This window comes from Corvus kubaryi, unplaced genomic scaffold (assembly GCF_017639235.1).
Source record: "Corvus kubaryi isolate FWS band 111438036 unplaced genomic scaffold, C.kubaryi_AGA036_p1.0 37354, whole genome shotgun sequence".
Lineage (NCBI taxonomy): Eukaryota > Metazoa > Chordata > Aves > Passeriformes > Corvidae > Corvus > Corvus kubaryi.
The window spans coordinates 3896777-4029280 of record NW_024581116.1 but is presented as its reverse complement, the minus strand read 5'-3'; the positions used below and the strand labels follow the sequence as shown (position 1 = coordinate 4029280).

General features: G+C 45.6%; 3 protein-coding genes across 10 annotated transcripts; 2 read left to right on the top strand and 1 right to left on the bottom strand.

The window, feature by feature from the left end:
- The first annotated feature begins 6 nt into the window (after nt 1-6).
- TNFRSF21 (TNF receptor superfamily member 21) lies at nt 7-35769 on the top strand. Of its 3 annotated transcripts, none has more exons than XM_042032841.1 (7): nt 7-93; nt 5847-6501; nt 8184-8681; nt 23313-23578; nt 30662-30715; nt 33241-33460; nt 34337-35769. In XM_042032841.1, exons 1-7 carry the CDS (start codon nt 40-42, stop codon nt 34564-34566), a joined length of 1977 nt encoding a protein of 658 aa, XP_041888775.1. In that variant the 5' UTR covers nt 7-39; the 3' UTR covers nt 34567-35769. The 3 variants fall into 3 exon arrangements, with proteins under 3 accessions (XP_041888775.1, XP_041888777.1, XP_041888776.1); XM_042032842.1 differs by lacking the exon at nt 7-93 and adding an exon at nt 836-1143; XM_042032843.1 differs by lacking the exon at nt 30662-30715.
- Nucleotides 35770-65263: 29494 nt separating this feature from the next.
- On the top strand, nt 65264-113620 carry ADGRF5 (adhesion G protein-coupled receptor F5). 6 transcript variants are annotated; one of them, XM_042032831.1, is made up of 22 exons: nt 65264-65760; nt 87912-88063; nt 89393-89520; nt 91639-91699; nt 92267-92437; nt 93747-93926; nt 94973-95100; nt 95546-95604; nt 96250-96392; nt 97253-97459; nt 99381-99614; nt 100980-101144; nt 101276-101491; nt 101750-101968; nt 103194-103346; nt 104572-104768; nt 105362-105541; nt 106969-108336; nt 109287-109328; nt 109427-109486; nt 111349-111433; nt 112259-113620. In XM_042032831.1, the coding sequence occupies exons 3-22, from the start codon at nt 89419-89421 to the stop codon at nt 112336-112338; spliced, it is 4050 nt and encodes a 1349-aa protein (XP_041888765.1). In that variant the 5' UTR covers nt 65264-65760; nt 87912-88063; nt 89393-89418; the 3' UTR covers nt 112339-113620. The 6 variants fall into 6 exon arrangements, with proteins under 6 accessions (XP_041888765.1, XP_041888766.1, XP_041888762.1 ...); XM_042032828.1 differs by lacking the exon at nt 65264-65760 and adding an exon at nt 71250-71573; XM_042032830.1 differs by lacking the exon at nt 65264-65760 and adding an exon at nt 71601-71619.
- A 2958-nt stretch (nt 113621-116578) lies between these two features.
- On the bottom strand, nt 116579-129628 carry MEP1A (meprin A subunit alpha). The gene is made up of 14 exons (XM_042032834.1): nt 129546-129628; nt 129442-129466; nt 129297-129344; nt 128584-128624; nt 128399-128477; nt 127970-128087; nt 126628-126803; nt 124798-125019; nt 123721-123870; nt 120908-121123; nt 119578-120036; nt 118018-118188; nt 117223-117430; nt 116579-116856 (listed from the first exon to the last, which is right to left on the bottom strand). The coding sequence occupies exons 1-14, from the start codon at nt 129612-129614 to the stop codon at nt 116709-116711; spliced, it is 2130 nt and encodes a 709-aa protein (XP_041888768.1). The 5' UTR covers nt 129615-129628; the 3' UTR covers nt 116579-116708.
- Nucleotides 129629-132504: the final 2876 nt, after the last annotated feature.

Below are 132504 nucleotides of genomic sequence, written 5' to 3'. Positions count from 1 at the left end.
CACGGGCAGCGCCTCGCCCGCAGCCCCGGCCCCACCACCATGGGGGCCTCCGCGGCGAGCCGGAGCTCCGCCGGGTTCGCCGGCATCCTCGCGGTGAGTTGCGTGCGTGTGTGTGTGTGCGCGGAGCGAGGGGATCGGTCCGTGCCTGCGCCGCCCGCGCAGCATCCGCGTGTCCGCGGCGTGGGTGGGGATGTGCTGCAGTGCGGGGCTGCCCGCCCGCGCCTCCTGCCCGGCCTGGGGCAGCGTGGCAGGAGGGGCGGGTGCTCGGCTGTCCTGCTGGCCCCGCTCCGCGCGCTGGGGGCTGTGCGGGGCGCCGCTGCGCCCTCCCCGGGGGTGCTGCCCGCCCCAGCCTCGCAGTCCCGGGTCCTGGTAGGTGACGCCGGCTGGGTGCGATATTCCCTGCGATGTCCATGCTCCCCATGCCTATGTTAGCGCAGGCGGCGGCGGCATCCCCCAGCCAGGGATGTGCCGCACAGCCAGAGCTGAGCGGGTCCTTGTTCTGCTCTCTGCGCTGCTCCTGAAGCTCGGCACTGGACAGGGATCCATCCATCCATCCATCCATCCATCCATCCATCCATCCATCCATCCCCCTCCGCAGCTGCTTTTCTTGCCTCCCTTTGGACAGGCAGTAAACCTCCCCGCTGCGAATGGCAGGCGGCTGCCCTGACTTATCACGGAAATGTTTTCCGGGAGCTTTATCTCCCCATTTACTTTCCCGGGTAGGGCACTTCCCAATCAGCGCTTTAGGGCTACATCCCGTCTGTTTGGGGAGAGACAGTAATTCGGTGTGTCAGGCAGACGCCGCAGCTGCTGCGGCTGGGTTGTGTAACCGAGGAGAGCACTTGCTGTTAAACTCAAGGTGGATCTGAGCAAGCTGGCGCTGGCTCGACAGGAATCCGAGTAAACAACAAATAATCTAAAGCTGGAAGGGCATTAGCCGGGAAACAGCCTCGTTGTTCTGAAGGCGAAGGGGAACTTGGCGCAGTGGCGGAGCAGACGGGGTCCGTGCTCAGTGCTGGCTGTGCACTCCCGAATGCTGGATTCCCGCTGGGAGAAGCGAGCCCGCAGAAGCCAGTGCTGCTGCTGGAAGATGAGATGCTGATGGGGAGCTTGAGATATGCAGCTCCAGCCGGGATCCTGGAGGTCAGTTGGGAATGGTGGGTGTAGAGGAAAGAGGTGGGAAAAAGTAGTGATATAGAGGTGTGGGGAGATACAGCAGCAATTTTGGGGCATGAAGAGAGACTCTGAGCAAATACATAAGTGTGTTACTTGTGCATGTGTGTTCTCGCACCTGTATGTGTGTGATCATACAAGGAAGCAAGGCAAAATTCCCATTTGCTTGTGAGGTGGCAAGGATCCTCCCGGGGTTTTCATCTGATACCTTCAACATTTTGGGAATCTCCCTTTGGTCACACAAGAAGTTAATGTCTTCCCAGCCTGGGGGAAGTTTGTGCGAGGGAGTATGTTCAAATTGATAGCTGCTGGGTCTTTCACTAGTGCAGCAAACCCAAATCTGCCTGGCTGCTGGGTTTTGGAGCAGTAGCAGCTTGGCAGCCGTTGTGTGGGGCTGGTATTGGCTGTGATTTCATTTGCTTGGTGGATTTTTTGGGACCCCACTGACTGCTGCAAGGTGGTTTCCACTATCTCCCCCATTGTCCTTGCCTGGGACCAGCGCAACATCACCATACTTCAATTTGGGGCTTTTGGAAATCTGGGGGATTCCATCTGTTCGGAGCAAAACCGTGGCTGCGGGGGATGCTTCTGAGCTCTGGTCTGCGCTGGCTGCAGGGTTGGCTGCTGGGTTTTCCGTCATGGGGACCAGATGTTGTGCTGCTGCTGTTCTGGCTTGTTCGTCTCCCTGTGTTTCACTCTTGAGATGGAGTAAAGGAACTGCTGAGCAGTGAGTCCTGAGCTCTCGAGATTTCACAAACCCCGAAGCAGCTGAAATAGCTGGTCATGTTGCAAGAAGCAGAAACTTGCCTTGCTCTTCAGTACTTTCCTCACAGGCAACTTTTTTCGGACTAAGTAATTTGATCCTTTTTACAGTGATCGGGGCAGGACGTTTGCTCCTCCTGTCCGCCAAGTTACCGTAAAACTTCCAGACCAGTTTATTTGTCTTTCTGGTGTTTTTATATATTTCTTTTACTTTAATGTTGCAAGCACTTTCCCATTATTGTCGGCAAAGGATACAGCTGACCTCCGGGAAGGGCGGCAGGCAGTGCAGCTCCTCCCCAACCTGTGCCAAGGCATTGCCACAGAGCCAGCTGCCATTTCTACCAAATTCTGCTGGTTTTGCTTGGAAACCATTCCCAGAGTATCAGTTTATCACTGTGGGTCCCTGCTCACTTGCAGGTCTCTGCTCCTGCTCTTCTCTACCAGGATCAAGTGCCCTGTGTTTAGCTGCTGTTTGTGTTAGGGGTTTTTTTTTTATTTCATTTATTTTTTAATTTTTACTTTAGTTTTAGGTTTATTGCTATGTCCCCACAGGGCTGGCAGCAGGGCAGCCCTATACACAACCTGAGATTATGACAATCTTGGTGTCGCAGCATTTTAGGGCACAAATTCCAGGACAGAAAGTTGATTCACCAACTTTCTGCTGGTGTTTTGACTCACTGTGCAGGTTTGGGTCCCTGAATGAGATGCAGTATTCATAGAATCATAGAATGGCTTTGGGTTGGAGGGGACCTTAAGGATCATCTAGTTCCAACACCCCTGCCATGGGCAGGAATGCCAGCCACAGGTTTCTCAGGTGTTTGCAGCTGCATCCTCTGTGCACATGCCAAGGTAGTTTGTGGCCCCCTAAGAGCTGTTTGCTGTGCAGATTGCCTGTCCGGTCTCCCTGCAGCACAGTTATTGAAAAAGGGTGATGGGAGTACAGCACACAGACTGACTGAGATGGGGTCATCGGGCTGGGTGGTGCTGAGGTGGGTCGTGCCCACACCAGCTGTGGGGTGCTGCTGCCTCAAAGGTTTGTGTGCAGCTGAATGTGAAGGTCCCCTTGTTTGAATATTTCCTGGTGTGGGGAGGTCAGAATGATGGTGTCCCCCAGCCTGATCTGATTTCCCCACACCATAAAGCCTTCATGTGCTGAAACAGGTGAAGGTGGCTGGGAGGTGCCTTTGCCCGTGTGGTGCAGGGTCCTGGTGCTGAGTTGGGATGCTCTTTGGGCTTGCAGCCACACTGTCCTGCTTAACCCTTGTGGAAAGGGACCCCTGTCCCATTAAAAACCCTTCTTTGTTTCTGCATTGGGCATGGAGAGCATCATTGAAACTGCTGAAACCAAATCTGTTATTTAGTGTTGTCTTGAACCAGTTGTGGTTTTTCCTGTGTTTTTTTGCTACCCTGTACACTTCCTTTGGTACCAGAGTAATGAAATGAAGTGCAGTGGCTCAGCAGAGCTCGCTTCATTACTTGATTGCTTTTTCTCCTGGAACTGGGAGTGTCAGCCAGAAAGGTCCAGGTCTGCGTGCTGCTGGGGAGCCCTGAGGGTGAGGGACCAAGCTGGCAGACACCCGTTTTTGCTGAAGATGTCCTTCTGCTTCTGGACTTCTCTTTCAGAGATCTGAGTGCTGCACAACCTGAGTAGTTGGATTATTTTAGGGACCAGAAATGCCAGTCTGAATAAATAGCAGATGCTCAATGCTGCTTAGCCATCCCCCACTGGAACTCGCTGTTCTCCCTAAGCTTGGAAGTGCATGTGCAGCTTAAGATCTTGAGATGTTCAAAAATACCAGCACTGCTTTTCTTGAGATAGGGTTTAAAAAAAAACCTCAAAAAAGCCAACTCAAACCTAGTGCTATTACAGACTTTAGTTACCCAGGCAAGGGATGGGAAGATGCTGGAAGATGGGAAGAACAGGGAGAACAGGAGGGAACCTGTAGCACATGCTTATAGTGAGGCTGTCCATGGGTTTCCTGAGGTCTGGCTTGATGCAGAGGGAGAAATTAGGATCTGAGACAGCAGCACACGGCTCACTCTCAGTGAGGCAAGAGAGCCACTGCCTGTCCTGCCTCTCCATCACCCTGTCCTGCTCAGCGCTGGCACGGGAGGAGGGTGAGTAACACAGGTGACCCCTCCTGCCACCTTAAGTGGCCAGTTTGCTAATACAGGGATGCGTCAGGGAGATTACAGGGGAGGGTGGCAGGTTTGCTTAGAGCCAGCTAAGCACTTTGTTAAATCATGTCTTAGGGGAGGGGAAAAGTAAAATGCATCCTGTAAGCCCTTGCTGCCTGCCAGGGCAGCCCCGCTTTTTAATTTGATGTGCCGTAATTAGTCTGGCCGCTGCAGGATCCTCGTCAGCTCCTGCGGGCTTGCCCGCTTCTGCCTGCTCTGTAATTGCTGCTTCAGGGGGAGAAAACTAACTAACTAAAAAAAAATTTTAAAAGTGAAGTGTTTTGTACAAATCCCAAGCCGTAAATTATTTAGCAGGTGAAACAAAAATTTGCTATATGTTTCCAGGAAGCAAGAGACTGCACCAAAAATGACGCGGTGCAGCTTGTGGCTCTGCTGCGATGTGCCTTCTGCAGAGTCATGTCGTTGGGAGCCCTTTTTATTTTTTTTTTTTTTTTCCTTCTGAATATTTTCTTGCTGGCTGATAGCCCAGAATAGGTAGCAGAGCAAGAGGCGAGGGATTGTATAACACAGCCAAGTGATTTATGTGCTTGGCTCTGTAGCTGAGTAGTGTTAGGGTCTCTGGTCTTTTCACCTTCACTGTAGAAAATGTTTGAAAATTCTGGGTAATGCTGACTTGTTCCCTCTCTCCCTCTGAACTTAGCCTGTGGCTGTTTGGAAATGTGTTTCCTATTGCTTTGTATGCTGTCTGAGGTTGTGTCAGTCTTTCTTTTGATATGTCTTTTGTTCTTGGTGACTTATCTTCGCTGCCATAACTGACATTAAATCCATGGACCAGAGATCCTCTGGAGGAAGCAGAGATACTTCTTGGTAGATGGAGCTTCTCTTGGTGATGGAGCAGCATTGTTGCAAAGGAGTTAAGGAAATAAAGCTTTGGGATTGGAAGTCAGTAGAGATAGATGGATTTATAGCAAAGCCCAGTTTCCAGTTCAGTGTCTAAAAACTGGTGTCCTTTTACCTGTGTCTGATGCAATGAGGAGCTGAGTTACAGCAGAGTTCTTTGAAGAGTGTGAAAATAGCACCGGGTTTTCTCTCCTGTTGCTAATGCAGCTGGTTTAGAGTAGGTTCAGATGTGGTTGGAGGCTCAAAGCAGAACATCCCTTGCGGTCTCGCCAAACCCAACACTTGCACTGAGCCATAAAAAATCATGGAAAGGCAGAGGAGCTGAGAAATAGTCCAGAAACAGCCGCTAGCCTGGATTTCATCCTTGTTTGTGTTACTCAGAAAGGTAACTATTTGAACAAGTGCAGATGAACAAATAGAGAAGGAAAGTTTTACAGGTCAAAGCTGCCATCTGCATGTTTTTTTTGTCTTGTCGGTGAGTGCCTGCCTCGTGCTGGAGCCTCTCAGCCTTGAAATGCAAAGCTGGTCTGAATTCTCCTGGGGTGGCCAGGTAGCACGTACTGCTGAAACACAATTAGCAGTATTTACCACCCTGGCAGGGTTGCAGTGTAAATGATGCTTAGTTTCACTGAGAAGCGTGGTGTCAAATTTAAGCAATTATAATCATAGCTGGGGAGGTGTCTGGAGAGCCTGCTGCCACCTGCACCGGTTCCATTCCACTCCAGCCTTGCTGAGGTCCCTCCCATGGGCATAGTAACTTGTCCATGGTCCCACAGCACTGGCACATCCCTTGTGATCCTACAAGGGGTCGTTGGCAGAGAGGGCTCTGTTTGCATGCTGTTGTTGGCTGATACCTCCTGTTTGTCTTCCAGCTGCTCATGCTCCTTGGCACCGCTGATGGTCAGTCGAAGCTGACCTCTGAGCAGAATGCCATCAGCCTCTCCCCTGGCAAGTACCGCCACCTCGACCGTGCCACCAACGAAGAGCTGACCTGTGACAAATGTCCTGCAGGAACCTACGTGTCTAAGCATTGTACGAAGAGTACCCTAAGAGAGTGTAGCCCCTGTCCAGATGGGACCTTTACCAAGCATGAGAATGGCATAGAGCGGTGCCACCCTTGTAGGAAACCCTGTGAACTGCCAATGATTGAGAAAACTCATTGTACTGCCTTGACTGACCGCGAGTGCACTTGCCTGTCTGGTACGTTTCAGACGAACGATACCTGCGTCCCTTACACGGTGTGCCCGGTCGGCTGGGGCGTCCGCAAGAAAGGAACCGAGACTGAAGATGTCAGGTGCAAGCCGTGCCCTCGTGGTACCTTTTCTGATGTGCCTTCTAGTGTGATGAAGTGCAAACCCTACACTGACTGCTTTGGGAAAAACATGGTGGTCATCAAGCCGGGGACGAAGGAGAGTGACAACATCTGTGGTTCTCCAGCGTCCCTTCCGAACACGGCTTTGACTTCATCAAGCACCGAAGCGGGTGAGCAGCCCTATGAAGTTCCACCAACTGCTGATCTTCCCAAAGGTAATGTCCACCACTGAAACACAGGTGTGGTTTTGATGGAGGGATTGTGTTCCTTCCTTGGTCAGGGTTGGTGTTAAGCTGTTAAAAACAACCTGGTCTAAAGGTGGTACTACTGCTTCATGGCATCGGGTTGCCCTCACTTGTGTTAAACCACATTTAGTAACATTTTCACTAAGACTGAAGTCCTGATTGGACTTCTGGCTGTCGTGCTGTTTGGGCTGAAAGGACATGACTTTCCTCAGCCTCTTTTCCCACCTCTGTGATGTGCTGGCACAAGTCTTTGTGCAGTTGTGGTGAACCTGGGTTGGGATGCAGCAGGAAAACCCCTGCTATGGTCTCCCTGCAGCAGGGAGATTCCTCCTCTGATGGATTCACTGCTTTTGTGCCTGTGCTTTCCTTGCTGCCTTTCACTCTGTACTGTGTCACAGTATTGGTTGAATGGGAACCATTGCTGTAACAGCCCTGCAGGAGCCTGGGCTGTCCTGTAACTTTTTTCCTTCAATCTCTTAAAACTACTATATGGAATTTCCCCTTCTCTTGCTTAATTGGAAGTGGCTCATCATCACAGCCTTTATGGTGATGCCTTAGCTGTGTCTGGTTTCAGGGGTGCTGTAGGACTCCACTTGAGGTGGTATTCTGCACTCCCTGGAAAGCAGCTTCCCTGCAGTGTCTCAGATGAGGCGTTTTAATTTAAAAATGCAACTTTTGATGACCTCAACAGCTGAGTTGGTAAATACAATAGCAGGGAAGTGTTGACAGTCATACGCTTCCAGTGCTTCACCTCTGTTAAGTCTCAAAGCTTGCCCTAGTGTTGGTATCACTGGGAGTGTACAGGAGGGTGTTTCCTGAACTTTGCAATCAACCGTCGACAGTTACGTAGAAGTTTTCACTGTTTGTGTCCTGGTTAGGGTGTTTAGGGTAACCAAGCTGGGGGCAAAACCAGGTTCGGACAAATACACCCACTCTGTCTCAGCTGTGATGAGACACAATCTTCAAAAGATGACTTTTTAAAATAATCCATAGTTTTTGTCACAACAGCCCTTCTTCCACTTCTCGGCAGGCTTTGGCTCGTATTTCATGTCTGGCTGGGACCTGCGAGGTGCTGGTTGATAAGGAAACTCAATAAAGATGGAAGATAGCTCTTGGGAGGAAGTTTGGTTGCTTCAGAGACCTATTTTATAGTTGATTCACCTGCAGTTGCTTGCAGGGCTGATAAAAAAATGTTTGTGTTTCCTTAACAAACCCAGTAGAGAGATACTAAGCCTACAAATTGCCAGTATTTTTGTACTTTTAGTCCAAACATGAAATTCCACAAATGAGTTAAAACCAGTGTTCATAAACCTAAGAAAGTAAAAACAACTTGCTCAAAGTTGTTGGTTTTCTGATAAATGCTGAATGTGGGACAAACACAGACTGACAACATGCCTTAAATAACTCATTTTTTGTAATAAGCTGCCTCTGGCCTTAACCAGCAAGGGTCAGTTTTACCTTGAAGCTCCCTCTGTAACTGTACCCATCTGTTCCCAGAGGCAAACCTCAACTTCACCTCTACTCTTTCTCACTGCCTGGCGTTGGGTTTCTGTCTGCTGGCCAAGCCGATGCTCAGGCAGGTCTTAGCCCGTGATGTGATGCCATATCGCATCTCTGGGGCCGTGACACTCAACTCTCTTCTCCTCCCGCAGGTCTGAACTCTTCAGTTCCCGATTTTGTCCCCTCTCCAGCGCCGCGCGCGTCCAGCAGCATGGTGGAGCGGGCACGGTACTACAACGAGACCTCAGCCAACGAGACGGACGGCATCGGCGGGACCCTCATGGGCTCCGGCACCACCAGTCAGGCCCAGAGCTACCGGCACAAGCAGACCAGCCAGGCGCTGGAGAAGCAGCCATCCCTGGAGATGATGGGGGGCGAGAAGCCCAGCGTCCCATACAGGCCCCCCCGGCGAGGCTCTCAGAACATCCACCAGCACTTCGACATCAATGAGCACTTGCCGTGGATGATCGTCCTCTTCCTGCTGCTGGTCCTGGTGGTGATCGTGGTCTGCAGCGTCAGAAAGAGCTCACGGACTCTGAAGAAGGGACCCCGGCAAGATCCCAGTGCCATTGTGGAAAAAGCTATTATGAAAAAGTCCACCACCCCCACACAGAACAGGGAGAAGTGGATCTATTACTGCAACGGGCACGGTGAGCAGTAGAGACTGTGGTATCCTCTCCACTCCAGCCCAGGGCTGTGCAGGGGCTGCCCCCACAGCCAGTGACTAGTGGCTTTCCTCATTTGGTGGGTCTTGTAGTGAGGACAAAGCCCATTTATGGTTTCTCAGATGTTTCTTCATCCTTGGCTTCTCCTTCCAGTTCCCGTGGTGTGTCCCTGCTCCTGAAGGAAGGGTTAATGGAGGGAGTGTCACCTGCTCGCTCCAGCTTCTCCTCACCCAGCTTCTCCAGCTTCTACCCTCTTCCGTTGGTGACTGATTTTGAATGAAGGCACCTTTTGTTTTTCCCTCTTCCCTTTCCACTTTTCTTCTGTTTCACATGGTCCTTATTTTCCCAGTGATTCAGGCATGGATCTGGTTGTCTTTCATGTTGTCCTTTATCCCCTCACCCCTGTCTGTTTCTGGAAGGCTGAGTCATCCCCCACCTCTTGGCACTGCCTCAATTTCAGTTCTTAGCCCTAAATCCCAACTGCTGGCTTGTGTCCCAAGCCCTTTGCTCGCACTGGAGCCAGAAAGGTTATCCTTAAAGGCTGAGTCGTGGATGTGTACAGCTCCACGAGTGTCATCAGGTCTGCCTGGACTCTCTTTTTGGTAGTGTATCCTATTGATTTAGTGGATGATTTGCTGTCAGCTTTCTGATGAGACTTTAAAGATGACATACTGTGATCTTCAAGCTGAAATTTGTAAAAATCAGTCATAAACTAATGGTGTCGTGACTGTGAGCACCAAGCAGCCATGATCTCCCTAGTGGGATGCGCAGTTCTTCCTGTGCAAAGCCCCCATGGCAATTTTGGCCCTCGCGTATCCTGTGTAGAGTGACGAGTCCTTACTTGGGGTTGACCTTGCTCAACCTTAAACATCCGTTCACAGTTAACCTTTAGAAAAGCACATTTAACAAGGGGGGGCAAACAAAGAATGGATTGAACAAAGATTGAAAGGTTTAAGAGAGATCAGTCCTTGATGAAAGTCATCCTTGAGTGCTCAAGTACAAAGAAAGAAGGTTTTGAATAGGGCGTCTTCTGTACTGTACTCTCTTCACCTTCCTGCTGATTAATAGACCTACACTTTGTTTGCCCTCATTAATTCATTTATCCAACCAGTAAGGTCTTGTTGGAAGTGGTTTTCTGCCTTCTCTTATATTTGTGTTGCTTATCAGTTTGCTTTTAACTCTTTTGTGTTCTTGGGCTGCAGTTTCTTAAACTTTTTCCCATAACCCCTGCACTCCATTGTCCCTAAAATCTGTGGCACCCAAAGCATGGTCTGCGAGACCGTGGTGAGTGATCTGCAGTGGAGTTGCAGAACCTTATTAGACATCCTTGTTTGTGAGCACTACCAGGAATACGTGGGTTTGGCCATGATTCATAGGTCAAAAACGAGTGGTAGTAACCCTTTCCCCCAAGACTTTAATTAGCAGTTGGTTAATTTCTGATGATTTTCTGTTTCTTGAAACACCCGAGAGCAGGGCAGTTTGTACCAGACAGGGAATGCTTGAGTGCAGGGACCAGACCATGCTGCTTTCAGCAAGTGCAGTTCTGGATTCTATCCTGGCATTTCAGACCATGCTGAAGTGCCCGTGCTGCCTTCTGGAAGCCACATTAGAGCTGCCTTTGTGGGCACTGCTGTGTGTTGGGTCACTAAGAATGATTCAGGTTAAAGAAACCACGTAGGTAAGAGAAGGTTCACGTGGAGAGCAATGACCTGTTTTAACCCCTTTAGATAAAACCTCACCTCCCAGATCTTGTCATCCTTTGGGGGACAGCATCATTCATGTGTCATCCTGTGCTTCCCAGGGTGAGTTGTTCCAGCCTTGTCTGTCACATTAACAGCTGCATCAATTTCGCAAGATCCTTAATAAGTTTTCCCTTTGTCTCAGGAAATAAGCTGGATGTAACAGCAAAACCACACTTAGGTGATAAACCATCTTGGTGTGATTGAACCTCTCTGATCTGGAGGTGAATGGCTCTGTTACTCCCAGTCATTCCTGCAACAGTCACGCAGGTTCCCTCTTGTCACGGGTGGCTTCGTGACTTCCTCCTGCCACTGAATGTCCTCAGATGAACTTTGTGCAATCAAGGCAGGCAAACAGGCACAAACCAATTAATGCTTTGTCTTGCTTTTAGTGCAAACCAAATCGTGTTGCGTTAGCTGGAAGAGCCTTGCTCATTAGCTCTTACTTGGTGATGCTACTCTGCCGTGTCAGAATGCAAATTATTCTCTTCTGCGGTGGTGCATAAATCCCTCTCTGCCTTTCCTGTTGAAACATCTGGCTCTTAAGGCTGTTTACTTGAAAGGAGAGGTGTAGTGCCATAAAGGAATTGACCTTTTATTTAATAACTGGCTGTACAGCTGAGACATTTTGTAGAGCTGCTGCATCATGGCTTAGCTTTCTACTGCTCCAGCAGTGTTTGTTCCCAAATCGTGCTTCATCCTGAAGCAGCATTTCAGACAGAGGTGAGTTTAGCCAGGAACAAACTTCAGGCTGTTGCAGAGGGGAAATCCTTCCCCTCCTGTGCTGCTGTGTGGGTCCCTCCATGGTAGGCAACCAGAGCAAAGCCTCCTGAGATGTGAGGACCACAGCTGCTCCCCAGGTTCAGGTGCTAGCCTGGTTTTTGGTTGTACTAGGAGTGTAGAGAACAATCAATTAGTGTGTGAACTATCTTTGTGGCTGGGGGTGCAGCCCCTGGGCTGGCTGCTGGCAGTGCACCCACATCTGTATGACCTCCATCCAGAGGCTGGCTGCCACACCAGCAAGGCGCTGGGGTGTGTTTATTGCCTGTTTATGTAGTTCTTGCAAACAGTCTACCCTTAGTTGTTCCTAGTTTACCATCTCCTCCCTCCTAATCCTTTCAGTCAACAGCTTTAACCTTTGAAAGGAAAGTTCGGGTCTGACGTAGGCACTGGAGCCTCTCCTCAGAGGAGCTGTGCTTGGGCTCCTGCCCTCACACTGGCAACCCCCCTGAACCTCCCGAGGCACCAGGTGGGCATCCAAGGCTTTGGCTCTTTGGGGTATTTTATTACTGATTGCTCCAAGGCCATGGGTGCTGGGTGAAGCGTGGTCAGGGTGGCACTAGCACTGCTCAGTGCTGGAGTAAAGACATGGCACTGTGGTTGGGCTCCTTACCAAAAGAGGAGGGGTTTAGGGTGGAAGCAGGGGCTCAAATTCTTACCAAGTTCCTGAAGGGACTTGATTCCTGAATTGTTTAAATAATTGAGATAGGTGTGTGATCCTGATGAGCAGTTGTTGTCAGGAGGAGGTTCACTTGTCCTCATCTCCCCCCGAGCTGGTATCTGTGCCCTATCCTCTCTCTGGTCATAATACATATCTTAAATAACTGCCCAAACATAAAAATAGAAGTAGCTTGGGAGGCTGGTGTTAAAACTAGACCCATGTCCTTAGCATGGATATGTTCCAGCCAAGGCAGCAAATGCCTGTGCTTCTCACTGGATTAAATGGTTCAGAGGTCTGGGAAGAGCTTGCAATGACTAATGGCCTGAATTAGCAGCCAGCCTACCTCCACGTCTGTCCTCATGTCCATCCTCAGAACGGGGGCTGTCCAGAGAGATTGAGAAGGTAGAACAGTGTGCCTGTGTGGTTGGAGAAGCTGGACCTCTTGCTGCCTCAGCTGGCTCTTACTTTGCAGCCCTGCAGATAGGAATCCAACAGTTGTCAGTTTGTCAAAGTTTTCCTGAGAAATTATCCATGTGGTGCCTAAGTGACGTAGGGGCAGGGCTGATAGGGCTCTGTGGTTTAACCTTGTATGACTTCTTTCTTTTAGAAGATCAAGGATGGCCTACACACTGGGCTCATGCCTTTATTTTAGCAAATACCCATTTCCTTTCTTCAGACATTTCCAGAGGTGAGGAAATGAGCTTGCAGAAACCTTTCAGTAAAAGCTGAGAATTGGAGCCTGTCTCTCAAATGCCTTGGAAATGCCAGATTTGCCATCAGTCTATGCCAAACATGAAGATGGGCTTGAATTCTTTCTGCAGAAATTGCTGATACTGTTGCCTTTGGCTTTCATCCATTTAGTAGCAGAGGATGAAAGACAAAGACTGCAAAATGTTAGGGTAAAACCTGTGTATAGGAAGCAGCTGTCTGAGATGTTACGCCGGGAGGCAAGAAAAGAGTTTGGTGGTTTTTGTTTTTTGGAGTCGAAAGACTGAAGAACAGATCTTGGCAGCACTGGCCTGGCATGAGATGCCACTTCCCTTTTATTTTTCTTCAAGTCTTGTAATTGCACATTATTGCAGTGGGTGGTAAGAGCAAAGCCAGGAAGCCTCTGGTTAAATAGTCAGAGAAATTAACTGTTCTGCAAAAGCCGTTTGCAGCTGGGGTGGAGCCGAGGCTTGACTGCATGTAGAAGAGCATGTGCTAAAAATGGGAGAAAATCAAAGTGGGGAATAGAGACATGATGCTGGAGAGATGGGCAGTGTTGGGATTTGGGGGTCCTGGTTGGTCAGTTGTCAGCACATTGGAAGCCGGGATCTTCTTGGTGGGCAATTTGTAGGGAGTAGTCCTTGGCTTTCATCCTGGTTGCTGACGGACCAGGGCTAGGCTTGAGCTTGGTCTGCTCCCAAGGAAGTCAGTGAGGGTGTTGAAAGGGGACCACATCTTGTACCTCAGAGAGCTGCAGCTCCAAAGCATCCCCATGTGGATATAACCCGTGGGGGTGTGGGAACGGCTGGGCCATTGCAGGCTGGTCCTCAAATGGAATCAGGTACTCATTTATGGTTAGTTGGAAGATGCTTATTGGAGTAAAACTACATGATTCTTTTCAAGAGACAGCACATTAATGTTATGTGTGGGCTTTTAAGTCAATCTTTTCTAGAGATCCGTCACCTAATGAAGGGAAGCAAGTGCATGGAAACAATCCAGCTGAGGGTGTTATTCCTCAGGCCTATTTAACTGCTACTCTGAATAAGGAAACTGCTGCAGGCTTGGCACTTGCAGGTCTATGGGGTGACTCTGGATGCTGTTTTAGGACCCTTCCTTAGTGCTTGTGTGGGTAAATGAGATGAAAGCCTCTTACTGTAATGGTTTTGTTTGGTAGACGTAGTTTTCCCTGTGATCAGCTCCTGAACAGGTCCCTGCTGGTGTCAGGAGCATCATGCTGGGAGGCCCAGTGAGGATGGGGGAGCTGCTGTGGAAACACACCCCTGGGAACTCCTCTGCACCTCTGCAGAGCATGAGGAGGAGCGATGGGGTTAAAAGCTGTGGTTAAAAAGCTCAAACTGTGGTGGCCTCGAGGTTTTGTGCCCAGGCCACAGGTGGGGCAGAGATGCCCAGAGCATCTCAGGAGGGCAGGTGTGCCCATTGCTGCTGACATAATTTGGTAATTGCAGCTATGCCTGGAGAGGAGCAGCCCTGGGCTTGTGTGCAAACCCTAATACGGCTCTGGCAGGCAGAGCATGAGATGAGGGATTGATTTCTGTCTTCCTGCCAAAACAGAGAGGCAGAAGGTGTTGTGTTTGTTTTTGTTTTTCAAAGCAGTCTCTCCTCTGGCATCTGCAGCTTGATGATGTGGAGATCACTGCTGGTCCTCTGATGACAGCCTGTCCACCTCCACAGGGTGAGACCTGGGCAGAAGGGGAGGTGGTTAAATTGGAAGAGGCAGGAATGTACCAGGTACCACAAGGAGTATGGATGCTCCCTCACTGGAGCTTGTTCTGCTGCATTTCGTGCTGTGTTTGCTCCTACATGGGCACAGTGCTCTGCTTCGGGTGGGATGGAGCAACTCTTCATCTGCAGTACAAACCTCTGGCATGGGAATGTTGGGGTGGCATCTGACAAGTTCAGAACACTGTCTTCCTCAAAACACCCAATGTAAAACATTGTTCAGGTTTGCCCAAAAATCATCTTGTCCTTTTGGGAAGCTATGTGATTTCCAGAGGGCATGTGCAAGAGCTGACCAGGGCTTCATGATGAAAGGGAGCCTTGGAAAGTGCAAACGTGGGAAGCTGCTGTTCTGCTTAGAGAAGAAGAAACCTAATCATGTGCAGGTTTTATCATCTCCTGTTCCTCAGCCTTATTGTGTTAGCACTAAAGACTGGTGCTAGATCACTTTTTAATGTGTGTTGCTACACGAGCCGTCTATCTGCAGCATGCACAGGGCTGTGGGGAGCTGCCCTGGGAAGCTGGAACATTTGCTCCCAAATCTGCTTCAGAAAAGGAGAGAAAACCCAAATTATCCCATGGTCACAATTCCTGGGTGGCCCCTGTATTAATTTAATGAGGGATTGGGATTTGTGCCTGCCCATTAAGGTGTAGGGCTGAGCATGAGAGGCAGGGCAGCTCTGCAGGAGAGGAGGATTGTCCTTGCAGAAAACTGCTCTGAGCCCAGGGTGTTTTTGCCAAAAACCCGACACCATTTCCAGTGCCGGAGGGGACTGTGATTTCACACATCAGTGAGGCTCTCACACATCACTCCTCGAATAACGAGGTTGATTTTTTTGTTGTTTTTTCCTTGCTCTCCAAGACTGGGAGAAAAAAAAATGCAGGAGGTGAATTTAATCCTCGGGTTGGCATCTGTGGGTGTCTGGATATTTATATGGCTCTGGCTGTGGCAGTGTGTGTGCTCAGGGTTACCAGCTGTCCCAGAGGGTTATAATGAAGATTAACTCTGCAAAAGCCATTTAAAATTTAATAATTGCATAAAATACTTATGCTGGCCATTCTCATGCAAACGAAAGCAAGAGCAAGTCCACTCTGTGGGTCCCTGATGTAACATCCTGTGGTGGTGGGCAGAAGCTCAGATGGGTCCCAGGAGGGTTGGACCAAGGTGCTGTTACAGGGGTGACTTCCACATAATGTATTGGGAAAGGAGGTCTTGTGCTGATTCTCAAGTTCCCAGGTTGGAAACATGTCCATAACTGCATGTGGCTGATCACAGACCTCTCTCCACTGCCTGGTTTGGTTATTTTCCGGACAGCTTGTAGGAAATGATTGTTAGAAGTCCCCTTCTGCCTTGCACGATTTTAGGTTTTGCCTTTAAAAAAAAAAACAAAAACAAACTCCAAACATACCATTTTGTGGTTTGTTGCCCAAACAGCTCTTGCTAAGGATATGAATCACTGGCTCCTGAGAAGGTCTGATAGCAGCCCTCTACTCCATGGTTGGGAAAACTACCCTATCACTAAAAAGTCTTTGTGAGTGTGTCCTTTCTTTCTGTCTGACCAAGGTTCTTGTTAGTCATGGAAAGGTTTGGGCTGGAAGGGACCTCCAGAGATCAGGTGGTTCCTACCCCCCTGCTGTGGGCAGGGATGCCAACCCCTAGACCATGTTGCTCAGACCCCATCCGACCTGGCCTTGAACCTGCCCAGGGGTGGGGCAGCCACAGCTTCTCTGGGCAGCCTGTGCCAGGGCCTCACCACCCTCACAGGGAAGAATTTCTTCTGAATCTCCGATCTAACCCTTCCTTCTTTCAGTTTTAGGCCATTCCTTCTTTCCTCCTTGTCCTGTCACTACACACCCATGTTCAAGGTCCCTCTCCAGCTACTGGCAGGCTGCAGTAAGGTCACCCTGGAGCCTTTTCTTCTCTAGACTGAACAAATGCTCTTCTTAGGAAAGGTGCTTCTCTGACAATTCTCTGACAATTTTTGTGGCCTTCTCTGGACCTGATTTAAAGGTCCACATCCTTTTTATGTTAGGGACCCCAGAGCTGGACGCAGCACACCAGCACCTCCAAGTCCTTGGCAGAGCTGCTCTCAGCCCCTTCATCCTCCAGCCTGTGCCAATAACTGGTGATTGTCCTGACCCAGGTGCAGGACCTGGCACATCTTCAAACTTCCTCATTTAGGACCTGAAGTGTATTTTGAGTGGCAGGGGGAGGAACTGAGTTTCCAATAACCTTCCCTTTTTGGCAGCGGTTGGTGGAATTTTTGCTTTTTGGAAAGGTGTGTTGTGCACTTGGGATTTCTGAGTCCTGGTTTGGCTGAGCTGTGGTATCTTGTCAGCTGGAGAGTGGATGTGCTGCATCCTGGCTTGCTTGTACAGGCTCTCAGTGTGTGCTCAGACATAAAAATAGGCTGCTGTGGCTGTGTTTCACATGAGTCAGGAGGATATTTGGAGAAGGGAGGTGGGCTGAGCTCAGGAGCAGAGCTGGCTTTGCAGTGATTTGGAGCTTTTATCTGGGTGCAGGGGAGGGTTGGGCTGCATCACTGTGGTTTTTCTATCTGACTTATGTGTGCCCTTGGGCTGTGCTCTGTCTGTGGTGCTTCATCCAGCCTGCCTGTCACAGTCAGGATTTGTCACAGCATGTGGTGCACAGATTAATACTGCCCATCTCTGGAATACCTCTGTCAGCTTGTAGGTGGCGGAAGCTCCAGGTGCTCCGGCTCAGATTGATACTGAGGTGGTGGAGGTCAGTTCCCCCAGCTGTCATGAGTGAACTGGTGGGACCTGCCCCTGGTGATGAAGAGCTGGAGCATGGAGTCTCCTGAAATCCAGCCTTTCATGAAGCTGTCTCTGGAACCCTGGGCTGATGAGCTGCTCTCTCCATGAGACTGTGTATGCCATAGGTCCTGGGAGATCTCCTGAGCTTTCCTTCCCAGCTGTATAAGGCACCTATAAGACCTGAACTGATGTTGTGTTAATCCTTTTTTATGCCCTTTGTCCCTTCAGTACTAATGGGGTGAAAGGACACGTGGCTTGAGGGCTCTCTGAGCATGAGGTTTCCCCTTAAAGGTGGCATTTTCTTAAGGAGCACTCTTGTGAAAAACACCAAATGTTGTTTGACTTGAGCTCTGAGAACAAAAACAATGACATCTCATTTGTGAGAGGGTGGGGAGAGGAAGGAGCCTCAGCACCTCTGTGGCTGTGGTTTGAGCATCTGCTGCTAGGTGCTGAGGTGTCACCTTGGTGGGGCAGCTCTTCCTCTGCTCTCAAGTTTGCTTGAAGATGTGAAAAAATAATGGCAGAGAAGAGAAATGGTGCCTTGCAGGTGCTGTATGTGAGCGTGCCAGCACTGCTGGTCACAGTCCCACACCGCACTGGCTCCTTGCCCTGCTTGAGGCCAAATGATGCTGAAGAGCTGAAGAACTGGGTCTGTGTCCAACCTGCAAATAGCACGGCTTGGGAGACCAGTGAGGCTTGTCTAGAACAAGGCATTAAAGCTCAGCCAAGTCCCAAGTGCGTGTTTGATGACCACCTTGGTGACGTAGAAGGACTGATTGCTCTGTCTACATCAAACTATACTGCAGTGAGGCGGGGCACATCTGAAGGAGCAGGAAATGAGTGAGAAAAATCTTGAACCAGATTCAAAACAAGCAAGTGGAAGTCACTGAATAAACTGAAATCGTGTTTATGGGGAACATGAGACAGGTGAGCAGTGTCCAGAGAAGGGCAATGGAGCAGGTATGAAGGGGCTGGAGCTCAAGTCTGAGGAGGAGTGGCTGAGAGAGATAGGGGAGTTTAGCCTGGAGAAAAGGAGGCTCAGGGGGGATCTTATCCTTCTCTACAGCTGCCTGACAGAAGGTTGTAGAGAACTGGGGCCCTGCCTCTCCAGAAAAGTCCTCCCTTCAGCTCAGCATCTTTGTAGATGAGCTGGACTTTTCTTTGCTTGTGCCACTCTGGATGCATTTGTCCATTTCCAGACTTGTCTCCTTTTGTCCCAGTTTCGCCTGGCTGTAGGTGGGCCTGGTTGTGCTTGTGTTCCCATGTGTGTGCATACTCCCTTGGGCTTCTCACTGGCCTGTGCACAACATCTTGGCCTTGTCCTGGCGTGAAGGAGTGCTCATCACCACCTTAAAATAATAGGGGGCTACATGGTGTAGCCCAGCACAGCATTTAGAGACTTGCAGTGTTAAGATAATGGCAACTGAAATGCCACCTGCTCAGGTACCTGAGACACGTATGGATGTCCTGGATCCTTCAGATCTGTCCTTGCCTCTTCTGGGCTGACCATGGAAAACACAACTCAGCCAGATGCAGCTGTGGGCATTCCTCTTCAATTCCACTGTCTGAGGCATGAGCAGAGCTGGGTGATCAGTGGTGATGGTTCCTGACATCATGATGGAGGGGGGTGGTGGTGGTGTCTCCCACTTTAGCAGCAGGATGGTGACAGCTCTCCCAGGCTGTTCCTGTGGCCTGTGGTAAAAAGAAGGACGATTCAGACTGTGGCAAGCTTGGAGCAGCTTTAGCATAGCACCAATGTGGCTGTGACTAGCCTCACATGGGAAGCATGAAACGGGTGGGTTAAAGCACCATCTCTGCTGAGTTTGGCCATTTTACTTGGGATTGCTGCAGTCTGGGTGTCTTTGAGCACCATCTCCAGCCCTGGTGTGCAGTTGAGCGTGGTGGGAGCAGGTCCACATGGTTCAGGGAGAGGGAGAAGATCCAGGGCCTATGGTGGAGCTGTGATTTTTGCTCCACGCACTGTGGTAGGCACCTTCCCATCCCAACAGGATGCTCCAGCAGTCTTAGTGCTCAGCAAAGCAACTTGTAGGACTTCTGGAAACATGGAAGTAGTAGGATGGTAAGCTTATTACAAGCATTACCATTTTATTTTAGTGTGAGCAGTAATACTTGGTGGCATGCAGCCGCAGCTTGTCATGTAATGGGTTTAATCTTATTTTTTAAGAACAGAGGGAGCAGTGTTTTTCTTACTGACTGGAGCCAAATCTGCACTCTCGACTGCGTCTCTTCATATCTCTCTGGGGTTTTGTTTGCACAATATTGTAGTGGATGTAGTGAACATATGGGCCTTAAATTCATTTAATAGTTGCAAGAAAATGAGTTTAAGGTTCTTATAGTATTAAGGTAGACATTTCCAAATTCATTTTTAATGGAACATTTGTTCTCCAAAGATTATTACGCGCCATTAAGTCCTCTGCTGCCTGGTGTGTTCTCGTGCCCTGGGATGTTATTGCCAAGGAATATAAACATGTTTATGGGCCCAATTTATTGAATGGTGAGATTAAGTATACTAAACTTGAAAATGTCAGTAGGAGCATGAGCGCTTTGTCATAAATCCTGAGCGAGAACATTTGGACATAAATGTCGTGCTGCCGCATAAAACCGGTGCAAATCAAGCTGCGAGCAGCTGCAAACTTCTCTCACCAGTACAGCAGTTGTAAACACTGGGATTTGTCAGCATTAAATACGTACATGGGACCAGGTAGTATATGGGTTTTTCCTTTTCTGGGCTGACTAGATGTGCCACACAGGGGTCATAAACCAGCAGATTATGTTTTAATCCTTCTGTGTGTTTGGTGTGCGTGGGAGTGGGTGTGGGCAAGGCTCCGACCCAGCCATAACTCATTGTCTCACTGCAGGGCAGCACTGGCAGGGGGACCTGGTGCTGCTCATTTGATGTGTGTGTGTGTGTACATAAAAAATAGGCAGCATTCTCTCTCTCTCTGTGGGTGTATATATCAACCTAGCAAAAAATAATTGCTGAATATGAGAGTAAAGAAGCTCTGCAAGATTTATACAGTGAGATAATGACTTAAATACTCTCTATATATACCTATATATATCTCTGTAACTTGCATAAGTTGTTATCTATATATATATCTATATATGGATATATACAGTACCAGACATGCTCATCCCTCTCTGCATTGCTGTCATTACCTTGGTGCACAAGCCTTGCAGAGCTTTTTCTGCCCTTGTATTCACAGATTTTTACTTTTTTTTAATCTCCTGGACTGAGTGATAAAATCAAACAGTGCTGCATAAATCTGGCATTTTGCTGCTTTTATGCTAAAAGCACTTGGATTTGCTGCTTTAAAGGACCTGACTTGAAACCCGAGTTGTCTTTTGGGCTTCTTAACAACCCAGGAATGTGATATCAGAAGGCACAAGGGCCTGGCTACCAGCGTGGTCTGGGCTGCCTGTCCTGGACAGCCAACCTGGATGCAAACTCATGGATGGAGAGGAATTTGGGATTTGCCTGGAAGCACACAGCTCAGTCCCTTGAGCTGAGGGCCACTGGGTTTTCATCTGAGTAATGGGAAGCATTAACAAAACCAGGCTTAATTCCTGCTACACTGTCATAGTGCGATGGGTACCAGCATCTAATGATCTGAGTCACATTAATAACTCCCGAATAAACCCCAATAGCAGGTTCACAGCCTTTTCTCCATAGTTAGAACCAAGCCCTGTGGTTGGCTTGGGTTTTTTTGGGTGGGCTGCATCCCCCATGCTGGGCAGGTGCGCCAAGGTTTTATGGTAGGAGAAGTCCTGGCTCTCACAACTCCATGTGAGATGGTACAAGCACGTGTCTGTAAACAGCTGGGGAGGGAGGTGTGGTGGTTGTGGTGGGAGGAGGGTGGGGAAGTACCAAATGTGGTTTGCACTTTGGTGTTCCTGATTTAGAGCAGGTTTAGCACTGTCTGTGGATGCTCCAAGAACTGTGGGCTCATGGCTGTGTTATCTAGTTTGGAAGTGAAAACTAAAGTGTATATATAGCAGATTTGATAAGCTTTCCTTAAGTGAGAAGAGGTTTGGTCAAAAATATCTTAGTGAAGCTTTATATGTTTTTATATACTTCTTTTTATATAAGCATATATACATATATATGTAAAATACCTATGTTATATGTAGAGATATACAGAAGTATGAATAATATATACACAGATATACACAAACACATATAAAAATATATCAGGCTGAATAGATACTTTATACGTGTGTGTATATTGTATTGGGTTTGTATGGTCAGGTTTTGGTAGCAGGGGGCTACAGGGGTGGCTTCTCTGAGAAGCTTCCAGAAGCTTCCCCCATGTCCAAGAGAGCCAATGCTAGCCAGCTCCAGGATGGGCCCGCCACTGTCCAAGGCTGAGCCCATCAGGGAGGGTGGGAGTGCCTCTGGGACAAAAGATTTAAAAAGAGGAGCAAAAAAACCTGTTCACTTCAGCCAGTAGAGAGAGGAGTGAGAACATGTGAGAGCAGCAGCTCTGCAGACACCAGGGTCAGTGAAAAAGGAGGGGGAGAGAGGAAGCCACGTGGGAGCAGGTTTGCTGGCAGGACCTGTGGATGGGAGCCATGCTGGAGCAAGGGAAGAGTGTGAGGATTCCTCCCTCTGAGGAGAAGGGAGCAGCAGAGACAATGTGTGATGGACTGACCACAAATCCCATTTTCCGTCCCCCTGCACTGCTGAGGGGAGGAGGGAAAGAATTCAGGAGTGAAGTTAAACCTGGGAAAAAAGGAGAGGTGGGTGGAAAGGGATTTAGTTTTTACTTCTCCTTACCCTATTCTGCTTTGATTAGCAAAAAGTCAAACTGATTTCCCCAGGCTGAGTCTGGTTTGCTAATGAAAGTCACTGGTGAGGGATCTCTCCCTACCTGTTTCTCAACCCATGAGTCTTTTGTTATATTTTGTTACATTTTCTGTCCCCTTCCTAGCTGAGGAGGGCAGGTATAGAACAGCTTTGGTGGGCACCTGGTGTCTAGACCATACACATATATGTACACATATCTTTATAAAATATTTATGTAATACGTAGTGAGATATAAAGATGTGTACCATATATCCGTGTGTATATACACATGCACATATATAAAAAAGGATATCTATATCAGTCTGTATAATTTTTATAGGTTTTTTTTGTGCGTATACATTTTGCTGTATCAGAGCTGTGAACTGAAGGTGCAGTTGGAAGGGTTGAGCTAAACTGCATTAGAAATTGTTAACTTTTAGGCCAGCTGGAAAGACCCTGACTATGATATTCTTCTGTAAGCAGCTATTTTTGCTGTTGTGCCTGCAGAGGGAAAGAGAAGTGCTCCCTGTAGCCACAGGGGAAACCCAAGGTGTGGTTATCTCTCTGGAAAAAGTGAGTTTCTCTTTGCGGCTCACTGATGCTGACCCTTCATGTTGCTGTTTGAAGCAGGGTGTTGCTCAGCTTGATAAAACGGGGTTAATTAGTTATTTTGGAGGAGATACAGCTTTATTTGAATCTTTAACTCCTGACCTGTAGGAGGCTCAAGGATAAGTGTGCTGTTTGCATTGCTCCCTGACCTACACAGAGAAAACCCTCACTGTCTTGAGCCAGGATGTCTCAAATGCTTTTCTGGGGGAAACTGCCTTTTTGCTCTCTGGTTTCCTACCAGATCTTCCATTCACCCAGTGCTCACCTGGTGCAGTGTCTCCCACCCCATGACTGAGTCATCCCACCAGTCTGCACTGGAAATGGCTCTGATTGCAATCCTAGCTGCTTGTTATGGAAATACTCATCTTTATAGAGGTGCTTTGGTGACTCACCTCCTAATCCAGCTCTTTTTCAAGGCAGTGGCTTCGATGCAGGCATGTGGGTGAGCCTGTGCTCTTCTGCCCTGTTCCTGCAGCTGTGTGGTAGATGAGTACCCAGGGTCTTCCTGTGCTGAAGAGTGCAGGAAATTTTACAGTTAAATTATTGATTTTAGAGTGTGGTGGATTAACTGATGGGGTCTGTCACCCTTTACATGCATAGCAGCTGTTGACCATGTTATGAGTGCTGCTTCTCTGCAACCTGGACTCATCAAGGTCTTAAAATAATCATAACAACAACAAAATCTCAAAGACCTACCCAAAAAAAGCAAAGTGTGGCCATTTGGGGATGAGAGAAGCTTTGCTAGAGCTGATGTCTGCAGACCTCCCTGCCTCACCTGTGGTTTCTCTGCCCCACAGGCATCGACATCCTCAAGCTGGTGGCAGCCCAGGTGGGGAGCCAGTGGAAGGACATTTACCAGTTCCTGTGCAACGCCAGCGAGCGGGAGGTGGCGGCTTTCTCCAACGGCTACGCGGCCGACCACGAGCGCGCCTACGCCGCCCTGCAGCACTGGACCATCCGCGGGCCCGAGGCCAGCCTGGCCCAGCTCATCAGCGCGCTCCGCCAGCACCGCCGCAACGACGTGGTGGAGAAGATCCGCGGCCTCATGGAGGACACCACGCCGGTAACGCCGGGCTGGGCTTTGGTGCAGGTCACACCCTGCGAGATGTGGTGGGATGGGATGCAGTTGTGGCCTCGAGTGCAGCTCATGGCCAAGTAGCTCCCTCTCTTCAGGGGTTTATGTTGAAGTTGTGCATTGCTTTTGAGCGAGGCTTTGCCAAGGTTTGCCTCAAATCTCAGTCAATATTCTGATGAGCTCTAGAGTCCTATGTGCTTTGCACATACTGTTGAAGATCACCAGGAGGATCTGTACCTGAGCGCTTTGTGCCAGGGACATGGAGGAAAATGCATCCCTCTTTAAACTTGCTCTCAAATGCTGTGGATTTGTGAGAAGGGCCAAGTATCCTTGAGCACTAAGTATTGCTTCCTCCAAGATGGTGACTGGTGGCATGGGGGAGGCCATGCATGCAGTCTTGCAAAGTTGTTCTTCTTTGGCACTTCTGGCCTTAAAACAAAACTGTCCCATATTTCGGGAGAATAAATAAATTGCTGCAGAAAGTTCTGCAGTAGGTTCTTGGCCAGGTGTAAGACATAGGGAGGTGCTTCAGTGACCTTTGCAGATTGTTTTGGCCACTGCTGCCTTACTTGTTTCAGTTTTTGGCTCTGATAACTCGGTGGACTCCTAGAAGTGTTTGAAAGGTGATGAGTGGGGCTTTTTCTGAACGTAGAAGCCAATGGGACAAGATACAGATGGAGGTGGGGGTGGCTGAGGCACAGCTCTTCCCCCTAAACTGGTTGGTGAAACATTTCCCATTGTCTTAGCAGTGACCCAGACCCAAAGAGGAGTAGGTGGGTGCTTGCAGACCTCTCTGGGCTCTTGGTGGGGACCTGGCAAGGTGGACCTTCACTTAGAGGAGAGCTTACGAAGCAGAGCGTTTGTCAGGGCAGGGGATTCCCAAATCCTGCTTTGACCATCACAAACTTTCCCCTATACATGGGACTGTGATCCCTTCACTGTGTTGCGTATCTTAAATTACTTTGTTTGATCCCTTCACTGTGTCACATAAATTATTTTGTTTAGTGTATGAAACACCTTGTTCCCTTGTGACTATTGTGTGAAATCAGAAGTTGGGATGTGTTGGCAGGAGCCCTGGGCTTGTGTTTCCAAGACCCTGAGTCAGTTGTGTGCCGAGCTTCCTGCCCACATCTTGGATAGGCTGGCTTTGCCAGCTGCCTGATCTCTCCTGCTCAGTTGCTGGTTTTTACCTTTCACCTCCCAGTAGCTAAGCAGCATGTGGCCTTCTCATTGATGGAAAAAATATAATTAAAAACCCAAGACAAAGCTATGTTTAGGGAGAGAAGAGAGGGAGAGAAAATTGCCATTTTGCACATGTGAATTAAAGTTCCTGGCATGTGCAGTGTCCCAGAAGGACATGTTGTCCTCTTGCTCTCCTGGAGCAGGTGGTAACCTCTGTCCTTGTAGTTACTGCTTTGACTTTGAATACTGTGACAAAGCTCTGGGCAAGGACATTTGATAAAACACAGGGCTTGTTCCTCAGCACGACGCATAATTGCATAATTAACAGACTTGGGCTGTGCAGTGCTGAATGCCCCTGGCTCTTTTGGCCAAGACCATCAGGTTGTGCTTATCAAACAGCACAGAAATGCAGGTGGTGGCTCCAGGAGCAGGGTTTATGGGGTGACTTGTCTGAGTGGAGGACTCCCAATGATGCAGTAACCACAAGCTGTGCCCATAACTCTGATGCAGATGCTCCAGAGAATGAGCAAACCCAAATCTCAGGGATAACTGTATGCAAGTCTCCTGAATTTCCCAACCAGCTTTCCTGTGTCTCTTTGTTTTTTAAAACAGTGTGTTGTCTTCTCCAGTATCCAGCATGCACACCTGGATCCTTGGGTGGTTCCCCATCAGTTTCACTTGTTTTTCTAGAAATGGGTAAAACTGAGTTGTTGATCTTTTGAGCAGGTGTCTCGAGTCCACATAAGAAATTTGGCTTATTTCAGCAAAGGAGCTGTTTTTTAACAAATTCACCTGAAGTAAAGAAATTCAGCCAAATTAAATTTAATGAAGAAATAGATTTTATTCCGCAGCTGAAAGATCGGTCACACAGAAAGCCACGATGGGAAAAAGGTCAGCCCCGAGCCCGGGATCGGAGCTGGGTGAACACAGATCTGACCTCTCTATCGTGTCAGATCCCCAAGTTCACAAATGTTGCTTGGCTGGTTCCTTCTTACGCAGTTCTTGGGCAGAGTCCGAATTAATTCTATTCTTCTCTCAGTTTAGCATATTCATGATGTTTTCTTGTCCCGAAGTTGGACTGCACAAAGCGTTTCCTGGGTCTGATGAATTGTCCATCTTGGATGATGAATGGTCCATCTCTGATTCCTGGAACAGTTATTCTTAGTTCCCGGAATGGGATACTCCTTTAACGACTCCGAGATGTTAATCAGTTTCATCAGGTGTGGTGTTAATAGCTCCAAATAAGGTCTACCTCCACCCCGAGATAGATTCTTTCGTATGCTGATTAGTTCCTGGCCATATTGTCTTCTCTGCTGCTGCCAAGGCTTGCGAAATTTTCTCAGTCCCCGGCCTGGGGTTTGGGCTTAGGCGTTTTATTTGTACAATTAATATATACATTTATGTACACAAGCACGAATTACCAATTTCATTTATAACACACCCAAGCTATCACATCCTCTTTCCCTATTCATCTGATTGGGCTTTTTCAGATGAGGATCCCTCATGATCAACCTTAGGAGTTGGACATTCCCCTGCCCTTGAGATTGTGGAGCTGTGTGTGGGCTGTCACAGCCTGGCAGCAGCCCAGGGTACAGATACAGCACGACAGCACACTGTGTTTCTGTGAGGTGCTACCTACTGGAACCTGTCTGCCTCTTCTCCCTCAGCTGGCTCCTGCACTGTTGATGTGGGTGGTGATACAATGGCCCTGCAGCGGATGCGGGAGGCAGCTTGTGCATGGGAGACCAAATCCCCAGAGAATTGTGCTGGTGGCTCATCATCATCACAGCAGCCCAGGAAGCCTAAGAGCTCAATGCCAAGAGCAGGCATGGAGGTCGATCTTCGGGAGTTTTCTTAATCTGCTGGTTGGAAAGCCTTTAATTAGCACTAATCGAGGTTTGACTCTGGGTGATTGGTCTATCCAAACGCAGACAAATTGTGGCAGTTTCTCTCTGCACCAAAGTGGTTTGATCCAGAGGAGCAGGTCACCCTGTTGGTGGTGAGTGGGTCTGTGCTCTCCAGCCCTGCAGAAGGAGTCTTTCAAAAAAACCCAAAACCCAGCAAAAAAGAATAAAAGAGGTTTTGGTGCTGTGGAGGGAGTGAGGACTCTCATAAGCAATGCAAATGCACGCATCCTCCCTGCAGCTGTTGCCCAGAGAGGTTGTGGATGTCTCATCCCTGGAAGTGTTCAAGGCCAAGTTGGAGAGGGCTTGGAGCAACCTGGTCCAGGGGAAGGTGTCCCTGTCTTATGTCAGGGGGTTGGAACAAGATGAGCTCTAAGATCCCTTCCAACCCAAACCATTTTGTGAGTCCAAGTAATAGCATGATGCCCTTAGGGTGACTGGAGCCGACAGCAAGTCTCCAAGGCATGCTGATGTGTCCTACATGAGCCCAGGAGGGATGGATGCAGGAGGGCTATGCTGTCTGGGATGCCTTTGGCTCTGCCCAGCATCCCTGGGTGCAAAATGGAGTTTCCCTATCTCTCCCCATGATCCGTATGTCATAAGAAAGCACTGACATCTGCAAGTCATGGGTAAAAATTGTTACTGAACGCTGTAGCTCTCAGATGGCAAATTAGTACCCTAAACACATCCCATCCCACCCACTATTGCATCCTTGTCCTAAATCCTTTATCTGGTGTCTGCCTTCATCTTGTAAAACCTGTGGAGGCAAAGCTGCTCTCTCCTGTAGTGCCCGGTTCCTTTGGCAGCCTTTTGTGCTCCCAAATCCAAATATTTACAACCCCGGATAGGAATAGAGGAATTACTGGGAGTCTCTGGAGCATTACGGCACGAGGCAGGAACATTTTCCTTCAGGTGAAGAAAAGCTCTGCTGCAGACTTGCCTGCTTTTTTAGCTGTGGGAGATTATGCTGGTTTTGCATGGCGCTGGATGAATTTAGGTTAAACTGGGATTAGCCCTCTGAATCATTTTGCTTGGGGTTTTTTGGAGCTGAGCCAGAAAATACAGCAAGTGCAGAAGCTGTGGGAAGGTTTTTGGAGATGCATTTAGCTCACAGGGCTCCTGTTAAAGCCTGTCCCTAGCATGTTTGTTGGACTCAAGGTTTGCAAAATCTGTCCCCTCGCAGGCAGGTTTGCCAGGCAGCAGCAAGCCTAGGCACTACTTAGCAAGCATAGGCACATCGCAAACTAGTGGTGCTGACAACAAAAGTAGGAGGAAGAGAGGGGAAGAAGGGAGAGGTTTCTACCCCTGCCATCCCAGAAAACTTCAGTTCTCCATTTTGGGGGTTAAAATCAGAAAAAAACCAGTATCCACTAGGTAATGAGATTTTTTTTTGTGGTGCATAACAGCATTTTGCAGCTACCAAGGCGCTCTGCACTCACCTGGGGTGGCCTGGGGTGGAGCTGGCACAGCCAGGCCGTATTGGCTCCCCTGAGTTTCCTGCTGTGAGCAGTGCTTTAAGCTCTTATCGTTTTATTTATGGCTCTGCTGGCCTCGGCTGAATTATTTCAGGGGCTGGATGGAAGGAAGCAAACAGCCTCTCTCAGGGCATTCAGCAGCGCAGCCTCAGCAAAGCTGAAAGAAAGCACAAAACATGAATAAGGGAGATGGTGAAAGTGGAGAGGGAGAGGCTGCAGCCCCGAGCCCAGCAACGTTTAATTTTGTGGCTAATTTCATGCTGCAGATAATCCTATGAGTCAGCAGATGTGTCAGACCTGGGGCTGGTGCAAGGTTAAGATGTGGGGTTTTGGGGTATTACAGAGGAGAAGAGGATGTGAAAGCAACCCCGTGTCCACGCACGTGGCTGTGGCAGTGCCTTGTGGCTCCGTTTCTTGCTCTTTCACAGGTCAGAACCCTGAGAGGGGGGAGTCAAGAGGCTGGAGCAGCATTCCTCAGACCTGGCCCCTGTCAGCTCCAACCCATCCCCTTCACTTCCTCTTCTGGCAGTGCAGGACTGGGCTGGGCCCAGTAATTAGGAATTAAGTTTGTGCTGCGTTCACGTGTCAGCAGTGGAGTGAGGGTAAAGCGGTTGGATGGATTTCCTAGCCGGAGGGGGCTGCGGTCTGAGGGCTGGGAAGTGCCCAGGCAGCCAGAAAAATAATAAAATTGCTTTCTGGATTTGCATCAGGTTTCACTTGAGGCCCAAAGTTGTAGGGTGAAGTGGCCAGAGCCCTGTGGAAGGCGTAGGGCTGGTTGGATTTTGCTGGAGTGGGCATTGCTCCAGGTTTGCTCTAAGCCATGACTTAATTTTCAGCAGACTGAGGTTGGGTTTGAACTATGCCGGGGAACGTGCAATAAACAAAATGTAATCATTCATAAAGTAATGCAAAGAGAAACAATGTAAACTTTATATATGCAAGATACTTGAGGTTTCCCTGCTGTGGTGGCCACATCTCCTGGGGTCTCTGTGTTTGCAGTGTAATGGGTTTGGGAGCACAAGAGGAAACTAGAAGATGGTTTCTTCTACTAGTCAAACTCAGTATCGACTAACTCAGACTGTAATTGGGTTTGGAAACTCCTCATCAGGGCTTCGTCACCTCTTCATTATGGTTTGAGTTAAAGAGTGAGTGGGCAAATCCATAGAAAGGGCTCTCCTGGACTCTGCTTGGAGAAGCACTCAGCCCACAGACAGCCAGGGCAGGGCTTGCTGGGGAAGAGCTACTTCCTCTGTGGGTGGCTGGAGTTTTGGTTGTGGCATCTAACCCCCCCCCCCCAGAGCCAGCATTTCCCATCCCGAGTTGTGTGAGGCTTGACTTGAGTAGCTCGTCCCCAGGGCTGCATGGTGGTGAGGGAGGAGGCTCCACCACAGAGGTGGCTCAAGCATTCTGAAACCACACAGGTGAGGTGAAGGGCACAGAGAGAAAATTTGGACTTTCCCACCGCAGCATCCTCTGGCCTTCCCATCCTGGCAGAGGACATGCCTCCTGCTCTGCAGTACCACACACCATCACTGCCCCTCTCTGACACCTCTGTGAGAGCTCATGACCCTGCCAGTGGTGTCCCAAACACCCTGTGCACCATGAAGCTCCTGATCCAAAGGGATCCTCCCTATGCCTGTGGGGTTCACAGCAAAAGCATCCCACACCAGCACCACTCTGTGCCTGGAGCATCACCTGTGCTGGGCTGCTGCCCAGCCCACCCTGCTTCACGTGCCGGGGTTTTTCTTCCTGCATTCCCTATGGAAGCATCACAGACCTGGGAATAAGGGCTGGTGTCAGCCGAGTGTCATCTTCTGGCAGGGAATCTGGGAAGTGGCTGCCTCGGTTCTAAATTTATCCCCCCCACATCCCGGAGGGTGCACAGCCACCCTCAGCAGCAGCCAACCTGCCACTCGCTTTTGTTCCCGCCTGGTTGCGGCAGGAGGAATTGCTGGGAAGCATCGCCTGAGGGAAGGGTGTTTTTTAGTGCTTACTGCTGCTCCTTCCTAATATTAGCACAGCAGCTGCAGTTTCTGTTTGTCTGAGCTGAGCTTTTATTGCAGTACTGTAAAACGGAGGCAGCAAATGGGACCAACCCATTCAAACAGAGCTGCTGAGAGCAGCTGTGAAAGAAAACAAAGCCAAGCCTATGTCTTCTCCTGCCCCCATCCCCTTTTGCCCCCTTTTCTTCCTTGTAGGAAGGACCTTCAGACACCCTGAGCTGCCTAGAGCACCTTCCCAACATTGGGATCCAAGAGGATGCTGGTGCTTGAACCGCAGTCTAAAGGGCTGCAAGTACACAGGAGCTTTTAGGATTTTTTAATTAATATTTTTTTGTCATTGAAAATCTCTTGATGCAGTGCTCAAAAAACAAACAAAACTTAAAAAAAATACCTGGCAGAGCACCCCTGATGGTTGTAGGAGGCTGCTGATATGACAAAGCCACTGCAGTGCCTTTGGTTTCCATTCTGGACTGCATCTAACAGCGTCCCCCGTGTCTCTCTGTGCAGGTGCAGATGCAGCCCCAGTGGCAAGTGCAGGAGCCCAGCAACGAGGATGTAAAGGTGAGAAATCCCATGGCTCTGGAAAGGCAAAAGGGTTGCAAGAGGGTTTCTTGTGGGCTTTTTTCCCAGCCAGAGCTTGGTTTCACTCAATCACCACCGTTCACAAAAATAGGAATGGCCAAGATGGTTTCAAGGCAGTGAGTCATAGGCTGTGAATAGTGTGTTTTTACACCTATTCCGCAGGCTTCACCTCCCAGCAACCTTTTGCATTCCCTGGTCTTTCAAAGCCCTGATTCCCAGTTGATTTCTTCCCGTGGTTTAAACATTAACACGCATCCAAGCATTCTGTTTGCTTTGCCTCAAGCTTGCAACTGTTCAGCTATTTGGAAAGCTTTGGGCTCCCGGGGGGGCTGCAATCAAATAACCTCGGGTGATTTTGTCTTTCCTAGCGTGTTTTAGCAGCTGTTTAATTAAACTCGAAATGAGTTGGTTCTGGGAGGACAGAGCTGGGGCAGCTGTCAGCTCCCTGCCCTCCCTTGGCCAATTGCTGCTCAGTCATCAGGCTCTTTTTTGTGAATTGGTTAGGTGGGTTTGTGGTTGGATATTAGGTAGATGAGCTGCACAAGGGAAAACTAACCCCTAAAGCCTGTGTTATTTTAAAAGGGCATATCAGAGCATATTACAATTTGGAAAGTGGCCAGCTGCTGTACTGGTCCTTCCCTTGATATTCTCCCTTAATGGCCATAGCTGATTCTCCATGATGACCTGTACTGGAAAGGGAGTTTCAGAGGAGAAGGCAGATTCTTTTAATTAAAAATTAAAGCTGACTTTTATTTTTAACATGCCTATTGCATCATGCACTGAGCTAGAACAAATCCTCCCCTGTTTATTTTCAATGAGTGGAGAAAAAAAAACCCTTTTATTCTACCAGGAACAGGCTTCAATGTTAATTTAATGTGAACTAATGGGCGCCCCAGCAGACATGTGATTTGTGGGTGGCGAATTCCTTGACACGGATGAGGAATGTTCAGGCACATCCATGCTGGCGTGGAGGTGGCTCAGCAGCTCCCTTTCCCACAGCCTTTAATCCCAATTTTGCATTTTATTCCTGGGTTGTAGGCAAAAGCCTGTTAGGAATAGCCTGATCTTTCCTCTATACAAGGAGAAAACAGGGTTGTGAAATGCTGTTGGGAGAGGGAATTGCATGTGGACAGGGCTTGCAGTTCTTTTCCCTGGCAGGTCAAGCAGGGACACAGGGTTTGGGAAAAAGGTTAAATATTGGATGGCCCTTAAAGCAACCTGGTTAGAGGGACCTGGTGACCTGCAGAGGTGCCCAAGCTGCTAGCCAGGGATGTGAGGATGCTGGCCCAGGCGACTCATCTCTGCAGGGAACAGGAAGTAGAAATGCTCTGCTTGAGATTTGCACCCTGAGGGGAATGTTGAGAGATAGAGGAGGATAGATAATGTTGGCTGCTGCCATGGAAGTAGGGAGGAGTTTCAAGAAGAAACATGCAGAGCACAGTCAAATTAGGAGGCAGGTTCACACCAGCACCCAAATAATAGAATCATAGAATTGTTAAGGTTGGAAATGACATTTAAGATCATCAAGTCAAATCCTTAACCCAGCACTGCCAAGTCCACCACTAAACCATGTCCCCAACGGCCACATCCACATGTTTTTTTAATGCCTCCAGTGATGGTGATTTCACCACTTCCCTGGACAGCCTGTTGCAATTCCTGACCACTCTTTTGGTGAATAAATTTTTCCTAATACCCAGTCTAAACCTCCCCTGGCACAACTATTTCATCTTGTCCTGTCACTTGTCAAATGGTGCTGCTTCCCAGCAGTGCTTTCTGCTCCTGATGTCTTTGAAGCTGTGGAGCTGAACGTTTGCCCTTGGCTCACATTAGGACAGGAAAAAGCAAAGGCACTTGGGTGACACTGTGGTCAGTGCCAGCTCCTGCCTGTCCTTCCTTGCTCTGAAGTTGGAGTCTGGTGGGGTGGACTTCTCCATCAGGCTTTAATGGAGTGCTCCCAGGAGCAAGGGTGACATGGGGCAAACAAATCATTAATTTGAAGTGTAGCTGATCAGTGGAGCTGGTCAGAGCCATATGCTGCACTGGAGATCCCTGAAGGATCTCACAGCCCCTCACCCTGCTGCCTTGGCACTGGTTTGAGCTATCGAGCCAGGCTGTGCCTTGCTTTTAGCAAACAATAGGTGTGGAGCAGGTTTTGGGCATCATCACCTCTTGCCCCAAGAGCTGTGCTTTATGATTTAATAAACTGAGTCTGAGAAGAAAAACCAAGCTAAAATGCTCTGCCGTGGTTGCATGTGCCATGCTGGTGCAGTGGTTGCTGCTACCAGGTGTGGGTTGTGTTACCCCTCCTGCCTGATGTGCCAAATGCCAGTGCTGATGCCCACCCTGGGTCATCTCCTGGGCCTGTTCTGGGCCAGCAGAACGGGTCACCTCTTGCTGAGGGTGGGCTGGGGTGTTTTGAAAGCCAGGGTGCAGGTGGGTTTGGGCGTTACTCATTGTGTAGCGTCCCCCCACGTTGATTTTCCCTCTCTCTCCTCCCCCCACAGCTGGAAGGTGACAAGCTGGCGCTGCCGGTGAGCCCCAGCCCCGTGAGCCCCGCGCCCACGCCCAGCCCCAAGCCCCCCGAGGCGGCTGTGCTCACCGTGGAGCCCTCTCCTTCAGAGAAGAAATGCTTCTTTGTCGATGAAGCCGAGCCTCTCCTGCGCTGCGACTCCACCTCCAGCGGCTCCTCCGCGCTCAGCCGGACGGGCTCTTTTATTACCAAAGGTATCAAAACCAACCCAGGGTGGAGTGGGAGGACAGAAGGGACACCATGGCATGTCCCATATGGTCAGCACACGTGGTAGAGCTGCCCAACACACAGTATCATTAAAGTAAATAATTGGGAAAACTGGCTCTCCAGGATACACTTATCACATCCTCATTCCAGACCAGAATATCCTGTTAGCAAAGATGATAAAGATTTGAGACAGAAAAACATCTTTAAAGGCTTTTAACTCTTTGAAGTTCTGCCAGGGAAGTTCTGGCATCCCTGGGTGTTTGGGGGGTGTTTTTCCTGACTTTGGGCTCTCATGTTTGCCTGTGCATTTCTGCATGAGATGAAACCAGAGAATGTAATTCCCAGACTGATTTCTGTTTGGTTTTTTAAATTTTTTTTTTCACTCTTGGTCATCTTTGCTGCAGGTGTAAAGTACCGTTAGTCACCCTCCTTTATTTTAGGGGCTTTAATTTACTGTATTTAACTTGTTGCATTTAATCACCTTTTAACTTCTGATGAAGGTGAAACACTGCACTCAGTCAATCTACCACGTTTATACTTGGGTGCAAAAATAAAGCTGACCCAATGAAAACAACTTGAAAGAGCAGAATTCAGTTTTTTTGGCTCCCCTCCTGCCCTCACTTTTCCGAATTGGCCATTCAGCATTTACAAGTGCTGTGTTTGCTCTTGCAGGATCCTGGCAGGATCTTGCAGGATCCTCTTCTCCCCTCCCCATCACTTGTCACCCTCCACCTTTTCCCTCAGTTCTCCTTGTGGCATGTCCCTCTCCAGAGGTGGCACCAGGGGATGGACTGAGGAGAAAAAGCCCTGGTTAGCAGAGGTTTCTTGAGGAATTTCTTGACCAATCCCCTTTCCTCCTTCAGAAAAGAAGGACACCGTCCTGCGCCAGGTGCGCTTGGACCCGTGCGACCTGCAGCCCATCTTTGACGACATGCTGCACATCCTCAACCCCGAGGAGCTCCACGTGATCGAGGAGATCCCGCAGGCCGAAGACAAGCTGGACAGGCTATTTGAGATCGCTGGAGTCAAGAGCCAGGAAGCCAGCCAGACCCTCCTGGACTCTGTCTATAGCCACCTTCCCGACTTACTGTAGGCACTGGGTCACCGCACGCTCTCCGAATATCTGCTAGAGCTAGCTTGGCACTCGTTAAGATGACCAACAATACGCAGGCAGGATTTGTTGTAGAATATACGGCCAGTATTTACGTTGAGGTGTCCTTGGTTTTTGGAGAGGGTGCAGTTTGCCAGCATTGCACCCCTCCACAGTAACTCTATCGCTCAGTCCAAGTCTTTGCACCCTCTGCCCCCTCCCTGAGCCTCTCTTCTCCTTGTTCTCATTCCAGTCAGATCAGCCGATGCACTTTAAAAAAAAAGAAAACAAACAAAAAAATCCAAAATTGCAGTTAATGAACTAAAAGACCATGAATTTGGTGTAATCTAACACATCAAATTGGGGATTGCTCTGTAACCCCCTTCCTCTGTCAAAGCTGTCGCTCGGAGTGACCATCTCCCACCACCTCCCTTCACCTCGGGGCAGTAAATGGCAAAAACACGCAAAAAACCCACCCCAATTGTTGCTGGTTACTGTCTCTTAATGCAGCTAAGCTTCCCACCCGAGCTGACTTTTTTTTTTAATGTACTCTTGTTTGTCTCATATCCATTGCTGAGATTTTACTAGCACAGTTATTTATTGTATGGTTTTCACCCGGACAACGTATCATGCTCCTAATACGCTACAGCAGAAGCGCTTAAACCGCAAGGAAAAGGGTCAAGCCCCACCAACCTTTGAGGCAGTGGAAAGGTCCTTTGCCTCCAGTCGAATGTAAGGAGTTATCCTGCCTTGCCATCTGTGGGAATGGTGGGGCCCCCAAGGGAGCCTGGACGTGGGGAGGCGAAGGCCGCCGGTGGTCCCGCTCTCCTCGTGCTGTAAGACTTAAACCAAGCTATGCTTTTACACTCGTGTCTCTTGTTTTTTATACAGACGTGGCTGGTAAGTTCTCCAAAGACCTTCTATGGTCTCAATAGTCTCTTCAAATCACACTTCACTTTTTATTAAAAGAGGTCGGGGGTGGGGGGGTGTGGGGGACAAAAAGCTGCATCGTAAGAAGTCTGTCTGATTATATTTGCAATTATTATGCTCCCGTAACGAACAGTCTGTACTACGCTCAATTTGAAGAAATAATGGTATGAGGGTGGCATGAGCTGCCCCGTGGGAAGGGGTGGGAGTGGGGGAAGAGGGGAAAATTGCCTTCCGGTGTACTAATTTATTAATAAATACTAGGTGTTTGTTACTTGACACGATTCTGTGTTAACCTCCTTAACAGCTGCCTCTGCTCAGGGACACTTGGGTGGGGCAGGGGCTTGCTTGGGGTGCCTGTGGTGGTGAGGGAGATTTTTGAGTGTGGGGGTCATGGGGAGGTAGCTCTGAGGCCAAAATATGGTTGCTTTCTGTTGGCAGCACTGCCTTGAGTCCCCACGGTTGCTACTGGAGCTCCCTGCAGGTCCCTGCGCTGATCAGGGTCGGGGCCCTGTGTTAATCCCCATAGCAGTGACAGATCAGATGGCTGATGGAGCTTCCAGGGTTAGTTTTTGCAAGCTCTCAAAGGCTTTGCAGGCATTTTGGGGAGGCTGAAGTATTAATTTTCCAGGAGGCAGCTGCTGTGCTGAGTCACTCCTGAGCGAAGGTCTTGCAGTCACAGCGTTTCTGCTGCTGTTACATTACCCGTGTCCTTAAAGTCTGCACTTCCAAATAACTCATCCCTTGTTATTCTGTCTACAAATTGAATCCATAATGGCACAAACACTTCTGGTTTATAAGACTGTCATCTTGTTTACTTGGCTCCAGCATCTTTTCTGTTACCGAGGGTTCTGTGTTTTCCTTCTGGCTGTCACTGGAAAGTGCTGGTGCAGGACTATACATAGGTACACGATTAAAGCTTTTCAACACATGCACAGATGAAATACAGTATCACATAGCAAGAGCCTTTATTGGGAGCTCTGGGGTGGAGTTCTCCCTTGGTGTTAGCTCTTGCTGCCTGCAGTTCTGAGGTGGAGCCCAGTATCGGCCTATTAGCAAGAGGTGGTAGGAGCAGTGGTGGTTGATCCACCTGGGCAAGAATTGATAAGGGGAGGGAGGGTGTGTAATTCTGGGGTCAATCAATAGTTGTCTTTAAATTAACCTTAGCAGGTTCTTGGAGCAAGTCCAGCTGGGAAATTGGGAATTGTTCTTTACGGTGGTCCAGGTTCTCCCAGGTAAACGCATGGGTTGTAAGCACTACAGCCATCATGCCGCCCTCCCAGGGAACCACCAACCCCACCCTGCAGCTCCACGTCCCGTCCTGGCAGCCGCTTACATTTTCTGATGGGCTCTGAAGGTAAAGCAAAAAGAAAAATGGTCCTGAGAAGAAGATTTAGCCAGCTGAAGAGACACCACAATGCAGGCGTGTTGTGGAGGTGCCTTGGCCTGGAGCTGCTGGGGAGGCACAAAGAATCTGTTTGGTCCCTGGGTTGTTGGGATGCATTTAATTCATCTTGATGGCAGGTCATGGAACAAGCCAAGATTTGGGCAATCCTTGGCTCCATCTGTGCTGCGCACACTTCCAGCATTGTTCCCTCCTTTGATTGCACCTGGATGTTGACCTTTTCCTTGGCTCACATCATTTCAGATTTTCAATTTTTTGTTGTATTCCTATGTATATGTGTGTGCAATATATTTATTTATTATATATTTATCTATACATTATCTATTTAGATATACTACATAAATATTTTAATATATTGTGCTATTTCTATATTTACATATTTTCCTATATTATTACTTTGTATTTATAATACATAAATATTTTCTGTCTCTGGGGCTGTGCAAGGAAAAATATCTGAGAGCAGCTGAGCCCCATGTACAGGCAGAGTATTTCCTGGCAGCGTGGGCGGTGTGAGGAGCCACAAGCCCTGTGCCCCTACCCTTCCTCTGAGCCAGCTCCCTTAAGCCTTAAGAAAATAAACCAGGCAGGTGGGATCAATGGGTTTGTGACCTGGAGGCCTAACTCCACAGGAGCAGAGACTGTCCTTGTTCTCATCTTTGTCTTACTCGAGGCATCGTGGGCAAAATACAAACTGTGATGTGCAGCTCAGATGGGTGAAGTCTGGCTAAAAAGGTAAAGCTGTGAATGTAAAGATCTTTAAAAATACATGTAATATGCATAAAAGTGCATTTTATACAAAATCTGCATTGAAAATTTACTTGAGAGTACATTATAGATGAGAAGTGGGGTTTGCCCTTTGTGGTGCCCCCATTTCGGGACAGGCAGGAGGTGTGGGATTTGGGTGCTGGCGTGGCAGTTCTGAACAGCAGAGCATGTGAAATCAGAGGGCACAAGGAAGCATGATGAGAGCACAGCCTCCTCTGCCTGCTGTGGGCATCTTGCTTCAGAGCAGAGACCAAAATTTCTTGTGTGGATTGCACAAAACATTTGCTGCCCCAGCGCTCCTTGCTGGGGCTGGGACATGAGATGTGGACATTGCATTTACCCTTAGGGTGGTAAGTGTTTGCTGGGACAAAACCCTCCAGAGACACCTCCAGCATGGCCTGGCATCCTCAAGATAGGCTGGCTCTGCCTTTTAATTCCTCCAATGCAAATGAGCATTGGGATTGTATTCTTTAATTCTCTTTTCTTTTTTTTTTTTCCCCATGAATTGCAGGAGCTCTCTCCAGAAGAACAAGACATCTGGTGCACTTTCCTCCTACCTTAGCCAATTTGGTGTTTATCCTAATTGGGAATGAATTGCAAGCCTCTGGGTGTGGCTGCTTACATCCCCATTGGAAAAGCACCCTGGGGTCTTCTGGGAGGTCATTCACCCCTCTGGCTCCTTGTACATCAGCCAATTCTCCCGTGGACTGCAGCAGTGTCTGTGTAGGAGGGATGGTCCGTGCAGCCCTTGTGTGAACACCGTGTGGAGAGACGGGCAGCAGTGTGGGCTCGGTGTGGGATGCAGGGGATATTGTGGGATGTGGTCTGTGCCATCACTGGGGTCACAGGGCCAAGCTGTGCAGTGTGTGGGAGGGAGGCAGGTTGGTACAGGCACAGCTCACCCCAAAATCCTCTTCTGGCTTCACTTGGCCACGAGTTTTACACCACAAAGGGTTTGCAGCTGGTTTTTTCTCCTCTTGGACTTTGCTCCTGTGAGTGCCGTGAGGGGGAATTTTCCAGGGCAACTGGTAGGAAGTGGGAAGATGGAGGAGAAAGAAGAGGAACCATCATTTGTGTACTCATTAAGTACATGCCTGGTGGCAACCCCCGAGGTGTTTATCACACCATTTAGAATGCAGCTGCTGCTTCTCTGTGTGAGCATCCATGAGCTTTATAGTTTCTTTTGGCACATTCTAATTTAATTTTCCTTACTTTCTGGATTGGAGGGAGCTGGATGGATAATGGAGGACCTGCCTGTTGTGGCAGCTGGGGGTGTTTCTGGCAGCTCACAGTCATTGCACCGTACCCCAAGCCCTTGTAGCCCACTTGTGTCTCTGCTCCTGCTCCCCAATTTCTGCTCCAATCCCCTCAAGGACCCCTGGGCTGCTGCACCAGCTTCACCTGTCTGCTCCTGGCCCTCTACAGATGAGATTAATTTTGCTTGGATTTAATTTGAAGGAAATAATCTGTAAGCATGCTGGTCTCAAAATACATTTCTGGGCACAGGAGCTTTTGCCAGGACCTGTCAGGCTCAGCAGGAAACAGACTGGGGCAGGACATTAATTTGCCTGACTTTGTTTCTGGCAGCTCTGATCTTTCCAAGCTAGTACTTGGCAAGAATGATATTAACTAAACCATTGATCTTCCACGGTCCTTCAATAGCTGATGAATGCTTTTTGTGGCTTCTTCTCTTACTGGTAATTTATTTAAAGAATAACCAGCTGTCTTACCAGCTCCCTGGTGAGCAGAGCTCCAGGTGCCTTTCTACTGAGGGTGACAGTGGTACTGTCATTTTATAGGTGGGGAACCTTGAAGGACAGAGATGAAACTCCCCATAAGCAAGCTGATCAGAAGAAAATTGAGGGTGAAACTCAGAGAAAAGTCTTGCCCCAACAGCTCCTGTACCAGCCTCCCTTGAGGAGCATATGGGTGAGATTTGGGGTGTGAAGTGATGAGCCCCAGCAAAAGGGGAAGGTTGGAGGCAGTGTTCCCCAACCATGCTTTCCATTAATTAATTTGCCCTTTAAATTAGATTTTTGAGCTGGGAATAAATCTATGGCCATGTTGGTTCCCTGGTTAGACCTTCTGCCTTCCTCTTGCCCCATCTCAGCAAGTGCAGCTGGGAGGAAGGTCCAGCTCCAGAGCTGAGCCAACAGGCCTGTCCCCATCCCTCCTAGAGAAAACCAGTCACTCCTGCCTTTTTCCCCAGCCTGTCCTGTCTCCCCAGAGCAGAGATGCTCCTTCTCTCAGCCCTGTGTGAGGGACGTGGCAGTGATGCCCCTAACACTGATGGAAGAAAGACACAAAATTGGGGTGTGGAGCAATTGACTTTGTAAAGCAAAACAACTCCATGGGACCAGGAACCTCAAACCTGAAAATCACAGCCTCAATTTTTCCCTCCTTTTGTGGTTTTTCTCCTTTTCTTCCTTTCCCGAGGACCTTAGTCTGAACCTGGCCATCATTTCTGTGGCAGGAGAATGGTGGAGCAGGGATTGGTAGTGATGGGAAGAGGATGCACTGATGCTCTGCCAGCTTCCAGGACAGGTGACCCGTCCAAATAGCCCTGTGGGGAGGGAACACCCACCTGCCCTCTGGTCCCCAGATGGGCCTTGCAAGCAGGGCCTGTGAGTTGGCCTGAGCTGAAATAAGGCATGGGAACCACCCAAAAAATTCAACAGTCTGGACAGTAAAGATGAATTAACCCACCCACATTAGTCACGCCCCCTAAGGAGGTGTAGGAATGGGACATCAACCCTTTCCCTTACCCCTGCTGCTGCCATCTTATAAAATTTCATTTTTTTAAATTACATTTAAACTTCAAAATGGCTTTCCTCTTTTTTTTTCCTTTCTTTTCCCTCTCACCTCTGCTTTCTTCTGATCGAATACATGGGAAGTTTCTTTTAATTAAATGTATCTGTAGACAGATAATCCTGTTTTGCTGGAGTGTCAATATGGTCCTTTAGCTAAACTAAATATTTTCCCTGCCTGATATTTATCCTCCCCTGACTGCCCCTTGGCTCCTTCCTGGAGGTATTTGAAGACTGTGATCCCATTCCCTAGCTTTTGTGTTTAATTTTTCTGGGCTCAGGTCAGGCTTTCTCAGGGTTTTGTGTCATGCCTGGGCATTTAAGAGGTTCCCATTTTACTGCTGCTCCTCTGGACCTTGGTCCTCCTTGGTACGCCCCATGCATGGAGATGGCCACGTGCCATCAGCACACGTCACTGATAAAAGCTGAAATAGCATCCACCTCTGCACTAACCTTGGATCTTGCAGAATCAGAAGAACACGGAACAGTTTGGGTTGGAAGGGATATTAAACCTCATCTCATCCCAACCCCCTGCCATGGGCAGGAACATCTTCCACTATCCCAGGTTGCTTCAAGCCCTGTCCAACCTGGCCTTGAACAATTCCAGGAATGGGGCAGCCACAGCTTCTCTGGGCAACCTGTGTCAGTGCCTCACCACCTTCATAGTACAGGATTTCTTTCTAATAACTAGTTTAAATCTCTTCACTCTCAATTTAAAACCATCCCCCTTTGTCCTGTCGCTATCTGTCCACCTAAAAAGTCATTCTCCCTATTTTTTATAAAACCCCTTTAAACACAAAAGGTTACAGTGAGTTTTCCCTGGAACCTTCAGGTTGAGAAGGCCGTGATTGCCCTCACACTGGTGGCATTTGCAGCCAGGCTCTGGTGATGCTGAGTTTGTGAGCTTTGCCCTTTTGAAATCAGGAGCCTTCCTCACCGTGGCTTTGCTTTCACTGCGCCTCCATCAACTGCCTTGTCTGGACTAATCCAGCCTTCCCCTCCTCTAACTTTCTGTGATTGTGATAAATAATTTATGTAACAGGCTGAATCAGGATTTGTTGCCTGGTATGAAGTGCACAGGCTTCTTCAAAATACCTCTTGGTCTTGCTGTTAGCCTAGAAACAGGGACATTAATATAATAAACACGTAATAGCCCTGGCTCTTCTCCCTCCTGCAGTGACACAAATTGGGGGTGACACTTGCTCGGCAAATGCAGCTACTCAGTCGTGCCATGAGCGTGAGGGAGGAAGAGCCAAAGAGTGGAATCAACGAGATTTTCTGGATCTGGCAGGGAAATAAAAGCTGGTCTGGCAAGGACCAAATTCTGGCAGGTCCCTGGCAGACGCAATCTTTGAACCCACGAGCGTAGGCATGTGCTGTGGAAGAAGATCAGTGTGCCCCTAGGACACCTAAGCAAGTCCATGCTGGGGCTAAAAAATGCTCTTTTGATGGCAAAATTAAAAGTAAACTGTTTTTTCTGCGCCTCATACTGAAAGACCCTCAAGTCATTACTGTTGTTTCCCACTCCCTTTGTCTTGCTCTGCTTTCCCCTGCTCTGTGTCCTACGGCTGCATCCCTGAGGACCTCAGAGTGGAAGGATGTGGGGTGGAAAGGGCTGGAGCGGGCTGTTTTCCTGCATCCACCCCCAAGGTGATGCACTCCTGTACCTGATCCCTGTGGGTGAATAATGCCAGCAGTGCTTCGCTGCCATGGATGGCCGCGTGGGTCTTGGACTGAGCCTGACACCCACACCCACAGGTGGTCTGTCCCATTCCAGACACTTCTGGAAGAACCAAACTGGGGTGGCATGCCAGATTTTAAATTAATAGATGTGTATCAGTGGGAGAGGCAGTGATACAGCACCTGGTGCACATCCTAAAAGAGCTCTCAGCTTCACTGGTTTTGGCACACTTGCCCCAATGTACAAAAACCATGGGGGACTTGACCCTCCAGTTTGGGTTTTGGGTGTTTGAAGATGTGAAAACATCTTCCCTAAGGCATCAAACCCTCCTTTTGGGGTTAGCCCCTCCAACACTGCCCCGGAGCTGCCCAGGGAGGCCGTGGCATCTCCCTCTCCGGAGACATTCTAAACCTACCTGGATGCATTCGTGTGTCACCTGCTCCGGTTGACCCTGCCTTGGCAGGGGATTGGACTGGGTGATCCCCAGAGGTCACTTCCAACCCTGACAATTCTGTGATTCTGTGCTCAGTGCTGCCCTGGGTCCCCAGGCCAGGTCCCATCTCCCTTCTCAAGTGTCACCCACCGGGGTCTCCATACAAAACCCACAGGACCGTGTTTCAAACTCTAGGAGCGTTTCCCAATCAGACTGATTGATTAGCTGCCATAAAAAATCCACCACTGCCATTACATGGTGAACCTGCAGTCAGAGAGGGTGGACAGACCCAGGGAAACTCCATGACAGGCAAGTCACCTGAAATAACCCCTCGTTTGTCTGGAATCCCAACAGCTCCTGGAAAATGAGCAGCACGATCATCACTGCGGCGTCAGCGCCTGCTGATGCAGCACTGTTAATTATAGAGCCAAGGCTCAAGCAAGCACAGCACAATTAACATCTCTTAGATGAGGCTGCAAGAAGCATGAGAGCTGCTGGGCTCTCCCTGACCTCCTCCAGGCTGGAGATGACAGCAGGATGCCACGAAGAGCTGCCCACCACAGTGGTGGTCCCATGGTCAGCGCATGGATTTACACCCAGCTGCTCCAAGGGTGATGTTTGGGCCCACAGTCCAGCCTTTAAAGCTGGAGCAATAAACTGAAGGTGGTTTTCAGAGGAAGGCCAGATGCTCCTGTCCTGGGGCGATGTCATAAGGGGTTTTGGGTTTTTTTATTCCTTAACCATCTGCTTAATGCCCAAAGACTCTGTTTCTTTAAGATGGACCTGGCGGGTGGGGCTGGAGCCACTGACCCGGGTGCAGGTCAGTTGAATGGCTCGGCACAATGGCTCGGGGGCTTCTGGGGTCTCAGCAGGGCTCGGGAGGGACGCGCCGGGAGCGCTGTGCTGCTCTTTGGGGTTCTTTTGGGTTCCGGCTAGCTGGAAAAAGGTTCTCTTGGTTTTTCTTGTTCTTTTTCTCTTCCGTCCCTGTCATAGGTTAGCAAGCACAGTCTCGGAAGTGATGTTCTTGCAAAGGGGTGCTTACAGCTTCCTCTGTGACCTGATAGAACCTATCAGCTGGCCAGTTTGAATATGGACAATTCTTTAAGCCACTTAAAGTTGTGACCGCCTCTGTGATCCACACTTAAGAATAGGCAAACTCCCCCCCAAGCTCTCTCTTGTTTCCAGCTCTGGGACAGGTGGCTGCGGGGCCCGAGTGGGGGCCAGCGGGCCCGGCCAGGCCCTGCTTGGGCCAGGCCGGGCCGGGCCACGGCCATCCTGGAGCCGATGGACCTGTTCCAGCCGTGGAACCCCCCCCACTGCCTTGCCTTGGGCAGCCGAAGCGGCTCGGCTCTCCCCCCTCTCCACTTCGATAAGCCACATTCCAGCTGCAAGGCCTAGGTGAGATGAACCCTTTTAGTGCTGTGAAGAGCTGAAAACCTGAGGGAAGAGAGAGAGGAGATGCTTAAAGCTGAAATTCTGTTGTGAAGCTATGATATATCAGAGTATCCTGTTGTAATTTCATGAAGATCTGGGGGGTGGAGTGTTCAACTCGTAAGCAAAAGCACCTGCGCTGAGATAGGCAGATGCTGACGCAGCTGTAATTTCATGAGAAGTTTGGACAGGGAGAGATGAACCAGATGAGGACTTTTGCTCCAAATGGGAAAGGAGAAAAGAGTTCCTAGAGATGCTCCCAGAGACAGTCCTAACAATGAAGATGAGGAAGACCCTTTGCTCCCAGGGAAGGAGAAGGGCCTCTGTTCTTAGAGATGAAGATGCTCCCAGAGATGGGTGAAGAGAACTTTTGTTTCTGAACGGCTCAATCTTAAAATTGTACCCCAAAAAACTTCAAGAGTGGACCCTCGAAAGCAGTTGTGGGAAAAGCTGCAAGTCGGGGGAAGGGACTCACATGCGAGCAGAGAGACTCCTCTTCCTAAATGGACTGAACGATATTTGGAAGTGGGCGGCTGTCTCGTTGTGATAATGTTTTCATAGCATGAGCAAGAAAAGACTTCTCTTTCTAAATGGACTGAACAAGGTTATTATGGAAGTGGTAAATAGACTGAACATCTTAAGGGTTGTCTTTTTACATTGTCAGTGGGAGAAGGGAGGAAGGTGGGGGGAGGAGGAGAGTTCTGAAGGTGGTATAATTTTTTTTTCCTTCTTCTAGGTCTGTTAATAAACTTCTTTATATTCTTTCAAAGTTGGTGCCTGCTTTGCGTTTCTCCTAATTCTTATCTCACAGCAGATAAACAGTAATGAGTATTTTGGGCCAAACCACTACACTAAATTGGTGTTTCCGGCTGGTTATAGAAACCCAACCCACTACACTCCCCCTTGCCTCACTGCCTCCCTTGCCTTCTCTCCAGTCCGGGGAGCCTGCGGGGTGGCCCCGGCCGGCCTGCAGCGTGGCTCCAGCTGGTCCGAGCCCGAGGAACGCCGAACCATTTCACCTGCTGTGGGCAGGTGGACGGACACCTGAGAGCCAACAGGGTTTTTTTTCATCTGCCCTGCTCTGGGCTGCTGCGTGGATCTCTCTTTCCCCTTCCCTCCCTGGAGACTGGGGGAGCCCAGTTGCCAGCCCATGTGTCTGTTCCCTCTCCGGGCATTTGTTGTATTTTGAGTTTTGTTTTTTCCTGTTCTACCCTGTTTTGTTTGGTGTTAATAAACAGTTTGGTTTTTTCCCACTTTCACTTGCTGTTACCAATTTGCCTCATTGGCAGAGGAAAAGGGGAGGCCCTTTTCCCTTTGGAGGAGGTGCTCATTCTGGAGCGCTTCCTCCTAAAATTTTGTCTCCAGAAGCTGAGACAGCTCCCCATTGGCAGCTCCAGCAGGAGTGAGGGAAGGGATGACAGTGTGACATTAAGGTTTGCAGCACCCATCCTCTGCATCATTCATTTACATTTTTTCTGAGGCCCGGATAAAAAGCACAAGGTGTTATTTTCAGCACTGAAATGTTGGCATCTTACACCTCCCATCTCTAAATGTGCAAGCCATTTCCTTCCAGAGGAAGCTTTTTTCTGAAGATAAAAAGAATGCCTATTTTAACCAGAGTAAGCAGCTATTTTCCTGTACTTCTTGGGTTTTGGAGCATCTGGCAAGTTGATGTTACCACATTAAAGTCACCCCATAGACTCCCCATCCACAAGCTCTAGAAAACCTCCCATTACCAGCAACACTAAAGCACCTGAAATTCCTCATTAAAGGCTGGGGACAGTCCCTGTGTCCCAACATATGCCCAACACTGCCATGACTGGTACGAGCCTGGGCACCAGTTCCAGACTGAAGTCTATGAAGGTTAAATGGTCCTTTTTAGAAGATCCTGTTGTCATAGAACAAAGGATAATGGTTTAAAACTAAAGGAGGTAAGATTTAGACCACCCTCTTTTTACAATGAGGGTTAAACACTGGGATAGGTTGCCCAGAGAGGTGGTGGATAACCCATCCCTGGAAAACATTCAAGGCAACACTGGGTGGGACTTGGAGCAACCTGGTCTTGTTGAAGATCCTGCTCATGGCAGGGGGTTGGACTAGATGACCTTTAAAGGTCCCTTCCAACCCAAACCATTCTATGATCTTCTGATCTCTGAAAGGGCTGAGTGGGGCTTGCAGGATCTCCTTGTGGGATGTAGGAGCTCAAGTTCCACACCAAGGACCTGCACCCACTGTCAGCTGGGGTGATGGTACAGAGGGAGTCCCATCAAGCCCCACGTGGGACATGTGGTGGTTTGGGGGACATCCATCCCCACTGCCGCAGTGAGCAGGCTCCCCAGCATCCTCCAGCTTGAGACCTGGGTCCTAACGGGGTTTTGCTGGGCGTTTCGAAGGAACCCAATGCTCAGCACATTGCCACATCACATCCCTTCCCACTGCTTCCTTGTGGCTCTCGGCACTGATGGAGCTGGTTAATGGGTTCTGCTGGAGAGTTTGATGTTTAACTCGCTTCTGCAGTCAGCTGGAGGCCAGAGAGGTGACTCAACGAGGTCTCGCCCTGGTTCAGCCAGGAAAATCACATCCTGTTCTTTTAGCTGGAAAAACACTTGGCCACAAGCACATCGCATCATGTTGTACGAGGAGGCATCTGCTCCTCACCCAGGCTGGTGTCACCTCCCCTGACCCCTACAGGGCCAGAAACTGTTACCAACCCGTGGGCTCTATTATTGATGCACACAACTGCCCAGGCTGCTGCAGTTTCAAAGGGTGGCCCTCATGGCTCTTGGAACTTCAGAACAACTCGCCCTGTGCCTGGGGTTGGGCTCACTCCATCTCACCCCAGTGACAAGTTTGGATTTGTGCCTGTCCACGTGTGCAACTGCACATCCCCACCACAACTGGGCTGTGAATCTGAGGAAACAAGCACAAAACCATTGAGCCGTACTGATTTTATGTCACTGACAGGTTTTGCACTCAGCTTGGGAGCCAGGGAGATAAAATACAGCTCGTTTTGTTGATGCCAGTGAGGTTTAAAACTCAAGACAAATTAATTGCATCTGTATTTTTTGAAGGCAATTTCATGAAGCATTTGTTAAAGATGCCACTTAAGGAGGAATTTCCTAACTGCACAAGTTAATAACCTTAAAACTGCTACTCAGGCTCTCTGCAAATGAGGCTTTGTGCTGCAAATCTCTTTGAGGCTAATAATTCAATCCTATTTAAAAGCAAATTTTCTTAGATTTAGAGCAATGAATATTTAAATACTACCAGTTGAACAATTTTCAATTTTGAGATAATTTCAAAGCCAGGAGAGTTTATAGCATTCAGCTACTCCACCACTCTTCAGTGTCTGAATTGATCTGAACCTAGCTGAATCTTAAGCAGCTTAAACAGCTATAAAGGGTTAGACTAGTTTAAAGGGTTAGGGTCGTTTAAGCAGAATATCGTGTTTTCAGGGCTTTGGTTAAAGAAATGAGAGTTCACAGGCTGTCAAGCTGAGCAGCTCCAGATGAAGGACCTGACAAGCTTCGCTGGAAAAGTTCTCTGAAGAACTCTGCATGTTCTCTGCCTTCAAACCTTGTCTGGTTTATTTTTTTCTGAGAAAAAATAAAGAAGGAAAAGGAAATGAAAGGAGCATGTTGAACATTGACATAAAATGCAGAACATAGGCAAAATGTTTGGGAAATGCTGTGAAGGTGGGTTTGCACTGACAACGGCCTTGTTTCTGCTCCCTGTATTTGACACTTCTTCAGTACAAACCACTTCAAAACACAGTAATGCTCTGAAAAGTGGCAAAGAAAAAAACACACGAGCTGTGCTCAGGTTTAACCCCTCCGATGCCAGATACATGCAAATTAAAAACCAAAAGATGGAGATTTTAAAAACTCTGTTGTGACCCCAAGCAAGATCTGTGCAAGCTTTTGGCCAGGGTGATTATTTCAGATGAGAAAGCAGACAAGGGGAGAAGGAGTTTTTCAGGGGGTTTTTTGTAAGAGATATTTATGTCACTCCTAGCCATAGAAAATGGCCTCTGTGTCCATTATAATTTATTCTTTTTGACTAAAAGCCATGCATATTCCAGTATAGTTGCTCCATCTGTGCTGTTAATGCTGGACTGTGCAAAAAACTGTTCAGGTTTTGTTGGATACAAAAGAGAGCTGAGGCAGAGGGAAGACCCCTTAGCTTAGCATACCACAGATGGATGAACATGGGGGATCTGTTTCCAGGTGTTTCTCTAACTGCACTGGCATCAGGACAGCATCTGTGCTGGCACAAACCTCCCACACCTGTGCTACAAAAGCGAGGTGAGAAATAGTGCAGCTGAGGTGAGCTGAAAAGGCTCTGTCAGGGCTGTCTCTGTTGCAGTTGCTTTAGATCAGCCTGAGGGATGCAGGAATGGGACAGGGTTGCTGTACCAGGCTGCCCCATATCCCAGTCCCCCATGGTCCTGTCCCTGGCTCCAGAAGCAGATTTCCGGGAAAGGCATAATCACAGGTAATGTCATTCCCTCTTCAAACCCTCCTGTCTCAGACTGTTTGTGGCCTGGGGAGATCCTGCAGCTCCTGGGGTCTCTGGGTGCTGGGTGACCCTCTGTGAGTTTCTCTCCTGTGACCACCCAGGGTTCTCTGGAGGAAGCAGGACCTTTACCATCCAAAGCTTCTGTGCCAGACCTTGTACCGAACACTGCCTGATTTGTCTGTTTTGAGCCTGACAACTCCAGCTGATGTCCTTCTCTATCTATTTATTTATTTTTATTTGTCATTGGCTGAAGCACTGAACAGCCTGTCCTCTCCCAGTTTCATAAGCCTCACCATGTTTCCACTCATCTCTTTTCAAGGACAAGAAGTCCTGACCTACTCATATTTGATCTTCCCTGTATCCCTTCTTTGAACTTCTCCCCTTCTGCCCGTGGTAAGCTGCGATGATGGATGTGGCAAGGCTACTTCCACATCAGGATTATATCCTGACAGCACTATTGCTGCAGAAGAAAATGTCAGCCCTGACCAAATATCCCCTCTGAGGCTACTGCCAGGGTTTTCATCAGGGATGGGATATTTAGCATCACCACGGTAGGATCCAGGCACTCACTCAACAGGAAAAATAACTCAGGTGCTGTGTGATGAGATCTGACAGAAATGTAGCAGTAAATGATTTAATTAGTCAGCCTGTTTCAGTGACGGTGCCAGGATGGATGCAGCGGTGCTGGGTCCCTGCTGCTGACAGCAACTTCCTCCCGTAGCCCAGCAGCATGCCTGGGGCAAGCCTGTGGCTTGTGACCGCCCACCTCACCATAAATATACTCCAGAACTGAATTATCCTATTTAGAGCAGGTTTATTAGTGGTATAGCTGATGTGTGTGTACATATACACTGGATTACTCCACACACTGAGGGCCCAAACAATACTATTTCTTTGGTTTTCTTCCTCAGTACCATTTCCCTTCTCCTCACTCTCAGACTGCTCCTGTCTTATTCCATCTTATCTCCATACCCTCTTAGGACACTTTTTTTTTCAACAATAACATCACTGTCCAAGACTATGATATTCCCACCACTTCCTACTTTTTCCAGTTTCTCAGTAGACATACACAAAAGATTTGGGTTGGTTGTTTTGTTTTTTTCAGAGCAGGCACTCAGCACTTCCAGGAATTGGGTGTCTTCAACAACAGCAATGTGTGTGTTGTTTTAAAAGCATCCCACCCTTGCTTTAATACCAGGTGTCCTGGGACATATTTCTCCATGGCTTTGGGCTAAGGGTTAGGGTTAGAGCACCAGGATGTGCTGATCTGGCAGGATTTTGTATCCCACTCCAAAGCTGGCAAGTGGCAGATCCCCTTTTTTTCCCACAGCAGTTTGCAAGGACATTTCCAAGTAAATAACTTCTGCATCACCAGCATTAGGACTTTTCCTGCATCACCCAGGGTTTCTGGCTTGTGAAGCAGCTCTTGGGACAAACCACCAAAAAAACTTCCCACCTGACGGAAGGCACCAGCTGTTTTCATCATTCTTAAAGCTTTCCAGGAAGCTCTGACTCAGGGAACTCATGTTCCCCTTCCCTAACCCTGTCCACTGCCCTGGGCTTCCCAGCAGTGGTCAGGCTTGGGAGCCAGAGACGTAATCACAGAATGAGTCGGAAAATGCACGATTTTGGGGGTGGGGGGGAAGGGGACAAGGGTGGGAAATTTCTTATGACTTACGTCTTTCTGCTGTGGCTTTGCAAGCAGATCACCTCCAGCTTGGCTGGAGCGCTTCCGAGCGTCTTTCCGAAGGGTTTTCGCCATCTGGAGGCTGACATCAGCAAAGCAAATGCAAAATTTAAAAAGAAAAAAAGCTCAAACCTTACACTTGCAGAAAGGCAGTCCCCATGAGAATAAATCAACGAAGAGCTGGTGAGCTCCAAAGTGCTTGTACTGAAAAGCTGGGCACAGACTCCTGGCAATAGCAGAATCACAGAATGGCTTGGGTTTGGAAGGGACCTTAAAGATCATCCAGTTCCAACCTCCCTGCCATGGGCAGGGACACCTTCCACTATCCCAGGTTGCTCCAAGCCCCGTCCAGCCTGGCCTTGGACACTTCCAGGGACAGGGCAGCCACAGCTGCTCTGGCCAGCCTGTGCCAGGGCCTCACCACCCTCACAGGGAAGAATTTCTTCCTAATATCTAATCTAAATTTCTCCTCTTTTAGCTTAAAACCATCCCCCCTTGTCCTATCATTATCTGCCCCTGAAAAAAGTCATTCTCCCTCTTTTTCATAAGCCCACTGTAGACTCTGGAAGGGGGGAAAAGGTGACACTGAAAACATAAGCTCTATGGTTTTTTGCACTAGGCTTGGTTTAGCAGCATCTACATATCTGTCTGGCTTTATTTCCCTATGTCTTTCTGCCATGACTTCACTCCAGTTCCCTGAAGACTGCGATAGCCTGTGAGCACCTCCTCTTCCTATGGATTTTTCTTGTCAGTCTCTTTATATCCTCTGTCAAGCTGCACAGAGCTCAGCCTCATGAGTCTTGGGAGAACACAGAGAGGGTTGTGCATGGAGGCACAATGCCAGGAGCATGCCCGATGGAGGCTGCTGTCCCAGCACGGGTGATGTGATTCAGTGAGCTGGAGGCAGAGACACAGAACATCCCCTCCCAACCCTGTTCCCATGCAGGATGCCCTTTTGTGTTTGCTCTCTTCCAGCCAGCCCAGGTCCCTGCACATCTGCCAAAAAACAGCTGGAAGCCAGATGTGTGAATAGCTAGCACCTGGATCCTACCAGAGACAGGAACTCCCATGGCTGCTGGCACATGTTAGGAGCCTATATAGGAATGATGCTCCTAAACATATTTCTGCACAGCATCTTTTTGTCTAGAACGCAACTGAAGGACAAATGTTTTAGCTGGGGACAAACACAAAATCTGTGTGTGTTGGAATAGGACACAGGGTGATGGTTTTAAACTGAAGGAGGATTGATTAAAATTAGATAGAAATGCTTTACAGTGATTATGGTGGAAGCTGTGCCCAGAGAAGCTGTGGATGCTCCATCCCTGGAGGTGTTCAAGGCCAGGTTGGACTGGACTCTGAACAAACTGATCTAGTTGAAGATGTCTCTGCTCATTGCAGAGACCTTGGACAAAATCACCTTTAAGTGCCCCTTCCAGCCTTCCAACCTAAACCATTCTATATTTCTATAGAGAATTTCTATAACACAGAGCTTATAACAGATATGAGGGGCATCAAGGATTATCAGATTTCCACAGCCTCAGAAGCCTTTGCCCTTTGCTCCTGACACCTACTGTCCATTCATCTGTAAGAAGGAAATGCTCACCTGTGATCTGTACCTCAAGAGCTCAGAAAGTTCCCATATTCCACCAATATGTCACAGTTCTACACCACCACCTATGGCTGGGAGAGAAGGTGTGCAACACCATGAAGCAGCATCCTCTGACCCTGCCCAGCCTAATTCCCAGTCTCGACAAGGTGTCCACCTCCACCTCAGCAACATTCAACACTTCTGCATGGGGTTAGCTCCATCCCAAAGGGCTGAAGGGAAAGGCACACATCTTTTCCAAAGGGAAAACCAAAGACTGTGGGAAAACAAAGTCCAGACAGGAGGGGGATCATAAGGAAAACCTAGATGGGATTTTCCACATTCTTGGTCCTTGATCCAGAGAAGTCACAAAGATTTATCCAGTGCCAACTGTCCATTCCTACAGCCCAGGCTTGAGCTGGCGATTAACTTCTCCATGGGACTAATTTTACTTCCCATTTCTGAGCTGGTTGAGATTCTGCACTGCTGCCAGTACAAGGTCCACAGGTCACTCAGTCACCCACAGACTGCTCTGGGCCAAGAGCTCATCACTGTCCAGGGCCACCACCAGCCACCATGGCTCCTTGGGGCCTACATCAGCAAGCCTGTGCAGGGCTTGGCTCAACAGGCTTTGATGTTTCTTGGTCCTTCAGCACCTGAACCCACACAGCCAAGAGTTCAGTGCTCTGGGTCTTCCTACAGGACTTGAGGAGATGTTCTTCAGTCTCCAAGACTCTTTCCATGCTTGGATAGGCCTGAACTTGGGAAAATGCATTCTACAAGGCTAACCACAAGAAAAAAAATTCACTTGCAGCTCCCTCTGTCTCAATGAAAAAGCAAGACCATATCCTACTGTCCATTATTGAGGTTGTTCTGTCCTGATTCCCATCTTAGGGGGGTTTTGGTAGATTGGCTCCCTCATTGTGGGATCGAGCTGAGAGAAGAGATTCCCCCATTTTCAAGGGATATTGTGTCCATGAACCAAGTTAGATTTTAGCAAAAGAGAGGGACATGTCACCACACAGAAGTGGGACAAAGCTGGGACAGGAGACATTTGTCACAAAAACCCCAGCAGTTCTGGGTACCACAGACAACACCAGTTTATTGTACAACCTGTGCAGCCCAGCCCCTCTTCATGCCAGAAACACCATTCCCAGCTCCTGGAGGCAGGAAAATGCTTAATAATTTAAAACTGTGCTCTAGAACAGAGGTAAACACACTTTGGTGGAGGAGTGGAGGTAGAGGCATTCCAGTGCTGGGGTACATCTGGTGCATGCTGAGGTTGTCACATCGAAGCAGAAGCCAGCAGGACACTGTCACAGTGTGTGGTGAGAGGGGACAGTCACAGGGGTGTGATCACTGCTGCAGATTTGGGGTCAGCTTTGCCAGTGCTTTGCAGGGAGCCCAGGAAGGCGCCAGTGATGTTTTGTATTCTGTCTGCAGGGCTGGGATTTGTACAGCTGAGCAAGTTTTAATGTGATGTTTTCCGAGGCAAGAGACGTGGAAGCCTAAAGTGCCGCTATTACAAAACTCCAGTCCAAGCAGTGCCACATTTTAAATAAGCAATAAAGATGCAAGAGCAAGTCAGTACCAAATAGCAATTCCACTGCAGAATCACAGAGCCATGACCAGGCACAACCTGATTTTTTATGCATGTTAAAGTAATTGGAAATGTGCCTTGTGCTTTTTGTTCATCTTATTAAAGGACTTGCTACTATGAGGACATACGGGGTCATTTTCAACATTTTTAGCACTCTGCACAATTTCTTGGCTGGGGTTCACATTGTTCCAGTAAACAGTTACCTGGTTGTTTACTGGAAAAGCTGGGATTCCAGACCTTCTTTGGAAGATGATTTAATCACCTTACACACCATTTTGCACTTGGATAAGCAGGTCAGCAGCCAAGGCTCAAGCCAACAACAGGGTCTGCTGTGGCCTTACCTCCTGCCTTGAGCACTGGTATTCAGGAGCAAGGAACCCAAGGAGTGCACACACATGGCTGGGTCTCTGCAGTTCTAGCATGTTTCCTCATGCCTGATGTGCACATGCCAAATTAGCAAAATGTGAATATTTGACTCAGTCTAGCCTGCACTGAACATGAGTTGGAGGCCCAGCAAGTAAACAAACCCATAAGTCATCCTCCAGCTGGGCTGCCAAGAGGCTCTTCAATACCCAGGCAGAATTCAATGGGTGCCACTCTGCCAGACTGTGTCCGCAGCCCGCCACTAATGGGGAAAAATCATCGCTGTCAAGCTCTGCTTTGGTTCATCTCAGTACACACAGACAGCTGATCCTGCAGGCTAATTCCCATCTGGCCCAGCCACAGGAGAAGGAAAGGGAAGCTCACTTCAGACACAGCAGCACAACTCTGCCTTGCTCAGCCTGTGGTGACTCACGAGGCAGAATTGCCCCATCTCAGCGTGATATCTGCGGGTTACACCAGACACAGACACACCATGTGATGTCCAGCACATTTCAGGAAGCAGCTGGTGCCTCCACTTAGCCCCAGAAATTGACTTTTGGCACAATCATGCTGAGCAGTGTGTAGTGCCTGGTCAAGTCATCACCCACTGTGCAGTCATGTGTATATCTGTGAATGATAACTGTAATCAAACAGGTGGGAAGTTCTTTGCTTGTGGAAGAAGAAGAGGAATCAGGCCTGTGTGAGAAATTAAATCTGAAACCAGGAGGACAAAACAGTATTTCCCCCATTTCTAAGCTGTCTCTGACCTATCACCATTTTACAGCTGTCCCTACATGTCCACTGTGAAAGCTGAGTGAAGACTGCTGCCTTCCTGGGATCATGGAGTTATAGAATGGTTTGAGTTGGGAGGAACCTTAAAGAGCATCTAGTTCCAACTCCCCTGCCATCACCCCTTGGCTGGGAGCTGCAAAAGTCAATACAGTTGGGCAAGGGCCATTTTTTTGTGAATGTTTTACCCGTACCTGCTGTCCTGCAGAGCCTCTATACATCACACGTGTTCTGTTTGCCTGTCCCATGAGTAGGGCACATATGGCACATCCCATTGCTTGAGAAAGGACAGGGACAGGAGGAAAATGGCATACCAAGGGTAGAAAGGGTGATGGTGAAGATATGAGAAATATCAAAGAAATTATGAAAGATGGGAGCAATAAAAGAGAATCTCGTAGAAAGCTACAGCAGAGCTCAACAACATCATGGCACACGTCCCTCTGGGTTCATTAACCACTAATAGGATTTATGAGAAGGATTTGTCACACTCTTGGGAGTATTTAGGAAAACTAAAAAATAATCTGGAAAAAAATCTTACACCCTATAAACATCTATCCTTCCTAATGAACACTTAATGCTTGTTAAGAGTGGTGAAAGTAAAAGGACCCAAGTGGGAGGAGAGCAGGCTCCAGTTTGAGATGAAGCCCCTGAGGTGTGTGAGGACCTGGAGTCCTTGGCTCACAGAGGTATTTAGGGCTGTGCAAGGTACCCTGAGCATCTCTCCTGGCCCCCAGCCACCACTTGGTGGTTACTGATGCCCCACAAGTCGAACCTGGAGCTCATATCTCAGTCTCTGATGCCCATGAGCACCTCAATAATGCTTGAGACCTTCAGTAAAAAAAAGCAACCGAGCTTCCACGGGCTTTTTTGTATTGGTGCTGAAAATCATGGGCCAGGCTCAAGGCAAGAAAGGTCACATCCAGTTGCAGGGAATGCCACAACAAGAATGGACCCAAATCCTGCACTGTAGCAGGGACAGGCTAAAACAGCTGCTGAGGATCCAGCAGTGCTCACCCTTGCTTGGGTAGTGAAACACCAGGCAAGAAACTACCCAAAATCAGCTATGCCACCAAAGCCAGCACTGGGGGCACTGGAGTGGTTGCTGTTGCACCCTGGCTGCCCCACAGAGTGAAGCTCCTCAAGGTTTTCTTCATTTCTGGGCCTTAGGAGGCCTGAATACAAACCAATCAAGTAATGCCTGATGCATTTTCAATGCCCCGAGGAAAACCACTCTGAAAATCCCCAGCTTTGAACACGAGGTGGCAGGCTGGCCCCAAGATGGGGAGCAGCCAAAGCACCTGAAATGGCCAGAAATGGTCCTTTGACACCAGAGAAAGGTGGTGACTCGGAAGCTTGGCTCCTTCTTGTCACCTCTTAGAGAGGGAGAAAGGGCACAAGGTTCCTGTGGGGCTTGGACTGACTTAGGGGGAGGAGTATGAGGTGAATGATCACATACTGTGAAAAGATGTGAAAAGATCTTACCTAAAACCACCTCCAGCTTGGAACGAGGATGACTGAGGGAGGGTTGCCTCTGGTCTGGTCATGGGAATGGTGGTATGCTGCCTGGAAATTAGGTACTGGCAGCACCCTCAGCTCACCACTTTAGTGGTTTGGCTCCCAGGGCTTGGGGTCAGACTGGAGATGGCACAGCTGAGAGCTGACCCCATTATTTGGGCCTGCCTCACACGTAGGGGTGTCCAACAGGAGAAGAGGAAACAGCCTCAAGTGATACCAAGAGAGGTTTAGATTGGATATCAGGAAAAAATTCTGTAGGGAAAGGGTGGTCAGAGAAGTGGTGGAATCAGCATCCCTGGAAATGTTCAAAAGGCATGAGGATGTGGTGCTTAGGGACATGGTTTAGTGGTGGTCTTTGCAGTGCTGGGTTAGTGGTTGGACTTTGTGATCTTAGAGGTCTTTTTCAGCTGTAATGATTCTATGGATTTGTCTGGTGACCACTGGGCTGTTTCTAAGCCTGATTACCCTGACTCTGATCCTGACTCTGACCCTGACCTTGCCATGCAAGCTGACTGTGCAGCTTGACCTAAGACCTACCTCATCACCTTAGTTTGCCTAAGGACTTGGACTCTTGACTGAACCTGGCCACTATCTTCAAACCTGCATCAAATGTGCACCAAATCTGCACCAGCCATTTTGGCAGGGGAGAAATGAGGGCCAGGGTGCTCCCCACCAGCCTCTGGTGCAGGACTGCAGAGCCCACATGGAACACAGAGCTCCCAGAGGAGCAGAAACTTCCCATGGCTCGTGGGGCTCCTTGTCCAGTTTATTCACAGGGAAATTTAGATTATATTGCAAGGAGTGCAAGCATGGTGGGACTGTAGAAAGAGCAGTCTAATCCACCCAGCCTCACATCCACCGTAGATGCTGGCACTAGGAGCCCAGACTGCTGCCTTTGACACTGGTGTTGGCACCTGAACACACCACACTAACGGCTTGATGCTCCTCCTCCCTCTTGCCAGCTGAGAGCATCCCCAGTTCATTAAGCCGATTTGCATACAGCTCTATGTGAGGTCGTTAAGAGGTGCCAGGCACATGAGTGAAACAGCCTCACCAGAGGGAACAATCCAAGGAAATCCCAGTGCTCGAGCTCCAGTTTGCCTCAACAGAGGGGAATTCAATTATGGGCTGATTTGATTTGTGTGGCTCAGAGAAAAGCCAGCTGACTGGGTGTTGGACACATTTTTGGCTCTGCATCAGCCATAAATACCAAGAATTGCTTTAAGCAAGCTGGAACAAATGCACTGGGCCAAGCCCATCCCTGGCTGCCAGCTGTGGATCAGGGTGGGCAGCAGAGGCAGAACTGCCCCTTGCTGATGGAGGACGGATGTGTGACTGCTTGCAGGAGTTGCCTTTCCCACACACCCTTCTGTGGGAGGAGACTGCAGATTTTGGCTGTGCTGCATCTATCCTTTCCTCCACTGCAGCTCATGCCCTCCAGCCCCTGCACACTGTGTGGTCCTCACAGACCTGCGCAGCTCATCACCCTAGAAACCCACCTTCCCACTTCCAGAGCTTTTGTTCTCGCAGTTGCCTCTCTGAGGACACTGAGATAAGGACAGTCACCAGTTAAGATCAAGCTTTGCAGAAGTGATTAGGTATCCTGTGTAACTCATTATCTTCCTGTTAACATTTTCCTTTTCTTCCTTTGAAAACCCACTGTTTGTTAAATGAACTGATTCATCCTTTGCCAGCACACCAGTGCCTAGTTTGGTTTCCTTCTCCCAGGTTTCTGGCTGGGATGACTCAATATGGGTGGTTTCTTAGTGATCCACCCCATCTGAGCGCACCTCTGGTGGGTACCTACTAAATCCTATTAACCGCTGGCTGCCCTAAAGCCTGGGGAACTCACCCTCCCTGTGAGTGTACATGGAATTTTAGCTCTTGCTTGCCAAGAGCTGCTGTGCTCATAAAATTAGTGAGAACTTTGCTCCCTGAAAACAAGAGCCCCTGCACAGCTGTGCTGCTGCATAAACACAAATCAGCTCACCTGACTCCCACGGGCACCTTGTCCCAGGGTCCCTCTGTGCCTGAAGGTGCTCCTTGACTTGCAACACCGGGAAAACTCCAGTTCCTGCTCACACTGGGAACAGAAGAGCTGCATGCTGCTTCCCAGGAGCAGGATGAGACCTAGAGGCACAGCCAGAGCTGCTGCTTGCTCACTGCAGTTAGCACTGGGCACACGGAGCCACCCCGGGAAGCAGAGAGCAAGCATCACTCAGAGACCAGCACAAATTAGATGTTCATTAATTCCCTCACTGCTTCCCATGTTCACGGGGAGTTAGAGGGTCCTTCTTGAAGAAAAATTCATTTGCAGTATAAAGCTGTCCCCTGGGTTGACATCATGGAGTGCTTTCTCATTTGCTCAGGGAGCAAAATGGAATTGCACAGCTCCCAAAGGAAGGAATGAACTGATTTAAAAGGATTTGTCCTTCACATCTAAAGAAAGTCATTGGAGCTGTGCCTGAGGTCCCATGAGAAGTATCTATGCAAACATCTTGCTTGTCTGAATGCAACAAGGACTTCTTGGTAGGACTGGGCAAAATTCCCCTCTAAATATAATATTTAAATGGGAGGATAAAAATTTTCTACTGAAACCACTCAAACAGGAAAATTCATGTGGGTGAGTTCACATGACTGTATTTCCTCTCCTCTACATGACACATGGGGGTTGAATGGAGCTGATCATCTCTTCTCCTCACACTCTTAACCACACCCATTTCTCATCCCTGACATGTGGCATCTCGACCAGTTCCTCCATCTGCTACTTTGCTTCATCCTGCCACACTGGCTACAAACCATCTCAGGAAACATCCAGGAGGTTGCCTGCCATCTCTGTGGGCTGAATCCACTGCTTCAGCAGGGCATCCTCTGGGTGCCAGGGAAGGGGAAGCCAAAGGGAGCAAGAGCAGCCAGGCTCACTTACAGCAGTGATGCCCTGCTAGGGCAGCTTGACTGGAGCATGCCATGCAGTCCTGCTGGAGCTTATGCCAGCTAAAAGTTCATCTTAAAACTGGGACAGGGGTCCAGGAAGGACTGAGCGATGACTGTGCTGTTTGGAAGAGCTGTGTCTCCCAAGGACTTTGAATATTGTTGTTAACTTACTGCTCCCAGTGTCTTAGTTCTCCCAATTAGAAAGGATGGCTGGAGTTGCCTGGCAAATTTTGAGCCTGGTACAAAACTCTCAGGATTTCTGCAGTAGTTCTAACACAAAAGTAGTCAGACAGGCTCTTGCTAGACAACTACAGCTAAACCTATCATTTTCAATGCTTGGCAAAGACTGCAGTTTAGTATTAAGTAAATATTCCATTCTTGGAAACATTTCCCTTTAAAACAAGCAGGCTGGATGAAAGGCTTCCCTGACACTCCCTACCACAAAAAAAAAAAAAAGGGCAAGATTTATTTTCTTGCTCAGCCAGCAATGCTGCTGGACACCCATACCTCAGGTTTTCCTTCCTGCTTCTATCCTGTCTGCTTATCAGAGAGCATAACCTGTTTACTCAAGACAAGAGAAACAGAGTTTGCTCATCTGAAGCCTCTCAGAGACATCCTATGAGCATCCTTTGTGACTATGACTGGTGACTGTCCCACCTGACCTTGATTTTTGGGGATGGGAATGGACATTGTGGCCATGTATGCACAGACTGGTGCTGCCCAGATGAATAAGCACTGGCTGGTAGTGCTGTGTGGTCCTTGGCAGGATTAAAGCCCACCAGCAGCGAGGGGCTCTGGTCTGAGCCTGCAGTATGCTGAGCCAGCTGGTGTATCAGGGATTTGGGGAAAGGAGGGAGAGCAGGGGATGTGCCACATCCACCCAACAATGTCCCCCTAATTGACATCCCCTTCACCTGCTGCCACTGGCACAGCCTCAGCCCCGTGAGACCCTTCCCAGGGGTGTCAGGGGACAGAATGTATCCTCTGCATTCCTCACTGGGGTTAGGACAGGGACAGTGCTTTCAAGTGCAGACCAGTCCCAATAAATTTATCTCACCAGCTTCCCTTTCGTAAGAGGAAGGATAGCAGGCAAACAATAAATGCAGGAAATGTGCAACTGACCCAGGCAAAGGTAGAAGGTTTGCTCTGCATCAGCCTTGTGTGCAGATGGGAACAAGGAGAAAAGCCAGTGCTGGGAGCTTGTGAGTCTTCTTCATGGACATTTTTTAGCTAAGAAATATTACTTTATCACAAATGAAGTGTTGTGGAAATGTGCCTGACTCCACAAAACTATGGATGGAACGCTTGACAGCATTACACGTGCTAGAAACCAGCTGGAAAAGATGAGATAAATCATCCACATCCTTGGATAAGGCTCTGTTTCAATCTCAGTATAATTTATCAGATAATTAGAGGGGTTTTTCTTACATTTCCTTCTCTTAGACACCCTATTAGAGATTCTCATTTAAGGCCCTGGAGCAGGATGTATGTTTTACAGTGTGTTATGAGTTTCAGCTGGAGGGGAAATCCAGCTTTCAACCACCTCTAATCTGAACCATCTTCAGTCTCCATTCCCCAGTCCTTTGGACAAACTGGACACTCCAAAAATTGGGCTGAGAGAGAGCCTGTGAGGTATCAGCCCTTCTGTAAGGATCAGCATGTTCAGTGATGTGGGATTTGACACTGATTGTGCCAAAATCAAATCTCTCCTGATGGGAGAGAATTTTTAAAGTCCTTGCTAGGAGTTCCAGAGACAAACAGGACTCCCAGCCTTCGCTGCTTCTTGATAGTTGTTTATTAAGTCTTATCAGAGAAAAAGAGTAACTAGCATGATCCAGACATAGCACAAAGCAGAGAATACAGGAGAAAGCCGAATTATCAAGATTACACGGCCTTTCTAAAGGTAAATCAACCAATGGTTACTAAAAACGTACATTAATTTTACTTTTCTACCAATTATTTAGTAACACGGCCAGGAACTGCGGAATTCTTTGTCCAATCATCCCACACTACTTTTACTGCAGAATATGGAGTAGTAGAAGAAGAAGAAGGTTTGGAGAAAAACAACAATCCTCCATTTTGATGTTTTTTGCTTTTATCTATTTACTACATTAACAAACCCAAAACCTCTAAATTTTTTACCCTGTGACAATCTTACACAGTAGTCTATCACCTAATTCACACTAGTTTCGTTTCTAGTTCTTTTCTAATAGTAGGCAATTTTTTCCACGGACAGAGGTCAAAAGCTGTGTTGTTCAGGGGGGTGAAACCCCTCAAAACAGGCAGAGAAATATTCTCTGCACTCTGGGTTCCCACAGGATTGAGGAGGAAGAGTCCCAGCAGAGGAGCTGTACCTGCCAGTCCACAGGTCTAATAGTCCTCTCCATCCACCCTTGTCAATGAAGGATTTATACTGGAGCCAATGAAATTATATTGGTGCAAAAGTGGAGTGAGAGAAAATTCAAGCTAAGTATTTCTGTCCTTTCTGTTCAGCTGGGACCAGTAAGAAGGTCAAACCTGTGCTCAACGTCAGCTGAGTTTGCTGAATGCCTACTAAGATTGGAGTTTATTTTTATATACACAGTCCACTGTTGATATTTTTAATCCATTTCTGTGCTAACCATTCAGAAAGAACCACCTTTGCATTGCACTAAGGGCCAGGTGTGTTGGTTAATAAACACACAGACATTTTTAATCCATAAACGGCATTTTCGGGATATGCCAACCTGATTGTTTGGTATTGCCCTGTCCTGTGTTCCCCTTTCTCTCTTGGAGGGGTTTTTGGGATGTGCAGTGAGAGTTTTCTGTCCAGATCTGTTCTGTACTGAGCCACAATCCCACAGGCCTTCCAGTCATTTCTAGAAGTGAGATCTGAAAGGCTGTTGGGGGAAAACAAGTCTGGAAGATGCAGCACAAGATACTTGGCTTGGCCAGGATCAGTCTGTAATCCACATAAATGCCTCCCTGCATGGATGACATCTGGATCTGGTGGAGTGTTGTGTTGCTCAGTTTGGTTGAGCAAGCCGCAGCCTTCTCAGAAAGCGCTGCAAGGCTGCTTAGGACAGAGCGGCTGTCGGCTCTGCAACACGGCAACAGCAAGGAGGAGAGAAGGGTCTCTCCATGTGGCCTCTGAGGAACTTTTATTGTTCCATGTTGTCCAGCCAGTTCCCAGAGGCAGAGAGACCGTGTGGTCAGGGAGCTTGGGGGGTTTTCTCAGGGCGCAAGGGCGGTACATGGGCAGAGTTGGGCTACAGGAACCGACAGGGAGAACCGGAGGGAGTGGCCAGGGCTAGAGACAGGAGGGGGGGGAACAGTGTGGAAATACAGCACCACAGTGGAGCTTCTCAGGAAGGGACTGTCAAAAACCTGCAAAGCTGAACATGGATTTATCCAAAAAAGTACTGAGCAGGCAGAAGTGTCTATCGGCTTGGACAATGGCTGATGAGGACCTTCAAAGTAGTCAAGAGGGGTATTATTAATAAGGGACACAGAACTTGGCACCTGAAGTGACAATTAAGTGCTGACATCCCTACAGACACTTATTTTTGGCCAGGGAATTGTTTCTTTTGAAAAGCACAAGCACATTCCAGCCAAAGCTGTTGTTGGACAGAGCACCTCACCCCCATACCTGTTTTACCTCAGAAATACCAATACACTGCAGTTCCAGAAGAGTCAAGGGATGTAAATGAGTCTGTACTACCATCCTTATCTGGCCCAAACCCTTACAGGTTCTGTTTCAACAGCGCCTACATCAGCTCTGCAGGGGTGGCAGAGATGCCAAGCTTAGCCTAAGGGATCAGACTGGTGTGACTCCATACCACAGCGGTGTTTTTGGTATTAGCAAATAGAGAAAGGCCAATCAAAACCCGAACTTTGGTCTCAGATCTGGGGAACTGAGTTGCAAATCAGGGTCGTGCCTGGCATTTGACCCCTTTGGCATTTACTCCTTTGTTCTCTAACATTGAGATGAGTGTTTTCCTTGCTAAGAAAAAATTTTGGGGGGGCTGTTCTGATCTGTCTTCCCCTATTGGTTGCTCTGCTTTCTTTCTTTCTTTTTCACCACAGAAAGCATGGCAAACTGAAGCTGTTAGTGCAATTGAGGCCCCCACCAGGGAAAAAGCTTCTAAGTGGGGCTGCTGGGAGAAGGATCCTCTATCTATCAAGGCATAAGTGATTTGGTACTCAAATACCCATTCTACAGCACTTTGCTCTTCCTTCAGCTGGATCTGAGCCCCAAGGCAACCACTACCTCTTGTGTGTAACGGCAAGACAGGACATGGAGCTGAGGGAAAAGTGTTACGGTAGAAGCAGATGCTCAGAAATGAGGTGATGCCTCTTGAGATGTTTGGTTTGGGTAACTTTAAGTTTTGCCATGTAACTGCATCTCTATGCACTGAAATACCTCCAGTAGACATTCCCTATAGATTCAAATGTCTAAGGACAACTGTCATGGCTGTGAGAACACTAATTTTGCAAGCTCTTTATTCCTCTGAGTCTTCCCTCTGCCCAAGGTGAGCTCTGCAAGGGTGCAGCTGTGTAACAACAGGGATCACACTGCTGGGAAGACAGCCAAAGTGTGAGAATGAGCTGGGAGACACCTGACTGGGAACCCTGGCTTGGCTTGGAGCCACATTTATGTTCTCCCTCGGTCCTTGGCCAAGCCACATTGTGTCTACATCTGCCCAGCCTTATACCCTGCTAATCCCAACATGGACTTGCTGACATGACCTCCTGGCTTCACCTTGGACCTGCAGCTTTTGTGGGCTCGTTTGGGGGTGGGACTGAGGCCTAACCTAGTCAGCAGAGCTGCTCTGCTTTCCTTTGTCCAGGTGCCACGTGAGGGCACAGCTCCTGCCGTGTGGGGCAGCCAGCTTCTTTTGCTCCCTGGCACTGGGCCTCTCCTTCCCCTGTGGGTTAAGCATCCACACAGACTGCTGTAATCCAGGTTCTAGGTCTCTCAGAAAATGCCTTTTTGTTTCTTTTCCTGGGAATTTCTCACTGAAATTTTCCTGGGAAACATGCTGTTGCAAGTCAATAAGGAGCAGTGCCAGAGATTCCATCCCAATGGAAAGCATTTGAACATTCAGGGTAACATGTTGTCTAGCATTTCATATCTGTTGGTGGTTTTGATCTGCAGTAGAATTCAGTTCCTTTTGGCCCATCTATCTTGAGTAAAAATCAGCAAATGGACTGATGAACATCACGGATCAGGCACAAAGCAAAGCCTCTTGGTGCAAGTTTATCCAACTCAAACATGCCAGTGCAAAAATTCTACCAGGTGGTCCCCTCTTGGGAGGAGTGGGAGTGGCTTTTGTCAGCATTCTCCTGATACGCAACTAAATTGTACCAGATTCCTTCCACTCTACCAAGAAAATAAACTTTACCCTTCCTTATTGCTCTTACGGGGCAGAGTTTCCTCATTTCGTAAGACTATAAGCAAACAAGGAAATCTCTGTTAGATGAGAATTCAGGTGAACTGCCTCTTCACCTCCAGTAACACTGATAAAAATCTGCTAAATGCCCCTCCAGTGGAGCCAGGGTCCCTTTACTCACTGCTCTGGCTCCAGGCTCATTGCTGTGTCCCACATTCTGGTTACTGGCCTGGGCATCTTGCTCCAGAGTCCTTAGGGTGCAGGAGCATTTGGGACTCTTTAGCAACCTCCCACCTGCTTAGCATAGAACTGTAAAAAGAAAAAGTTGTTTTATGAACCAAAGAAGTAAGGAATTTTTCCCCAGCTTTCTATCCAACACCTTCTACTGCAAGATATTGGAGTCCCACCACATTCCCTATGACACTCACCATAGCAACAGTCAAGCCCCCTCACCTTCCCTAGACTCTGCTCTAGTCCTCCTGTGTCCTCTCTAAGGCTCTGTTCCCACTTCTCTCCTGTATTTCCAACAGACCTATCCCTTACCTCCCAATGGTGCTTCCAATTCATTTCTGTACTTTCCATCCCCTTCTAACACCATCACTCAACTCACATGACTCCTGGCTGGCTCTGTCTGGTTGCTGGCCTGACAACTATCTTCACCATGTAGCTGGCAATCACTTCACTGTGTTTGACTATCTGGACAGCTTTACCAGCTGCTAAGCAGCCAAATGAAACATATTTGTCCTTTAGGTGTTTGTTCTTTAGCCCAGCCCTCTAGAGGAAACTTGTAGGTATTTATTAACTTGGAGATTACAAGAAATGGCAAAATGTCAGTGTGGTGGTGCATCCCCCACTCCCTCTCGGGGTTCACCATGGTCTCAGAAATGCTCATTAGGCCTCAGCCTTGATGGACAGCTTCTGGGCTGAGCTTCTCATGAGCTGATCAGAAACACTATCTGCTCCCAGGAACTCGGAGCTGGCTAAGGAGCCCTGGTTTGTAACAGCCTTGGGAACTTATTTTTCTTACCTGAATAACCACCCAGGTGGAACATTTTTGGTTTTGAACTTTCAAACAAAGTTACTGACACAAATTGTGACCAGGATGGGAAATTACTGTGACCAAAGCCGAGTCTGTTGTGACTCTCTAAGCAGTGGTCCAAAGTGAGACCCTCTGGGCTCTCCTGGACTGCAGCAGGCTGAGACCAGCACCTCCTTCTCTGAGCCACACAGCTCCCAGGTTGGATATACTCGGGGGACCACAGCTGAATGACAATGAGGGATCCTGGGCTGAGATCCCCACTCCTTGAGACTCAACCCTTCACCCGCTGAGAAGGTGCAAAGGCATCCGGCATCAGTACTTCCCTGAATTCAGGAAATTTTCACAGGTATGTACCTTGTATACCCTCCTTTAGGTCTGCATGTGTGTGAATATGCAAATGCACTACGCATGTAGTTAGATGCCTATGCACTTCAGATTTGTAAGTACGTTAGGCCTGTGAGTTACTGTTGTGTCTGCAGTAAATTTCACATGAATCATTTGTTAAATTATTGAGATTAAGCTGTAGTCTAGGTGCTGTTCAATTTCAGTGCTGTTAAACCTTTAGGCCTAAACTGTTGGTCAAGTCTGGGGTGTAGTTTAGCAAGGGGATCTACTCTGAACCTTTTGACTCAACAGGAAGGTCTTCCTTAGTCCTTTTTATCCTTACCCTTTCCTATTCTCACACTTTCCCCCACAAAGACTCCCCAACAGCCTCCATGTAGATAATTTTTGGATGAATTTCAGGTTTAGATTGATTGATTTTCAATTCTAGTTTGCTTTTTCTCTGTGTGCTTTAACCATCCAGTAAGTAGGACAGTGAACCTTGCCAACAAACTTTGTCAACTTTTACTTTTTTATTAAATCTGCTTTTGCCAATACCTTTAGTGGTGATTCGTTAAGAGACCTTAAAACACTCATTCACCACACTCTGCCCTTCAGAGAAACTGTGAGATCAGCCTAAAAAATGAGAGAAGAAGTTAAGAAGTATCACAATACACAAAGCTAGAAATGTGTTTTCTTCTCCCAATGCACATGGGATTGTCTCTTACAAGTGCCATAGATATGTGGCCAGAGGACTTTTGTGGCAATATTTTCTATTTTTCAACAGCCGAAAGACTACTTCTTGTCCCAGAGCATGGAAGGAAAGCAAAGAAGATTTTGATTTAATAATAAAATAGGACTGGCTGCTGGACCTAGGGGTCAGAAGGAACATGTGATGTTCTCATTTATGTCTGCAAATGAGAAAAAAAGATCAGATTCACACAAAAAACCTGCCTTTCATATGGAATTTTACCAAATACAAAGGTTTCTGTATAGCCAGAAGTTTGTGCTTTGCCTACACATTTTCTATGCAAAAGAGTAATTGCCTTGATGAATCAATGGACTATATATGTGTGTATATGCATGTATGTGTATATATATATGTATATATATATGTATTTATTTATACAATACGGACTCTTTGCAAGCTGGAATTCATAAATCCTTTGGGAATTTGCCTTTCTTTGGGTTTCATTACTTCTAGTCATCCATGTGGTGCCTCCAAAGCTCCCATGGAGGGATCTGACCTTCATGGACATTTGGTGTGGTGGGCATTTGGGGCAGAGGGGTGACTGGAAAGCAGCTATGTGACCAACATGCTCTTTACCAATAACCAGCATGATCCACAAACATGTTCTGACTGGGTCAAAAGGTCTCTTTTCACTGGAAAAGGATATGCAAATCTATGAACTAAATATATATGCAATGCCGTGACATGTATTTCAGTCAGTGTGTTATAAATGGGAATCAGACGTGGTTGTGCAGCCCGTATTCTTTCACCTTGGAGTCCCTCACAAATAGCCAATCCCTTCTTCTTCACTTTCATAAGCCTGGAAAACACTGTGGAGGACCTGCCCAAGGTATTGTACCTTAATCTCATAGATGACATTTGTTGTTAGAGCAAGGATTTTAAAGGCACGCCTTCCTAGGCAAGTTCATTTTCTCAAACTTGCCTATGCAAGCCTTCTTCTCTCCTGTAAATAAATCAAGAGCTAAGTAAATATGAGTACTGAGTGAAAGCACATGAGATCATAAGAAAGGGCAGTATACACTTAGTCTATCTCCCCACTTTTGTGCCTGTCACGGGGACAAGATTAGAAGAAGAGCTCCTGGAACTCTCTCCCTACACCCTCCCACCCTTTGCCCCAGGAGAACACCATTTCTTCTGATCATAGTTGAACACATCAACTTCCCCACCATGTTAGACTATGTGCCACATCAATCAGACTTCAAAAGAAAGGTCGTGGCCCTGAAAGCAATCCCCGCTGAGTTCTTCATGTGTGTGAGGTGCTCCCATGCCAAAGTCTGTGCACTACTGGGGCTTTAACACTTCGAGAGCTTCCCTGCCCTGCCCTGCCCAGAACCTGCAGGTTCTGCTTGACTCCAGCACTAGGAAGTATCCTCTTCCCTCCATCTCCATGTGTTCTGTCCATCTCACTTGTGGCACCTCCTGGATGATGACAATATTCTTCCATCTCCTTCTACTGGTGTCTGCTCTTGCACACATCGTGTCTAGCCTGACCATTGTCCCTTTGACATGTCAGGACCAGGACCATTCCTGGTGAACCTATCCTGTCCCATCTATATATCTTCAGCTACTACTTGTCCCATTCTTTTGGAGCTCTGGGTCTGTACATCCTCAACACAAATGTCCCTCCTGACTGCTGGGTTTCTCTGTGTTGTTACTATTAATTCCAGTAATTACTTTTATGAGCAGATAATTACAATAATAAGTGGGAATTCTACAGCACACTGCATTGTATGGTGTCTTCAAGCCCCATGTTATGTAGGATACAGCTTTGCAGAGCTCTCCACACCCAAACATCTTGGGTGATGATCACTTCTTGGTCATGCACCATGAAAAAAGCATTTCCTTCATTGTCCATTGTCAGATGAAACGATGGGAAAATAGGCCATTGCCTGCACCCATCCATTTGAAACAGGGCCCAGCTAACCCAGAGGAAGCTGCTTGAAGTTTCAGAAAGGGATTGGGTAGGTTGTGCTTTGTGGGAAGGGGCGCAGAAATCCCTGGAGGAATTACCGCATGTATTCTGCTAGGGAAATCCAACAATCGCATGAGCACAAAGGCTACCAGTAACAGGCGTTTTCCACTTCCTTGATTGGCTTTCACAGAAGCTCAACGAGTTCTCCATCGTTCTCTAGGAGTCCCTGCTTTGGCCTGGGCCTCTGCACTGGGATTTTCCTATCAGCTATGAAGTCCCTTGGTTGCCTATTGTCAATAACTGCTTTTAGCAGACAAAGCTTTATATAACCTCAGACAAAACATGTTGTTAAAACCACAGTCCAGTGAGGCAGCTGGAGCTCTAATGTAATAATAAAAGAGCTCCAGCAAGTCTAAAGGCTGAAAGAGTAGGTCCTTCATTAAGGATGTCAGGTAACTGTATCTCTATCTAAGCCAAATAATGAAGAAAAATGAAGGAAAGCAGCCAGCTGTGATACAAGTATGTCAAGGATTAGTGAATCACAAGGAGGTTTACATGTATGATTGATTACTGGGATTATGAAAAATAGGGACCTTTGCTTTTAAATTAAATTTCTCAGCTTCAGTTTCCCACATTTGCTTTGTCTGTGCCTTTTTTCCCTAGAAGATTAAATATCCATTTAACTTTTTGGGCATTCTCAACTAGATGGTTACATTACACATTATTGTAGTGATTCTCCTGCTATGATGAAATTCATACAAGCGTGGTAACTAGCCTAAAAAAAATCCTAATTATAAACCCAAGTCACTTCAACCTAAAAGAAACCCATAAAGCTGAGCGATGGCAGTACAACTGAAGTACTCTGAATACCCAAATTGGTTGTTCTGTCACTGCAATGAATTCCTGGTGCTTCAGGAAAAAAGTCATCTTCAGAGACCTTGTTCATGAACATAAATAGTTTCAGTTGACCACTGGCTGCAGGAAGAGAGTCCAGGGCATGTCGCTCCTTTTGGTGTGAGACCATGCAGCCTTCAGCACTAGAGTCAGTTCTAAATATATTTCTCAAGTCAGATGTATAATGAGACATTTCATTACTTCCTTCCTTCTCAGCACATTACGACAAAGTGAGCCAGGATTTGCTCTTCCCAGTATGAGCAAAGGTTAATTCTTTGCCATCTGCCAGGATCACCAGAACAACTGAAATATCCCTTGATTGTCCACGTGCATATTAGAGCGTTGCAAGCCATGACTTTCCTTGATGACGGGACAAGCTGGTGATAAAGAAAATGCCTGCTATATCTTCCTTCTAGTGACCCATGCCATTAGTGATTTATATTGGATATAGGTAGTGAGATGCCCCAGATACAGAGGTTGCTGCTAAATAGAAGGCAATATTGATCACACTCATTAATCAAAAGCAGATAAAGACAGGGTGTATTGCCCAGACTCCCTCTCCATCTCTTTCTCTGGAAGGAGTTCTCTGTTGCTAGAAAAAAGTATAGGTCAGTGAGCATGTGGGTGAGGTGTATTCATCATTGAAATTTCAAAATGTTCCTTCTTGCTTTTGCAGCATGAACTGAATCACATAGAGTAACTTAAAAGTGATCCTGAGTGGGGATATCAGGTTGATAAAATAAATACTTGCTGTGTCCAGAAAGAATTCTATTATCTGTAGAATCTGGAGTCCTGGATACAATTTTCCATCTGAAGACATCCTCAGAAATATGGTCCAGATACATCCCGGTCAGACCCTGAGACACAGAGGCACGAGCTGTTCTCAGCTGCTTGTACAGTCAACAGGTAGAAGCTGATACCTCTCATCAGAGATAGCACCTGGACCAGAGATGCCATGGGCCATCTGATGGGTTGATGTTGGGCCATGGGGCTGCAGTTACCTTGCAAGAACATCAGAGATGGTGTGAAGCCAGGAGAGACAACAGCAAGGAACACATTGTCCAGGGAAGTGGTGGAGGGACTTAAAAGACATGGATGTGGTGCTTAGGGACGTGGTTTAGCAGTGGGCTTGGCAATGCAGCATTAATGGTTGGACTCCATGATCATAGAGGTCTTTTCCAACCAAAACTCTTCTATGATTCTGTGACTCCAAGGAAGCCATTACAGTGTCTTTCATTTATCAGCATAACTAGGACTGAGCTTTGGGGCACCATCCTCACCTTCCAGGGGTGCAGTCATTTGGCTAATGCTTGAAAAACCCACTTTGGGAGCCCAAACTGGAGGCAAAATGACCCGCAGAGCACAGTTTATGGGCTATTCCAGGAACAGTTGTTCTTCTGGATGCATGAACCAGCCCAGATTTCTTCTGCACCTTGACAAGGAGCCCTTGTGGCACAGCTGCATTGCTGAGGTGTTGCTGAACACATGCTCCATGTGGAATGGCTCTTCTATATTAATTTGCAGAGTATCTCAGCACCTCTTGGCATGAAAAGTACGATTGCAGAAAGTCCGAAGAGCACCTGTAGGCTCAAGATCATTCAGTATAGTGACAACTGAGACTCTCAGAACAGTTTACCCTGGGTTAAAAAAAAAAAAAAAAAATTTTACTTGCACACCCCTGATGACCAGAAAAGTGTTCTGCTCATCTTGAAATCACACTGCCCAGCAGCTCTGTTAGCACCCCCACCCAAGTGTCCCTTACATCCACTTTCCCCCCAACGGCAGGAAATCGCTTAGAAAATATTTCCAGGTTCCTTCCTGGCCAGAGGTCACCTCCGTGTTTCGGAGCAGCAGGAATCACCATGTTCTCTGACACAACAAACGGAGGAGGAAGATCTGTCCTGCCCTTTCAAGCTTGTGCTTTTTAGCTGCAACTCCACCCTGCGCTGGTGGAGAAGGGATCAGTTCCCACTGATCGCAGGAAAGGGAGGTCACGGGGTTTGCTTGATTAAATCACCACAAGCCAAAAGGTTCTTTCGCTCACTGAGAATTGCTCACGGGCTGTTTAATTTGTTCTGAAAACAAAAGCAAAACAAAAAAACAAACCCCAAGCCCAACAAGCAACAGCACACACGGAAAAGCAGGTGTGTCTCGAGATCCTGGAAAAACAAAGGGCAGGGGCTGAGGCAGGAGGTGACACTTGGATGGGAAGTTTCCATCCCAGTACAAGAGGACAAGTTTGGAAAAGACTCGGACAGGACCAGCACTTGTTGTCCTACAGGTATGGATGCTGTGTGTGAAATGTGGCATTGGTTTAACATTTTGAGGTGGGTAAGGGTGCCTTGAAGGAATTTTTCGGGCCAGATTCTGACAGTGTGGTGCAAGCTTTGCATCACCAGTAAACCTGCTGCGGGTTTCTGCCAGGGGAACTGCTGTCAGCACGTGTTTCATTCTGTGGTGATTAGTTGGCAGCTTTCTGTAGGATGCTTTTGGCTGTTCAGGGTATTAATTAAGCCATTCAAGCTCTGACAAAGTGCTACTGCCTGTTCGCTTGGCTAGTGAATGCTAATAGAGGCTATGATTGCTTTCGTTTAAGCTCGGGGCTGCAGAGGTAAAGAGGGACGTGCACAGAAATGCTGTGCTAATCCTCATTGCATTTATTACCTCCTTATTAAGTCGTGCTGCAGAGTTTCGGAGAAAAAAGTCAACTGCAATAGCATTTAGAATTTTTTCCACTTTGTTTTGTTTGTACTGTGTTTGTTCCACTTTGTACTTAAGAGTGGCTGGAATTTGCAATGCAGATGCAGGCACTGTGTTTTTGTTAGCTGTATAGAACGGTGGGTTTCTTTAAGGGCAATCTCCCTTCAGTTTCATATTAGGTGAAACTTTCTGACAGGGGAGAGGGACTTGGAGCACCCACAGCCACAGGTTGAGAAACTTCTGTATACTGTCTTTGAGCATCACATTTATCTTGTTTCCATTCTTTTCTATGTGTGTTGTCAGCTGCTTAAATGAAAGCCAGTTTTATGGTGGTGTGTTGGAGTGCTGCTGCCAGTGCTCAGTGTCAGGGGGATGCAGGGAGGCTTTCTGATGCTTTCACCTCCACTGATGTCTATATCCCCAAAAGTTCTGCTCCATTTCCAAACATCCCTGGTGCAGCACTATCCACTTTGCTTAAATGATCATGATTCAGAAAAAAGCAGAGCTGCGGTGTGACCTGTACAACCTTGTTTCTCTCTCTGCATCATGGAAAAGCAACGCTCACCTACGTGCACAAGGAGCTTTTGGATTTGGGGGAGAAAGGTGTTATTGTTTGAAAGCTGTAACTCACACTTTCAGTGACAGTTTTAGGAGGCAATGAGCTTGTGACAAGCAAGGGAATAGCAAGGGAAAGGATGTGAATTTGAAAGCCTGAGGCTCCATTTCTCCTGCTTCTATCACTTGCTGTTGCATGAAGAAAATGGTATTTCACAACCCATAGATTTTCCTCTCACCTAGAAAATTCCTCATCTATTTCTGTCACTTAACCTGTCCAGTGATGTTTGGCAACATTGCAGAATTAAGTGATATTTAAAGAAATTTAGGGGGAAATCTTTAGCACCTGGGTAGCAGTGACACTTGACTGAAGTCAGTGATGGGTCAGGCAGCTCAGCAGGAACCTGCTGTGACATCTCTCACTGTTTAACTTCCCTAGATTCGTCTGAGTTTGCCTCCGGTGATCCAGATTTAAAAAACAAACAAAGAGAACATGCGTAGGCACTGAGAAGATATCTTTGTCCTGATCTTCTTGGTTATTTTTATTTTTTTAACACCTCTTAGTCAGGCTTAATAAAGCAGTTCTCCAACATCTGAATTGGAGACGTGGGAAATTCCTCAAACTAGGCAGAGCTTCCTCTCATTGTTATAACACAAAAGACCAGGGCAGCCTTTACTAGAGTTCCTTTTTTTAACCCATTCACTTGACCAAGAAACGTACCTGCTGCTGCCACCGCTCCGGGCTGTGATTCACAGTTTGCCAGAAGACAGCGGACAAGCATGGAAGTGAATTGCATTATCCCTGAGGACATCATTATTTTGGGGTTGTATTGCACTTGAAACTGAAATGGTTTGCTGCTGGAATTAATCTCAGCCTTGTGCAAGAATCATGGCTTTTTAAGACCAAATGGGATGAATCTACAGTAAAACCCAACTCCTTGCAGAAAACCATTTCCAGTTTTCCTTGAAACAGTTTCTTAGGACCATGATCTGCAAAAGGGGTTCAATTGCCATTCCTGAGCAGACCCACCACAATTGCATGCTTATAGAGTTTATTTCTCAAATGATCCTGCACGTGGCTCAGCCTGCCTGGGGACAGTTACCGCCCATGGGTTAATCTGATCCAGCACCTGCCCTGCTGGTAAGGGAGCAGTAGCTCGTCCCCCTTATCTTTGCTGGGCAGCATCCTGACAGGACTGAGCCAGCACTGGGTGAGGGCAGGAACTGTGGGGCTGTGATAGTGGCCCTGAACAGGTTGTATTAGGAATGTGGATGAAATGGAATGCACAAGGTGGGTGTGCAGGAACAAGGAAAATGGGAAAGAGATAGCAAAAGAAGATTTGCAATGGCTTGTTTCTCTCTGATGGATGAATGATCGATTCCACGTTTGTTTGGCGGTTTTTTTCAGAGATCAGCTCCTGCGGAGCAGATAATTCACTGCAGCAGGTTGTCTAGTAATTACACTGCTATATTTGCATGTTATAATGCTGCACCAGTGGACTTCGTTAAGGAGTTTTTGACTACATTTGCAGCCTATTCTGAGGGCTTATCTGCTGTTGATGGTGGCTTGGAAGAGCTTTCACTCTGACACCCATCCCATGACATGACACGGATGTTGTAGCCTTAATCCACCACCTCTGCACACAGTTTATCTCTTTTGTACAAAATTCAGTTTATTCCTGTGGAAGCCTGCAACGAATTCTGCCCCAAAGTGCTCCCCTCTCCATCATAACTCCCATCTGAGCAATCCAAACAAGATGGGTGTGCTGGGTCTGGCTAGGATCGAATTAACTTTCTTCATGCAGTGCTGTGTTTTCTGTTTGTGGCTGAAAAAGTATTGATACTAAACCAACGCTTTGGCTGTTGCTGAGCAGGGCTTGCAGAGCATCAAGGCTTTCGCTTTTTTTCCACTGACTCTGTTGTGGGTGGGATGAGGGTTGAGAGGGATTACAACAGGGAAACCTGATTTGAATTCACAAAAAGGATGTTTCAAACCATATAACATCATTTTCAGCAACAAAAAAAAATAGTGGTGGAAGTCAGGGTTGTCTTCCAAACCAGCCATTGCTTGGACATTTTCTGGGTGTACATCTGCTTGCGGGAGGTAGTGAAGGATCACTTTCACATCACTTTTTTTTCTTTCCACTTTCTTTCTCTTATTAACCTTTATTTATCTCAATCCACTAGTTTTTGCACTTTTTCTCATCCTATTCTCTTCTCCACCCTTCTGACAGGTGGGCAGTGAGTGGCTGTGTGTGTGCTTAGCTTCAGACCAGGGTCAGCCCATGACAACAGGATTTCTAGCTCACCCTTCAGACACCTTCCAGTGGACAACTTTTGAATAAACAGTTTTTTCCCAGCCCAGGAAAAAAAACCTTTAAACTCTCTTGTGTCATCTCCATCGGCTGATTTACACAAAGTAATACTTGTTTCAGGAAGACCTCAAAGGTCACCTAATATCGACCATTCCTGGCACTGAATTCCTCCATTCTGGATGAAAAGGGAGTCACATCTCATTTGCCTTCTAGGTACTTCCACAAGTCTTGCTTTATCAGATCATTAGTGCAATCAGTGATGGGTTTTTCCTGCCCCAGGGTCTCTCTAAGCACCCTGTGAAGCAGAGACAGCAAATATCACCCTTGTTTGGCAGCACAGAACTGAGGCACAGAGATAGCCAGGGTCTGCTTACAAGGTTGGCTGCTGCCAACCCAGGGTCTGCTTAAACACCTCAACAGGAGCGAAAATGCTGTGGCAGCCAGGTTTGAGGGTGCTGGTGAGCAGCAGAGCTGTATGCATTCCCTATTTAAATCTTAATATGAAATATTAATTTCCAAATGCCTTCCCTCAAAACATAATAGAGTTGTGATTGAGTATGTAATTTACTGTCCTCGGAAATTCCTCAAAATGACCGAGCTTCCCCCAATTGTTCATGCACAGAGGAAAAGCTCTACTAGAGTTCCTGCTTTGGCTCAACCCTGTGAGCACAGGCTTGGCCGTCCATGACCACCAGGCTGAGTGTGTGAAAGCCATCTTCATTCCAAAGATGTCCCTACATGCCTTATGACAGGCTATTCACAGTATGCCCCTTGCTCCTGAAATTGTTTTACTGTGCCTTCTTGAGAGAGAAATTCTCTAAATTCCTGCACAGTATCCCCAAAATTTGGGTTGGTTGATCCTAGGTCTGAGATCCCAGCTAAGCCTGTGCATGCCTCAAGTATCTCTGTCAATAAAACAGGACTGATGGCACTTCCTTCCTTCCTCTTGTTATCCATCCTGTTTCGAGTCTGTGGCTTAAAAAGTTCAACAGCTGTTCATAACCACTGTCCCTTACTGCATTTAGGATACACAACATGTTAAAATCATGGAGTCGCAGAATGCTTTGGGTTGGAAGGGACCTTAAAGCTGATCTCATTCCAACCCTTTCCATGGGCAGGGACACTTCCACTAGACCAGGTTTGCTCCAAGCCCCATCCAGCTTGGCTTTGGACACTTCCAGGGACTGGGCAGCCACAGTTTCTCTGGGCAGCCTGTGCCAGGGCCTCGCCACCCTCACAGGAAATAATTTCTTCCTAATAATTAATCTAAACCTGCCATCTGTTAGTTTAAAGCCATCCCCTCCTTGTCCTGTCACTCCAGCCCTTTTGTAGGTCCTTTAGGTACTGGAAGGAGCTCTAAGGCTCCCTTGAAGCCTTGTCTTCTCCAGGCTGAACAGCCCCAGATCTCTCAGCTGGTCCTTATAGGGGAGATGTTCTGTGTTATTATTGAAAATCTGCTTTAAAAGCCACCTGCTCTTTTCCTAAACACCTTGTTTCTGGACAGCCTTGCAATGATTGTTCCAGCACTGTTCCAGCATGATAGTACCAACTTGGCAAGTGCTTAATCCATCTGACAGCAGTTAATGGAAGCTTCTCTTGTCCTTAATGTAAGTACAGGTGCTTTTGAGGGTGTTGAAGCAAAGGAGGTTCCTACTGAAGTAAGGCCTAGATTGCCTGTAGAGTCAGCAGAGAGAAACACATAGGCCGCAGAAAACTTCTTGTGAGAGGGGCCACCAAAGTTCAGCACCAACCTCATCCCATTGACCTGCGGGATGGTAGAGCTGGAGTGGAGCTGGAGAACCTTCCTGTTCTTGAAATGTGCACTTTATTTTAGGCCATGCTAGAATTAGGAGAAACTGTCACAGCAACAGGGCAGGGTGAGTTAACCCTGAGGCCATCAGTCAGGGTACGGCTCACCTCCATGGGCCCGAACTCTCCTTTTCTCCCTAAACAAGGCAGCCCAGGCTGTGCTGCTGACTGGGAACAGCCCCTGGCCCACACTGTTCTTTGAAGGATTTCTGTGAGTCTTGGCACTAGCATTGGCTGAGACGAGCAACATGGTAACTATGGGCTAGGCCTCCTAAAACAAGGCAGAAAGAGACCTCAGCAGTTCGTCTACTCAGGCCCTACATCTCATGGCAGGTGTTTGTTTAAGCTCTGCAAAGGCACCCTTGGCTGGAGAAATGCCATTTCTTGGTGTTGTATCTAATGAGAAAACCTGCCATCATGCATAACTTGTCTTTGCATTGCTGTGTTTTTATGCCATGTGAACCCAAAAAGTACCACAGGAGTTCACAAGTCTGGATCATCCCTGGTCTCAGTCTGAAGTGTGATATAATTTTGAACAAGGATAAGCATGTCTGAAGTCTACCATTCCTTAAAGTCTTCTGAACATTAGTAAAACAAACTAGTCCCATCTGTGTTGATGATACTGTGGCTTGATCTCACACCTAATGCCAGTGTTCAAGATATAAGAGCTCTGATAATTTTGAAAATATTATAGACAGGTGTAGCCTTCCAAGAAGTTAAATAGTAGCACTATTTAGCCATTCTGAGTTGTCCTGTGCTCTGGAAGACAGATCAGTACAAAAATAGTAAGGCTGGAAATGAAATCAGTGGAACAAAATAGAAACAATTTTTTTCTCTCAGGCTTTATCATTAGAGAAGGGATTTAAGAGATATGGACAACAGAGACCTGCCTTCACTGGTTTGAGGGATTGCCCTCCATTTATATGACTCTTTGTGCAAAAGGTGGACGCTATTTAGTACTTCCACCTTTTTGTTGCTAGGTGTGACAAGCCTGGCCCTCAGACAGGAAACTCCCTTTGTCCAGAGCGGGATTATACAAACTCCAAAAGGCTGACACCTACACAACTTACAGGAGCTTCCTACACAGCCAGCTGCACTCGCAGTAGTAACAGGAAAAAAATCAAGAGGTTAATAAAATGAAATGAGCAGGAAGCATGCAGTCATCAGACTTTCTAGTACTTCAGTCTATAGAAGTAACCCATGTCTGGCCTGACTCAGGGACCCAATCCAAAACTCAGTGCAGCCCATGGAAATTCCACTGCAACAGATATGGTTAGACCTCACTCTTCACTACATTGATATGGAAGTACCTGGCAAGTTCCTCCTTCCTGGTAGTACCACAGTGCTGAGCTTCAAATATCTTGTTGTGTTATTTCTACTTGTGAATTAGGCCTGCACGCCACTGCAGATGCTCCAAAAAGCACAAGGAGAAGAAGGGAAAGTTCATGGCTACATCCCTTCTCTCATCCCAATCGTCAGAGGTGAGCTGGCGTGTGCTTTTCCACAGGCTTTCCAAACATGTGGTACCCAGCTGCATACAAAGAGCTGAAATAGGAGGGTGGAGTTCATTGTTCAGGGATTATTTTTTCTTTTTTCTTTGTTCGTTCTCTACAAAACTCCAACATGGAAGTCAAGCAGGAGGCTTTAGCTGGAGTAGAGAAAAACCTGAGTGGAAGTGAGAAAGAACTGCCAGGAAGAAGACAAGAAATGGACAGGGCATCTTTTTCCAGTAAAGTGTGATTTAAATGCCCTTTCACTTTGGTTTCAGCTATCACTGTTTTCAGCCAGGCATATTAACATGCCACGTGGCATGGGGAACATTCATCCCTTCACTTATGAGTTCCATGACATCTGTTTGCACAAAACTAACAAAAATAAGAATAACCCCTCTATTCCCCTGGAAAACAAAACCTTTGCTCATGTCCTAGAGATCCCTGAGCATCCCATCAAACTCAGCCCCCTGCACCATGCTAGCTCCACAGAGCTGGAATAATACAGTTCCACAAACATCACAGAGAAAGCATGCCACAGCCTGTTTATTGCCTGTTTGAATCCTTATCACCAACCAATTCAGTTTTGTGTCCTTGATTAATTTCTGTTTATTTTATTTTTGTTCTCATTCAGATGTGTTATCTAAGGTCAGTGCAACTTCCCCTGTCCCCCCTTTCCCTTTCAGCCAAGTCTCCCATGAAATATTGTTGTGCCTGGGTGTGTGTTTCTTAAAGTCATTGTGTGTTTTCTGTCTGAAACAAACATTGTCTGATCATCCAACTTATTACGCACTACCCAAAGGTCATGCTTTATGCAGAGAAAGGAAAGCTCTTCTGTTGTGGCTGAGGAATAACAAACTGGACAGGCACTGAAAACAAGGCTTTCGCCCCAGAGTTCAAGACTCTGGAAAAATGTTCCATAGCTGTTTGCAAATGCTAACCAAGGTTCAGCTGCTTTAGGGTACTGGGCAGCCATGGAGCCAAACTGTCCTGTGCCAGCTGCAGATCTCTCCCTTCATACCTTCTAACCTGCAGCAGCTTCTGGTTCCTCTCTCCAGGCATCCTTCACCTCCACAGATCTTACAGCCTTTCATCCAAAATACCTAAAGGGAGGCAGAGTTGCTTAGGCCACAGGAAAATGCTGGCATGGGGGTAACTGAGCTTAACTAACTGTTTTTAAAAAAAATACAGCTAAATTGGAAAGATGTAGAACAAGTACCAAAGAGGCAGGAGAACTGCTGTGCTAAAATGGCATAGTACTCTTCAGCCTCAACAACTGATGGGGAATGTGAAAGTGACATATGTGGCACAAGGCCATGTAAAAAATTTGTCCTATCTAGTTTGACAACTTGACCCTCACGAGTGGTAGATTCAAAGCAAGCAAAGGAATTCAGACCTCTTTGCTCCTGCAAATTATGGATTCTGGACACTCTCATAGGTTTTCTTATAATTTACTTCATTTGTGTCAGCTTAATAGGCCATTAGGGCTGTTAAACACCAATGACCTGCCTTTGCCTCAAGAAATCCCTGTAGCTCTTGATAGCCAGAAATGGAAAGAAAATTCTGAAGATGTGCTGCTGCAAACTTACTTCATTTTTGTAAAGCTCTTCCCAAGGGCCTCTGCTATAGCTCTTGTTGGATAAGAACCACCTGGGCTAGAGAATGCTTGGATCCACCCAATCTGTTCATGACATTAAACAACCAGAGCCCATTTGAAAGGATGGAGAATGGTCTCTCAGTGTGAACAAAGGAGTAAAAGCACAGAATTAAAGGCTTTTACAATGAGGCTTTAAAGCAGAATATGGCTGCCTGACTACACAGGGGGCTCTTGGCCTCAGTGACCCAGGACATGTCTTACAGCCTGAGGAGAGGGCCAAGAGCTGAGGCTGGGGACTAATACCCCCCTCACAAAGAACTGCTGGTTGAAGATGTGTTGCACCTGCAATGTTGTTTGTTTTCTTCTTGCTGCTGATGCCAAAGTTGTATTCATCTCCCTTTTGGCACAAGAGGGACCACTTTCCCAGACATAGCATGTAGAAAGGTTTCAGCCAACAGGAAGAAAATACCTTTTGTTGGATGGCTGCATGGGGAGTGATAACTCTGCGTCTTCTGAAACAGAAATGCTTGTTTCCGCTTCTGCATTTAAAACCCCTTAGCAAGGAAGCCACTTCAGGGTGGGTGTATCTTTAGGTCCCCTCATCAGTTATTTTTAGACATTGACAAGATCCCCCTGTGCCTTTCCTTTTCCAGTCTAAGCAGCTCTCTCAGCCTCTCCTGGTATAACAGATGCTCCAGCTCCTTAATCATCTTCATGGCCCTTTGCTGGACTCACTCCAGTGTGTCGCTCATGTACTGGGGAGCTTAGGAACTGGACACTGTGCTTAAGATGCATCCGGAACCAGGAAATCGTATTTTTCTTAAGTCTTAACATCAAATGAGAAGTGTTGTCACAAAGATTCTAGAAAGAAGACATGACTGGCAGGATAAGAAAGGCTTCCAAATGTGTCTGCCTGTCAGAGACAGAGTTGGCGAGTCAGACAGAAGGATAAGGTGGAGTAGGCCAGGTCCCTCTGGGTGAACTGAGGTTACCTGAGCTAAGGAACCCAAGTAACGAGCCACAGGTCTGAGAGAATGTCTATAGAAGTAGCCTGGAAACCAGAAATGAGCTACTAAGCCCTGCTGCAAGGGATTATACGGAATGCCAAGAGCATGTTATTTCCAGCTCTGGTAGAACCCAGGTGTCTGTATCATGCTACACTGGCAAGGCCATAGAAGCCATGAGCTACTACAGAATCACAGAACATGCTGAGTTGGAAGAGACCCCCAAGGATCACTGAGTCCAGCTCCCGGCCCTGCACAGGACCATACCCAAGAATCCTGTGGGCATCACCTCCCTGCCAAAAATGCCCTTCCTGTCCTAACACAGTGATGTGGCTGTAAGCGCAGGTGTATTGTCACCCAGTCCCTGGGGAGAGGCTGGCCAGAGGTCCAGCTTTGGTGTGGTGCCCTCCCAGAGGGGCCAGCTGTACAGCTGGCCAGCAACCAGGATGGTGTTCATGCCTCTCCAAATGTGCCGGACTGTTTCTCACCTTCCTCCTTCCCTGAGTTAATGCTTAGCCAGTAACTGTGGCAGTTGATGCTTATTCATGCAAGAATACCCTCACTGATCTGGCAGATTGCTGTTCTCCAGAGACAAGCAGTAAGTCCAACTGTGAACTGTGCCGGGAGGGCTAGGAAAACATTGCAGGGCTGGCTGGCACTGTCCAGAATGTGTTAAAAATGCTCACAGAAAGTTCTTTCAGCTGCTCTCAGAGCATTAGGAATGCCTGGAGAATGTGATAATTTGAACATTTAGCTGGGCAGTCTGTGCTCTCAGTCATCTGCTATTTCAGCTGCCATGCCCTGCAAACATGAGTCCTACAGAGCTGTTCTCTCCTTGCAGGAAGTCCTGTGTGGTCATGGTATGATTTGAGCCTGATCCTCAGATAGCTGGGGCTAAATTATTTTCATTTTCCGTGTAGATTATTTGGGTATGTAAAAAGGTCATCAACAATTCACAGGAAGGCTGATGGAGGAATAGAGGAATCTAAAGTCATAATCGTAGGTCAAAAGGAAAGATAAATACTGCATGAACAAAGATGGAAAATGTGAGCTGATGTAGAAAAAGGTGTGAACCAGAGCCCTCCTCTGAAAATGTTTTGGGGAAACCCTCAATAAGGCTGTAGATACAGTTTACCTCCTCTGTGCTTAAACCAGAATATTGTGCTGCAAAGGTCCAGAAAGGAATTCCTAAACTGTCTGAGGTAGAATCACAGACTGGAAAAGAACTCTAATATCATCAAGTCCAACCATTAACCCTACACTGCCAATCCACCACTAAACCATGTCCCTCAAGTCCACATGTACGCATCTTCTTAATACCTCCAGGGATGGTGATTCCAACACTGGCCAGGGCAGTCTCTTCCAGTGCTTGACCACCCCTTCCTTGAAGAAATTTTTCTAAATAGCCAATCTAAACATCCTGTGGTGCAATTTGAGGCAATTTCCTCTTGGTCTGTTCTTTGTTCCCTGGGAGAAGAGCCAGACCCCCACCTGGTTGTCAGATTCACCCTCCTGTCAGGGAGTTGTAGAGGATGAGAAGGTCCTCCCTGAGCCTCCTTCTCTCCAGGCTGAGCCCCCCCAGCTCCCTCAGCTGCTCCTCATCAGAGTTGTGCTCCAGACCCTTCTCCATCTCTGTTGGCCTTCTCTGGACATGCTCCAGCATCTCAGTGTCCTTCCTGTCATGAGGGACCCCAAACTGAACACAAGATTTTTGATGTCTCACCAGTGGCAAGCACAGGGAGACAATCACTGCCCTGGGCAGTCTAAACACAGCTCTGAGAACACAGATCCCTGCCCTTGCACATCTCCTCTGAATCTCTTTGAATTCATTAATTGCACAAACTGAAGAAGTGCAGAGACACACAGGTAATTGGAAGAGATCAGCAAACAATCTACCTGTCACGCCATTGCCACAAACTCACATGGAGGCAGAATCAAAGGCTCTCTTCCATGTCAGCAATTTATAGCCCGTTCTTAAAAACTTCAACTGAAGGGAACTTTGCAGCCACCCTGGGTAGACTAATTTAGTGCTTCTAAACATTACAATTACATATTTTCCATAATCACCAGCATATTTATCTTTGCTTCAGATTGTGTGACTTCACAACATCCTTCAGCCAGCTGTCACTGTGAACATCCCTTACAGTCCTTTTTCAAGGGACAAACTGTTATTGAGTCCGTACCTGAGTCTTGTCCTATCTAATCTCAAAAACCTTCAGCCTGTTCACAAGATTATTGCTCTTGTCATTGAGGTCATACAATGCTCTTGTCTTAGCATTCCCATGGCTCTCGTTTGGATGCTCTCCAATACAGCAACATCCGGACAGAGCGCTCCAGCCAAAACATCAACAGCATCATAGAGTGCACTTTGTTACCTCCCAGGTCTTAAATTAAAAATATTTGTTAAAAAAACTAATAATGATATTTCAACATCGTTACAATGAGTGAATTTAGGTAGCAATTTCTTAGGACTCCCTCCAGAGTTTTTTTCTGCAAGACTGAGATGGGCAAAACTCTCTAAAGTCATGTGATAGAGACAATAAATGAAACCCCAAGCATTGCCAGATTCACCCCAAAAACGTTTATCTCAAAGTAATCTACCTGTTAACTCCAATATGCTTGGGATTCACTCTGTCCTCACATGTTAAAAACACAGCTTTGGGTGTCTGAACACACAAAATTCAGACTCAATAATAAGAATAGCACATGATGCAAGAACCCACAGTGTTGCATCCAGTTTCTGAGAGATTCTGGCATCTTTTTCTGCATTTGGATACAATTGACAGTGGGGTTTGATTACACAAACTGAGAAGATTCATTTCTAGAGATGAGACTGAAGTGTGAACATTCAGGACTGGAATGAGGATGGGTGAGTCAAGAAAGCTTGCAACACCTTCATTTCTAAGATGTTTCCACATTTGCTTTCACTTTAAACAGTATCTCCCAGGGTGCAGCTATGAGGGAACCTTACCCTGGTCTATCTTTCATGACAGATGAAATGTGTTCATCACACATTTCCAGTGAATTACAGGACCCATGTAGCTCTGCCTTGTTCTGGATGAGTGCTCCTGGTTCAGAGCAGGTGTCCTCTAACACACCTCTCGCTTGCTTTCCTGAGCCTGTGAAGGCTAACTGCAGACTCAAATGCTTAAATAAAAAATGTTCTGGGGTTGAAACTTTAAATCTGTAGAATCCAGGAAGTTCACAGTTTCTGGTGACATGACAGTACATGATGAATGAGTACAGGAAAAAACATCAGGATGATCAGGACATTGCCTGCGCTCACATACCAAGTTGATTACATACCTAATGCTCTGGCATTGTATAATTTTCACATTCTCCTGCAAAGTAAACCAAAATTTATCATACCTTTAGGCTGCAGTTTGGTGATATGCCTTGAGCAGAAACCCTCTTTTAAGAAAGCCTTGCTGACATTCTTTCCCCTTCTCACACCCCAGGGTGCCCTTAGAATTTTTGAAAAACACAACAAAACCTCCCCCACAAAAAAAAAAAAAAAAAAAAAAAAAGAAAAAAAAAAGAAAAAAGAAAAAAGAAAAAGAGGGGGGTTGGGAAAAGAGAGTTTAACACAGACCAGTTTTCCAGTCAAGGGCTGGCAATGTGGAAAGTGTAGTTGCACCACAGGTAACTCAGCCTAAGCCAATTCTGCCTTCACTTCAGCACAGCCTCTGCACTGGCACTACTGTTCATCCAAACCTGCAAGCAGTCAGCCAAGGGAGCAACTTTGGGAGAAAATGATCAGCTTTTTCTGTAGGGATAGACCATGGACTTGTGTTGAACAGCTTGCCAGGGCAGAAAGGAAGAGGTCCTCCTTGTCCTTATGCTCCTGCCATGTCTGCCAACCCCTGTTCCCTCTCCCTTCCCTGCCTGGGGCCGCTTACCTGCTCCTCTCCTTGCTCTGGCCCTGTCACTCACGGGGACCTTCTCTAAGATGATCAGATTCGCTCAGATGAAAGCAAGCTGGACACTTTATTGCTGTTTTAGTTTTCTACAGGGACAGGGAGTTAAACTGACCAGAAGGCACCAGCACAAAGCCATCAATAAAACCAGTCTGCAGAGAGAGAGGTGGTGGCATTAAGTGCTGTAGATGTAGGCTTGGCCTTCTGCTTCTTCAGGTTCCTGAACCAGCTTGGGTAAGCAATAAATCAGACCAATGCCAGCACAACAGTGAAGACAAAAACATGCTGTAAGGGCAAAGAGGGCATCAGTCATGCCAATTTAATCACCTTAAAACTGCTGCAAAAGGCTGAGGTCTGACTCACCACATTGCAAGGAGCAGCAGGCAACCAGGTTTGCAGAAAAGGGAACAGACCTATCTCCTGAATTAATCAGTGTTTAAAAAATAATCCCCCACAACATGAGCTTAATCTCAGGGTTTTCCACACAGCTCAGTGAGTCACTGTCTCACACACTGTTGTGGAAACAAATTCCATTGATAAACCAACTGTTACCAAACACTGTAGGGACAAGGGTTCCACTGTTACCTGGACAGATTTCCACTATTTGTCCACTGTGTTCTTGGCTCCAGCTTTTGTTCAAGGTAGAAACATAACACATCAGAATTTCCCCTGGTTTCTGGGAATTCCAGTAGCCATCAGAACTGCAGGTCTGCATCTCTGTGCAGCTTCTCCAAGGGCCTACATGTGTCTCCATAGAGCCTTGCAGGCCCCTCACAGTAAACGTGCTGCCAGCTCAGGTTGGAAGATTTTGGGGGTTTCCCCCTTAATAGTTAAGTCAAAGTCCACAGACATTTTGCCATAGCTACAAAACATGATTTTGCAGCTTTCAGTCCTCAACACCCTCTTTTGTTAGAACAAAGAAGGTGAGTAACAGCAGTGGAACAAGTTAATCCACTAATCTGCAGATAAGACACTGAAGAACTCAGATCAGTGCAGGGGGAAATAATGAGTACAACCTGATGAATGGTATCAGGAAATATCTCCTCTTAAAATGCCTTGTGGGTTTTCTGCGGTGGTATATCTGCCCAGCCTCACACTTGAAATTTGAGTGCAGGCTCTAGAGGCAACTTCTTTTCTGGGCAGTAATAACTTGTTCAACTAATTATAAAAATTCCCATGGTTTAATTTCTCTTTGAGAGAGTAGCCTGGGCTGTGGTAGAAAGCAGATGATGTTTAAGATGAATCCAATTAGAAGATCTCTTTGAACCACCTGAGAAGGTAAATCATATTATATCTCTGGGTGTTGTCTTTATTTTCTAAAATGTGTGATGATGACTATTGTGCTGGGTGGATTTACAAGAGAAAGTGTAATTATTTTGCAACATTCGTGAAAAAGAGAAGCTTAGAGAAAATTTAAAAAGAAGGTCATGTATCTCACCTATGTCCTGGGTTAAAATGAGACCTTGCTATTTACCTCTAGGAATCCTCTGCATTTTAGAATTAACTTTGAACAATATTTTCCAACCTGAATGCGGTGGGGAACCAGCATTTGATAGCAAATCTGGACTTCTTTAGCTCTCTGGGGCTTTTTAAGTTGAAGATACTTATTGCTTCCCAGGAGACATCTTGTATGAGAAATGAGGAATGTGTCTACACATGTGCTTTGCCCACTGAAGGCAGACAAATACTTTAGAATTTGCTTGCTAAAAAGTTTACAGCAATGCTTTATTCATTGGGAAATTAAATGAATGAGGGGAACAGCCACATCACTTGAGAAGAACATTTAATACTTTTCCCCATTTGCAATTCGTTTGTTGATTTTCTGGCTTTCTAGATACTGGCTTGGGATGTTTTGGAGCTTTAAATAGCTACCAAAGCCTGAGCAGCAGCCCAGCTCTCACTGACATGAGTTGTCCTCTATATGTTGTCTTACATGTACAATTAACAGGGTGTTTGCTGTCAGCTACATAAAGTCACACAAAAGATATATTTGAAAATAGGGGCTGACCCACAACATTTGAATATGAAGGCAAGTTTGGGAGCAGGGCAAAAGATAAATGCAAAACTGTACCAGATGTTGTTTACCCTCATCATAAATTTTGTTTAATGACCTTTTTGCCTTTCTATTATCTGTTTCAACAACCTGTTACCAGTGTAATACAAACTCTTTGTGTAGATTAAGTTTTTTTTACCATATGCTGTGAGAATATGCTGAATATACAAAGCTACCAAAAGCCTTTGTTTTGTTAGTGCTTCAATTATTAAGTCATGTCACTATCTCAAGGACTTGTGTCACATCTTAAAATATTTCCCTCTTGATCCACTTTGATCAGTCATGATCTTGGGATCAGCCAGATCCATGGAATTCTTGAGTTTGTTACAAATGGATGGTATCTTAAAAACAGCAAAATAGTCTCTTTTGTAGAATTCTGGATATAGTGACAGACACACCCAGGAAACTGAAAAAAATTTCCCCACATTTTTTTCCCCCCCAATTCTGTTAGCCATTCATTGATTGGATTAAAAAAAACAAACTGTAGCACTCTTTTATTTTAATAGATTTAGGAGTGGGGTGGGAAGATACTCTGAATCACTGTGATGTTCTTTCTGGTTATTTCTGTATAGAAGTATAAGAGCAGCTATACCATGTTAGCTCAGATGTCTAGATAAAAGAGTTTTCTCTCCCTTTTCTTTTATTTTCTTTCTTTGTTTATTTTATTTTGTTTTGGTTTACTTTTGTTTGGTTTTGTTTTGCTTATGTTGGGTTGGAATGGGTTTTTCATTTTGGTTTTGGTTTTTTCCTTCCATTGCTATCCTAAAATGTCTTAAAATTAATTTTCCTTCTTTAACTGCATCTCAGAATTCAGCTGACATTTTCTTCAGACCCCATTTCTGAGTGGTAGTAGTCAGTTCAGAGTCCAACACAGAACACATAATGTCATGATGATTTCTTTCTACCTTACACTTATCAGTGCTGAATTTTGTGATCAGGTCACTCAGTCTCCTATGACCCCAATGCAGATCTTCACAGACAGACTTCGCTTTTGTTAGTCTCAATCATGTAAAGTTTTCCATGGTGTTGCTACACTGATCACTGCCTTTTCCACATTGCTTGAGAACAGAGGGTAAGGTACAAGCTTACACCTCATTCCTGCAGAGCTCTGGTGATGGCATCTCTGTACTGGAAAAGAAAATAATTTATGCCTACTTTTGCTTCCTATCTTTTAACCAGGTGAGTATCCAGGTGAAGTCCCATTCCAGATGGATCTCTGTAAGAACCACATTTGGTGAGAAAAGTCACAAATCCCTGCTGGGCACCCACCTTGGTGACATCGAGTACATGCGTGGCTATAAACACATTGCCATCCTCTTCCAATTCACGAGGTGAGACCTCAGATCATGTTCCTATTGTCATTTTCTGTCACGGGCTCCTCTGAGCAGTAAAGTGCCAGCAAAGCCCCAGCCCACTTGGGAGCACCAGCTCTGATAAATAATGGTTGCAATAGGCAGCCACTGATCTCAGGAGGTGCTGATTTTTCTGTTTTCCCCTAGTGACTCACTGCCTTGCAAAACTTGAGTTTGGATGAACAGCCTTTTCAGTGCAGAAAGATTGTAATTTTACAAGAGTTCATGATTTTAATCAGGCTGGTGTTAGCCACTCAGGCACTGTTCAGTACTATGCTTAGAGTCTTTCCTCAATGCTGAAAATGATTTTTCACAACCTGCTTGGGTTCTGCCTTTTTCTGTAGCTCTCTAACAGTTGTTAATTCTGGAGCTAGGAAACTGATTTGTTAGGAATAACCAGAAAGTGCATATTCATAGCAAAATATATATCTTTTATGTATTCTTCACCTCCTTTTCTCTATTCCCTTTGGTTGCATAAATGTCTTATAAGGGCTCATGAGTGTTTTACCTCTCCCTTTATGTTTCATCATCCAATCTACTGCATGACTAAATTAGCTCAGGTATTAATGATGTAGGAAATGTTACTGGGGTGGGCAGGTGGGGGTGTGTGTGTCCCTGTGTGTGTGTGTGATTTCAGGAACCACATTATATTCTTGTGTGTCATCTTAGATTCTTGTTCACTAATTTGGTAACTTCAGTGCAATTAATGGAGAAGTGCTCTAAAACCTCAAGATAACACAGATTATTTCCAGGAAATACCACTCCATTGTGTCCATTTAGCCAAGGGGTAAAAACCACACAGAAATCTGTAGCTGAGCCCATGGTGATGCTACAACCCTCTCCAGAGTGGGATACAGCTGGTGGCAGAGTCCTCTCTGCTGCAACAGGACAGCCCCTCACTTGCAGCAACATTCCTAACTGTTCCCTCATCTCCTGGCTGTGCATTTCCCAAGTACCACTGAGAGGGATATTTGAAGAGCCAAAGTCAACTTTTCTCATGGCAGATTTGCACCATTTCCTTTGTCCCTGTTAGGAGTCTGCTTAGGATTCTGCTTTCTCCAAGCAATTCCTTTCTCCTATTTTGAGTAGGTACAGCTGACATAAGAAAAACGAGAGATGGTGGAAACAGTCTGATGGCAGTGCAGAGGAATAGTTACAGGCCTTGTTCTAAGGCCTGTCTTGCATGGACTGAACAGGCAGAGTTGCTGAAGAAGGCAGAACACACTGTTTTTGTGGAGTGGGCTGGTATTTCCTACTGCATGAGTCAGATGAAAATTCCCTGGTCCTTTTGCTTCATTGTCTTTTCAGGCTGTACAGCAAAGTCACCGGGCAAAATGTCATCCCCAACCAATACAGGTCTCCACTGCCTGTTCCTGCTGGTCTCAGCCTGCTGCCAGACACCACAGGGCTCAAACTTCTATCCATTCCCATATGTAGTGAGTATCCAGCCCCCTGGCTTTCAGTGACTCTCTGCTTGTAGCACCCTGATGCTCTCCTTTACATCCACAAAACCTCGGAAGAAGTCAGAATAAGACCAGGGGGAATCTGAACCCACAGTGTGTAAAAGAAATGGAGAATTCCAGGAACTGGGCTCTTCTTGTTTCCCAGTCTTAAAGCCTCTCCAGAAGGCACTGAACAAAACACATCTGGTTTCTCACCTGTGTTGGTCTGCAAGGGATTTCAGTTGCTATCTCTGGAGCTAAGTCTGCATAACAGTTATGTGGGCACTGTTCCTGGATGGAATTCACCCATCCTATGAGAAAAGAACCAAATATATCTAGAAGTGAAGTGTTTGCAGGTAGGCGACAGGACTGTCCCAACAGTAGGACAAGAGCACATGACCAAAACACCACTCCTGAGTGATTTGTGTTTAGATGTTGCCCATGAACTGAGATTTTACTTCAGTTTCCCACATTTTCAATAATCCTCACAGATCCCTTTTGTTTCACCATTAGTGTGAATTATGGAAAGCCATCTTGTGTTTCATCCTGCACATGGGTTTGTTATTTCTGCACAAATAGTCCCTAACAAAAAAGACAAAAGAGGAACAGAGAAACCAAGGGTCTGACCAAATGGAAGTAAATACAATCTGGTAGAGAAAACTAGTCTACAAATCTACCACTCTTGGTCATCACAATTACTATTAGACCAGAAAATACTTCGTTTGTCTTCTCCATCGTGAGCAAATGGAGAACCTCCTTCTTTGAGAAAGCTGAAAAAAAGGAAAGGAAATGTGAAGAGGAAGGTGGGAACTCCTTAAGCTCTTTCAACCATTATCCCCTGTCTTGGCAAACCAAAATATGTCTGGTTGCAGCAGCCTCACCTGCGCTTCAGCAGGTGTCTAACAGTGGCCAAATATCTTGTTTGATTTTTTTTTTTCAAGCTGTCTCCATCTCAGCACTTAGGAGTTTTCATGAAAAAAGCAACACCTCTTTTTTTAGCACCATTGATCATGGGACAGCCTGCAGATGAGTCATTACTTAACAGTGTGAAATATGTGAACTATTTAGCAACCTAGCAATCCCCTGCAGTTGTTTGGGAGAATAATTGAAAAAGGAAATCACTGAGTCCAAACCTGGAGGAAGACGTGGGTCACAGTGCACTTTCTGTAACTCTTGCAGCCAACCTCTAACACGAAGGTAACATCCCAGCAGCAAAAAGTGCCAGCACGCCTTGGGATCCTCACCCCAGCACAGCTGCAATAGAAACCCAGCTCTAATCACACACCAGATGGTTCCTTTATGTAAAGAGATGACTTAAGAGTTGCCAAGCTATTCACCCTTTCTGTAAATAAAGGTTTCAGTAGGAACCAAGAAACTGGCAAAACTGCAAATTTCCTGCCTGCGTCTTTGCTTGTTCTTTAGCCTTTCTTGCTAACGGTGGTGCCAGTGTATTTTTAGGGCACAATTAAAAAAAGATAAGATGGTCTGAATCTCACTTGGCTGCAGCCTGTGTAAACCCAGTCATAGTGAAATGGTGCCACCCCTGCCCTGGTCAACTGTGTGTTACTGATGGCCCCAAAATAGCTGACCTGTCAACTGAGCTGGAGCCAAGGCTTTTCAATCCCCTTTCTTCTCCTGCTCAGGCTGGCTCAGCTGCCGCAGAGGTGGGAGCTCAGAGCAAAGAGGAAAGCAAAGGGTGATCAGAGTCCAGTTTCTGGATTCAAAGGCTGAGTGGCCACGTTTCCCAAGCAGTTCACAAGGCTGGCCCAGGACTAAGTGCACTGTGTAAGCCCACTAGAGGCCTTGAGGCTCAGACACGAAAATCCTCCTAAGCTGGAACAGTTGGCTTGCAGAGATATGCAAAGAGGCATCTGCAAACTCAGTACATCCCTCAGCTGGTGCTTAACCCTTCCCTTCTTGGAAGATAGAAACTTTCTGTTTAAAGAGGAAGTTGGGGTGGGAGGTTGGAGAGGTGAGGCCAATATTAGTGGGAAAAAATTACCTATGTCAGTATTTTCTTCACTAATTTCTTTTGCCAACGACAAGAGCTAAAGTTTCACCTTGCTGACCTCACAGAGCTTCACCCTCTTTTTTTTTTTTTTTTCCCCACAGATTGACAGCATACTAGAACAGGAAAGCTTCCACCCAGAGATGCAAAGACAGAAGCGAAACAGTATGTACACAAATGCACGGTAACAGAGCAGGCTTCTGTAAGCCAAGGGTGAAATCACTGTTAGGGACAGCATCTCTTGATGTACTGAACTGGGAACATCAAGGACAAGATGTGGTTGTGGTCTAACCCCAGCTAAGCACCACAGTGCCACTCACTCACTCTCCCTCAGTGTGATGGGGAACAGAATCAGAAGGATAAAGTGAGAAAACTCATGGAATGAGATAAAAACAAGATAATCCTATATGGCTCAGTCTGTGGTTGGCAACCCATGTACTTCCTGACTCTACAGAGAGAAGGGATGAGACAGCATTCTATGAACATACTATGCCATTTGTATCAGCTTCCTATTGCTCTGACACCAAAGAAATCTGGCTTTTGTCAGACAAGCAGCAGATAAAACAGAGGCAGAATGTCTACTGAGTGGGAAACAAGGAGATTCCCTAAGAAGAATGCCACACTTAGCTACCATTAAATAGCAACGAAGACCCCAAATGCTAAACTGGAGGCCATCAATTTGTGATTTACCCTCAAACACAGCTTTGCAGTCTCATTCTATTTCTCTTTCAGTGCTTATTCTTGACCTCCCCCTTCCGGAGTACACTGTTGACATTGAAGTAAGCCTGAAGGATTCATCTTATCTGGACCCAATCAAAGACTATTTCAAAAATGTCAGTCTTACAGTTCCAGTTAATATTTCAAATACACAAACGACAGTTTCAAACATCAGCATTACAACAGGTGTGTTGGTTATTGATTTGTATATTCTGGATAATGTGGGGTTTTGTCAGTATTTGATGTCTCCCACTCTTACCACCCATCACACTTAGGAATCAGCAAAACTGAACCATCTCTGCTGCCTGCTGAAAGATCCAGCAAGGCTGAAGCTGTAGCACACAACAGCATATTTATCTGTCTCTCACCACTCCTCTTTATATAATGTTGGCATTAGGAATAGCTTTGGATGCTTTTCTTTTCCTAAGGAAGGGACAAAGCCGGAGGAAGCCTGAGCCAAAGGATTTTGCTCCAGTTTGGCTAACAAGCAGTCTGAGTTACTTTCAAGTTCCAGGAAGCTGTGACAGCAGTTATCAGACTGTTTACTTCCCTCCTCCTGTATCTGGAACGTAAATGGCTGTAAGAGGCTGTACTCTGACCCTGACAGAGACAGGCTGCATGCAAGAGAGCTCACTTAACCTATTCTTACAGGGCAAGATATCAGACAGGTTTTATTACAGGAGTTGTGGTTGTGCAACATCACATCTGAGTAATATAGCAGAGGATATACAAACACACCAGGCATTTACAACAGCAGAGGAGATTTGATACCTTCTTATCACTGACCCATAAAGCAGAGAAAGGAAGTGTTCAACAGTTCCCAAAACAACATGCAAACGGATTTTCATGGGCCTTTGGGCTCACGTGTAATGTGTGAAAATCAGTTTGTTAATATCTTACTTTTCTAATAACACATTTAGAGCAGAAAAAGTTACAGTGATATGTTTTGTTGGTTTGTTTTTTGGGTTTTGGTGGTTTTTTTGGTTGGTTTCTGTTTTTTCAGTGCTTTAAAGCACTTTGTAATGATGATACCTTCCCTCACACAGCATCTGTTGGGACACAGAACAAAACAACACCTCACTAGCCACTGGGACTCTGAATGATCTTGCTCTTACAATCTTTAAAAGCCTATACACTTCCTTTCAGCTCAGGTGGCATAAAAACATCCAGTCTGAAAAGTATTATGGGACCCTGGCCAGTATGCCAGGTAAATTTTTGGGATCAGACTTCACATCTCCATCCAATTACTTAAAAATAATTGATTGGACTTATCCTTGTACCAGTCTGGTTCCCATTTCTGGTTTGTCTCTTACAATTAGCAGAGTAAAATTTGCAAGGTGTCAGATCACCATTTTAGCACCATTCAAGTGAACTCACAAGAAGGGCAACATTTTGAGATCCCTGTCATGAAGACATAGAAAGGTATATATTTATCTTGCAATAGCTATGCCTCATTTACCATTCTCATGGCATTTCTCTGGCTGTCTGACTCTAGTCTGCCTGCCCAGTGGTGAGAATAACAGCTGCTGTTTCTGTGAAAATGGATATGCCTGGCCGAGCACAGTGTGCAGTGATGTGATGCCCTGCCCTTCTCTGAGCCTGGAACCGGCCCTGCCCTGTGGCTACACACAGAAAATGCCTTTCTATGGACCTTACTGTGAGCCCCAGACTGAAGGTGAGGAGACACAGGGCAGAACTTAATCACTGTGCAGCCCATATACTGGTTAGATGTCAGAATAGTGATAAAAGGTGTGATAAAAGAGCACATCAGGTATCGCGCTCCGGGTTTGCGGTGCTGGATGGTGACAAGCTGCGACCTTCTGAAAACGTCTCCAAGGCAAAGCCGCTCAGCAGGACCAGCACACACTCACACACGTGTACACACACACACACGTGTACACACACACTCACGTGTACACACACACTCACACGTGTACACACACACTCACACGGATAGCTCCTTAAAATGGGTTGATGACAAAGAGGCAGGAAGGGTCTTAGTATGGGGTTCCACGGGAGGAGTTTAGTACAGCCACACGCCTGAAGAGTTCCAGGGACGAAAACAAAGAACAGGAGAGGGTCCAGGTTTAAGTATGGGAGTGGAGGGAGCATGAGGGACCAATGGTCTGAGGGCACGGGGGTGGTACACAGGCGGGACTAGGGAACGGGAGCCAGTAGGGAAACTCTGAGAGAGTGGCAAGGGGCAAGGGCCAATGGGGGGAACAGGGAGTGGAGAACCTTCTAGGGCAGGGACATTTAAGGTACAAAGGCATAGGGAGGCCAACAGAAGCGGAACTGGGCTACAATAACATAACAGAACAGAGCATCCTGGGGGAAGCCTCTTTTGTCACCCTAACCTGGGGAGGATCTTTTGGTACTAGGGACTGTCCCACCAGTGGACTCTCTTTGTCCCTTGTACCACAGGCCCACCAGCCACCACAGTCAGGACTGAGCCAGGTACCACAACACCTGTGAATATAGAAGGTTGGCAGAGATGGTCTAAAGCTCTTCTCCTTGCAATATGGGCCCACCTTGACCCAAACACTTGCAGATATTTAGATGCATTTGGAGCCCCAGCTCCTGGAGTCACTTCCATGCCTCTTTGGGACTTTCAGCTTTTGCTGAACAAAAAGTTTCATCTCATCAGATTTGCAACAGATTTTCACCTCATAAGCATTGTTGTTGATTATTTTCCATTTATTTTTATGTCTTTCCTTACAGACTCATGTGGTATGGGAGAGCCCATTGTAATGAATATGTCAGTCAGACTCGACACAGAGTTCCAGGATGATCTCAAGGATTCTTCTTCTGTGTTATACCAAAAATACAAAGGGGACCTTGAAAAAGCGGTAATGACTTTAGTTTTTCATCTCTGAAGGTAGAGAGCCCCCTAAGAAGTACGGTGTTTACCCCAAGTGCCTAGGATATAGGGTGGCCTGTCAGTATCTCTGTGGGGAGCTGGGAAGTGGGAGCTACAAAGTGGGCCAAAGCTGACTCCATTGAAGGCAACAGCAATATTCCCATTCTTTTTAATACACTGGGAAGTATTTAGGGATCTTTTGTATCTAAAGCACCAAAAAAATCTTATTATTGGCCCTATCTTAAATCCATGTGAGTACACATGAATGAAACCATGAACAGAAATTTATTCCATGACACCAGGAGAGCACCAGGCCTGTTGTATCAGATATGCTACATGTCCTTACTCACATCAGGAATGGAGAGCTTCCTATTTTAAGTATACTGCAGTAATACACAGAGAACTTACACCATGTCACATGTCTTTGTTTACAGTTTAATGCCAGCTACAGATGTTTACCAGGCTTTGTATCAGCAACAGTGATGGGTTTCAGGTAAGTAAATAATTTCATTTTTTCCTGGAAGACACAAATACTTCTGTCCAGTCTCAAGGAGACACGAATCAGCAAAGGCTACATTCAGTCTAGCTAGAACCCACTCCCAGTATACACACACTGAATAACAGAATAATCCCTGCAAAGCAAAGCCTAGATATGACCATGGAAATGGGATTGTGGGTAGAATTCATCACTGTGCAAAAGTCCAAGAAACATAATCATTCTCCATCTGGATCAAAGCCTTTTATGGAAAGGACTGAGCTCCACCCAAAGGGAAAAGGATGCAAATAAACCTAACATCATTTCCTAGGCCATGAGGAAGGTGAATTAGTACATTGACTCTGGATACAGCCTTGGATAAAAGAGACATTGCTGCTGTCCACACATACTTAAATGCAGCTGTAATTTAGGTTTTCTAAGGAAAGTTTACTAGAAATTAACATCAGATGAGGAAGATGTCACATAAAGGTGTTCCTTCTTAGAGAAGAGCTGTAGCACAACTTTCTTGTATACCAGAGCAAGTCTTGAGTCCTGAGAGGTGCCTCCACAGGGCGTGAGGCCTTCCCAGCCATGCAAGATGGGTCACCACCATAAACAAGGACATCTAATTCTGGTGCTTCTCTCATTCTTGTATCCATTTAGCCCTGGAAGTGTTTTTGTGAACTATGTAGTAAGAACAGGAGCAGCAAGCTTCACTCAGGTTGGAGATTCCAACAGAGCTGTACCACAGTTTCTGGATTCATCGTACCAGCTAAACCCATCTACCTTCACAAGAGTAATAACTAGTAAGTTTAAAGTTCTCAGTATTTACCTTCAAACTTTACTTTAGTATTTTTAGCCTGAATCATGTAGCTGCCGTATGTTGTTGATGATTTTGTATTGGACTTTCAAGAAACACTTATTTCTTAGCTGTTTCATTTTATTCTGTGTCTCCAAAGCTTAGCACCTTCATGAGAGGACCATGCATGCATATCTCCCATGAAAACCCAAAGCCTTCCAGCTACTCCACTGATCAGTCATTGGTTGGACTTGGTGATCTCAGGGGTCTGTCTTTTCCAGCCTAAACATTCTAAATGATCCCTGATGTGGTCTGTCCAGAGAAGAGATATTGAACACCCTTAATTCATCTCCAGAACTGAGACAGCTCTAAGAATGTCAGGCTGCCAGCACTTCCTACTCTTTAAAGCAAAACATAAAACTCTTGCAGTTTACATTACAACACATTCCCTTTGGTTTCCCCAGCACATTTTCCATGCTGCTGCTGGACAGTGTGTTACAATTCAGTTGCCTGATCAAGTGCCCTGGAGGTGCTGTGCTCTCAGTGCACTGAGTGCTGTACTGTCTGTCTCAGAGGATTACTTCAACCTGGTTTCCTCTCCTCCCAGTTTATCCAATTAGAAAGTAGTCGTGGTGATAATAATATTTCTAGCTCTCTGCATAAAACGTTCTGGAATCTTTAGCTGAGAAGATACTAAAAGAATATGTTGAGGGAAAATCCCATGGCGTGTATCAGAGGTGGTGTCCTGTAACTGATGCTGGGTGCATGTTAGTTGTGAAGCACCTGGGACCCCTATAAGAGGAAAGAGACCATAAAGATGTGAGCTGAAGTGACACTAATGCAGAATGTTGCTCTCTGTCTTCCCAGATCAGACAAAGTTCACCGTGAAACCCTCGAACATTTTTGAAGGGGACACAGTAACACTGACCTGTGAGATAAACTCAACATTTGCCAATGCGACCTGGTATCACTCTGATCAGCCCATCTCAACCAGCTCCCGGTACTCAATAGAGACAGTTTTAGCAACCAGAAGATCGATTCTTAAAATTACCAACGTTACGATGAAGGATTCTGGTATGATTTTCCATTGTTAAAACAGCAGATGTAAATCTATAGTGTGGCTAGTTCTATGAAATGCAAAGATGAATGCAGTGGCTGCATTTTCCTAGAGGAAATGTGAAAATTACACTGCCCTTTGTAATTTTCCTGTTGTTTTCATTAATGAACTACATACTGACTGACACTGCCAGTAAGATGTGAACTGACTGAAATGATTGTACGTGACTGGTCTAAGTGCCAGGCTTCACTGTCATGTCAGGGGAGATGCTGGTGTCTGAATGGCTGTGAGGCCTTTCCACCCTTTTGGTGTGGTAACTGGAGGCTGTAGCTGAATTTGCCCTTAACATCCTTGTGCCCTTCACACACATGCTCTAACTAGTCAGAGCTCAGAGTTACAATTTTGCATGTTTAGGGATTTTTGAAAATCAGAAACAGGTAAACTGGCAGCATTTTTCTGGGAGGAGCTATCAGGGGAATTATTATTATGTATTATCCGAGCTTGGACTCGAGCTCCCACTCAGTTCTTCTCTTTGGACCATGGGTTCTACATTCAGCTTCAAAATGGGTAGCCTGTGATTAAGTATTTGGGCACACATATGCAAGGTAGGAATCATGGGTCCAAAATTCTTTGGACTAAGGATGCCCTGAGCCTTGGTTTGTCCACTCTATGTAAGTGGTCTGCTCACTTGGCTATCCCAGTGGGGAAGGGAAACCCACATACTTAAAATATCTAGGAAGTTTGGAGCTCTGATTGCCAATCTCAAAATCAAGCCTGGCTGCATCTAAGGGGACCCGTGCCTGAGAGAGTGGCTGATAAAGAGAAAGGGACCTGTGTGACCTGGTTGATGGCCCGTTGAATATGAATCAGCAGTGCCCTGGAGAGACATCTGTGTCCTGGGGGACATCAGGCACAACATCTCCAGCTGGACAAGGGAGGGGTTTGTCCCACTCTGCTCTGGGCTGTGGAGGCCTCACTTCAAGTCCTGGGGGCAGTTTTGGGCACCAAAATACAAAAAAGGCATTAAGCTATTGGGCAGTGTCCAAAGGAGGACACAAGGATGGTGACGGGTCTGGAGGGGAAGCCATATGAGAAGCAGCTGAGGTCACTTGTTCTGTTCAGCCTCAAGGAGACTGAGAGGAGACCTCACTGTGGTCTTCAACTTCCTCATGAGGGGGAGCAGAGGGGCAGGTACAGATCTGTTCTCCCTGGTGACCAGGGACAAGACTCAAGGAGGTGGCATGAAGCTGAGTCGGGGGAGGTTTAGTTTGGATATCAGGAAAAGGTTTTTCACCCAGAGGGTGGTTGGGTGCTGGAACAGGCTCCCCAGGGCAGCACCAAGCCTGACAGAGTTCAAGAAGCGTTTGGACAATGCTCCCAGGCACATGGTGTGGCTCTTGGGGTGTCCTGTGCAGGGCTAAGAGTTGGGCTCAATGATCCTGATAGGTCCCTTCCATCTCAGCATAATCTGTGATTCTGTAATAAATACCCTGCTCTCTTTGGCAATACTTTCTGAACAGCTTGAGAGCCTACACTCCAAAGCCAGTTCTGGTGGAGTCCACCCTGAGCACCTCTCTGTCACCCCTTCTGTGTAGGTACCTTTTGCACGGTCAGTCTACATTCTTACCATGACATACTGCTGCCAGAAGAACTATGGGCAGTATACAGATCCCAAAAGCACACCTATTCAGCCAGATCTGAAGTATTTCAGTCTGAGAACACTGATCTCAAGTACCCATCAACACTGAATCGTTATCTGGATACATTTGGCACCAGGAGTCTGCAGAAAGCATTCTTGAGGTGATCTGAGGGTACATACTGATCAGCAAGTAGCAGAGCCACTGCAGAGCAGGGACATGTGAAAACTAGATGTGGAAGTAGCTCCTAAATCTAAATATGGAGGCAAACTCAGCAAAAACTGCTGTTTATGCTTTACAGGTTCCTACAGGTGCATTTTCATACTGAGCAGTCCATTTCACACAGAGATACACACCGCCAAAGAAACAGTGTCTGTCTTTCCGCTACATGTCACTCCAAACTTCGAGGATATTGATGTCACATGTAACAGTCCTGAAGTGCAAACTAAGGGTCTTCTGCTGTCCTGTTGCATTGACAGACACTTAAAATCACTTAAGGTTTCCTGGAAAGTAAATGGAACAATCAACATTACAGGTAAGATTAATAAAAGGTTGTCTTTCACTTGCTAGGTTTGTTCATTGCTCAGAGGTCTTCTCCTACGTGGCTGCCCCAGAGTCCTGGGATGAATACAGGGTATGCTCCACAGGTGTGAGTGGCAGGAGGAGGGACAGATTCTGTATGTCTTGTGTAGGTGCCAGTGGGGTTTCAGGTGTCTCCATACACTGATGCCTTAAACTGTGCTATCCTGGATGGAAACAGCTGCCTGGACCAGCAGCACACCAGCTTCTTCCAAAAAGCTTATTTCTTCATAGTGTAATTTTGAGAGCAAGGATGAGTGCATCAGTCTCTACTGCTATCTCCAGAAGCACCCTTGAGGTACAAAGATCTTTCATGTACCACATAGTGAGATTTGGCAGTCAAGAGGTGCAAGTGCTGCACTGTGAAACAGCTGCTGTACAGCTAAATATGAGCACTGTTTCCCTCTCCACCTGTAGCTGTGATACATCACATACCAGCTGAGTCAGAGGCATCCCAAAAAGTTTTCCAATAAAAGGTTAATAAAACACCAAGTAAATGTGCTACAAAGAGCTACAAAGTAACATGACCAGAAATGCTCATAAACGTCTATGAACCATCACCCTAAGCGGTCTATTGCTCTCTTAATATTTTATGAGTATGAAGTAACTGTTTATTGTTAACTATTTGCTGTAAATTAAGTTTAGCAGAAAGCAGGACTGCGAAATGAGCTAAAATCTTCAAAGCTCATGCAGGGAGTCACTTCCACAGAGAACAGCTGCCAGAGTGCAGCAGTGCTTGAAGGGTGAGGGGATCCTGGCCTACTGCAATGGGCTGCTTTACCCCTGATTCCCTGTGGCCAGGCTTTCCCCCAGGAAATCTGCTCTGCTCTCCTATCAGCTGCTCTGTCAGCTGCAGCATGGGACAGCTTTAGTGCTCACAGCTAAACCAGCACTCTTCAGATTTTAAGTTGAATGACTGTCAAGTACCTCCACATTTTTATTTCAGAATTTGACAACATTAAAATCTGCAGTGTTTACTTATGTTTTACTTACCTTTACTCCCCCTAAGTATCACAGATAATGAGGTTAGGCTTAACCAGAATACTCTTCATTTTGGTTGACCCTGAGGTTTCCAAGCAATGTTGTTGCTTTCTGACTGGTTTTGGCAGAAGAAATCTCAGCACAGTGCTGAGTGTTGCCATTCTGTGAGTGTTGCCAGAGTAAAAGATGTGCAGGAACTTCAGCAATGACAAGTTAAAAGTGCCATGCTGTCAATTACATACAAACACACAAGGGTTTCCATAGCTGGAGTAATTGCTTTTGCTTTCCAGAAGAATTTTTGGACATCATAGCCCTTCAAAGAATGCTTATTTCTCTCTAGGGGAATCCATCTTGAGTGGAAACTGCACTGGATACCAGTTGAACATCAATGAGTCACTGTGCCCACCTGAGAAGTCAGGTGCAGTGACCACATACACGTGTGAGCTGGAGACTGGACATGGAGCCAGGCGCACTCGAAGCATTGGAGTCACGTACCTACGGAAAGGTGAGGGGCAGGGACTTGTGACAGACCACCAGCTCTTTAATGCATAGATGGCCTCTGTGGCACACAGAATTTGCAGGAAAATGATTAAAAGTGATTCTCACTAATGTGACTTCTGTCCTGTATTGTCTCAGCCCACATAACAATATCTTCAAGCACAAACTCCACAGTTTCCGAGGGATACGCGTTCAATGTAACATGTGAAAGTGATGTGAGCAATTATGACAGCATCAGTTGGAAAATCCAGTCTGGAGATGGCACAAAAACAGTAGACTGTGATATGTGTGTCAAAAACAAATTTCCAGCCACGTCTGTGCTCACAGTGAAGTCTGCCACGCAGGACTGGAGAGGTGAGTGAGTATGGTCTCATTGGATACAAAGGCAATGAAATCTCTGTACCAGATCATTTACAGCATCCCTAGCCCTGCAAATCACTGTGAAGCCTGGCCACAGTAAACAAAAAACCCCCACAGTTAAAAGTACAAGTGTTGGAGGACAGCAAGGCTTGATGTTGCCAGCAGCACTGTACTTGTTCAGCATTCATGACCATACAAAAGCTGAGGAGCACTTCTGTCGACTGAGACATGGTTTTGTATCACTTCTTTTAGGCACCTACATCTGCACATTCTCCCAGAAAAACCTGGAGAGTTCTGCCAATGTGACCATTGAGGTGATTTCCTTGCCCCTGAAGCAGAACATCCTGATAGACCCCATTACAACATCGATACAGTGCGAAGTGCCACACGCCCTCGAGTGCTGCATAAGTGCAAAGACCGTGAGAGACTACAGGGTTACATTTGTGGTTCAACAAAATGAGTTTCAAGTTGGTAAGACACAATAAACTTGCAGAATCATTAGTTTCGCTCTATGTCACAGCCCAGTATCTGGGTTTTTTTGTTTTCAGTCAGGTCTGTGTAAACAAGTCATACTTAGTGCTTTCATGACAACCCTGAAGTACTTCTGAGGGTGCAAAAAAAGGAAAATGGACTTTTTCTTGGATGGTTAGCATGCCTGGGGAACATGGCTAGGGTTACTACTGAAGTCACTGCTGTAGTGATAAACACATAATAGGTAAAGTCAATGTTTGGTTTGACTTGCCAGGCAGGGAGAAGTGGGCATCCTGACCCTTCTTCAGACTGGAAATTGCTGAACTCCTTTTATTTGCTTTAATCTTCCATTCTGCCACTTTTTAAAATGAATACTGAAAAAAAACATTACCTAAGAAAATCTACTAAGTCATGAAAAATGTTGAGTTACCCACTAAGAATGCAATTCAAAAAACTATTCAATTTTCTTCGAGGATACAGCGGGCATGTCTTTAACAGCACAAAAGCCTAAGCTTCTATGCCTTCAAATTTAGGGCAATTCTGCAACTTCCATGATACATTTTTATATACTGTAAGTTTCCAAGTGAGTTGTTTTTTATATACTAGAAATTTTCAAGTGAGTAACAAAACAGATAATTTGGGAAAAAAGCAAATATGATCTACAAAAAATAACTCAGGAAACATTCAGGAGTGCAAAAACAACAGGCTGAGGAGTAAAGCAGGTGGAGATTGAGGAGTCCTTCAGTAGCTAAGAAAAAGGCAAGGATGCTGTTGCAAGAGACTTCAGCTGGAGACCCACCCTCAAGCACAGGCATTCTGAAAAGCAGTGGGAGGGGTGCACAGATCCTGAGTTCAAAACAACCATATAAACACAGCAAAACAGTATCTCAGCCTAAATGAAACACCTGTGGTAAAAGCAGGAAGAGTATTCTCAAAAACTATTTTCAAAGCAAATTTCAGTTCCTGCACAGTTAAGAGGGTTTGGGGAGGATTTGCTCATACACCAGTAAATGAAAAGGTATTGGTCATGCAGCAGCTGCTAGATTTATTATGGGGAGAATAAGACACAGAGATCAGCATACAGAGAGAGAGCTTCTTCACAAAGGAAAGTGTTTTGTTTTTTTTTTCTAGTACCCACAGAAACAAAAGCTTTGCTGATGTTTTCTGCTGGTTTTAGTAGACTGACCCCAAATCTGTGTTAACCTGTCTCAATCCATCCATACAGAGAAAAGGAAAAAAGACAATTTGTTTTGCTACATGTACAATCACACGGAAAAAGAATGTAAGAAGGAGAAAGAGGTTGTGGCATATTGCAAGTTTATCAACCACATCGGACAGGGAGTCGACAGTGAACATATGAGACTACACTTGATACCTGGTAAGAAAAAAAGTAACTGTTTATAGCTGTTCTATAGGACATACCAATATCTTTGTTAAATCTGGTGCCACAAATTCATCACCAGTGACATCTAACAGGAACAGCTTTTGTTATCCAAGAACTTTTGTCTCCTTTTCTGACGGGAAATTTTTACACACAGAGGAAAATATCAGTTTTGATGTAATTAAAAAAAAAAAAAATAGACAAGATGCTTTGTCTTTGCTGTATTTGAGAGTGGTCCCAGTATGTTCCAAAGCAGCAATATTTTAGTCATCTACTGTTCCTATTTCGCACCACCGAGCTTCCTCCCCTGTGTTGAAATGTGGTCATGCAGCTCCCAGCTTGCAACAATTTAGCAAGGATCAAAGATTGTGGTGCCTCAGGAAGAAGTAATCTGGCTCAGGAGGGCAGCTGTGAGAGAGCATTTCCTCTTTGAACACAAGAAGGGCAAGGTGAGGTGCTGCAGAGACCAGGGCAGCTTCCAGTCAGCTCCGCAGGGAATGTTTGGTAATTAGAATTCAGCATTGCTAAATCCAGCTTTGATATTTAGTTCTGACAAGACTTTGGATATTTCAACTCTTTTTTTTCTAAATTGGAAAGGAAGAAATGTTGAACATCCCCCTAATGCAGAAATTCTGGTTTTTCCACAGCAGTGGTGCCTACAGCTGAATCAGTGTATCTGCCAGATTTCACTCTCTTAGGCAATAAATATGCAGTGTCTGCATATTAATTACTTTAATCACTTTAATCAGAAGATACTTACTGATATGACTAAGCCAATCAAAGACAATTAGCAACACTCACTGTTCATCAAAAATGTGTTGAGGCCTCACTAGCAAGGTCTTAATGAATTTCCTGTTAGTGCTACAGCAGTGTTGAGTACCTTAGCAGAATAAACTTTGTAGGAATTATTGTTCACTTAATGGTCAATATAATCCCACTCCAGATCTGTCTAACCCTGTAATCTGACAGATAAATCTAAATCTTTGGGTACTGGTTTGTTGATTTGATTCAGTACTCAAAAACCAAAGCTTTATTAGATTTCCTTTTTAATTTCCTGATTCATAAAAATTGGGAATGTGAGACATCCTGAAAGGTCATAATTAATGAAGACAGCAAGCTGAAATCCTAATTTAAAGATCTTTGAACAGGTCCCAAGTTTTCTGGGGGCAATTTATTCATCTCCCTTCTTCTTATTTTCTACCTCTGTCTCCTCTCTGTACAGGTAAGAAAGTTTCCTGCTCAGACAGATTGGGCACTGGAACAGAAAGGGCCACATTAATAAAGCCATGCTGCGATGTAAAAAATCCAAAAGGTTTTACCAGAGGCAATACAACTTACCAGTGCATCAATAGCTCATGGAGGGTTGTGAGGAATGACTGCCTGTCTGGACCAATAAATGACCTGCTGAGCAGTGCTGAGGTAACACTGATGGGTTTTTTAGAGGTTGGGCTGGGGAGGTGGGGGGGAAGATGGAGCAAAAATGTTGGTTGCATGATTTTTGCTTATCATAATGTAAAACATATGAAGCATTAAAAAGTTTCTTTTAAAAGGTATGAAGAATGTTTGGCTCTATCTACATCAGCCAGTGAAAGAGCCAAGGTCCCCTCCTGGGGCCCAGAGGGCCTGAGGCACTGCATGGATAATGTCCATACACATGAATGCTTTGTCTCCCAGGCAAGGTGACCTTGTCCATGGCATCCATAAGGAGCAATTGCTGGCCTGGAGCATTCCCTGAGCTGTGCTCAGGCACAAGCCCAGAGCATGTTACAGAGCACACCAACAGTGAGGCCATAGGAACAGCTCCAGGCCACTGCCCAACCTCATCCCCAGACCCTTCCTACAGTGCCCACCCCGCTGGCCACTACATTTGACAGATGGGTGCCAGGCCTTGGTTTTCAGCCTTAGTATCCCCCCACAGTTCTCTTCCCACCCACAAACCATTCAGAGTCACCTTTCTCTCAGTGAGGTTAGAGAATTTCACACATGTGATGTGCTGTTATCTTCTGTTCCAGTCCTTGGTCAACAGCCCTGAGGCAAAAGCACAACTACCTTCCTACCTTGCACAGCTCAAGGAACAGACAGGAAAGGAGCTAACCACGATAAGCAATTCTTCAGCAAACCTAGGCGCCATCGTTACCATCCTGGATATGATCTCCTCTATCCCAGCAGAGGCAGAGGAGCTCACTATTCAGGTAAAGTTCTATTTTAAGTCTTATCTACACCTACCAAGCCCTTTGGCCCCTTTTGTCACAGGGGATGATGTTCTCCCTGAAGAAGTTTCACACTTACTTAGGATCAGGATCAGGAAAGTGTTAAGGGAATGAGATAAAGTGACAGCAAAGATACAGAGGAGTTTATGAAAACTCAAAATTATGAGGACAAGGAGCCTATGCATGAAAGAGAAGCTGCTGTAAGCTTAGCAACTAGAAATATTCTAGGAACACATGCATTCTCAGACAGGAGAGGACAAGGAATGACGGATGAAAAACTGGACATGAGCCAGCAATGTGCTCTTGCAGCCCAGATACCCAACCATGTCCTAGGCTGCTTAACAAGGAGTGTGACCAGCAGGTTGAGGGAGGTGATTCTGTCCCTCTACTCTGCTCTGGTGAGATTCCACCTGGAGCACCGCATCCAGCTCTGGGGTTCCCAGGGCAAGAAAGATGTGGACATGCTGGAATGGGTCCAAAGGAGGGCCACAGAAATGATCAGAGGGCTGGAGCAGGTCCACTATGAGGAGAGGCTGAGACAGTTGGGGTTGTCCAGCCTTGAGAAGAGAAGGCTTGGGGAAGACCTTATTGCTGCTTTTCAATACTTAAAAGGGGCTTATAAGAAGATTTTTTATCAGGCCCTGTAGTGACAGGACAAGGGATGATGGTTTAAACTGAAAGAGGGTAGGTTTAGATTATGTATTAGGAATAAATTGTTTACTGTGAGGGTAGTGAGGCACTGGAATAGATTTACCAGAGAAGCTGTGGATGCCCCAAGCCCTGGAAGTGTCCAGGATCAAGCTGGATGTCCCTGCCCTGGAAGGGAGGTTGGATTGGATGACCTTTAAGTGTCAAAACCATTCTGTGATTCTATGATTCCATGAGTAGAAGTAGGAATAGAAAAAAAAGGTTGAAATAGAAATAGGAAGAGTAAATTTCAGGAACCATGATCAAGCAAGGAAAATACATTGGTTGTAACAACAAATGAGTAACAAAAGAAACCTTAGAAATAATTGGAAACCTTGATTGTGAGGTCCAGAGGAAACACACTGCTCTTCTAAACAGAAAAGTGCAAAAAGGCTTGGTAATTTTAGATAGAGAGCCCTACATGAGACACCAAGAAATCAAAGACAGCACGAATGCTGAGAAAGAATGGAAAGAAAGCTGGAGATGCAAAAATACTAAATAATGTGTAAAAAAATAGTCACACAGCTCTGCTTTTGGAAACCTTAACTTGCAAACAGAGTATGCAGAGGGTTAACAACAGAAGACTTCACATGGATTGAGCAAAATATGAAAATACTAGGCTTTTTCAAAAGGCACTTTTAGGACCATGCATAAATTACCATCAGAAACAACAATTAATTGTATGGGGTTTCAGTAACTGCATTATTCTGTTGTTGTTCCAGAATTTCCTATCCACAGTGGACTTAGTTGTTAATGATTCCACAACTGAAGCTTGGAAAAACCTGAGCAAAGAGAACACACAACAAAGTTCTTTGTTACTGCAGTCAGTAGAAAATTTTTCCCGGCGCCTCCAACCAGTTAATAACACCATTCCTTCTGTCTCTGCAAACACCATTCAGCTCCAAGGGACAGTTGTCAAGGAAAATAACAACACAGATTATAACAAGGACTTCCGCAGTGCAGAAAACCTCACAGTCAACGTGCTTATCAGTGGCACTGAAATCCAGACTCTAACCCAAAATTCAACAATTGTCAGTGTGATGTACTCAAAACTTGGATGTATTTTGCCTCAGAATAGGTTCGAATATATGAACGGTTTATTGATAACAACAACTTTGAGCAACAACAGAAGCCAGAAGTTCGATGTTAATATGACATTTGCAAAGAAAAACTTGTCTCTAAAGATGCCTAAGTGTGTCTTTTGGAACTTCACACTCAACAATCACAGGGGGGACTGGGATACTAGTGGCTGCACAACCACAGAGTCAGGAAATTATGTCATTTGCTCGTGCAATCACTTGACATCATTCTCCATCCTGATGTCTCCTGACAGATCCTCCGAGGTAAGCTTTGAAGCTTATATTTCCTATGTTGGCCTGGCCATTTCAATTGTGAGCTTGGTGGTCTGCATTATAATTGAATCCTTGGTCTGGAAGTACGTGACAAACAACACAACCTCCTACATGCGCCACGTCTGTATTCTCAACATTGCTACATCCCTGCTGATTGCTGACGTTTGGTTCATTGTCACTGCCTCCATTGATCAAAACCAGCAGAGGAGCAGAGACATCTGTATCATGGCCACCTTCTTCATCCATTTTTTCTACCTGTGTGTCTTTTTCTGGATGCTGAGCCTGGGCCTCATCCTTTTCTACAGACTGGTGTTCATCTTACACAACACGAGTAAGACTGCTCAGAAGGCGGTGGCATTCTGCCTGGGATACGTGTGCCCCTTTGTCATTGCAGTCACCACCATTGCTGTCACCCTGCCAAAGAACAATTACACGAGAAAGGATGTCTGCTGGCTCAACTGGAAGGACAGCAAAGCTCTCCTGGCCTTTGTCATACCTGCCTTAATCATTGTGGCCATGAACTTGTTCATCGCTGCAGTTGTTATAATAAAAATACTGAGGCCAACTATTGGGGATAGGTCAAGTGGGCAGGAGAGGAAATCTCTGTTTCAAATTGGCAAAAGTGTGGCTATCCTGACACCACTGTTAGGCCTCACATGGGGTTTTGGCCTTGCCACCATCATCAAAAACAGTCATCGAGCTTTCCACATCGTCTTTGCTCTGCTCAACACTTTCCAGGTGAGTTACACATAGTTTTATTTCCTCTGTTATGATTTAACATAGAAACATTATTGCAGTGCTGTGCTTGGCAGGGCATAAAAACAGCAGGGGAAAGTTCAGATTTGCTTTACATATCCTTATTCCAAAAGGGCTCTTTGGGAAACCCATTCCAGGAGTTCAGCAGTATTTCATATTCTCAACTGCCTTAACAGATGTGCCTTATAGATAAAGCTGGCCTAAAGAGAACTCCCTACTTTGTCAGTAGTTTTGGGATCAACTTCATTGCCGAATACCAGGAAAACAGTTCTGTTATGTTCAGGTAGGCAAACTTGAGCATCCCAGTTCTCATTCATAGTGCACCTGGAGGCACTGTGTTATGCTTTTGTGGGTTCAAGTATAAACAACATGAAAGTCACCAGGATCAGCTGAGCAGTACTAATGATAAAGGCAGGAACTGACAAAAATACACACTATTGAGCGTTTTCAGTCAGTATGACTTTTACAACTTATTTAGGTGGCCAGAACGATCCCAATACAAGGAGATTTCTTAAGGACAAAACAGTTATGTGTACTCTCTCTCTTTAAAGAGAATTGTTACAAATTGCCATTGTTAAGAATGACATCAAAACTGTGTTCCTCAAACCAAACTCACTGGCCTTTTTCTTGGAAGCTGCTAGTTTTCCTGGAGAGCATAGGTAGGACATGTCTTCCATTCACAAACATTCCTTCTTCCAAGTACATTTAGTGCTACCAAACTGTGTCACTTTGTAGACCACATAAACACGAAATTGAAATAAACCAGGCCTGGAGAACTGCCAAATCAACAGTCCACTATGTGATATGTGAAAATGGCCTCTATCAAAAAGTTCAGAGTTTAAATAATACCATGGACAATGTTTGAGATAATTATGAGATATTGCAATTAAAGGTTGGTATCATCAAAATGCATATAATTATCTGTCTCCTAGGGATTTTTCATTTTGGTGTTTGGGACTCTCTGGGACAAGAAGGTAAGGATTCAAACTATTTCTTACATTATGTCAAAATATTGTTGGAATTTGAACAGAATTTCTGTATTTACTGATTGATTAATTTTTTAAACAAATAGATACAAGAAGCCCTGTTGAAGAGGAATTCATCATCCAAATGGAGTTCACAGCAATCAAAGGTTAGAACCTTGACCTAAGAATGTATTTCAGTTACTACTGAGTAGTCTAATGTTCTCCAGTGCACTTTATATTCTGCATTATTTATTAGAACAAGTCAGAGAAGACACTCACAACATAAATATGATATATCCCCTTTTTCAAAGTTCATTATTTCAACTGTAATTGGTAAAAAAATGAGAAGGAGGTTAGTGAACATTTGCTTTAAATTCCACAAAAAATAAACTAGAAAATATAACTGATACTTTTAGTTAGAAAACAGAAAATTTCTTTGGCACTATTATTTATTCACAACCTCAGAGAAATGCAATGGAGGCCTCTCAAGGAATTATTATTTCAACTTATATTTCTGCATTTATAACACCTTCCCAAAAAATGCCAGGATGTGTAAGAACCTTAGAATGGTTTGGGTTGCAAGGGACCTTTAAGATCTAGTACCAACACCCACCTCCCCTTCTTCCTGAGCTGCCAATGGTGCTGGCATCACCCTTATATGGCAATAAAGCTTGATTTTATGTTGGTATCTGAACAGAGTTTATTCAGAAGAGCCTGTACAGGTGTTGCTAAAGAACTAGGAAGCCGACTTAAAAGCAAGGATAATTAAGAAGATGAGAACATTGGCTCAAAGGAATTAAGGAGTCCCTTAGACTTGAACTGTCAGTTCAGAAGAGCAGCATTGGATCAAATCACTCCAGTTTCCACAGGAATTGCTGAAGCTGGAATGTACCCTCAGGGATCATCTTGCACCACACTCCCATCAGAGCATGGCCAGCTAGAGCTCAGAGCTGTGTCCAGTTGGGGTTTGAGTAGCTCCAAGAATGGATACAACACAGTCTCTATGTGCAGCCTTTTCCTGTGTTTGACCACCTTCACAGTGAAAAAGTTTCATCTTAAGTGGGATTTCCTGTATTTCTATTTGTTCTCAATGCCTCTTGTCCTTCCACTGGGCACCAAGGAGAAAAGTCTGGCTCTGGCTTTACTCTGTCCTGGTCAGATAGACCCCAGCATGTCCTGGCATTTGATTTGTTCCTCCCCAGGGACAGGAGGACTTTGCACTTCCCTTTGCCAAACTTCATAAGATTCCATTTCTCCAGCCTGCTGAGGTCTGAGAATGAGCAAATAAAGCAATATCAAAGTCTTTCATTAAGCTTTTTATTTGTGATTCATTTACCTTCTTTCTCTACCACCTTATGATATAGATGACAATACACAACACTGCCTAATTACCCCCACCAGAGTACAACTAACAAATGAAGAAGGACTGAACAGAAAAAGATGTGTTTTCCATACCTTTTTTTAACACATCTTTGGAAGAATCCCGTTAAATTCTCAAACCACTCCAGAACTGAAAAAACCCTTCATTTTAGCAGCAGTAGGTGCCTTCCTTCCTTTGCATCTGGACTGCAGAGAGTTGTGTTCCAGTGCCCTCTACCGTGCCAAATTAAACTTGCCTCGGATTATCTCAGGCTGCTGGCTGTCAAGAACAATCCCCATTCACATAAAATCTTAGCTTTTCTGGCTACTTTAATGGCCGTACTGCCACAGATAAGAGACCAGGACCCGTTACTGCCTGTTAGAACAGACTGGAGCCTAAGCCATCTTCCCTGGCCAACAGTTAGAGACAAGCAATTTGTGCCATGTAGTTTCTTTTAAAGTTGATCTCCTTCATCACCACCATAAACATGCAAATGTGTGAACATTTGTGAGGTATCGTGTGATACCTCACGAACATCTGACTTGGCCTTCTGTGGATTGTTTCCTCATACTACTGAAACAAAGTTTATTGGAACCTTTTTGGTTTTTCTCCCTAAATTTGGGCTACAAAGAAAGTTCTTTTGACAAAAAGCAATTTTCTCTCTTATAGTCATCCTCCCTGATCCTGGTGACGCCAATGCTTGCTATGAGCTACCCATTTTCAAGAACCTTTAACAACTTATGTGGGAAAACAGGTATGTGACACTAGATCTCCCTTACTGAAGCACAAACAAGGTTTTGCCTTCATTCTTGCTCTCAGAGTCTGTCTGTCCTGATATCCATCAATTTGTCTCTCCATGCATCCACAGATGGTTTTTAATCTTCTAATTTAAAGGAACTGCAATGAGTCTAATTGTAGCCTAATCCTAGCAGCACAATTGTCTATCTCTAAAACAATTATTGGATGTTTCACCAATTCTAAACCCCATTAACCGAACTTTGTTTTGAGCTTAATGGCACAGTTCATCCATTATTCATGTACTCTTCACCACCTTGGAGCTGTATTTCTTCAAAGGTTCTCTGGCTGTCATTTTGTGAACGTCACCATTTCAGTTAAGACTTCCTCTTGCAAAAAGCATTTCTGGAAATAACATTTAATTTCTAAGTGTCCAATCTTTGTATCTAAACATTGTTCAGAGAAGATAGTGACACCTGGGTCTTAGTTTAGGCCCTCGTGGCCACAAGAGGGAGGGTGCTGGGATTCATCTCAGGAGCTTGTGGATGTGTTGTGTTCTGGATGTGTGCCCATGCTCCAGGAGAAGCACTAAGTGCCTTCATTTGTGTGAGAAAATCATTGTCCTGTGGCACAATTGGCTGTTCAAGCTGACACATCCTGGCTGTGTCACCAAACACAGAGAGTTCTGTGGTTGCTGGTATTGCTATAATCCAGGTAGTGCCAGAGCTGCAGGGCAAGGCAGAGCCACCTCAGCCACCAGCACAGGTGTGACTGTCCTTACTTTGCAGTGCCAGCATGTTCCAGACTCTCTGGCCTTGTCTAACCCCTGTGCTTTGTTTTGCAGGAAAATACAGAGTATCTTCTTCAGAGCCATCCACTTCTTCCACTGAAAATACTTCCAAGGCATATTCCTTGCTTAACTGAAGCACTGCCATTGCTAAATTGTGTGAGTCTGAAAGGACCTCTTCCAAGACACACACAAAAAGTACCTGGGAGTCACCAGGAAGCAGACTGCTTCGTTTTGACTGAACTGTGCCTTGGTGCATTCTTCTGGAATAATCATTTCTGGTTAATGTGTAAGGCAGGGAAGCTGAGAGGTGGAATTTCACAAGGTCTGCCAATCCCAGAAGAGATGATGAGGATTTGAAGGCCTTCAAGTGCAAGAAAGGACCGAGAAAGGGAGTGAAGAATTCTCAGCCCTCAAGTGGGTGCTTAGCACTATGCAGTACTGAGCCATGAATTGCAGTGCTTCACACAGTTGTTGTCCAGCAGATTTGGTATTTCTCCTATCAACTCTGTGAGTGATCCCAAAGGCCTGTGTAGATACACAAGTACCTCACAGCTTCTCTCCTGCCCTCATATTAGAGTCTAGAAAGGCCATAGTAGTCTCCACTTTCTATTTAAGACTTTCTGGAACCAAAAATTTCTAAATGAGAAGGCCCATTTCAGATCTTCACTTTTGACTTACATAAAATGAAGACCATGATGATTCCTCCGTGGTCTTCTTTCAGATGGAAAGACTGAAAGCTCCATGTGGCACTTTTTTGAAGAAAAGGAAGCTTTATGCCCTTAACAACATTTTTCTTTCCCTTGATATCTAATGTGGTAAGACAGAGATGGTTTCTGCTGTCTGCCACAGAGGGGACTGCATTTATTTAATGCATAGTAGTGTTCAGAATACAAGGAGTGCCTTGTGTAAAGTCTGTATGTTTGGGTCTTCTCTCAGAGGAGAAACACACTTGGAGGACTCAGAGAATAAACTCTGTAGTGAATATAAATCACCACATGACAGGCAGGATGAATGGTTTTATATAAATTATTGCTCTAACGCTACATTTGTGGAACCAGTTATTTCAAGGCTGTACACCTTTAAAGGAGGGATTCCTGTCTTGAGAAGAACCTGAAAAGTATTTATAATGCACACAAATGTTACAAAATTTAATGTACAATATAGTAGATGGAATCATGAAGATTTAGATTTGAGGCCAATATCAAATACTGCAGTCAGATGGTACAGCCCCGTTTGATTGTCAGGAAATCAGGCCTGTGTTCGCCAATGGTGAACCTGTTCCTGGAACTTTGGAGTGAATCAGGATGAGAAACTGTTCCCTACAGTTAGAAGCACTTATGATGGTTTGGTATGGGCAAGGTGGGGATGACTGAAGACAATAATCAAGCATCAATTAAATATGGTATTTATATGAAAGCAATTGGGTTTTTCTTCAAGATGTAGATATAATGCTAGAACTAGAACACACTTCAAGATGAAAATCCAGAATGCCTTTGAACTGCATGCCCAGTGGAAACTTGAAAATCCCACCTTCACGCATTATTTCAATCAAATCTTGTTTCTGTGCAGCCATTTGGTTTAACTCACTCTGGAAATAGTGTGTGCAATAATGAACATCCTCTCCTGCTGAGTGAGAACAGGCTTTACATGGACTGTAAAGTATAAGTGCCTGCACAGTCCCAGTTCCACCACACCGTGTCCCTGCAGGCATTTCATCCCTGAGGTTTCACCACACTTCCCAGTTTAGCTGAGCCTGGCTCTTGACTGCCTGTGCATGAGAAATCAGGATGTGATACCAAGCTGCCTGGCACCAAAGGGCCATCTTTGGGGGATCTTCAAAGACAAAGTCCTTGCCAGCGTAACGAAAGCCATGACAATTCACCAACGAGAAGCAGCTGAGAAATTACCTGTGCCAGTCTAAAGACTTGGGGTCAAGCTTCACTTGAATACAGACACAGATAAAGATAAAATGGGAGAGAAGAAAAGGGAATACTGAATGGGACAAGAAGGGGAAACACATAGCAACAAACGTCCTGTACCCCTTCCCCCCACTCTCAGCAGCAAGAACCAAGTCTTTGTCATAGGCAGTGTGAGCAGTGGGCTCACTAATAGTTTTCTCCCTTCATGAGTCTGGTATTTTGGGTTGTTACCTCAATTCTTCCCTTTACTCTGATCCAACTCCCTTTATTCACCTTCCCTTCTTGAAGTAAAGGCTGTCACAGGGCTCATTTCCTGATGATTCCTGTCACTCATGTACCTCCCTTCCCTGGACAGCTGTCCCTCTGCCATGGCTGTGGCCCTGCCTGGACTATAAATAAACCAGTGTGGGGATCAAATAGAAGTTGCAGGGCTTTTTCCATTTGCAGCTTGGCTGGAGTAATCCCTCTAAACAATGGTTTCAGGAGAAGGTCCTGGTTGACCCTGGTTCAGCACTGCTGCATGCATCGCCCAAATCATTGAGCCCATGGTGTCCCCAGGGTCAGGTGAGCCAGGGTAGCCAAGAAGGAGCCTGTCCACAGCTGTCCCTGAAAGGGATGGCCACCAGCCCTCACTGAAACTCCTGTGTGACTGCAGGTCTGCACCTGCCAGCCATGCTGCAAAAGATGAGGTGTCTTGTTAACAACAAAGAAAATATCTGCCCAGCAGAACCATCTAGTTCCAGTCCCAGCCTTGGACAAGGAAACAACCATACAAGAGTTGCCCTGCTGTGATGCTCTGAAGGGAGCCAGACCATCAAACAGGGCCCAAATGCACCCAGGACCACTTGGTGGGACATCCCCCGTGTCTGGAAGCCACGACAGGTTCTCCTGGCAGAGAAGAGTCAGTGTGTGGTTTGGCAGAGTGGAGACTTGGGCTCTGTCTACACGAGCAAACAGAACGTTGGAGCCTACACATGTGTTTGGAGTGCATGGTGACAACTTACATTCTTATTCTTGGTGTCCACCAAAATCATGTGCAGGGTAGCACTTGGCTGGGGTTTGCCGGGATCCTCCCTGCCTTAGTTTCTATCTCACACATTGACGAGAAAGCTGCACCATGTAATTTTATTCAACTTTATGGATCTCCTGTCTTTCATTGCATAACCCTAAGTGATTTATGAGATTGTCAACTTGGGTGGGAAACTCACTTGATCCAAGGGGGAAACCTCTAATCCAGATAGCAGAAAGTAATCAGATCTGTAATTCCCTATCACCTGTGAGATCCAGGCAGTAAGGTGTGTTGCAGGAAAAGCTGATATAAGTGTTTGTTTTGATTTTATTTCAAAGGCAAAGAATAATAGGGACAGAGTATTAACTTGGTGATAATGCCTTAATTAAATGGATGGTTTGTCCCGACAGGACTGCCGTGATCAGCAGAATGGATCTAAGTAGGAATCAGCTCCCTGTGTACAACCTACTGCCATAAGAGTGCATTTTCCCTTGGCTGCCATCCCTTGTACCTGATAAGTACAAGGGCAGCATCACCTTCTGTGATTATTTACCATTTGTATTCTGAACTCCTGCAGAGACAAAGAAACTGCTTTCCCAGGAAACCTGGATATCAGAGCTTCAAGTGTGGAAACTGTTAGAGCCCTTGAAAGCAGAGATCTTAGGACATATAGATGAATTTCTTTCTGATATCTGCAGTTAAGTTCGAGGATGTCAACACCTTATCCAGCACACTGTAGTACCACAGACCCAGTCTTCATCTTCACACACTCCTCGACTTGTGAGATTATGGTTTCCAAAGACATGTGAACTTAATGGCAACATGAGAGATTCTACCCTATGATAATTGATACTCTGCTCCAATTCCATCCAGAGCCTGTTGAAATTATGGGAGTTTTATAGTTGCTTTAAAAACCCCCTTCATTAGGCTCAGAGAATAGCTGTACACTTGAGTCTTTGAAAACCTTATGTGATGAAACCCTCTAGAAAGACAGCTAACTTTAATGTGGATGTATTTCCCTGCTAGAGCACTGGCCAAAACCATGGAATAGTAGTTTATGAAATCTGTGTAATAGCTAATTAGTGTAAGAAAACCAGCACAGCCCCAGGGAAAGTGAGTGATGATGTACTGACTTACATAAATATCTGTACCCTTTAGAATTCTTGAGCAATTTTTGTAGGAACATTTCCAGAATCTTAATACATGTGTTTTGGTTTGACTTTTACTAGTGATTTGAGAGGTTTTGCCAGTTATTTAATCTGAGTTTGAACTGTGGCTGAGAGTAAATGCATAGGCTCTCAGCACTGCTGCTTGCTATGGGATGAAGAAACAAAACTTTCAAAAAACATACAAGAAAGGCAGTGTATGAATTTTCATCAGACAGAAGCTCTACATGACACACTTTAACTGCCACATCCCTCAGAAAAAACCAGACTGCTGCCAAGCTGTTGACAGAGCTTTTAATCCATATGATGACTGGTTTTCTACTATTTGTATTCATCATTTTTCACTGAAACCCGGTATCTTATGAACTATGGAAAAACAGCAGGCTGAGATTTGTCCCCCCTGCAGTTTTTTATCTTCTAGCCATCATGGAAATGAGGATGATAGATAAGACAATAGTTCCAGCAATTCCACCAATCACCATTCCCAGGATGTTCCCGTGGACCTGCCTTGACTGACATCTCTCACCTGTGAAGAAGAAGGCTTGTCCTGATGGGCACCTGGGAAAACAAAGCACAGGTTCAGTGGATCAGCAGCCTTGTCATGCCCTCACCCCAAGCTCCTCACATTCATTATCCCAGATGAGCTGTTCCCATTGGAGGGATTCACATCACAACGTTCCCACCTTGTGTGGAGGCTATTTACACACCCTGGCAGCACCACAGAATGGGGCTTCTTTGCTTTATGCAAAGAAACCTGCCCTCCTGGCTGCTGGTAGGAACCAGTCACTGTGCTAAAGTGTTTTGTTTCTCCCTTTCCTTGAAGACCTGGTGGCTTAGACCTCTGAGATCTGTAGCTCTGAATACTTTTTAGCTGCATTGCTTGAAGAAGAAGGCCAGGGCAAGGAGGGAGGAGGTGTGTGGTACCTGCAGCTTGCTTTTCCGTTCACATTCACACAGACTCCATCATTCTGACAAGGGTTTGGGTCACATGGGTCTGGCAGATAAGGCAGCTGGTCTTGGACAGGCTCCATGTCATGGGCTGCTCTCTTCTGCCTTTCAAGAACAAGGCCTTCTGTGAGGGCAGATTGCACACGTTGAACAGGAACTTCAGTTTTATCGAGGTGAATTATATCTTTTAAAAAAAGGAAAAAGACATCAGAATCAGTGAGTGATACTATGCGTAGTGTGCCTCATATCAGGGGCTCACAGGGTGCTTTGTGGACCAGAGGGTGCTCCTTGTCCATTTTCCCTTCACAGAGCTCTTGCTGTACCACAACAAGTTCTGTGTATTTAAAGCACAAGACAGAAAATAAGACTGAAATTACAGAAACAAGTTAGGTAAATCTGTGATGTTCTGTACTTTGAAAAATTATGCCAAGTGAGGCCATCCTACTTGGAAATAAACACAGTGGGGATAGCCTTTAGTATGTTCAGTGCTTAGAAATGGACATAGCTACTGGTCAGGGTGCCTAAGGGTGTCTAAGAAGTTAGCATTTCAAAACTCACTGCCATTTAGATCCCCCTGAACTCACAATCACTTTAGTCAACCTCACCCACCTGACATTAGGTAACAGAAATGCTTTTTAAAGCATTAATCAACTTTTTAAAGTTGATTCCCAGTAGAAGAGATGTTGGAGACAGGTGGCAAGAGTTATTTGAATGTATGAAAATAGAAAGAATCACCTGTTTTGTAAGGAGAATCAGGAAAAGGGTCCTTACCATTAAATTCTGCAAAAATAATCAGGTCATCATTTTTCAGGAAGCTTCTCTGTCTCATCTGTCTGTGGGATATGAAGTTACTCCACCCCCAGGCTACACTTCTGTTGCAATTGCACGACTCATCATATCTTCCAGCAATTGATGGTTTATCCCATATTATAGCTCCATTATCTGCAAAGAGAAAATGAGCACCACAATGTCGTGCAGTTCAAAGTACTACATGACTGCTTTCTGCATTACAGTGTTAAAGGGGATTTATGCTGTAAAATCAAGTTTAGACCTGAAATCCCCAAACAAATCCCAGAGGACTGACCAACTAAAGGTTCCAGGTGATCTTCAGGTATGGTCTGCGTGAGGATTCTTAGTCTATGTGAGACCACTGAAATTCCACAACTCCTCTTTCATTGAGAACTAACCAAACACAAATTGCCTCCTCATTGTCACCAGCTAAGAGTTTCCTCCTGAGTAAGGATGCTCCCCCACCAGTTTGCAAGTACCTATGGGTTAGAATTTAGCAGATTTTGGTCATTCCTATGATTTTATTGAACATATTCATACTTAGAGTTTAAAAGCTCCTACTGAAAAAGTATGTACTTAACTTCCACTAGAAAAAGTAGAAAGTGATGAAGATTCATGTATAGTACTTTATTCTGTAACAGACTCCATTTGTCCTATAATTATTTCTGTCATAGAATCAGAGAATAGTTTGGGTTGGAAGGGACCTTAAAGATCATCTCATTCCAACCCCTGCCATGGGCAGGGACACCTTCCACTAGACAAGGTTGCTCCAAGCCCCATCCAGCCTGGCCTTGGACACTTCCAAGGATGGGACATCCACATTTTCTCTGGGCAGCTGGTTCCAGTGCCCAGCCATCCTCACAGAAAAGAATTTCTTCCTAATATCTATTCTAAACCTACTCTCTTTCAGTTTGAAGACAATTCCCTTTTGTCCCGGCACTCCATGCTTTTGTAAATTGTCTCTCTCCATTTTTCCTGCAGGCTCCCTTCAGGTACTGGAAGGGAGTTAGGTCACCCTGATTGTTCAGCCTTCTCTTCTCCAGGCTGAACGATTTTGAATTAACACATCCATGAGAAAGGGTGAATGTTGTGCATTCAGACCATGTAGGTTGAGGTTCACTGAGTATGTTGAAGTTGACTGAACCTCCAAAGTGCAGGTTCAAATTTTTGTTGCTTTACTAACAGAATACTGCACCCTGCTGGCATTCCACCAACCTGTGATGATATGTCACCTATCACAATGGACAATCCACAGGTAGAATGGGAATTTCCTGCTCTCAGGAGAATTCTACATTTAGAATCATACTCAGATATCCCAGGGGTTGTTCATAATAACACCAACCTTGTATGTGTCACTTTTCATGTTATACAATCTTCCACAGGCAGGAATTCTGAGTCACACACTGGCAAGTTGTACACAGGAAAGTTTCCCAAACTGGGAAATATGTCCAAAGTTTCTCAGCTCTGAGTCCTACACTCAGTTCTCTTACTCTGATTCCTTGGCTCTCGCTGCCAACATTCCTCCAGGCAGGCACCTCTTACCTGAGTTAATGTGGTCTTTGCTTGTGGTGAAGCTTTTGCTCGAGGACATCCTTTTCAGGACATCGGGGTCCTGATCCAGCACGGTGAGCGTGGCCTGTCGGTTCAGAGCTGGCCACTCCAGAACTGCGTCGTTCTCTCCACTGCACAGGTGGAAGGCAACACGAGCATAGCTGCTGTTCTGGTAGTTCGGCAACACGCTGATGCCAAATCCATAACCCTCAGGGCTGTAAAAACGGGGGCTTTCAATAACACTGATGGATGAGTTCTCAAGGATTTTGCTGAAGTTGTGAATGACCCACACAGCTGTGGGACAGGGGGTCTCTGTCAGAGTGATATCATCAATAGCAATCCCACCCGATGAAGAGCTGGGGTTGCCCTTCAGTCCTTGGAAGAGGTAACGGAACTTCTTCTGAGCGTTGAGGGTTACATGGGCAATTTTCCAGTTGGAGTCACTGTCCGCTGTGATAAAAGGAAAGCAAAACATTGCTATCAGTGTGATTAGAGATATTATGAAGCAACTTGCCCCTAGCCATCCATCCCAGCTGCACTTTTAGACAACTGGACCTCTCACAGAGTCCTGAAGGGCAGAGATCTTAAGTTGATGTTGTTACTATAATATATCCACACTGTTTTGTTATCTAAATGCTTTGGAGATGTTGTACAAAGAACTCTTCACACATTAGGGAATGACAGTCTCTACTAGAAAGGGCAACATGCTAAGAGCTAAGACAAAAAGGAGGGTGGGAATCAAGTGTTAGAATTAGTTTTTTCTAACACTTTTCCAGGGAATTATCCCTCCCTGCAAGCTGCTGCAGCCTGATGTAGGCAGATTATGACAGGTCTTGTGCTTTGACAACATAAAACACATGGAGCCTCAGTGGCTGAGTTTGTCCTATTTAGCAAATCACCTAAAGGGGAATCCAGTTCACATTTCCAAAACTGCATATGTTTTTATATTTCCAACTATCTAAAAATCAGTCTGCAGTATTGACTGCAGAGGAGCACAGGTATTTACATCTGAACAGCACACTCTTAGATCATATAACAGCCAGTGGAGACAGTCAGTTGGTCTCAGCATGGCTTGGGGTCCCTCTTAATCACCAAGTGTAACACAGTTTTAGGGATGTTGTGACTTCTGCTGTGAAGCACCAAATTTACAATATTACAACCCACAGTTCCTCATGTAATACCAAAATTCTTAGCTGTATTGCAATGTATTCTGGCAACTTCGGGAAAATCTTTTGGTTTCTGAGACAGTCTTCTGCATTCATGGGAACAGTAAGACAACTCCTCCCCTCTACCCAAATATTCATCTTATTTCCAGAATTACCTTGAAAGGTTTGAATTTTCCTCATCTTGCGAATGTTCCCAGTGCCATCATCCTCTTTAAGCCAGATGATCAGCTTGTCAGAAGGGCTTCCTGTGGTCCTATAGAAGAACTGGAGGCACTGCTGAGTTCTCTTTGGATAAAGGATTCTGGACTCTAGGATTGCCACCTCATCTGCCTGGCCAGAGCTGGTGCTGAAGAACATGAAGTAGCCAGCATCTGGGAAGAAAGGGTAGACTGTCACTCCCTGTTTACACATTTCCTGCAAAGCTGCATAGTGTAAATTCATCATTTCAACTGCACTTTTTTAGTAAGCAGAAGAGTAGTACTTAATGTGAATAGTAAAGGAAATAGCATGTGGTAACCATCCAAGACAGACTGGGATAAAAACAGGAGTAGTAGTTCAGCACATACATGGAAGTCACTGCTGTCAGCTCCTGTCAGTTTTGCATTAGTTGCTCTAATTGGAAATTGGATTCCTCAGGAGTGTCAGAGATACATGAAACAGAGGATTCAGTGCTGACCACAAGCAATTAGTAGATAAATTTTAAAATTTGATTTATACTGAAGATAATCTAAAAATGAGATCTTAGAGATCACATGCTATATTGCCTTGTAAAGAGTTAGATAATTTCTTATCAGCAATAAAGATGATAAAAAGGGGTTGGACACAAATTTAGCACTGTCCTGACCTTGAACATGCAGAAGGTCTTTTTAAACAGCTTTCCCAAACACTTCAAAACTCAATTACTCATCTTAAGAAAATTATTTAAGAATTCCTGCTCCTCTAGTTTAATTGTCCATTAACATTTTTGAAGTGTTCTTTACTTTAGTTTTGAAGTGTCTACTTTTATCCTTATATTTACAAGGATTCACCATTTGCACACATCATATCTTGGTATCACATGAAGTTGTCATGTCTTATCTGTATGGTATTGTGTCGCTTTTTAGTTATTCAATTTAGTCAAAGATTAAATTAATAAGTTAAATTTTTTTAGCTGTTGTGTGAAAGTGCCATGGACTCCTGTCCAAGATAACATATCGTAGAATCACAGACTGGTTTAGGTTGGAAAGAGCCTTAAAGATCATGTTGTTCCAACAGTTACACCTGCATAAAGGCAGTGCAGCTTCCTGCATGGTTAGTGAAGGGTTTTGAGCTATTTATTAGGTTCTCTCTAATCTGTCAGGGGAAGGATCTCCATTCCCTTCCACATGGTAGCAATGTTTTGAACTCATGTCCACAGAAGCCTTGCTAGAGATTGCTCTATGCAATGTATGACACTTGACCATCAGCTAAACTTATTTTAAATGTGAGTGTATTAAATCCAAGTATGATCACAAGTGAGAAGCAGCGCTGTGAGCCTGTTGTTGAAATTGTTGTGGTAACAAACCCCCAAATGATCTAGACTACGTGTCCTTTTTGATAAGAAAGTCAAAGGCAACAGTAAGTATCCATGGCAATTAGAATATGGCCCTGGCAGACTTCACCAGACCCCCTAAATGTTAAGCTGTACTTTCCCTCCTTCCGTTTAGCCAGCAGTAAGTCAAAAACCCAGAATACCAAAGCTGTCTGGGCAAAATAGGATCCAACTATGTGAGAAACTTAGAATTTGCCCCCACTTGAGATGATTCTGATTGCAGAACCACTTCTCAAAAAACATCAAAATTCCTGATAGTGTCAATGACCCTTTGGAGGTGCCAAAAGGAGAGACACTCCCTACTCATGCAATTCATTTCTACACTTTGGAGATCCTCAGAGGCACCCACCCCTCTCCATTAACTCTTCAAATAACATTGATACTTATTTTGTACTGAGTCACTGGATTTTAAAGCCTAAGTGCACATTAAGTGCTCAGTTCAGGCAGACTGGATTTTACCTGATAAACAACTCATTTAAATTATTTTCTCCAGTTACAATTGTACTGTATGGGGTGAGAGAGAGGAGAGAAAGAATTAAGAATCAGCTGAGGGTTAGAAACATGTATTTCTAGAAAATATCAGGTGGTTTTCTTGAGTTATATTGTATTCTTGGGCCTGATCCACAACTACCAGCATTATAAAAGGTTGGAGATCTGTTCTTTCCAGTGGGTGGGTCACTTGAGGGGAATAAGCTACTCCAGAGTACAGCAAGTCGAAGAGTTACAAAGGACAAGTGAATGTGCTTTAGGTCAGGATTCCTTCCCCCTGTACTGAGGCAAAATTTACCACAGAAGTCACTTTTATCTTGAAAGTGTGTTGCAGTTTATCCTGTCTAAACAATGAGAAATTAGGCTTTTGCTTTTCAGAACTGCCGGTTGGGACTTCATCTTTATTCTCAGCTGTAAACTAGCACCCTGTGACTGTGACTGGGGCTCACTGCTCTGTTTTTGAGAATGTCTTCCTTTGAAAAATGATGAAATTACCACATGAAAATAAAAAGTATCCCTGAACTCCTATCATAAAATCTTTGCAACTTTCTTCTACTTCCAGAACTAGAACTCCACAAGCTTAACTTCCCATTTGCATTGCAAACACAACATTTATGAGTGGCTGCAAGTGCTGTTTGATTCTTATCATGAGGTAACATAACTCTTATACAGACTTTGGAAGTTGAAGTAAATGATTTCCCAGGTTATATTTAAAAGACCCCTAGTTAAGATTGTTCTTTGTCCCCCTTGATCTTGCTAGTGTGGACAACATTCCACTAAACTGAAAAAGTTTAGTGAGAGTGGGAGTGCAAGCACTGTACAGAGTCTTTAACAACTTCTCTGAACCTGTCATTGTAATCAGCCCTGGAGAAAACCCAGCTCAGAAAGTGTCCCATTCCTTTGTTTTACCTCTGCAGCGCCCAGAAAGTGTGTGGTCCTCCTGCCCTGTCACGCTGCTCTGTTGGTGGACCCAGTTCTGGTCATGGTTGGTGCCCTGGATCATACCACAGATGTTCTCAAACTCAAAAGAACACTGGTCCAAAAAGGTGTGAGTTGAAGCTGAAAAAAAATAACACACATGGTCACCTCAGAGTAGTAGCTCATTAAAATTTCTGCTCTAATTTTGGTGGGGTTTGTTTACAGCAGTATAACCATCCTGTAGAGAAGACAACCCTCACGCTAGGGGATGTGAGCCCAATGACTCAGAGGAGGAAACGTTGGATTCCTGGAGGGATTCCCTGGATAAAGACAACCACCTTTGACCTCTTTGGAGAAGGTTAAAGAGCCCCACGTGGCAGTGACTGTCTTTGTGCCTGTTTGCCAGCCTTGGTGTATGTAACCATTCCTCAGCTGAAGTTATTGTTCTTCACAGCAGTTCCCTGATTGATAAACTTGAGCTCTGTCCTTCCACTCTAAGCAAAGTCCACCCTGTTACCTTAAGCTGGTTCAGCTGAGTTTGCCTGCAAGGTGATGCTTCTCCTGGCAGCACTGAGGGGACAATAACTTTTCAGTAACAACCATGATCAGTGATACCATCTTCAACCAGCTCAGCAAACACCTAGACAGTGCGGGATTGTAGAACTAGCCAATCTCAGGAGCAAAATAATCTGATTAAGACCAAATGTCAGTAAAAGAGGACAAAGTGCAGTTGCATTCACCTTAAAAAAGCACAACAAGGCTGCCCGCACACCACAGGCAGTACACAACCACAGGTCTGAACTCCTGGGAGCAGCATGGAAGAAAAAGTGTGAATGGTTTGACTTGCCTTGACTAATTTTTACAAAAATAATGAGAGTGAGAAGAGCTAAAAACGGATGAGAAGGGAATAAACTGTTTGTGTTTATCTGCACACCACACAGCCTGTCCCATGCCTCCTGAAGCACATTTGAGAAGAGTTTTTGTTATTTTAGAGATGTAAGGAAGGTGGACCAGCCTGGCTCAAGTATAACCAAATAAATAGTTTGCCATGGTTAAATTCTGACTTACTGCAGTTGTACATGCGATTCAGTCTTTCCAGGTCAATGGCACTGAGGTCTAGACGTTGTCCAATTATGTCATCAAATGCTGGTATCTTTGCTGTAATTGTGGGGACACTTTCATTTTTGTTAAATGAAAGTGGTTCATAGTGCATCAATGATTCGTAGTCGTAGGGGGTGTTCAGATCAGTGATGTAGCTATCATTGTACTTCACAAAATTGTGCTCTTTGCCTGGTAAAAGAACAGAAAAGTGCTTCATTTTTAGAGAAAATTGAAAGGAAATGGCATTAGCACATCCCCTTGGATACAGTTTTCTAAGGCACAAATTATATACCCAAAAGCAATTACTTCGCAACAAAATATTGAAACTTAGATTTGTGTTTGTCATTTGGACAACAAAGCAGTGCCTTTTGATTGCAGCTCTGTGCTCTCACAGGTGACTTCAGTAAATTCAAAAACAAATACCAATGAGCTGTAAAGAATGGTATATATAGGAGGTTAGATTACAATTAATAGGAATGGTTTAACAGTAATGATCCTGAAGGATTAAGGATTAATATACTCCATTCCAGAATCTGTGAACATTGATGCAAACATTTCCCAGGATATTAGATCATATATAGAGAAGGAGAGGTCCTGAAACTCATAAAGGAGATAAATATGACAACCCTGGAGTGTCTTCAGGTTCTGTTCTCCTTTAGGTAAAGAATGCCCTAGCAATCTCTGGGGGAAAAAAAGGTATTTTTACCCTAGATTTATAATATTGGTATTTCTACTGAAATGGCCCTTGGAAACACATTCCTCATGGTTTCTTGGTGAAGTAATTTGCCCTTAGAGAAAGTTTTTCATTATGAAGGTGTCTGCTAGGGCAAAGAGAGGGAGCCATTTCACAGGCTTTGGTATAAAAGTAAAAAGATCTTGCCAGCATTTCTGACTGCAAATAATGTTTTCAGAATATTTGGCATTCTTTTTCAAAGATAAAACATCACATGACTGTGCTGTTGGGTAATTACAGTTTCTCTGTATAACAACTTCCCTGCCCTTCTGCAAATCACAAAGGTCTTCAGTTCAAGGCTTGAGGTTATATAAGAGCTTGGAATTGTTTTCTTACAGATGCTTGAATTGCACCTTTTATCAAAAATAAAATTTAAAAAAACCCTCCCCTAGCCACTCCTTTTCAAACAAATCATTGTTGTGTAAATACATAATCAGATCTCACAGAGGACTACAGAAGAAACTGCCTAGGCACCAGGGGGACTGTGAAGATTTTGCTGAAACTCATAAAGCCACTGAATCTGATAATACTAAACCTGAAAGCAAAAACCTACAGAGACACGCTGGGCAGGAGAGAAATATTTCATATTTCCCATCTGATCTAATAATTTTGAGGTTTTTTTCATGGCAAAGTGAATATTTCCAGTTTCAGGAAAGCCTGAATCTCTGAATATAAAAACCTTTCAGATTTTGAAAGGATCTTTGCTTAAAGAAGAGCCACCTCAAATCTCACCATCTAAGTTTACAATTTGCATGACATGGTAAGAGGAAACAGATTCAGAGAGATGGGAAGTGATTTGTTTAAAATAAGAGAGCAGATCAATCCTGGAGCCAAGGGGAAATAAAAGTCCTGATTTCCAAGCAGGGCCTCTATCTTCTGGCCTTAGACAATCTCTGGCTTTTGACCAGAGAAGAGGTACCAAAATTTCTTGATTTACTGTGGTCTCAGGTTTTCCCTACTGTTTCTAAAATTCTATCTTTAGAAAGGTCTTAAAATCTAGAAGTGCAAATAGGATATTGACAAATCTGCACTTTGCAAATTCTTACTTGAATGTTAAAACCCACCTGCAATAATTTCGTCCCACCAGATATTCACGTAGTCATCCCGGTCCATCCTCGACTGCTCGTGGTAAAATCCTAAAGCGTGCAGGATCTCATGTTCCACAATAGCTCTGTAGTCACACCCTGACCCAATTGAGAGGTTCTGTCCAGTCTGCAGGTCCCCCACCATGGACCAACACCTGAGAAAGAGGGAGAGCTTACTCCCTGTTCTCTGTATTTAACTTCTCAATCTGCTCACTGGATTTAAAGTACAATCATAAATGTTCTTAATATTAAAGGAGTCACATAAATCATTATTTAAATGCTGACCACATGCCATAATTCTCTAAAAATATGCTACTCTGAAAGCAGACTTACCCCCAGAAACTATCACTTCATTACTTATCCTCTGTGTCAGAGAAGCTCACCCTGCATTTTTGAAAAGCCACAGAAGTTTAGTCCTGCATCAGCTTCCATTTTGCCAAGAAACATAAAACATACATGGAAACAGTAAATTCATCAAAACAGGCTGAGCTTTTTTGCAATAACTTGGGCTAGAGAAAAAACTCAGGAGTATTTAGAATAGCAACATTTGGTCCTTTTTAAGAACAACCATGCCTTGCATTGGCCAGAGGTGTGAAAATACATTTCCAGTATTAAGATCTTCAACACTGACTTGTCAAAAATTATGGAGCTTGTAAACTTGTATGACAAGTGTCATAGGACACTCAAGGAAGAGCTGAAGGCAGAAACATGAACTTCTGGGAAAATAAGAAATATTCACAGCTGATATAGTGATAAGATTTTTGTGCTTTTCTTCACTTTCTTTCAAAACATACTTAGTTGTAGGAAATAAAATAAATCCTTTCAGTTCTTAAAAACTTGAATTTCTGTCTATAACACCCTTTCAGATTTTGAGAGACTAGTCATTAAAGAAGAGCCATTCCAAACCAACAGATATATTACAATAAACTCTCTTTCCATCACTTTTTTTTTTTTTTGTCTGTCTTACAAAAATTTCCAAACTTGAATTCTAGCTATTCACATTCACTTTCCTGGTAAGTTAAAAGGATGTACGTGGGGCTCTTCACTGAAATGGAAAACAACCCTAGATGGAAAACTGGAAGCAGTTGATGAAAACTCAGAGATGCTGGGATTCACCTTCAGAGCTCATCCTGTAAATAACAGTCAGCAGAGGGAGGCAGCTGCTTGCAAGCTCTTTGTCTGAGAATGCAAAATGAGTTGTTTTCCTGGTGGCCTCTTTTTCTCTGCTGACAGCAAACCTTTAGACTGCTGAAGTCAAATGGAATGGGTTCCCAGCTGATTCTACATTGCAAAACTAAACAGAATTTGATATTACCCTTACCCATCTTGTTTGCTAAAAAAAATGTAGGTTCTTTCTCCTTCATATGGCTTGAAATCAACGCAGGACTTCAGGCGGAACATTTCAAATGCCTGGAGAATTACTCCTTTGGCATTCAGGTCTGGAAAACAAGGAAAGAACCTTTAATACACTGCAGTTTGTTCACCTTGGAGACGTAAGATATGTACAGATTCACACATGGAACCAAAGGAAAAATGATTGAAAAGAAATTATTGAATTTGATTAAGTTGTGGTTTGCTATGTTAGCTGTAGAAGGAAAATAATTTTGATATAAACAAGACTACAATAAATAGTTATTAGTAACATTTTTAGTGTGAGAGAAACAGTTCTGGAAAAGGCAATTTTTTTATCACAGGGACTGCAGTACAAATAAGGATTGGAGATAAAATCTGAATAAAGTGTCTCCTTTACCTAGGTCATCACCCAGAATATAGGGAATAGGGAACTTCCATCTGTAGGTCTCACTTCTTAAGGCATTTCGCTGGTTTTTCTGAAAAGGGAATTAACAGCTGGTGATGCATCTACTGCAGGGAGCTAAGCTGATTTGTAGCAAAAATACAATTAGGACAAGCAACAGAAAGGTTTTAATTACTTACAGGGAGCAATATATCGCCCTGAAAGAGGTCCAGTCCAGCAGCTGAAATGCAATTTAATCAAGGATAGTGTCAATGAAACATCAAATGTATTTCATTTCATAAACCATATTGAACATACTTATACAAGGTTAATGTCCTTGGGCAGCCACAGAAAATAAGTAAGGACCAGCCTCTATACACTGAAATATAGGCAATAATAAAAGTAACAGCAGTTTCTAGTTTCTACTCAGTTTTACTTCTTGGCAATGTTTGCCTTTGTGGTGGCACTATTATCCATGGTCACCTTTGATAATCTCTGCTTGCTCTCTGGTAGTGACAAGAGTCACACAGTGGGACAGTGCTCAATAAACATCTAAGTTTTTTTCCATGTTTGTAAAACTTTATAAAAATCATATAGAGATGGGCAGAAAATGCTGGTGGGACTCCAGAGTCCTTCCAAATCATACAGTGTTTTTCTGCCTTAGCACCATGGGTCTGTGCAAATTTCAGAAAGGAAAGACATCTGCATCCCTTGTTTACACAGGGTTCCAGTCCTGGATAGATTCAGGTGTCACAGAGAGAGGAAGGTAATTCAGAGCTCACTTGATTATAATTCTCTTGAATTATATTCTCTCTCATGAGCTACCTGACCATCAGTCTCCTTTACAATACTGAAAATTCAGCATTATGCTCACAACTCTTCAGGCCTCATGAGAATTTAGGCATGAACTCACCCAAGTTGATCTGGGGAATGTCTTTGAATATCTCACCAGCTCCAGAATCTGCAAGACAGTCAAAACATACAGTGTTCGGATGTGGTGGCACACAGCAAGTAGAAGGAAATGCTTCAAAACTCAAACCAGCTCACACAGCACTTACCAGCTTCATTGGAGACATGTCCCACCTGGAAGAGAATGGAATACAACCAGTATAAGGTATGCCTCTAGACTGAGAGGAGCCTGTAGAAATCAGGTTTTACTTACAGAGACTGGAGAACCATAGACAGAACATAGAAGAAGTGTCAGGCAGAGTGGGAAGATGCTGGAGCCCATTTTTGCAGTGGGAACAGAAGCTGGTCCCTCTTATCTCTGGCAATATATAGGGCATGTTGCTGAGCTTTCCATGGAGCATCAGCCAACCAGCATCGGACTTTCCACCTTTGAAGCATTATTATAACAGTCAGATTTCCCCCTGGATGGCACCTGATGGCATTGCTCTTATCAACTACCTAAGTCCACTTGGAGGAACATTGCAGAGAGGAATGTGGTAACTTCATGTCTTCAGTGCAGCTGGTGAAAGACCCACCCAGACTTCACATAACAGGTTCTCCATCTGGCCCAAAGTTGCTGACTCCTTCTCCTGTGTTTGTTATCTGTCAGCATTATGATCTTGACTGCACAGGAGAAAAGCCACACTCTCAAGCAGAATTATTCCAGGTTTATAGCAGTCCAGCGCCATTAGAATTTGGCGCAGTGCTGCTTTCAATTAATAATTAACATCACATTGTAAAGATTAGAAGTAAGAGAGGTATGATTATGAATGCTGTGACAGTGTTTTCCCTCAGCTGATCCCATCCCAGAACTGATGCTCCATGCACAACCTGCCACTCTCTGCCTCCAGAAGTGGTCACTTGTATCAGTAATCCTTGGCTTTCCAGTTTGATGCTCCTTTGTTTTCTGGTGGGTTTCAGAGATCACAAACTCTTGTCCTGCACCTTGCTGTCTTCTTTCTCAGGGGGCATGGGTCAGGAAGGGCTCTATAAATCTCTAGTTTGCTGTGCATCAGTATTCCCATGAGTTCCATGTGCCCTGGAGTACCTGAGTGCCTTTAACTTAGGCATGGAATCCTGTTCTTCATTTCACATCTGAAATTAAAAGTCACAAAAGTGAGGATGTTCACCCCTATGTTCAGCAGTTAGACAGGAAAGGGCTTGTGCCATGACACCACCACCCACAGTGCAAGGCAGAGAGCTTGGGTCAGTAAGTTTTGAGTAGGATATGGGCTTATCCTAGAAAGGAGTCAGTCCTTCAACCTAAGCAACATATTTTTCTCCAAACAAATCAGAGTAGGAAGCTATTCATAAGAGATCACATTGCAGAGAAAAAAGTACAGACATCTTTTCTTGTTTGGAGAAGAAGGGCCCCAGAGCACTGATCTTTCACCTAGCATACATGGGTGTTCTTCAGCACTTGCTTTTAGGAATGATTGTTTCTGACACCTAAGCTGAACAGGACACAGTACTAGTAAAATAAGTATGTCTCAAGATACATCATGTCGAGGCTGTTCTCACAGGTGAGCAAAGAGAGTCAAAACACAGCACAAAGACCATATTTGCAGATGTGTAGCAGTGGATGTGAGAACAAAACAAAAAAATTGAAGCAAAATCAGAGCAGTCTGAAAAACACTTGGTTTTTAGTACCCTTTAAAATAACTGAAGAACCTAAAGAGTATGTCTAAAGAGAAGTCATTCTGAGGGCATATATTTGTTTTCATATATATATAGGGGCTCTCTTGGACCCCCTTTAGGCACTGGACTTTAGGTCTCCCTGAAGCCTTCTCTTCTCCAGCCTGAACAGCCTCAGCTCTCAGCCTGTGTCTATAGCAGAGGGGCTCCACCACCAGTTTCATTCTGTCCTCCCTGGAGGGCAGTGCACGCACATGCTTCCATTGGCTGCAGTTCTGTAAAAAACCTGGTGATGGCAAAAGCTGTTGCTCTTCCACTCTGGGTAGTACAGCAGGTGCCTTATGGTTTCTTACACCACATTGAATGAAGTGCCCCAAACTGCTGTACGTCAGTATTCCCACACCCAAGGGCAAATCCACCCCAGATTCGTAGACACAGGCACAAGCTGGTGTCACTAAATGCAGATAATCCCTTTTGTTAATCTGCTTGTACTGGTTTTAACTCCACTATAACACAAACTTTGAGACAAAAATGTGGCTCAGGTATTTGTGTCCTTCATATGGGCAAGAATGAAAAAAAAAGTCTCCTGAGATTAAAAACCTGTCATATCAAAGTGGTACCAACCACATTTTTAATAAAAAATTACCCATCCAGCTTCCCAAATTTTAGGTAAGTCTGTTTCCCTTTGTAGAACTTGAAATCAGCACAAGACTGAACTTGTCAAATGCCTCCAGGTTAAGAACTTCAGCATTCAGATCTGAAATACACAGCAGAGGATAACAACAGAACTTGCTCTGCTTTTAAAGTATTATAAATATCTATAATTCTAGAAGAAAGAATGAATAAGTGTACCTTAAAAATAAGAGCATATATAAAAAATATCTGCCTGGATGAAAGAACAGGAGGCTGTTAGCAAAATTCCCTGACTGGAGTAATTTTGGCAAAGGTCATAGAGAGATAGTCTGTTATTAGATAAACTGATAGTACTGAGACAAACAAGCAGGCTTTTGGACATCCAGGGCATTGTTCAAGTACCGCTGGAAAATTTTATTGCATGCTATAATATAATCTGAATTGTTGTCAACTTTGAGCTCAGGGCCAATAAAAAGAGAGACAGGAGAGATACATACGATTTTAACAGCAATTTATTATTTATTTCTCCTCCTGTATTATTCAAAACTTAAAATAGTGTCTAAAATCAGATGGTAACAAGGATAGTGCTCTGAACTATTTTACTTAGAAAATATCTGCATGTCCTCTTATCCTTTACTGAGATGGGGCTGGTAGGAAGACACAAGGCACATAGGGGGGAGCAGATCAACATGAATGTTTTCCAGATTAGGATTCCCTGACTTGATTACTCACCTCACTGTCATGGCTGTGCTTTGCTGAGTGCAAAATCCACTCTGAGTGAGCATCAATGGTGAGCAAGGGAGACAAGAACCCAGGTCATGAAGTCTGACACCAACAAACAGGGGTCAGGCACAAAATCACAACACTCTCCACTGCACAAAAACATCTCCGCTGTTTGTGTCACC

Excerpts from the sequence above, each read along its gene's own strand:
- TNFRSF21 (XM_042032841.1), top strand. The coding sequence starts at position 40 with ATGGGGGCCTCCGCGGCGAGCCGGAGCTCCGCCGGGTTCGCCGGCATC. Across the intron at positions 94-5,846 it reads GGTTCGCCGGCATCCTCGCG|CTGCTCATGCTCCTTGGCAC; the intron begins GTGAGTTGCGTG and ends TTTGTCTTCCAG. Across the intron at positions 23,579-30,661 it reads TCATGGAGGACACCACGCCG|GTGCAGATGCAGCCCCAGTG; the intron begins GTAACGCCGGGC and ends CTCTCTGTGCAG.
- MEP1A (XM_042032834.1), bottom strand. The coding sequence starts at position 129,614 with ATGGGCTCCAGCATCTTCCCACTCTGCCTGACACTTCTTCTATGTTCT. Across the intron at positions 128,478-128,583 it reads AGGGCGATATATTGCTCCCT|AAAAACCAGCGAAATGCCTT; the intron begins GTAAGTAATTAA and ends TTCCCTTTTCAG. Across the intron at positions 128,088-128,398 it reads TATTCTGGGTGATGACCTAG|ACCTGAATGCCAAAGGAGTA; the intron begins GTAAAGGAGACA and ends CTTGTTTTCCAG.
- ADGRF5 (XM_042032831.1), top strand. The coding sequence starts at position 89,419 with ATGTCATCCCCAACCAATACAGGTCTCCACTGCCTGTTCCTGCTGGTC. Across the intron at positions 101,492-101,749 it reads TGCCACGCAGGACTGGAGAG|GCACCTACATCTGCACATTC; the intron begins GTGAGTGAGTAT and ends CACTTCTTTTAG. Across the intron at positions 109,329-109,426 it reads GGACTCTCTGGGACAAGAAG|ATACAAGAAGCCCTGTTGAA; the intron begins GTAAGGATTCAA and ends TTAAACAAATAG.